Raw genomic sequence first — 142,788 nt, 5'->3', positions numbered from 1 at the left:
AATATACACGCTAGCTAGCTATATTGGCATGTCTAATTTTCCAAAAATACACAATGTATATGAATAAATATTAAACGATTATACAGTAATGAAGAATAGCCTTACCTGTTGCAAAGATGACAATAATAGGAGCCGCTGATTGGTCAAAAGTACGTCACAGAAGAGAAACACGATTGGTCAAAAGTAAGCCATGGGAGAGAAACGCGATTGGTCAAAAGTAAGCCACAGGAGAGAAACGCGATTGGTCAAAAGTAAGCCACAGGAGAGAAACGCGATTGGTCAAAAGTAAGCCACAGGAGAGAAACGCGATTGGTCAAAAGTAAGCCACAGCAGAGAAACGCGATTGGCTCACGTGGGCTTACTTTGGGCTTACTTTAGCTCAATCGGTAGGAAGCAGCAAGCGCAAGCGAGAGGTAGTGGGATCGATGCCTGCATTCTCCAAGGCTGTCCATCCTTTTTACGCCCCCCCTTCAAGGGGCACTACCTAGATGAGCTCTTGCGGCTCAGTGCTGCCGAAAAAGTTTTTTTGAACGAGGTACTGCACACATTCCTGGAAAAGCAGGTCCCACCGAGATTTGAACTCGGATCGCTGGATTCAGAGCCCAGAGTGCTAACCATTACACCATGGAACCTTGGCGTGTGTCAAATTTTCCCATGAGCAGCAGAGATTTAAGTCATTGAGTCCAGAAGCACGATAGCAAGGAGCAAATGAAGCCTTTGCTTTTTAAGCCCATGTTTCCCCGATTCCGACTCGGTTTGAGAGTGCCAATTTCACCGCCACGTCAGCAGTTGCGCATCACCTCTGTTTTTTCCCTCCCTTCCACAAAGAACCTAAAAAGGTTCCACCGAGATTTGAACTCGGATCGCTGGAGTCAAAGCGCAATTTTTTGATTAAATTAAATTAAAAGGTAGCCAGTGCAAAGTTGCCAGCACAGAGGAAATGCGGCCTCTTTTTTGTGGTCATTGGAAATCACGCTGCAGCACCTGCACACGTGCTAGGGATCGCGCCTCGTCTTTGTCTTTGAGAGCGATGGACACCTCTTCTCCATCATCGAGGGGAATTAGCTCAAATGGTAGAGCGCTTGCTTAGCATGCGAGAGGTAGCGGGATCGATGCCTGCATTCTCCAGTGCTGTACATCCTTTTTACGCCCCCCTTCAAGGGGCACTACCTAGATGAGCTCTTGCGACTCAGTGCTGCCGAAAATGTTTTTTCGAACGAGGTACTGCACAGATTCCTGGCAAATGATGGTCCCACCGAGATTTGAACTCAGATCGCTGGATTCAAAGCCCAGAGTGCTAACCATTACACCATGGAACAAACACACCCTGATAGCTGGCTGTCTGAGAGGCAGATAACGATGAGGCTAGGTGGAATCAGGTAGATAAGAGCTGGCGTTTGGTCAATAGACCGCCTCGACTAAGAGAGGTACGGCCAGGTACTTGTGCGGTTTAGCCAGCAGTCATGTCTGGGAGACCGCCAGTCATTTTCGAGAAGAGCAGAGCGAAGGTCCCAGAGAGAAACTGAGTTGCCCGTACGGGGATCGAACCCTTGACCTTGGCACTATAAGCACCGCGCTCTAACCAACTGAACTAACCGGCCTCTCTCTGGCTCATTTTATCCCCAATTTCTCATAAATATCCTGGTTGCCCTAATCAGGCTGAAGAGATTAAAAGCAAAGCCTGATAATGGGCTCGTCCGGCATTTGAACCCGGGACCTCTCGCACCCTAAGAGAGAATCATACCCCTAGACCAACGAGCCTAAACATACGTCCTCCCTGCTGCTGCCGGGCCGAAAACATTAAAGCTTGCATGGCTTAAAGCGCAATATTTTAATTAAATCTACAATTAAAAGGTAGCCAGTGCAAAGTTGCCAGCACAGAGGAAATGCGGCCTCTTTTTTGTGGTCATTGGAAATCACGCTGCAGCACCTGCACACGTGCTAGGGATTGTGCCTCGTCTTTGTCTTTGAGAGCGATGGACACCTCTTCTCCATCATCGAGGGGAATTAGCTCAAATGGTAGAGCGCTCGCTGCGCAAAAGAAGGGGCCCAATCTTTGCGCCCCCGCACACAAGCCAAAAAGACGCGAAAAACGAGAATTTGCCCACAAATTTCCCCTGCAACATTATTAGGGCTATATTTTAGTCACATTTAAAACAAGTCACCCTCCGCGGGCTGGATTCGAACCCGTGTTCTGCGTGTGATCAACTGCGCCTGCGTCTTCATTTATCTATGACATCATTATATTGATTTATATTTTTTTGTGTGTATTATTATTATTTTTAAATATTGCACATTACATGTTGTTGATTATTTAATAAAATGAATAAAAATGGAGGGATATGATTTGATTGACATGATTTATCAGATTTGTTTTAAGACACTTCAAATGTTTTATTAAATGTTTTTTTTTGTGTATATTATTTAAAAAAAAATGCTTATTAAATGTTGTTTATGATTGAATAAAATGAATAAAAATGTTTCTTCAAATATGTGTGTTTTTTGTGAGGGATATGATTTGAGAGATATGATTTATTAGATTACTTTAAGACACTTTAAATGTTTTATTAAAATGAATACACACAAATATTTCAATGGCACTTAAAATGTTTTATTAAAATGAATACACAAATATTTAAATGACACTTTAAATGTAAAAAACAAATATTAAAATGAATACACACAAATAATGAAATGAGTACACAGACACAAACACACAAATATACATATATATATATATATATATATATATATATATATATATATATATATATATATATAGGACAATATGAAAGACTGGGTGGAACCATGTACAGTAATATATACAAAATATATACAGGAAAAAAGCAAATTGTTTATTGAGGAGGTGGAGTTTGGCTTGTATTTTGCTGGCGCTGTTCTGCCAACCAGTCATCTAAAGATTTTCCATTTGAGGCACGCAAGCAAAATGTGGCATTACCATATCGGCTATGGCCAAACTCTTTGGTTTTGGGCTGCCCACATTTGCTGCACATGTTAAAGGTTACCCCTCGCACATACTTCCTCTTATGGACTCCGCTTTCCGTCTCCTGGGCCTGCCGGCGCCTGTTCCTCTGGGTGTAACGGGCTGGGCCTGCACCGGATGTTGAAGCACCAGAAGGTGGAATCACCATTGACACGGTCATGTCTGGGTTAAGGACTAGTGACAATGACCCAGGTGCTGAAATGGGCTGCACAACTCCTGATGCTGTGGGGGCATTTGCAATGGGGCACACCATGGTGGTGGCAGCAGCAGGCCGTCGACCTGGTCGCAGAAGAGGAGCCTGTCCTTCTCGATTTGGCGGAAGGGTAAATGTATGTTTTGGGCGTGAGGTCGATGCCGCTTCATCCAATTTTTCCCTCGGTGGAGGAAGCTGCGTATCAGCCACAGCAATTGGGTCAGGTGGAGTCAGTCCCTGAGCGAGGACACTCATTTCCTGTTTTTTCTGCTGCCGTTGAAACCTGAAAATAAATTACATGTATTATATATATGTTTAAAAAAGTATTCAGTTAATTTGAAGAAAATAATGTGCCTTGCTTACCACTGAATGAGTGTCTTCTGGTTTAGCTCAAACAGCTGGATCATTGTTTCATCCATCAGCCTGTGATTGTTAAGCACCAGCTCTCGGATGTGGTGGTAATCCGAGAGGATTTTAGACCACCTGGGGCGGCAAACTCCAGCCTTCTTGGTCGGCGACTTGTGTAAAGCACACAGCTTTGTACAAATGGCCTCAAACAAACGGCTGGTGCTGGGCCACTGTGCTGGTCCCCCGGGATGTCCAATCAGACACCGTTTTACACTCTCCACACCCGGTGTGACTCCGGACCGCTTTGGTGCCTTAAAGCGTCCATGTGTCAGCTGAGGCTGATGTCGAGGCTGATAGTTGACCCGCTGTTTGTCTATGTCATGGAGAGCTGTCCACAGCTGAATGGCCTCTGTCACCTGCAGGTCAGTGAGGTAAGGAGCCTCACGAAGAACAACCAGGTAACCTGCCATATCCTGGACCTTGTCCCACCCAGCAATGCCATCGGGCCCAATGACTGCTCCCTAGTAAATTCAGATTAATGTTAATATATGTGGAATAAAACGAGATTGAAATTAAATAAAGCCCTTAAAGTGTTTTACCTGAGCCTCGTCGGAGAAACTGCTTCCAGTGTCAGATGGCTGTGACAACACTGAAGGGGCAGGGGCAAGTTGGTGTCCTTCTCTAGTTGATGTGGATGGCTCAGCCAGTGACACGTCAGCCATTGATACATCAGCCAGTGATGCTGGGGACTGAGGCTGAGGCAAAGATGAGGGGCTGTTTGCGAGATCATGGCAGGGGTCATTCTCGTACAGCACTGGAACTGTGATGTCCTCCGTGATCTCTTCCTCAAACCCCTCATCTTGCAGGTCTTGGTCATCAATTTCCTCCACCAGCCTGTCTTCATCCTCTGGGTTCTGGAGCACTGGAGTCAGTGTTTTGCCAGTCTGGCTGTAAAGGTACTCTATTCCTAGCAATTCACCTACGAGAATAAAAGGGGAAAAAATATGTCTTAATATTTTGTCTAGTACATTTAAGGCTAAATTGATACTTAGTAGAGTATTACAAAATAACAAATTAATGAATGTCTTGCCTGTATATGCTCCAGGAGGGCGATAGCGCTCATCCCAGGGCTTCCCAAAGACTGTCTTGCTAAGCTGGTCCACAACCTCTCTCATGGCACTGCCATATGACCCGATGGAGGACGCTCCTTTTATGGCATCTTCCATCCGGTCATCATTCCAACGCATCAAGCCCTCAAGGAGATAGGCTTGAAAATGCGCATCACTGGCACTGGTTCCTAAAAGTAAAAAAAAAAAAAAAAAAAGGGTTTTATATGTCACATATGTACAATATATTTACTACACATGAGGTGCTATGAAGTAGCTGGTTACATGTAATAGAGTTATGTAATTACATAAAAAAATTATTGTCATTATAACCAGAGTTATTAGTGATTTGTGAGGCAAGACAGCTTTGTCAATGCTTTTATGACATCAGAAAAGAACTGTAAAAGTGTGACATTTATTAATGTGACATTAATTTAACGTAATGGAAGCAGTTACAGTGCTTATATTTTTTTACAGTAAATTACTAATCCATATGTATGTAATACCTGGAATAAAACGGTTCAGGTGGAGGTGGAATGACTCCAAGGAGGTAGAGCCTCGAGCACACCTGTAGCAGCACAGCTCCACACCGCCTTTCTTCAGTGTCCCCTTCTTTATGTAGAGCGGAAAGTGCTCTGGGTCTTGGATACACTGTACATGCTTCCGCTGTTCTTTCCATATCTGCTGGATCCGTTCATGGTTCAAAAGAGAACTCCAAGAGTATCCTTCCCGTCCGCACTGTCAAACTGATCAATCAGTGACCCAATCAATATGGTGGTCTCCTCCTCCCCCCTGGTCCTCCTCCGGCAGTGCAGTGCCAACTCCCTCCGGTTAATGCGAGCACTGACCGCCTTTTCTGAGATGTAGCCAGTCTTCTTTGCTGCCAGCTCACCCTCCTTTGCACGGCGAAGAGCAGCCACATCCTCTGAATCCCACTGGAATATGGACATGGATAGACGTGCCATGAAGATCCCATAGAGCGGATGAGCCTCTGTCGTGACACCTGCAGCAAATCGCCGCATGAAATGCCAGATGTCCAGGCGCACTTCAAGCTCATCCCACTCCGAAAACATGGCCTTCACCTGAGACTGGCCGTGTTGACTGCAGCAATCTCTGTCCACGTACATCACCTTTGGGGATGCCTCTCCTGCCTCTCGGTAGCGTTTCATTAGGCCAGCTGCCATGGGGTCCAGTGCATGTCCCTCGGCGGCTGTTAGGACAGAGACAAGGACTTGGCCGTGTTCGTTACCAACATTTGTGCACCAGGAAGCTGTTCCTGAAGCAGCACCGGCAAGTTTTTTTGTGACCTATTGAAGAAAAAAAAGATTTTTAAAAACAAAACAAAATAAAAACTCATAACTGTGCATTATGTACACACACACACACACACACACATATCCATATCTGGACAATTTCTGGATATAAACAGGGCTGTGATACCTTTTTTGTGGAGTCCATCTTGAGAACCCAGCCAAATACAGATGTTATTTTGGCCTTGACCTCGTCCAGTCGCCCCAGAACATCCCTGGCGTACACAGCTAACAGCCACTTATTATTATTATTATTATTATTAGACTTTATTGTCCACCTTGGTGGAAATTTGTCTTTGACTTCTCCAAACATATATGCATCAGTGACACAACAGTTAAAATGACAAAATACACACAGTTTAAAAGTATGACACTACCACCGTCAACATACAACAACAGAAAATGGAAAGCAGCGCAGCCGATTAGAAGTTATATAAAACACAAAGACGCTTTCAGTTTAAATTAAGTTCCTGTATGGCATGGGGAATAAAGGATCTCTTATAAATGTTCCGGCTCGCCCTTGGGACCCTGAATCTACGGCCAGATGGGAGCAACTCAAACTCTGAGTTGAGTGGGTGTAGGGTGTCTGCTGATATCTGTCTGGCCTTCCTGAGTACCGCCCTATCATACACATCCCCAAGCTGCCTTTGTGACTTGCCAATCACCTTCCCTGCAATATTAACAATTTTGGAAAGCTTGTTTTTGTCTTTCACATTCAGATTGCCATACCAAGCTGTTATATTGAACTGTAAAATGCTTTCTACCAGACCCCTATATGCCATCTCAAGAATGTGTTGACTGACCTTGAAGCTCCTCAGCTTTCTAATTAAAAACAATCGCTGGTTAGCTCTCTTAAACATACTCTCTGAGTTAACATTAAAACTTAAAGTGCAATCAATGATTGTACCCAAGTACTTAAAATTTTCCACTACTTCCACAGGCCGGCTGTTAAGTACAACAGGGGTGATGTTACTGGCCCCTCTTGGTTTCGTTCGTATTATAAGTTCTTTTGTTTTAGTCACATTAATTTCCAGTTTAACAGTCTGACACCAGTCCTGCAGTAAAGTGACTTGGCTAAAATAAGCTTCCTCATGTGCTGCATTATTTTCTGTGAGAAGTCCTACCAAAGCCATGTCATCAGCATACTTAAGTAAACTAACATTGGTGCTGTGCACAGTCATGTCATTTATATAGATTGAAAACAACAGAGGTGACAACACGCAGCCTTGTGGTGCTCCAGTATTTATGACAAGCTCATCTGAGTAGACCCCATTCATTAAGACTCTCTGAGGGCAGTCAGTTAATAAACTTCTAATCCAGTGAATGAGCCCACCATTCACATTCATCCTATGAAGTTGTTCTAAAAGAATATCAATTTGCATAGTATTAAAAGCAGATGTAAAATCAATAAAAAGAACCCGAGCAAGTGATTTTGGTTGTTGCAGATGTTTAGCTATTTGATTTACAAGAGTAAGAGTTGCGTCCTCTGTGCCCCTGTGTGACCTATAGGCAAATTGAAGGGGGTCAAGTTGATTCCCAACAGAAGCCATAAGATGGGTGCTGACCACTCTCTCCATACACTTGGCTAAGAGTGGAGTGAGTGCCACCGGTCTAAAGTCTCCAAGGTCTGTAGCCCTAGAGACCTTAGGCACAGGTATTATTGTGGACTTCTTCCATACGTTTGGAAAAACACCACAATTCAGCAAAATTTGGAACAGCTGAGTAAGAACCCCTTTAAGCTGTTGAGAGCATACCTTTAGCACCCTTCCTTGGAGGCCATCAGGCCCAGGGGCTTTGTTTGGTCTGATTTTAGAGAGACACATGGCTACTTCTTCTTCAGAAAGCTGTATATGTTCATAACTACCAATCTGATCACAGGTAATATTGCACCCTATTTTTGGGTCTCTCACATCGTATCTTCCATAGAAAATGTTTAATCATTAACAAATTTGCCACAATCTGCCACGTTTACACTTTGTTTTTTTCTTTCCCTACCCATTATTGTATTTAATCCCTCCCATGCTTGTTTTGCATTGCCTGTACAAAATCTTTGCTCAACCTTATTCTTAAAATCTATTTTTGCTGTAAAAGCTTTACGCTTGAAATCCTTCTCTTTCTCCTTTACTAAGTCAGCTTCTCCTCTCAAAAATGCAGCCCTTTTCTCATTCAGACACATTTTAAGATCCTTTGAGAGCCATGGCTTGTTATTACTAAACACTTGAACTATCTTGGAAGTGATAACAGTTTCTTCACAGAACTTGATATAGCATGTGATTGTGTCTGTCAATTAGTGATGATCAGAGCATGCGTCAAAAAACATGCGCCAATCTGTAGAGTCAAAACAATCTCTTAGCTCCTCCTCCCCATCCTCAGTACATTGACGTACAGTTTTCAGGAGTGGTTTTTCACGCCTGACTTTCTGTCTGTATGTTGGAAGGAGATGAATGACATTGTGATCGGACTTACCAAGAGGAGGGCGACTCACTGCCTTATATGCGTCTGGGATGTTACCGAAGCACTGATCCAGTATGCGAGTGGAGCGAGTGGGCGTGGTGACATACTGCTGCAGAGTGGGTAGATGAGGTGACAGCTGACATGTGTTGAAATCCCCCAAAATAAACACCGGCTGATCTGCTGATCGGGAGAGAGCAGCATTGAAGCTGTCGGTTATTATTTCCGCAGCTTCTTTGTTATTAGGCCCTGGGACATAAACAAGAATAATGGTGATTTGCCCAAACTCCCGCGGAAGGTAAAACGGCCTGATAGATACAGACAGCAGCTCATAGTCTCTAGTGCACACTCTCTTGAGTACTTTGAATTGTGAAGCCCAAGCGCTGTCAATAAACATACAGAGTCCTCCCCCGATGGATTTTTGAGATGACACCTTATCACGATCTGCTCTTATAACTGTAAATTCCTCCATATCAATGCAAGTGCTGTCCTCGTGAAGCCATGTCTCTGTGAAGCAGAGCAAATTACTCCTCCGAAAATCCTCATCAAACCGGAGAAGTGTTGTGATCTCATCCAGTTTATTATTTAATGATCTGACGTTTGACAGAGTTATGATGGGAAGCGGGTGTCTGTTTCCTCGCCTTCTCAACCTGTTACGAACGCCCCCCCTCGAGCCTCTTTTTTTCGTTTTCCTACCTTGGGCTTTTCCATGAGGGGTTGATGATACGTGATTTAAGTCCACAGACACAGCTTTATTCCTTAGGGCAAGAAGAAATTCCCTCGAGTATGTAATCAGTGGCGACGTTTGTTCACTTCCTTCATTGTTCCCGGCTAGGGCAAAGTTCTCTCTAACGACAGCATATAGGATAAAAAAGATCACCACTGCGCGCAAGTAATCCATTTCCATGTTGCTTAACTCAAGGACATGAACAAAACAAAAGTTTACAACACGATTAACGCCAAAAATTCACAAACAACAAACAAACGAACGGAGAAGCACAGGGTCAGCAGCCGTGCCGCGCCCCCTAGTTCCACTTAGGTTTAGGAAGGGCAGGTAAAAGGGGAGGCTCAGCAAACACAGGAGGCTGCACAAGGGAGGACCTTGTGAATGGTTCACAGGCAGTCAGGTACTGCAGGACACGCTGTGTCCATGCCTCACTGTGTTGTTCCATCAGCTTCTTGTAGAGCTGAGTCACACTGTTGCCCAGTGTCCTCTCCCTCATCATCCTCACCACCCGGTTGTCACATGAGTATCTAAAGAAACAACAGTATAATCATGCAAATGCTTTGGTTGGAAAAAATAACACAAATAAAAGCGCCTGATAATGAATGATTGTCATTATGAATTACCTGTATGTCAGCAAAGCTGGAAACTGACTGCGGTGGCCCATATCCAGCTGTCCTAAGATGTCCTCATTCCAAGCTGGATACTTCTTTTTGCAGCGTTTGCACTCCAGATACTCAGTGGCAAGGTCATACCACCCATCAATGTCCAAGACCTTGCGCACGGTACGGTAAAGTCCTGCCGCTGTAAGTCTGTGCTTACCACAGTCTGGGCGAACGCAGACAAGAGGAAACAACCACATCTTTAGCGGCATCCATAAGAAAATGGGCCGACAGAAGAAGAGGTCAGGTGAGGCGGGTGGCTGGGTGTTTATTAAAGGGGGCTGAGGAGGATACCACCAAAGCTTCAGCTGGGACACTATTTCTGGCTTTTCGGTTCGCATGTTGGCCTTAAACAGTGTGTTCCGGATCCACTCATGCTGGAAAGGTGGAAGATGATCTCTCCAGTGACTAGGAAGCTCAGCTGGTGGCTGATGATGAGGAAGAGCTGGTGTCTGTGCTGTTTCCGCTGATGGAGACGGACCGGCACAGGCCTCTGAGTGAACAGTAACATAAACAATATAAGGATGACTGTTATTTGATAGTAATATGCCATAAATGCAGTCCACAAACAGCCGGCGAAGCAGTAATTTTAAACAAGTATTAATAATAATTATGATTATATTTAGGAATAACAGTGAAGAAAATGGTATTAGTGTCAAGAAGCAAAGAACACAGTGTACACTTTATTGATGTAAGGAATATGGGATCAATATAGCTCTTTGAGAATGAGGATTAGATGGAATGAAAGAAGGAAAATGAGTCGTGATGAATTCAGTAAAAAAAAGTATGAGTAAAAAGTATTCACAGACATGAAGCATGCACACAGACACAATAAGGAAAAACTGTTCCTCTAATTATTAGAACAATGAATCTCCACCATCCTGTCTGCTCAGGTTGAGTGAGTGAGAAGAGCAAGCGGTGTGAAAAAATTATCCAGTGATTGTTTAGCAACAGGTAAGTTCGGAAACGCAAATAAATACACTGACACCTTTGGACATCCTTAAGGTTTGGAAGAAGTGCACTCAAAGAATGCCTCCCGCTTGAGGCATGATGTCACATAATTCTGTATTGTAAACAAAAAATATTTTAAAATGTTTATTTATTTTCAAAAATAATGATTCTCAGTGGGTTTCCACAAAACATTCTTATAATATTTGCATTTGTGTCATATGCCACACCTGTATTTAGCTGTGCTTCACATTGTGATGCAGCAAATACCAGCTCCTCATCATCATCTTCAGCAGTGGGAATGGAAGTGCCTGGAGCACAAATGTTAAAACTATTACTGTGATCAATACATGGAGACAAACATATGTAAGATGTTGCTTACTTACCAGTAGCGAAAAGCTGCTTTGGGACCAAATGTTTGGCTGGGGGTTCTGCTGCCGGAGGAGGTAAAGTGGACTGCAGTAATGGATCTGGAAACAACAAGTGGACAAGTTTGCCATGACGATAAATGAATACATGTAGAACTGCTGTAGGGAAAATTCTATATTTACACTCCTACTCACAGGGTTTAACTGGTGACATTAGTTTTTTTGCCAGCTGTGAAGGTGACAAATGTTTGCTACGCGCCAACAGTGCTTTCACAGTGGCGGTCTGCTGTAAACCAGTTTGGATGGCTGTAGGTGGACGTGCAGAGGCACTAGAGGTTGCAGGTGGACGTGCAGAGGTACTGGAGGCTGCAGGTGGACGTGCAGGCTGATGTACACTGGTGCCCATATCAGAATCCCGTCTTTTCAGGACATACGCCTTGAAAATGGCCATGGTAGTGTTGGGCCTGGCATCTGCCTTAACCAAGTACCTGATGAGGGATTCGGCCTCATTGCTCTGGTCATCATAAACATCCTTCATGGACCGGCCCTGAAAGTCACCAAACTCCACCATCAAGCAGCCCTGGTCTCCAGTTGCCCGGGCTTCTGCTTGCATTTCCTGCTTCCTCTTATACTTCTCTACTTCTTCTGCCATCTCTCTAATATGAGAAGTGTACTGTAGGAACAGTTGTTTATTTTCTGACAGGGGGGTTGTCTGCGCTTTCTCACTGGAAATGCTGAGCACCAAATACACTGCGTACCCCAGAGAGTTTTCCAGGAGCCATCTAAATCTCTGACCCTGGTACATCCCAAACTGAAGTTTGCAGTGAGCCAGTACTAAAAACTGGTCACTGGGATCTCCACCGTTTGTGCAGACAAAAGTACTTGCCTCTGCCAGCACCTCCTCCTTCGATTTGGCCCTTCCAGACACCACATTTTGAAGTTGCTTCGCCTCCGCCGATGGCGCCATGAGGAGACGGTTTGATGTTGCTGACTGGCGACGAAAAACGGGGTATGCGTACATTTTCTGAAATGAAAATCAGAAAGAGACTATTACCTCTGTCAATCTAAAAGATACCTGTATGTTAAGTGTGTTACAATAATTTAGCAAACTACACAGCAGGACTTAAATCATGTTTTTCAGGCATTTTGGGTGACAATATGGAAAGAAATTATATGAAATATTAGATATTATTATGAAAATCTTGGCAATTACTACTAACTCCCATTATTACACTTCTTTTTTCATTACATGTTGCCCCAAGAATACATTAATATGCAAATTAGATACATAGATACATTGTATAAAATGGGAAAACCCGCTTATGGCCATTTTACACACATATTGCATAAAGCAAAATGGAAGTCTATATCAAATCATTCTGTTATCTTTTATAACATAGTTGGGAATCATCTTCATACAGTTTGGTATATAAAATCCTGAAACCTAAACAATTTCAGGATATAAAACACTGATATAATTAAGCTATATCCTCCTGAGACCAAAAAAAGTTTAGTTAATTTAGTATTATGTGTGTCATTACATTGTTTAGAGCATAAGAAAGTTTTTTGCAAAAACGTTTTTTTTTTTTTTATAATGTTCATATAGGTTATACTATGTCTTCTGTAGAGGACACTAGGACTCATTTTTTATTATTATTTTATTTAAAGACATGAATAGGCAAAAACAATGGTTTTTTTTAGATCACGTCTTTTTAAATAAAATAATAATAAAAAAATGAGTCCTAGTAGTGTCCTATACAGAAGACATAGTATAACCTATATGAACATTATAAAAATAAAAATAATCGTTTTTGCAAAAAACTTTCTTATGCTCTAAACAATGTAATGACACACAAAATACTAAATTATTAACTAAAATTTTTTTGGTCTCAGGAGGATATAGCTTAATTAGCGGCCGGCTAATTAACTTAACAGTAGCTACATGTTTTCTTTTCTGTATTTTATCATGGGAAAAGTTACAGGTTCACAGGTACTGAAGTAAACCTGTAATATACACGCTAGCTAGCTATATTGGCATGTCTAATTTTCCAAAAATACACAATGTATATGAATAAATATTAAACGATTATACAGTAATGAAGAATAGCCTTACCTGTTGCAAAGATGACAATAATAGGAGCCGCTGATTGGTCAAAAGTACGTCACAGAAGAGAAACACGATTGGTCAAAAGTAAGCCACAGGAGAGAAACGCGATTGGTCAAAAGTAAGCCACAGGAGAGAAACGCGATTGGTCAAAAGTAAGCCACAGCAGAGAAACGCGATTGGTCAAAAGTAAGCCACAGTCAAAAGTAAGCCACAGCAGAGAAACGCGATTGGCTCACGTGGGCTTACTTTGGGCTTACTTTAGCTCAATCGGTAGGAAGCAGCAAGCGCAAGCGAGAGGTAGCGGGATCGATGCCTGCATTCTCCAGTGCTGTCCATCCTTTTTATGCCCCCCTTCAAGGGGCACTACCTAGATGAGCTCTTGCGGCTCAGTGCTGCCGAAAAAGTTTTTTCGAACGAGGTACTGCACACATTCCTGGCAAAAGCAGGTCCCACCGAGATTTGAACTCGGATCGCTGGATTCAGAGCCCAGAGTGCAAACCATTACACCGTGGAACCTTGGCGTGTGTCAACTTTTCCCATGAGCAGCAGAGATTTAAGTCATTGAGTCCAAAAGCACGATAGCAAGGAGCAAATGAAGCCTTTGCTTTTTAAGCCCATGTTTCCCCAATTCCGACTCTGTTTGAGAGTGCCAATTTCACTTTCACGTCAGCAGTTGCGCATCACCTCTGTTTTTTCCCACCCTTCTGCAAATAACCTGAAATGGTTCTACCGAGATTGGAACTTGGATCGCTGGATTCAAAGCCCAAAGTGCTAACCATTACACCATGGAACCAACACTTCCTGATAGCTGGCTGTCTGAGAGGCAGATAGCGATGAGGCTAGGTGGAATCAGGTAGACTAAAAGAGGCGGACGTGGTTCCTCTGCCGAAACCCGGGATATAAATATCCTGGTTGCCCTAATCAGGCTGAAGAGATTAAAAGCAAAGCCTAATAATGGGCTCGTCCGGGACTTGAACCCGGGACCTCTCGCACCCTAAGCGAGAATCATACCCCTATACCAATGAGCCGAAACATACATCCTCCCTGCTGCTGCCGGGCCGCAAACATTTCAGCTTGCATGGCTTAAAGCGCAATTTTTTGATTAAATCTACAATTAAAAGGTAGCCAGTGCAAAGTTTCCAGCACAGAGGAAATGCGGCCTCTTTTTTTGTGGTCATTGGAAATCACGCTGCAGCACCTGCACACGAATAATGAGAAGCTTACTTACAGGAGCCTGGTCTGCAACACTGGACCCAGTTGATGTTGCAGGAGCAGAGGCAGCACTTGGCTGGACAGAAGCCTGTGGAGGAGACTGCAGAGGAGGCTGAACAGGGCGCAGAGGAGGAGACTGCAGAGGAGGCTGGGCAGGGCGCAGAGGAGGAGACTGCAGAGGAGGCTGGGCAGGGCGCAGAGGAGGAGACTGCAGAGGAGGCTGGGCAGGGCGCAGAGGAGGAGACTGCAGAGGAGGCTGGGCAGGGCGCTGCAGTCCTGTGGGTGGCTGTAGTGAGGATGGTCCTGGTGCAGAGGGACAGGGGTTGAAGGCCTTGCTGGAAAGATGGGAGTTGCTCTTTCCAGTGGACAGGAAGCTCTGCAGGTGACTGGGACACCTGGCCAGGGGTCCACAATGCTGGAGGAGCAGGATAAGGGGCAGGAGCAGGGGCAGTAGCACGAGCCGGGGCAGGAGCAGGGCCTCTCGAGCCTGCAGTGGCTGGAGCGTAAAAAAACACAACAAAATTATCTTATTGTTTTAGACTTTCACTGCATGACTTTCTCAGCTCTGCTGGACAGCTACTGCGATTACAAGGTTTACTGCAAAGCATGTATGATTAGTAGAGAGATGACATGATGATGAAAAGATGGAAGGAAGCAGTGAAAATAATCCTGTTTTTCATCCAAGCACCATTAGAAGAAATACAAGAAGAAAAAAAGATGGGATCAGCCAAGTGTGAAGCGAAGCAGACCAAACACTACAACAGCCACTTATTCCAAGGGGAGTGGGGGAAGTGTGAGATGACAAGAATGAGCTTTAGTCAGTGATTACGATAAAAAATTAAATAAAACCTTTTACATACACCTTTAAATTATCTTTTTTCCTTTGAGGATGTTCACTCAAAGAGTGAATGTAGATTGACACCTGAGAAATGCCATTCCTCTGTGTTGTGAAATAAAATAATATGTCATTTAAAAAATACTGTTTTGTTTTATTTGTAATTGTTTGTAAAATATTGTTTAAGATTTACATACCTTGAGGAAGTTGTTCCTCAGCTTGCGAGGCTACAGATGCCATCTCCAGGTCATCTTCCTCCTCAAAAAAATCCGTAGCAGCAGAGTCTGTAAAATAACATAAAACACTAAGCACATGTCACCAACACACTTGTATGCGTTAAGTGATACTCACCACATGTAAAGAGCTGTCTCCGGGCTGCGGACTCAGACATAGGATGTACACGTGGTCCTGCAGCTGTTGAACACGTATTTTCGTTAGACATATATACTGCATAATATATACTGTAATGATTTTAAAGCTTGCAAATCACTTACAGGGTTTGGCTGGAGCCAAAATCTTTTGTGCCAGCTGTGAAGCAAATAAATGCTTCCCCCGCGCCAACAGGGCCTTCACATTGGTCGCCAGCAGTGGCCTGTTCTTAGTGGCAGTAGGTGGAGGAGGAACAGACACAGTGGCAGTGGGCACAGCAGCAGTGAGGACAGATGCAGTGGGCACAGTGGTGGTGGGCACGTGGGCTGGAGCCTGCCTGTTCAGCACGTATGCTTTGAAAAGGGCCATATTGGTGTTAGGCCTGCCCTTTGCCTTCTTCAGGTAGGTGATGAGAGCCTGGGCCTCCTTGCTTGGGTCCTCATACACCTCCTTCATTGACCTACCCTTAAAATCCCCAAACTCCACCATCAGACATCCAGAGTCTCCTGTCCTCTGGGCCTCCTGCAGCATGGCCTGTTTTATATGATACACCTCCACAGCCTCGCCTACCTCCCTGATCTGCGAGGTGTATCTGAGGAACAGGTGTTTGTTGTCCGACAGCGGGTTGTCCCTCTCCTCCTCCCCCAAAATGCTGCTGACCAGATAGCAGGCATACCCCAGTGAGTTCTCCAGCAGCCACAGGAAAATCTGACCCTGGTGTTTCCCAAACTGGATCTTGCAGTGAGCCAGAACCAGGAACTGGTCTCCAGGATTCCCTCCATTCTGCCTCACAAAGGCAGTGGCCTCAGCCAGGACCTCCTCCTTATGTAGAAGATTTTATTATTTAGAAAACAAGTAATTTTGCTATATATTTGGACACAATTATATTATAAAAGACCTTTACCCAAAACTATCTATAGTGTGTGTTACCTTCTTTGGAAGAAGAAGTATGTATATAACTCTGAACCAAAATGTACTCGGGAGCGCACTGGAAGGCCAGAGGGCCAGAGAGTGTTAGAGCGCCATTCTATGGAACGGGACGGCGTTCGAAAATAAAGTCTAATTATTTCTGGCATCAAAGATCTCTGTGAAGTTATTTTTCAGAAAGATTGAAAACCACAACATTTGGGGACCCCGGCAGGACTTGGGTTGAGGCTGAAGGAACCACGAAAGGCAACACTGGTGACCGACACAGACAACAGTGGCCACTGTAATTTGAGGTGAGCAATTTTTGCTTTTGAAAAAGTATGTGTTGTCACCAGTGAGCCAGAGTGGTAAGACCCTTTAAAATGCTTCTCCAAGTTTAAAGAACTAAAAAATTGAAAAGAGGATCTTTGATTATAGAAATAAGTGTCTATTGTTGTTGATGATATCAAGTACTGTGTTATAGCGCGGCGGAGCTCCCGTTAGTGTTTGCCAGTGTTTATATAATCTGATGCAGGTTGTATGAATATTGGTACTGCTGACGTGCCGCTAAAGGTTTTGTCGTACGTATGTAAGAATCTGTGTTTGCTAAATCAAGAGGGCCTGGATGGATGATTAGCAAGAGTTTGAGTTTATTGGTAAAGGTTACCAACTTATTGTAGATTTTAATGGTATTGGGTATCATTAAGTATACTGGTAAAGGTTACCAACTTATTGTAGATTTTAATGGTATTGGGTATCATTAAGTATACTGGTAAAGGTTACCAGAACTCTGTGTTACTTATTAAGAGGGCCTTGAGGATAATAAGTTAATTGCATGTGCACAGATTAAGTTTGGTTTATTGTTACCGCCTTGTTATAGGTTAACAAGGGACTGGGTAAGTTTTATGTGGATTTCGCCAAGAGGGCCTGGAAGGATGGCGAATATTGCACAGATAAGTTTAGCTTTTGGTTACCGCCTTGTTATAGGTTAACAAGGGACTGTACGGAAAAGCTATGTAGTATATGACTCTGTTGTGTCGGAGGAAGTGAATCGCAGAGGTCTTATAGTTTAAAGTTATTGTATTGTCAATGTGTTGTGTGAGTAGAGTGAATGTAGGATCCTGTCCTGTGTGTCTGCTTGACTGTGACTGTGGTTAAAAATAGGTGACAAGGAATGTGTGAATGTGCTTGAGAGACAAGTACTTTATAAATGAGTATTAAAAGTAAAGGAAATAGTAAAAGAAAACAATTGTTTCAAGATATTAGTCTTGCAGATTATTGTAGTATAAATAAGTTAAAGTATAAAATATATATTAATAAATGGACTGATATATATTAATGGATAAATAAATAAGAATGCACGTGCTTAATATATTATATCTTATATCTGAAGACGTCTAAAATTTGTATCTCATTATCCCTGAAGACAAAGTGAGAAAAATGATTCCATTGTAGATAATTAAGGTTGTGCTAAGAAAAAATAACTTGTGCAGTGTGCTAAAAGTGAACAAGATTGAGTGACAAAGTTTCAACAGTCATAAATAATTTACAGCAATCTTAGAATTGTAGTAAATGGGAATTGTTGGGAATGGGTGAGGAAAAATGTATTCACCATGTTAGATTATTTTGAGCACAGCATGCAAATACAGAAGAACGATTGAAGGCTGATTTTATGATAGGGAAATTATTTAATTGTATTATACTCAGAAAATCAAAGTTAGATTATTGCTGATATTGCAATGAAGAAATAGCTTGCTTTTTCCTGCAACGAAGAACTTGCTTTACTAAAAATAGAATGGGAGAACTGCTGTTGTCAACCAGTGATTATTATATAGTAAAAAAGAACTAGGAAAAAGATGGTTAAAAGTGGAATTTAGATAAAGAGCTAATAGCTCAGGAACAAATATTTATAAAGACTAATTTGATCTATGCAGCTCTCTGAGTGTTCAAGTTTCAGATGGCTTCAGTGTCGAATGGAAGAGGTGAAAGGTCAAAGACGACTGCAGAGAGAAGAAGAAGAGAGGGTGAGGGGCTTTCAGCTCCCCTTCTGAAGATGACCACTTTCTGGCATGGAGAAAGACTGATTTAATGCTGGAAAAGGTGAAACGTTCACTATTTCACTGGAGACTTTTTCCTGAGGACAAGAGGAAAATCCTGAGATGCAAAGCTGTGGCAAAATCTATCAAAGCCCAAACTGAGAAGGGGCAGAGAAACAACAGAGCCTATATTCCTGTTTACACCAAGCCTTGAGTGACAGCTAGGCTGACGACACATGCAGAGCGACAGCCAAGAAGCTTCAACAGACTGATCATCTAAAAACAGAAGAACTGACCGAAACCCTTCCCTTACGGGCAACACAGGTGTGGCAACTTCAATGATCACTCTAGAGACTGCTTCAAATTTAGTTATTATATTAACTTTATTCATTCTGATTATTCACTGGTCTCATAAGCAATTCTTTATATTCTCTGCTAAACTAACCCTCTTTGCTTTTCCAGTAGGTTCAAGTCCAGCCATATAAAAAAGAAAGAGAATACACTGAAAGAGAGAAGTGGGTGCTCAACTCACTAGTTCAAACTGAGGCTGGATTTGTTATAGTGAGGGCTATTATATTAAACAATTATAGGGCTAAAAGCATGAAAAATTATTCTGTAGCAAAGAAAAAGATAGACGCAAAATGTCAAAGATTTATTATTATTGTTTGCAAAACAATGATACTGGTCACTCCATTTTGTTTTGCTAAGTTTTTAGAGATATAGATTGGAGAAAAAATTACTCCAAAAGTCCAAGCTTATGAAATCGCAAAAAATGCTGTCAGAACTGGGATAATGAGATGGAAATGTTGTTGGCCATGGATCCAAGATTACGCAGAGATCTCCAATTTCTTAAAGCAGCTCATGAGCAAAAAAACAAAAAAAAAAAGATTAGGAAAAATCAGAAAAACAAATGACAAAATGTATTTGAAAAATTACAATTGGCAGGCTTATTATTCTAAAATACTTAGTCTATTAGAATTTGTAAAAAGAAAAAAAGGATTATAACAACGGTGTTAAACTAAACCTTATGATCATTGACACTTCACAGTAGTGTTTGAGATAGCTGTGTTGACCTGATCAACCCTTGGCTAAAATTATAGGATGCCACATTTAGAGCACAACCTGTAAGAGTGTATGCTGGCCAGCGTGTGTGAGAGAGACACTGAGTGTGAATGAGTGAGAGATGGTGTCTGAAGAGACACTAAGGCAAATCAATTATTTTGCCAATACAGCTGTATTTAAAATTTAACATGTGGGCCCACAGGGCAAATTCTGCCCAATAAAATAATGACCATGGATGCATATGGTTAAATTTCCTGGTCAGGAACTGAAGTAACAATATGAAAAAACAAAGAATAAAAAGAGAAAAATAAAAATAGAAAAAACAGTGCCACATTTGCGCAGCGCATAACATATCTGACTTCCTTTGCAGGATAACACGTCTGCCTTTCTTTTCAGCATATCATGATGGAGCTGATCTTTGTCAAAAGTATGAAATATTGTCTTGTAACTTTTGTCAAAGTGGGTTGAGTATTGTCCAAGATGCCTAATAAATAATGTGCTTATAGTGGAACTCAAGACAAAGAGATAACTGAGTTGAATTGCTTAATTATAAGAGTACATTGAAATTTATTGTGAGAAAAATGCAAAAAGTTGCAAATAATGATCAAAAGTCAAATTTATGAAAAACAAATGAGAATATATGGATTAAAGTCCTGCTGTTAATGAAGGCAGAAAGGACACCACTCAGCCCACATGACCTTTCTACAGGTACCATCGAGAAGGACAATGGGACAGATGAGCAGATGATTGAAATTATATGTTGTTGTCACTAACAAAAATAATTAAGCTTTAATTTACAGATAGCAGCAGCTCAATTCCAGGAAGGATTCTGGGACGAGTCTGACAAAAAGAACCAGTAACTATGCTTTGTAATTTCAGAAGAAGTGATCAACAGTGTGACATTTGAGTCCATGCCTCTCAACTTAAAATAAACCAACTGACTTCAGCAAGCCCCCACAACTGAAGTGAGGGATCAAGGACATGCTGACAATGAGAGAAAGAGTCCATTGCAACGAACGACTCACTGGAGACACCCTGGTGAAAGATGTAATGATTGATGACAAGGTTAACAGAATAATCAAATCATGAATGGAAGAAAAGACAAACTTAACCAGAAACACAGGAATGAGAAGAACTGTGCAAAAGAGAGACTCAACAGAGATGAGTACAAGCTCAAACAATAGTCAACATCAACCAACTTTCCTATGATTGAATGTTCAGCCCTTGAATAGATTCAGTAGCAACTTAATAATAACCCCACCATAACAGAAATGATTGAAAGTAAAAATATATTAAAGCAACATAGAAAACAATGATAATGAAAAAAAGAAAAGAAACTAAAATAATGTTAACAATTAATTTAAGAAATTGATATAGCATAATGGGAATTAAGACAATACATGAAGGAAAATTTTAGAACTAAAAATAACTTTAAAATAAATCTTAATGGGTACTCAGATGTAACTTGTCAATACAAGGATATACTTAATTAATTTAAGGCTACAGTTGAAATTAAAGCAAGTATTAACACTGGGTATTAACAAATATTCAATGTCAAAATTGAATTTATAAGATTTGATTCAATATGCAATTGACTAATATTAAGTAGTACTTATAGAAAGTTTATAGACTTACAAGAAGTTATTGAAATTCAGTAACAAACAAGCCCTTGTGAACAATCTAAATGGCACCAGAGGGGGGTCAAAAATAGATATTTGGCATTTCACATGAAGGACAGATTGTCGAACCAATGAATACTTTTGAATATTCTCAGTCCAGATGCGCAATGGTTTTAAACCAGTGCGCAAAGGGGGGAGTAAGATAAGGAAATTAAAAATTAAAATGAAGATAAAATTAAAGGCATTTTAAATTAAAAGGCATTTTTGCAAAGTTTTGTGAAATTTGTGGCAAAAACAAAGTTAAGTAAAGAACAGCGACAAAAATAGGCCATATATCAGTATACCATGTGGACATGATATAGATGGGTAAAAGCAATGAAATCAACAGAGGAGGGCAGGAACAGAAATTAAATCTCTGACAGAGAAGTAATCCTTAGATTGGAAGTCTAAGCAAAAATAACGTCAGATAATGGGTCAACTAAACAGAAGTATTGAAGATTGAAAATAAATTGCATACGAATACAAGGAAGTTTTAATAATAATTATTATTTTATTAGTTATAATGCTAATGGTTTAAAAGGATGATAGACAAACTTTTAGATTGTTAGATATAAAGAAAAAGAAATGTACATATAAGGAATATGTAAGAGTGCAAAAAGTTGTTCTCTAGAGTTATTTTTCTAATTGTCTAATAAGTTTATTGAATGACTTTTATGAGATAAATGTAAAATTGCTCTGAAGCTTTCTTAGTTAGAGTGATTACATGACACATAATTAGTTTATTCATGATAGTTTATTTAGAAATTAGTAGAAACGAAGAAAATGTATTCAGTTTAGTCTTGAACTGAGGAGCTACAATGAGAATGAGAAGCAACACGCAAGATTAAAAAGGTCAAAATGGAATTTATTGTTTAAATTTGGTAATAAAATAGAAAGTAAGTGAAATGTATTGCAATTTATTAGATGGGTGTAAAGTGTTCTGTTCACTAAAATTGACTGACTAAAAGATGGATTCTTCGAATCTAAGAAATGATATTCTCTCATAAGAAGTGATAAAAATGAGAGAGTTATGTTTACCCAGCCATATTTTGAATTAATAGTCATATGGATCAAGTAGAACAAAAATGCATAATAAATCAATTAGACTACTATAATAAGCAGATATTTATTATAATGCTTTGTCTGCATTAGGAGAAAAACAATTATATGAAAAAAGTAGAATGACTTATTTTTGGTGATCAGTGTTGCACTTTTACTAAATAATATTGCGCAGGGAGGAAAATTTAGCGATTATGATCATGTTAAAAAACCTTAAGAGCAAAAGTTAAGGAAAACTTAATGTAAAGTCTGGAAAATTATGATTTTCTCAATTAGAGATATTGAAAGTGGGTTATTATTCTGTTCTGTACTTTGTATATTAAGATCACTAGTTGGAAAACCACGGTTAAACGAATGAAAATGCGGAAAAAAGATAATGAAAACTAATTTGAGAGGGCAACCAAATTGATATTTACAAACCCTGGATGTTGATTCCATTAAATGAGGAATTGAGGACGAAGAAGATAATTGATGAGCCAGACCCTAGAGGACATCTGCACCGCAAGAAAACTTTCAATAGTATAAGAGACTTTTATGTTTGATATAGTCTACATAACTGTGACAATAACATGCAATGCAAGAACAAAGGTATACACACACTTATAACAATGTTTCAGTTTGTCTGACTAGGAGACCTCGATTCTTTTACTTTTTCCAATAAACAAAAAAGAAAGAACAACTAAAAGAAATAAAATGTATGGAAGAAGATGTTTGGCTCGAGTGCTCCTCCGGAGTGTGGTGGCTTAATCCAGTAATTGGAAAGGAGAATGAGTGACTCAAATTGAGTCACCAGGTAGCATAACTGAGGGAGCTGGATTTTGAAATTACACTCTGGAAAAAGCTAGTGAAAGTGAGGCTTAGATAAGCCTCAGAGGAGGGAATGTAGAAGATTTTATTATTTAGAAAACAAGTAATTTTGCTATATATTTGGACACAATTATTTCTTCTGTCTGTGACTTTGGATTTCCTCTGTGTATGTGAAAGACCTTGAATGGAATGTTGTTTGCTGCAGAAAATTCTATTCTGAGAAGTCACATGGTAAAAGACCTTTACCCAAAACTATCTATAGGGTGTGTTACCTTCTTTGGAAGAAGAAGTATGTATATAACTCTGAACCAAAATGTACTCGGGAGCGCACTGGAAGGCCAGAGGGCCAGAGAGCGTTAGAGCGCCGTTCTATGGAACGGGACGGCGTTCGAAAATAAAGTCTAATTATTTCTGGCATCAAAGATCTCTGTGAAGTTAATTTTCAGAAAGATTGAAAACCACAACATTGGCCCTCCCTGCCAACACGATCTTCCTCCTATTGGCCTCCTCAGTTGGCCCCATAAGGAGTCGACCCTCAGAGGTTCTTCGTAAAACCGGGTATGCATACATAATCTGAAAGGACACAGGCATAAACAGAATGTTACATAGCTGTCATATTCCTACTGAAAGTATTTTACTACAGCATTTCTTTTTTATGTAATTAATTATTATAATATTATAATAATTAATGAATATTATTATTATTATTATGAGCATAAGCATTATTTTTTTTTTATACAACTGTGAATCACTTTGAATTGCCTTGTGTACAAATTGTAAATAGTGTGATGAACTTATTAATAAGAAAATAAATAACACTTCTTGGTACAATCTTGCTGGTATCATGCCATGCTTAAATCGTTTTGTTTTGTTTAGCTTTTGTGGCAGAGATTACTAAGAAACACCAAATATAACATAAAGGCGTTTATGACAATTCATAATAATATGATCATCAAACAGATCTAAAACTTAAAATGGTATATCAAATCGTTTTGGTATATCTTTTATAACATAGTTGAGAATCATTTGTTGAAACAAAAAAACACTTGTTTTTGCCTATTCATGTCTTTTTAAATATGTATAACATAGTATTTAAAAAGATAACATAAATATGTATACTGGTGTATAACATAGTATAGTATAACATGAATTAAACTTTTTTTTTTAAAGGTTTTAGTAAAAATCTTCTTGTGGTCAAAATAATGTAATGAATGACACAAAAAAATACTAAATTAACAACAACAAAAAAATGGTTTAAGGAGGATATAGCTTAATTAGCGGTCGGCTAATTATCTTGACAGTAGTGGCATGTTTTTTACTGTATATCATGGTAAAGTTGCAGGTTCACATGTACAGAAGAAAACGTGTGCTATTACACGCTAGCTAGCTTTATTGGCATGTTTAATTGTCTAAAAACAAACACTGTTTATGAATAAATAATGATCGATTATACAGTCGTGAAGAATAGACTTACCTGTTGCAAAGATGACGATAATTACTACTGATGACGACTACTTCCTGCTCAGCTACTGTTCGGACGCTCTCGCTTACTGCTCCGCGCTTTGCTCTATTGCTTTTATATTTCTATAATTTATCTCCTTTTATCACCTAATTTTAACTTCAGCAAATCAGCACAGTGCTCAAATGCTTGGATTACTACAAAAAAAAGCAGAATTATTTAATTCGACCAGCCTCCCACTGAAAGCTTACATTCCGGGGAAGAGAAAACACAACTGCCTACATTCATAAGGATAAGAAAATGCCTCCTCTGGAATCTACTTGGTGCTCCAACTGCCACAGACAGGATTGCAATTCTTGAAACAAAGTTAATTGCGGGACCACCAAACCAGACGGAACACACAACAGAGCTTCGTCATGGACGTCCTCAGCATACAGCCGGTGAGTCCCATGAATCTAGTGCTTCTCGACAGGCCATACTGAGTGTAGAGAAACAAGCCGATCGTTTTACTAATCGATGGCACAAACAGGGTGCGAGACCCAAAGGCACTCGAGACATCAGATTGTCACGAGCATCACATATTACTGCAGTAGCATCCTCTACCCCAGATACGGCTCTGACAAGGACTGCAAACACTGGTCTCCTACCACCGCCTATACATCTTGAGAACAGATTTGAAGTATTAATGAATGAGGAATCCCCAAATTTGATGAATGTGATCGCACACAGACAGAATCAGCCAGTAGCTAACACTGATGCTAACTGGGGCTCAAGGTCGAGCAGACAGCGGCACTCAGCTCACAGTGCAGCCGAGCCCAGGACTCTGATAGTGGGCGACTCCGTAATCAGAAACATTAATAGCAGGGATACAACAACGTGCTGCCTTCCACAAGCAACAACTTCTGATGTAAACAGGGAACTTCAGAACATTCTGATGAAACATAAGACTGCAAATCGACTCATCATTCATGTGGGGAAGAATGATATTCATAAAGAGCAGTCGGAACTTCTTAAAAAGGATTTCAATGAACTTTTTGAAACACTTAAAAGACTGAAAGTTCAAACATTCATCAGTGGACCACTCCCAGCAAGAGGAACAAACAGGTTTTCACGGTTGCTTGGGCTTAATACATGGCTGCAAAAAACCTGCAATATAAAAGGAGTGAACTTTATTGACAACTTCAATCTTTTCTGGAGTCAGAGGCAACTGTTTCAACAGGATGGCCACCACCCAAACAAACTTGGTTCAAGAGTGCTAAAGGACAATATGTACTTCTCCCTCCGTCATCCTTCTGCAATGTGTGCCAATCCACTCAACCTGAATGGCACACACACACCTGGATACAGTATGAATGACCACAGGATTTCACTTCAGCACCTGAATGGACATGCGGTTGACACATCACACAAGGACAGTGATAACACCACTCAGCCACAACAACCTCTGCTCACGGACACAATCTCACCTGAGCCCTGCCCACAGAGCTCACCACAGACAGACTGTGACATACCAGCACTGCTCCAAGATACAGCACCCATAGACGACTTTCTGGAAAACAGCCAGGGAAACCAGGACAGCATATTACAGCCTCCAATAACACCAGAGCAAAAATCCCTCTCACCGGAAACATTATCACTCTCTCCAGCATCTCCACTTCTGTGCTTCTCAGAGAAAATGGAACAACTGGTGCATGCTGGAACTAGACTATCCCACTCTTTTGCTGCGAGCTCCCAGATACCAACCAAAAAACGCCAGGCCCCACAACCACCAAAGCCTGCGGGCCCAGCTCGCCCTCCCCCTCCTCCTGTGAGAGCTCTTCGGCCTCTGCCACAGCGCCAGGGCCCACACCCTCCCCCAGCGGCTCGAGGTGAACCAAAAACAACTGATACCAGCTCTCAGTGATATGTGTCGGGTCCCCGCTATGATAACAATAACTTTCTCAAATGTTTACAGAACAAGCGGGAACCCAGTGTGCCTGTATCTTTTTCTATTGCTGTTCGATTACATGATAGAAAGTCTAAGGCCTTCAAAAGCCGTACAGCAAACCCATCTAATCTGGTGCCTATTACACGACATACCAAGATTGCTGTGGGGACAAAAAGTAAGACTGTTAAGTTAGCACTTATAAACATCCGCTCACTTAAAAATAAATCACTTTTAGGCAACGACTTAATAACCACATACAACCTGGAATTTATGTTGCTAAATGAAACTTGGCTAGAAGAAAGTTGCAGTGCAACAGTCCTCAATGAAACAGCCCCTCCTAACTTTACTTTTATGAGTGTCTGCAGAGCTGTCAGAAGAGGCGGAGGTTTAGCTGCTCTTTATAAAGATGTCTATCAATGTAAGCAAATATCATTTGGGAATTACCCGTCTTTCGAGTATCTCGGTATTGTGTTAAAAGGTGCTCCACGCATTTTACTTATCATTGTTTACAGGCCTCCAAAATACTCTCCAGCTTTTGCTGAGAACTTAACAGAACTGTTATCAACAATTTCCTCAGAGTTTGACTGCTTTGCCATTGCAGAGATTTTAACATTCACATAGATAATGCAGAAAACAATATGGCAAAAGAAATCAAAACTGTTTTAAAAACTTTTGATCTGACTCAGCATGTACATGGACCCACACATAATCGTGGACCCACTCTAGATTTACTTATCAGTAAGGGTCTAAACTTTTCATCAATTGTTATTAAGGATGTAGCACTGTCTGATAATTTTTGTATTTTCTTTGATATATTGATCTCTCCTGCCATTGAAGCTAGATCTGTGTCTGTCAAGAAGAGATGCTTAAATGAGAACACTAGTGTACTATTTATGAAGGCTATATCTTTAACACCAAGCATATCTGCTGACTCTGTTGATTTTCTCCTTGATTCTTTTAACTCAAAAGTTAAGAGTGTAATTGATGATATTGCTCCTGTGAAAGTCAGGAAGAAGAGTGGCAGACAAAAAGCACCTTGGAGAAACTCAACAGCAGTGCAAAATATGAAAAGACAATGCAGAAAAGCAGAGCGCATGTGGCGGAAGACAAAACTTGTAGTCCATTATAACATCTACAAAGACAGCATCCATGCTTTCAATAAGGAACTAAGCAAAGCTAGACAGACTTTTTTCTCGAATATTATAAACAGCAATATAAACAACACGCGCACTCTTTTTGCTACTGTAGAGAGACTGACAACCCCCCCAAGCCAGATTCCCAGTGAAATGCTCTCAGTGAGAAAGTGCAGTGAGTTTACTTCTTTCTTCTCTGAGAAAATCAATAATATCAGAAAGGTGATCAGCTCATCCTTGAGTTGCGCTGGGGTCAGGCAGATCAGACAACAGCACGAGAAAGTAGCCACTATGTCTGATTTCGAAGAAATTGATGGCAAAATTTTGGAAGAAACCGTACAGCAACTAAAAACATCAACCTGCGCCCTTGACGCACTTCCCTCATCTTTTTTCAAAAATGTGTTACACAGCTTAGAAGCAGATCTCCTGGATGTGGTAAATGCCTCACTTCTCTCTGGGAGTTTTCCGACCTCCCTGAAAACTGCTGTCGTCAAGCCCCTCCTGAAAAAGAACAATCTGGATAAGACCATATTAAAAAACTATAGACCGATATCAAATCTTCCTTTCATAGGCAGGACATTGAAAAAGTTGTCTTCAATCAGCTGATCAAATTCTTACGCTCGAATGGATACTTTGACCATTTTCACTCTGGTTTCCGACCGCACCACAGTACAGAGACCGCGCTCATAAAGATAATAAATGATATTCGATTAAATACTGATACAGGCTAATTATCAGTGCTGGTACTACTCGACCTCAGTACTGCATTTGACACTGTCGATCACAAAATACTTCTTGACAGGCTGGAAAACTGGGTCGGGCTTTCTGGGATAGTCCTAAAATGGTTCAGGTCATACTTACGAGGCAGAGGTTATTATGTGAGTATAGGAGACCATAAGTCTGAGTGGACATCCATGACATGCGGAGTCCCTCAAGGCTCAATTCTTGCGCCACTCCTATTCAACCTGTACATGCTCCCAATGAGCCAAATAATGAGAAAGAACCAAAATCGCTTACCATAGCTATGCAGACGACACACAGCTCTACTTATCCCTATCGCCTAACGATTACAGCCCCATTGACTCCCTTTGCCAATGCATTGATGAAGTAAACAATTGGATGTGCCAAAACTTTCTTCAGTTAAACAAAGACAAAACTGAAGTCATTGCGTTTGGAAACAAAGATGAAGTTCTCAAGGTGAACGCATACCTTCAGTCTAGGGGTCAAACAACTAAAAATCAAGTCAGGAATCTGGGTGTGTCTCTAGAGTCAGACCTTAGTTTCATTAGTCATGTCAAAGCAATAACTAAATCAGCATATTATCACCTGAAAAATATTGCAAGAATTAGATGCTTTGTTTCCAGTCAAGACTTAGAAAAACTTGTGCATGCTTTCATCACCAGTAGGGTGGATTATTGTAATGGACTTCTCACTGGCCTTCCCAAAAAGACCATAAGACAGTTGCAGCTCATACAGAACGCTGCTGCTAGGATTCTGAGCAGAACCAGAAAATATGAACACATCACACCAGTCCTCAGGTCTTTACACTGGCTGCCAGTTACATTTAGGATTGATTTTAAAGTATTATTACTGGTATATAAATCATTCAATGGCCTAGGACCTCAATACATTGCAGATATGCTCAGTGAATATAAACCCAACAGATCACTCAGATCATTAGGATCACATCGGCTAGAAATACCAAGGGTTCACTCTAAGCATGGCGAGTCTGCTTTTAGCTACTATGCCAGCCGCAGCTGGAACCAGCTTCCAGAAGAGATCAGATGTGCTCCTACAGTAGTCACATTCAAATCCAGACTCAAAACACATCTGTTTAACTGTGCATTTACTGAATGAGCACTGTGCCACTGTTCGTCCGACTGTTTGCACTGTATTTTATTTTATGTTTTAATTATTCTGATTTCATTTGATTATTTCTGTATTTTATCTTTTATTCCAAACTGTTTTAATTATTCTGATTTCTTTTGATTATTTTAATTTCTTCTATGTAAAGCACTTTGAATTACCATTGTGTATGAAATGTGCTATATAAATAAACTTGCCTTGCCTAATAATAGCGGTCGCCGATTGGTCAAAAGTAAGCCACAGGAGCAGAGCCAGGAGAGAAACGCGATTGGTCAAAAGTAAGCCACAGGAGAGAAAGGCGATTGGTCAAAAGTAAGCCACAATAGAGAAACACGATTGGTCAAAAGTAAGCCACAGGAGAGAACGCGATTGGTCAAAAGTAAGCCACAGCAGAGAAACACGATTGGCTCACGTGGGCTTACTTTGGGCTTACTTTGGCTCAATCGGTAGGAAGCAGTAGGCGCAAGGGAGAGGTACTGGGATCGATGCCTGCATTCTCCAGTGCTGTCCATCCTTTTTACGCCCCCCTTCAAGGGGCACTACCTAGATGAGCTCTTGCGGCTCAGTGCTGCCGAAAAAGTTTTTTCAAACGAGGTACTGCACACATTCCTGGCAAAAGCAGGTCCCACCGAGATTTGAACTCGGATCGCTGCATTCAGAGCCCAGAGTGCTAACCATTACACCATGGAACCTTGGCGTGTGGCAACTTTTCCCATGAGTACCAGGATTTAAGTCATCGAGTCCAGAAGCACGATAGCAAGGATTTAAGTCATTGAGTCCAGAAGCACGATAGCAAGGAGCAAATGAAGCCTTTGCTTTTTAAGCCCATGTTTCCCCAATTCCGACTCGGTTTGAGAGTGCCAATTTCACCGCCACGTCAGCAGTTGCGCATCACCTCTGTTATTTCCCTCCCTTCCGCAAAGAACCTAAAAAGGTTCCACCGAGATTTGAACTCGGATCGCTGGATTCAAAGCGCAATTTTTTGATTAAATCTACAATTAAAAGGTAGCCAGTGCAAAGTTGCCAGCAGAGAGGAAATGCGTCCTGTTTTTTGTGGTCATTGGAAATCATGCTGCAGCACCTGCACACGTGTTAGGGATCGCGCCTCGTCTTTGTCTTTGAGAGCGATGGACACCTCCTCTCTATCATCGAGGGGAGTTAGCTCAAATGGTAGAGCGCTCGCTTAGCATGTGAGAGGTAGCGGGATCGATGCCTGCATTCTCCAGTGCTGTCCATCCTTTTTATGCCCCCCTTCAAGAGGCACTACCTAGATGAGCTCTTGCGGCTCAGTGCTGCCGAAAAAGTTTTTTCGAACGAGGTACTGCACACATTCCTGGCAAAAGCAGGTCCCACCGAGATTTGAACTCGGATCGCTGGATTCAGAGCCAAGAGTGCAAACCATTACACCATGGAACCTTGGCGTGTGTCAACTTTTCCCATGAGCAGCAGAGATTTAAGTCATTGAGTCCAAAAGCACGATAGCAAGGAGCAAATGAAGCCTTTGCTTTTTAAGCCCATGTTTCCCCAATTCCAACTCTGTTTGAGATTGCCAATTTCACTGCAACGTCAGCAGTTGAGCATCACCTCTGCTTTTTCCCATCCTTCCGCAAAGAACCTAAAAAGGTTCTACCGAGATTGGAACTTGGATCGCTGGATTCAAAGCCCAAAGTGCTAACCATTACACTATGGAACCAACACTTCCTGATAGCTGGCTGTCTGAGAGGCAGATAGCGATGAGGCTAGGTGGAATCAGGTAGACTAAACGAGGCGGACGTGGTTCCTCTGCCGAAACCCGGGATATAAATATCCTGGTTGCCCTAATCAGGCTGAAGAGATTAAAAGCAAAGCCTAATAATGGGCTCGTCCGGGATTTGAACCCAGGACCTCTCGCACCCTAAGCGAGAATCATACCCCTATACCAATGAGCCGAAACATACATCCTCCCTGCTGCTGCCGAGCCATTTCAGCTTGCATGGCTTAAAGCGCAATTTTTTGATTAAATCTACAATTAAAAGGTAGCCAGTGCAAAGTTTCCAACACAGAGGAAATGCGGCCTCTTTTTTTGTGGTCATTGGAAATCACGCTGCAGCACCTGCACACGAATAATGAGAAGCTTACTTACAGGAGCCTGGTCTGCAACACTGGACCCAGTTGATGTTGCAGGAGCAGAGGCAGCACTTGGCTGGACAGAAGGCTGTGGAGGAAACTGCAGAGGAGGCAGAGCAGGGCGCAGAGGAGGAGACTGCAGAGGAGGCTGGGCAGGGCGCAGAGGAGGAGACTGCAGAGGAGGCTGGGCAGGGCGCAGAGGAGGAGACTGCAGAGGAGGCTGGGCAGGGCGCAGAGGAGGAGACTGCAGAGGAGGCTGGGCAGGGCGCTGCAGTCCTGTGGGTGGCTGTAGTGAGGATGGTCCTGGTGCAAAAGGACAGGGGTTGAAAGCCTTGCTGGAAAGATGGGAGATGCTCTTTCCAGTGGACAGGAAGCTCTGCAGGCGACTGGGACACCTGGCCAGGGGTCCACAATGCTGGAGGAGCAGGATAAGGGGCAGGAGCAGGGGCAGTAGCACGAGCCGGGGCAGGAGCAGGGCCTCTCGAGCCTGCAGTGGCTGGAGAAAAAATAAAAAACTTACCCACTTACAGGGTATGGCTGGAGACAAAATCTTTTGTGCCAGCTGTGAAGCAAATAATTGCTTCCCCCGCGCCAACAGGGCCTTCACATTGGTCGCCAGCAGTGGGCTGTTCTTAGTGGCAGTAGGTGGAGGAGGAACAGACACAGTGGCAGTGGGCACAGCAGCAGTGAGGACAGATGCAGTGGGCACAGTGGCGGTGGGCACGTGGGCTGGAGCCTGCCTCTTCAGCACGTATGCTTTGAAAAGGGCCATATTGGTGTTAGGCCCGGCCTTTGCCTTCTTCAGGTAGGTGATGAGAGCCTGGGCCTCCTTGCTTGGGTCCTCATACACCTCCATTATTGACCTACCCTTAAAATCCCCAAACTCCACCATCAGACACCAAGAGTCTCCTGTCCTCTGGGCCTCCTGCAGCATGGCCTGTTTTTTTCTAATACACCTCTACAGCCTCGCCTACCTCCCTGATCTGCGAGGTGTATCTGAGGAACAGGTGTTTGTTGTCCGACAGCGGGTTGTCCCTCTCCTCCTCCCCGAAAATGCTGCTGACCAGATAGCAGGCATACCACAGTGAGTTCTTCAGCAGCCACAGGAACCTCTGACCCTGGTGTTTCCCAAACTGGATCTTGCAGTGAGCCAGAACCAGGAACTGGTCTCCAGGATTCCCTCCATTCTGCCTCACAAAGGCAGTGGCCTCAGCCAGGACCTCCTCTTTACACCTGGCCCTCCCTGCCAACACGATCTTCCTCCTATTGGCCTCCTCAGTTGGCCCCATAAGGAGTCGACCCTCAGAGGTTCTTCGTAAAACCGGGTATGCATACATAATCTGAAAGGACACAGGCATAAACAGAACGTTACATAGCTGTCATATTCCAACTGAAAGTATTTTACTACAGCATTTTTTTATGTAATTAATTATTATAATATTATAATAATTAATGATTATTATTATTATGAGCATAAGCATTATTGTTTTTTATACAACTGTGAATCACTTTGAATTGCCTTGTGTACAAATTGTAAATAGTGTGATGAACTAATTAATAAGAAAATAAATAACACTTCTTGGTACAATCTTGCTGGTATCATGCCATGCTTAAATTGTTTTGTTTTGTTTAGCTTTTGTGGCAGAGATTACTAAGAAACACCAAATATAACATAAAGGCGTTTATGACAATTCATAATACTATGATCATCAAACAGATCTAAAACTTAAAATGGTATATCAAATCGTTTTGGTATATCTTTTATAACATAGTTGAGAATCATTTGTTGAAACAAAAAAACACTTGTTTTTGCCTATTCATGTCTTTTTAAATATGTATAACATAGTATTTAAAAAGATGACATAAATATGTATACTGGTGTATAACATAGTATAGTATAACATATATGAATTAAACTTTTTTTTTAAAAGGTTTTAGTAAAAATCTTCTTGTGCTCAAAATAATGTAATGAATGACACAAAAAATACTAAATTAACAACAACAAAAAAATGGTTTAAGGAGGATATAGCTTAATTAGCGGTCGGCTAATTATCTTGACAGTAGTGACATGTTTTTTACTGTATATCATGGTAAAGTTGCAGGTTCACATGTACAGAAGAAAACGTGTGCTATTACACGCTAGCTGGCTTTATTGCCATGTTTAATTGTCTAAAAACAAACACTGTTTATGAATAAATAATGATCGATTATAGAGTCGTGAAGAATAGACTTACCTGTTGCAAAGATTGCAAAGATGACGATAATAACAGTGGTCGCCGATTGGTCAAAAGTAAGCCACAGGAGCAGAGCCAGGAGAGAAACGCGATTGGTCAAAAGTAAGCCACAGGAGAGAAAGGCGATTGGTCAAAAGTAAGCCACAGGAGAGAAACACGATTGGTCAAAAGTAAGCCACAGGAGAGAACGCGATTGGTCAAAAGTAAGCCACAGCAGAGAAACACAATTGGCTCACGTGGGCTTACTTTGGGCTTACTTTGGCTCAATCGGTAGGAAACAGTAGGCGCAAGCGAGAGGTAGTGGGATCGATGCCTGCATTCTCCAGTGCTGTCCATCCTTTTTACGCCCCACTTCAAGGGGCACTACCTAGATGAGCTCTTGCGGCTCAGTGCTGCCGAAAAAGTTTTTTCGAACGAGGTACTGCACACATTCCTGGCAAAAGCAGGTCCCACCGAGATTTGAACTCGGATTGCTGGATTCAGAGCCCAGAGTGCTAACCATTACACCATGGAACCTTGGCGTGTGTCAACTTTTCCCATGAGCAGCAGAGATTTAAGTCATTGAGTCCAGAAGCACGATAGCAAGGATTTAAGTCATTGAGTCCAGAAGCACGATAGCAAGGAGCAAATGAAGCCTTTGCTTTTTAAGCCCATGTTTCCCCAATTCCGACTCAGTTTGAGAGTGCCAATTTCACCGCCACGTCAGCAGTTGCGCATCACTTCTGTTTCTTCCCTCCCTTCCGCAAAGAACCTAAAAAGGTTCCACCGAGATTTGAACTCGGATTTCTGGATTCAAAGCCCAGAGTGCTAATCATTACACCATGGAACCAACACACTCTGCTAGCTGGCTGTCTGAGAGGGAGATAGCGATGAGGCTAGGTGGAATCAGGTAGACTAAAAGAGGCGGACGTGGTTCCTCTGCCGAAACCCGGTATTGAACCAGGGACCTTTAGATCTTCAGTCTAACGCTCTCCCAACTGAGCTATTTCGGCCAGATACTTGTATGGTTTAGCCAGCAGGGATGTCTGGGAGACCGCCCGTCATTTTCGAGAAGAGCAGAGCGAAGGTCCCAGAGAGAAAATGAGTGGCCCGTACGGGGATGAAAACCCGCCACCTTGGCGTTATTAGCACCACGCTCTAAGCAACTGAGCTAACCGGCCTCTCTCTGGCACATTTTATCCCCAATTTCTCACAAATATCCTGGTTGCCCTAATCAGGCTGAAGAGATTAAAAGCAAAGCCTAATAATGGGCTCGTCTGGGATTTGAACCCGGGACCTCTCGCACCCTAAGCGAGAATCATACCCCTAGACCAACGAGCCGAAACATACATCCTCCCTGCTGCTGCCGGGCCGCAAACATTTCAGCTATCATGGCTTAAAGCGCAATTTTTTGATTAAATCTACTATTAAAAGGTAGCCAGTGCAAAGTTTCCAGCACAGAGGAAAAGCGGCCTCTTTTTTTGTGGTCATTGGAAATCACGCTGCAGGACCTGCACACGAATAATGAGAAGCTTACTTACAGGAGCCTGGTCTGCAACACTGGACCCAGTTGATGTTGCAGGAGCAGAGGCAGCACTTGGCTGGACAGAAGGCTGTGGAGGAAACTGCAGAGGAGGCTGAGCAGGGCGCAGAGGAGGAGACTGCAGAGGAGGCTGGGCAGGGCGCAGAGGAGGAGACTGCAGAGGAGGCTGGGCAGGGCGCAGAGGAGGAGACTGCAGAGGAGGCTGGGCAGGGCGCAGAGGAGGAGACTGCAGAGGAGGCTGGGCAGGGCGCTGCAGTCCTGTGGGTGGCTGTAGTGAGGATGGTCCTGGTGCAAAAGGACAGGGGTTGAAAGCCTTGCTGGAAAGATGGGAGATGCTCTTTCCAGTGGACAGGAAGCTCTGCAGGCGACTGGGACACCTGGCCAGGGGTCCACAATGCTGGAGGAGCAGGATACGGGGCAGGAGCAGGGGCAGTAGCACGAGCCGGGGCAGGAGCAGGGCCTCTCGAGCCTGCAGTGGCTGGAGAAAAAATAAAAAACGTACCCACTTACAGGGTATGGCTGGAGACAAAATCTTTTGTGCCAGCTGTGAAGCAAATAATTGCTTCCCCCGCGCCAACAGGGCCTTCACATTGGTCGCCAGCAGTGGGCTGTTCTTAGTGGCAGTAGGTGGAGGAGGAACAGACACAGTGGCAGTGGGCACAGCAGCAGTGAGGACAGATGCAGTGGGCACAGTGGCGGTGGGCACGTGGGCTGGAGCCTGCCTCTTCAGCACGTATGCTTTGAAAAGGGCCATATTGGTGTTAGGCCCGGCCTTTGCCTTCTTCAGGTAGGTGATGAGAGCCTGGGCCTCCTTGCTTGGGTCCTCATACACCTCCATTATTGACCTACCCTTAAAATCCCCAAACTCCACCATCAGACACCAAGAGTCTCCTGTCCTCTGGGCCTCCTGCAGCATGGCCTGTTTTTTTCTAATACACCTCTACAGCCTCGCCTACCTCCCTGATCTGCGAGGTGTATCTGAGGAACAGGTGTTTGTTGTCCGACAGCGGGTTGTCCCTCTCCTCCTCCCCCAAAATGCTGCTGACCAGATAGCAGGCATACCACCGTGAGTTCTTCAGCAGCCACAGGAACCTCTGACCCTGGTGTTTCCCAAACTGGATCTTGCAGTGAGCCAGAACCAGGAACTGGTCTCCAGGATTCCCTCCATTCTGCCTCACAAAGGCAGTGGCCTCAGCCAGGACCTCCTCTTTACACCTGGCCCTCCCTGCCAACACGATCTTCCTCCTATTGGCCTCCTCAGTTGGCCCCATAAGGAGTCGACCCTCAGAGGTTCTTCGTAAAACCGGGTATGCATACATAATCTGAAAGGACACAGGCATAAACAGAAAATTACATAGCTGTCATATTCCAACTGAAAGTATTTTACTACAGCATTTCTTTTTTATGTAATTAATTATTATAATATTATAATAATTAATGATTATTATTATTATGAGCATAAGCATTATTGTTTTTTATACAACTGTGAATCACTTTGAATTGCCTTGTGTACAAATTGTAAATAGTGTGATGAACTAATTAATAAGAAAATAAATAACACTTCTTGGTACAATCTTGCTGGTATCATGCCATGCTTAAATTGTTTTGTTTTGTTTAGCTTTTGTGGCAGAGATTACTAAGAAACACCAAATATAACATAAAGGCGTTTATGACAATTCATAATACTATGATCATCAAACAGATCTAAAACTTAAAATGGTATATCAAATCGTTTTGGTATATCTTTTATAACATAGTTGAGAATCATTTGTTGAAACAAAAAAACACTTGTTTTTGCCTATTCATGTCTTTTTAAATATGTATAACATAGTATTTAAAAAGATGACATAAATATGTATACTGGTGTATAACATAGTATAGTATAACATATATGAATTAAACTTTTTTTTTAAAAGGTTTTAGTAAAAATCTTCTTGTGCTCAAAATAATGTAATGAATGACACAAAAAATACTAAATTAACAACAACAAAAAAATGGTTTAAGGAGGATATAGCTTAATTAGCGGTCGGCTAATTATCTTGACAGTAGTGACATGTTTTTTACTGTATATCATGGTAAAGTTGCAGGTTCACATGTACAGAAGAAAACGTGTGCTATTACACGCTAGCTGGCTTTATTGCCATGTTTAATTGTCTAAAAACAAACACTGTTTATGAATAAATAATGATCGATTATAGAGTCGTGAAGAATAGACTTACCTGTTGCAAAGATTGCAAAGATGACGATAATAACAGTGGTCGCCGATTGGTCAAAAGTAAGCCACAGGAGCAGAGCCAGGAGAGAAACACGATTGGTCAAAAGTAAGCCACAGGAGAGAACGCGATTGGTCAAAAGTAAGCCACAGCAGAGAAACACAATTGGCTCACGTGGGCTTACTTTGGGCTTACTTTGGCTCAATCGGTAGGAAGCAGTAGGCGCAAGCGAGAGGTAGTGGGATCGATGCCTGCATTCTCCAGTGCTGTCCATCCTTTTTACGCCCCACTTCAAGGGGCACTACCTAGATGAGCTCTTGCGGCTCAGTGCTGCCGAAAAAGTTTTTTCGAACGAGGTACTGCACACATTCCTGGTAAAAGCAGGTCCCACCGAGATTTGAACTCGGATTGCTGGATTCAGAGCCCAGAGTGCTAACCATTACACCATGGAACCTTGGCGTGTGTCAACTTTTCCCATGAGCAGCAGAGATTTAAGTCATTGAGTCCAGAAGCACGATAGCAAGGATTTAAGTCATTGAGTCCAGAAGCACGATAGCAAGGAGCAAATGAAGCCTTTGCTTTTTAAGCCCATGTTTCCCCAATTCCGACTCATCAGTTTGAGAGTGCCAATTTCACCGCCACGTCAGCAGTTGCGCATCACTTCTGTTTCTTCCCTCCCTTCCGCAAAGAACCTAAAAAGGTTCCACCGAGATTTGAACTCAGATTTCTGGATTCAAAGCCCAGAGTGCTAATCATTACACCATGGAACCAACACACTCTGCTAGCTGGCTGTCTGAGAGGGAGATAGCGATGAGGCTAGGTGGAATCAGGTAGACTAAAAGAGGCGGACATGGTTCCTCTGCCGAAACCCGGTATTGAACCAGGGACCTTTAGATCTTCAGTCTAACGCTCTCCCAACTGAGCTATTTCGGCCAGATACTTGTATGGTTTAGCCAGAAGGGATGTCTGGGAGACCGCCCGTCATTTTCGAGAAGAGCAGAGCGAAGGTCCCAGAGAGAAAATGAGTGGCCCGTACGGGGATGAAAACCCGCCACCTTGGCGTTATTAGCACCACGCTCTAAGCAACTGAGCTAACCGGCCTCTCTCTGGCACATTTTATCCCCAATTTCTCACAAATATCCTGGTTGCCCTAATCAGGCTGAAGAGATTAAAAGCAAAGCCTAATAATGGGCTCGTCTGGGATTTGAGCCCGGGACCTCTCGCACCCTAAGCGAGAATCATACCCCTAGACCAACGAGCCGAAACATACATCCTCCCTGCTGCTGCCGGGCCGCAAACATTTCAGCTTCCATGGCTTAAAGCGCAATTTTTTGATTAAATCTACTATTAAAAGGTAGCCAGTGCAAAGTTTCCAGCACAGAGGAAATGCGGCATCTTTTTTTGTGGTCATTGGAAATCACGCTGCAGGACCTGCACACGAATAATGAGAAGCTTACTTACAGGAGCCTGGTCTGCAACACTGGACCCAGTTGATGTTGCAGGAGCAGAGGCAGCACTTGGCTGGACAGAAGGCTGTGGAGGAGACTGCAGAGGAGGCTGAGCAGGGCGCAGAGGAGGAGACTGCAGAGGGGCTGGGCAGGGCGCAGAGGAGGAGACTGCAGAGGAGGCTGGGCAGGCCGCAGAGGAGGAGACTGCAGAGGAGGCTGGGCAGGGCGCTGCAGTCCTGTGGGTGGCTGTAGTGAGGATGGTCCTGGTGCAGAGGGACAGGGGTTGAAGGCCTTGCTGGAAAGATTGGAGTTGCTCTTTCCAGTGGACAGGAAGCTCTGCAGGCGACTGGGACACCTGGCCAGGGGTCCACAATGCTGGAGGAGCAGGATAAGGGGCAGGAGCAGGGGCAGTAGCACGAGCCGGGGCAGGAGCAGGGCCTCTCGAGCCTGCAGTGGCTGGAGCGTAAAAAAACACAACGAAATTATCTTATTGTTTTAGACTTTCACTGCATGACTTTCTCAGCTCTGCTGGACAGCTACTGCGATTACAAGGTTTACTGCAAAGCATGTACGATTAGTAGAGAGATGACATGATGATGAAAAGATGGAAGGAAGCAGTGAAAATCATCCTGTTTTTCATCCAAGCACCATTAGAAGAAATACAAGAAGAAAAAAAGATGGGATCAGCCAAGTGTGAAGCGAAGCAGACCAAACACTACAACAGCCACTTATTCCAAGGGGAGTGGGGGAAGTGTGAGATGACAAGAATGAGCTTTAGTCAGTGATTACGATAAAAAATGAAATAAAACCTTTTACATACACCTTTAAATTATCTTTTTTCCTTTGAGGATGTTCACTCAAAGAGTGAATGTAGATTGACACCTGAGAAGTGCCATTCCTCTGTGTTGTGAAATAAAATAATATGTCATTTAAAAAATACTGTTTTGTTTTATTTGTAATTGTTTGTAAAATATTGTTTAAGATTTTCATACCTTGAGGAAGTTGTTCCTCAGCTTGCGAGGCTACAGTTGCCATCTCCAGGTCATCTTCCTCCTCAAAAAAATCCGTAGCAGCAGAGTCTGTAAAATAACATAAAACACTAAGCACATGTCACCAACACACTTGTATGTGTTAAGTGATACTCACCACATGTAAAGAGCTGTCTCCGGACTGCGGACTCAGACACAGGTGGTACACGTGGTCCTGCAGCTGTTGAACACGTATTTTCGTTAGACATATATACTGCATAATATATACTGTAATTATTTTAAAGCTTGCAAATCACTTACAGGGTTTGGCTGGAGACAAAATCTTTTGTGCCAGCTGTGAAGCAGATAAATGCTTCCCCCACGCCAACAGGGCCTTCACATTGGTCGCCAGCAGTGGCCTGTTCTTAGTGGCAGTAGGTGGAGGAGGAACAGACACAGTGGCAGTGGGCACAGCAGCAGTGAGGACAGATGCAGTGGGCACAGTGGTGGTGGGCACGTGGGCTGGAGCCTGCCTCTTCAGCACGTATGCTTTGAAAAGGGCCATATTGGTGTTAGGCCCGGCCTTTGCCTTCTTCAGGTAGGTGATGATAATAGCCTGGGCCTCCTTGCTTGGGTCCTCATACACCTCCTTCATTGACCTACCCTTAAAATCCCCAAACTCCACCATCAGACATCCAGAGTCTCCTGTCCTCTGGGCCTCCTGCAGCATGGCCTGTTTTATATGACACACCTCCACAGCCTCGCCTACCTCCCTGATCTGCGAGGTGTATCTGAGGAACAGGTGTTTGTTGTCAGACAGCGGGTTGTCCCTCTCCTCCTCCCCCAAAATGCTGCTGACCAGATAGCAGGCATACCCCAGTGAGTTCTCCAGCAGCCACAGGAACCTCTGACCCTGGTGTTTCCCAAACTGGATCTTGCAGTGAGCCAGAACCAGGAACTGGTCTCCAGGATTCCCTCCATTCTGCCTCACAAAGGCAGTGGCCTCAGCCAGGACCTCCTCCTTACACCTGGCCCTCCCTGCCAACACGATCTTCCTCCTATTGGCCTCCTCAGTTGGCCCCATAAGGAGTCGACCCTCAGAGGTTCTTCGTAAAACCGGGTATGCATACATAATCTGAAAGGACACAGGCATAAACAGAACGTTACATAGCTGTCATATTCCAACTGAAAGTATTTTACTACAGCATTTATTTTTTATGTAATTAATTATTATAATATTATAATAATTAATGATTATTATTATTATGAGCATAAGCATTATTGTTTTTATACAACTGTGAATCACTTTGAATTGCCTTGTGTACAAATTGTAAATAGTGTGATGAACTTATTAATAAGAAAATCAATAACACTTCTTGGTACAATCTTGCTGGTATCATGCCATGTATCATGTATCATGGTAAAGTTGCAGGTTCACATGTACAGAAGAAAACGTGTGCTATTACACGCCAGCTAGCTTTATTGGCATGTTTAATTGTGTAAAAACAAACACTGTTTATGAATAAATAATGATCGATTATACAGTCGTGAAGAATAGACTTACCTGTTGCAAAGATGACGATAATTACTACTGATGACGACTACTTCCTGCTCAGCTACTGTTCGGACGCTCTCGCTTACTGCTCCACGCTTTGCTCTATCGCTTTTATATTTCTATAATTTATCTCCTTTTATCACCTAATTTTAACTTCAGCAAATCAGCACAGTGCTCAAACGCTTGGATTACTACAAAAAAAAGCAGAATTATTTTATTCGACCAGCCTCCCACTGAATCTAGTGCTTCTCGACAGGCCATACTGAGTGTAGAGAAACAAGCCGATCGTTTTACTAATCGATGGCACAAACAGGGTGCGAGACCCAAAGGCACTCGAGACATCAGATTGTCACGAGCATCACATATTACTGCAGTAGCATCCTCTACCCCAGATACGGCTCTGACAAGGACTGCAAACACTGGTCTCCTACCACCGCCTATACATCTTGAGAACAGATTTGAAGTATTAATGAATGAGGAATCCCCAAATTTGATGAATGTGATCGCACACAGACAGAATCAGCCAGTAGCTAACACTGATGCTAACTGGGGCTCAAGGTCGAGCAGACAGCGGCACTCAGCTCACAGTGCAGCCGAGCCCAGGACTCTGATAGTGGGCGACCCGTAATCAGAAACATTAATAGCAGGGATACAACAACGTGCTGCCTTCCACAAGCAACAACTTCTGATGTAAACAGGGAACTTCAGAACATTCTGATGAAACATAAGACTGCAAATCGACTCATCATTCATGTGGGGAAGAATGATATTCATAAAGAGCAGTCGGAACTTCTTAAAAAGGATTTCAATGAACTTTTTGAAACACTTAAAAGACTGAAAGTTCAAACATTCATCAGTGGACCACTCCCAGCAAGAGGAACAAACAGGTTTTCACGGTTGCTTGGGCTTAATACATGGCTGCAAAAAACCTGCAATATAAAAGGAGTGAACTTTATTGACAACTTCAATCTTTTCTGGAGTCAGAGGCAACTGTTTCAACAGGATGGCCACCACCCAACCAAACTTGGTTCAAGAGTGCTAAAGGACAATATCTACTTCTCCCTCCGTCATCCTTCTGCAATGTGTGCCAATCCACTCAACCTGAATGGCACACACACACCTGGATACAGTATGAATGACCACAGGATTTCACTTTAGCACCTGAATGGATATGCGGTTGACACATCACACAAGGACAGTGATAACACCACTCAGCCACAACAACCTCTGCTCACGGACACAATCTCAGCTGAGCCCTGCCCACAGAGCTCACCACAGACAGACTGTGACATACCAGCACTGCTCCAAGATACAGCACCCATAGACGACTTTCTGGAAAACAGCCAGGGAAACCAGGACAGCATATTACAGCCTCCAATAACACCAGAGCAAAAATCCCTCTCACCGGAAACATTATCACTCTCTCCAGAATCTCCACTTCTGTGCTTCTCAGAGAAAATGGAACAACTGGTGCATGCTGGAACTAGACTATCCCACTCTTTTGCTGCGAGCCCCCAGATACCAACCAAAAAACGCCAGGCCCCACAACCACCAAAGCCTGCGGGCCCAGCTCACCCTCTCCCTCCTCCTGTGAGCTCTTCGGCCTCTGCCACAGCGCCAGGGCCCACACCCTCCCCCAGCGGCTCGAGGTGAACCAAAAACAACTGATACCAGCTCTCAGTGATATGTGTCGGGTCCCCGCTATGATAACAATAACTTTCTCAAATGTTTACAGAACCAGCGGGAACCCAGTGTGCCTGTATCTTTTTCTATTGCTGTTCGATTACATGATAGAAAGTCTAAGGCCTTCAAAAGCCGTACAGCAAACCCATCTAATCTGGTGCCTATTACACGACATACCAAGTTTGCTGTGGGGACAAAAAGTAAGACTGTTAAGTTAGCACTTTTAAACATCCTTTCACTTAAAAATAAATCACTTTTAGTCAACGACTTAATAACCACATACAACCTGGATTTTATGTTGCTAAATGAAACTTGGCTAGAAGAAAGTTGCAGTGCAACAGTCCTCAATGAAACAGCCCCTCCTAACTTTACTTTTATGAGTGTCTGCAGAGCTGTCAGAAGAGGCGGAGGTTTAGCTGCTCTTTATAAAGATGTCTCTCAATGTAAGCAAATATCATTTGGGAATTACCCGTCTTTCGAGTATCTCGGTATTGTGTTAAAAGGTGCTCCACGCATTTTACTTATCATTGTTTACAGGCCTCCAAAATACTCTCCAGCTTTTGCTGAGAACTTAACAGAACTGTTATCAACAATTTCCTCAGAGTTTGACTGCTTTGCCATTGCTGGAGATTTTAACATTCACATAGATAATGCAGAAAACAATATTGCAAAAGAAATCAAAACTGTTTTAAAAACTTTTGATCTGACTCAGCATGTACATGGACCCACACATAATCGTGGACACACTCTAGATTTACTTATCAGTAAGGGTCTAAACATTTCATCAATTGTTATTAAGGATGTAGCACTGTCTGATCATTTTTGTATTTTCTTTGATATATTGATCTCTCCTGCCATTGAAGCTAGATCTGTGTCTGTCAAGAAGAGATGCTTAAATGAGAACACTAGTGTACTATTTATGAAGGCTATATCTTTAACACCAAGCATATCTGCTGACTCTGTTGATTTTCTCCGGGATTCTTTTAACTCAAAAGTTAAGAGTGTAATTGATGATATTGCTCCTGTGAAAGTCAGGAAGAAGAGTGGCAGACAAAAAGCACCTTGGAGAAACTCAACAGCAGTGCAAAATATGAAAAGACAATGCAGAAAAGCAGAGCGCATGTGGCGGAAGACAAAACTTGTAGTCCATTATAACATCTACAAAGACAGCCTCCATGCTTTCAATAAGGAACTAAGCAAAGCTAGACAGACTTTTTTCTCGAATATTATAAACAGCAATATAAACAACACGCGCACTCTTTTTGCTACTGTAGAGAGACTGACAACCCCCCCAAGCCAGATTCCCAGTGAAATGCTCTCAGTGAGAAAGTGCAGTGAGTTTACTTCTTTCTTCTCTGAGAAAATCAATAATATCAGAAAGGTGATCAGCTCATCCTTGAGTTGCGCTGGGGTCAGGCAGATCAGACAACAGCACGAGAAAGTAGCCACTATGTCTGATTTCGAAGAAATTGATGGGAAAATTTTGGAAGCAACTAAAAACATCAACCTGCGCCCTTGACGCACTTCCCACATCTTTTTTCAAAAATGTGTTACACAGCTTAGAAGCAGATCTCCTGGAAGTGGTAAATGCCTCACTTCTCTCTGGGAGTTTTCCGACCTCCCTGAAAACTGCTGTCGTCAAGCCCCTCCTGAAAAAGAGCAATCTGGATAAGACCATATTAAACAACTATAGACAGATATCAAATCTTCCTTTCATAGGCAAGATCATTGAAAAAGTTGTCTTCAATCAGCTGAACAAATTCTTAAGCTCGAATGGATACTTTGACCATTTTCAATCTGGTTTCCGACCGCACCACAGTACAGAGGACGCGCTCATAAAGATAATAAATGATATTCGCTTAAATACTGATACAGGCAAATTATCAGTGCTGGTACTACTCGACCTCAGTGCTGCATTTGACACCGTCGATCACAAAATACTTCTTGACAGGCTGGAAAACTGGCTGGACATCCATGACATGCGGAGTCCCTCAAGGCTCAATTCTTGCGCCACTCCTATTCAACCTGTACATGCTCCCAATGAGCCAAATAATGAGAAAGAACCAAATGGCTTACCATAGCTATGCAGACGACACACAGCTCTACTTATCCCTATCGCCTAACGATTACAGCCCCATTGACTCCCTTTGCCAATGCATTGATGAAGTAAACAATTGGATGTGCCAAAACTTTCTTCAGTTAAACAAAGACAAAACTGAAGTCATTGCGTTTGGAAACAAAGATGAAGTTCTCAAGGTGAACGCATACCTTCAGTCTAGGGGTCAAACAACTAAAAATTTAGTCAGGAATCTGGGTGTGTCTCTAGAGTCAGACCTTAGTTTCAGTAGTCATGTCAAAGCAATAACTAAATCAGCATATTATCACCTGAAAAATATTGCAAGAATTAGATGCTTTGTTTCCAGTCAAGACTTAGAAAAACTTGTGCATGCTTTCATCACCAGTAGGGTGGATTATTGTAATGGACTTCTCACTGGCCTTCCCAAAAAGACCATAAGACAGTTGCAGCTCATACAGAACGCTGCTGCTAGGATTCTGAGCAGAACCAGAAAATATGAACACATCACACCAGTCCTCAGGTCTTTACACTGGCTGCCAGTTACATTTAGGATTGATTTTAAAGTATTATTACTGGTATATAAATCATTCAATGGCCTAGGACCTCAATACATTGCAGATATGCTCAGTGAATATAAACCCAACAGATCACTCAGATCATTAGGATCACATCAGCTAGAAATACCAAGGGTTCACTCTAAGCATGGCGAGTCTGCTTTTAGCTACTATGCCAGCCGCAGCTGGAACCAGCTTCCAGAAGAGATCAGATGTGCTCCTACAGTAGTCACATTCAAATCCAGACTCAAAACACATCTGTTTAACTGTGCATTTACTGAATGAGCACTGTGCCACTGTTCGTCCGACTGTTTGCACTGTATTTTATTTTATGTTTTAATTATTCTGATTTCATTTGATTATTTCTGTATTTTATCTTTTATTCCAAACTGTTTTAATTATTCTGATTTATTTTGATTATTTTAATTTCTTCTATGTAAAGCACTTTGAATTACCATTGTGTATGAAATGTGCTATATAAATAAACTTGCCTTGCCTTGCCTAATAATAGCGGTCGCCGATTGGTCAAAAGTAAGCCACAGGAGAGAAACGCGATTGGTCAAAAGTAAGCCACAGGAGAGAAAGGCGATTGGTCAAAAGTAAGCCACAGGAGAGAAACACGATTGGTCAAAAGTAAGCCACAGGAGAGAATGCGATTGGTCAAAAGTAAGCCACAGCAGAGTAACACGATTGGCTCACGTGGGCTTACTTTGGGCTTACTTTGGCTCAATAGGTAGGAAGCAGTAGGCGCAAGCGAGAGGTAGTGGGATCGATGCCTGCATTCTCCAGTGCTGTCCATCCTTTTTACGCCCCCCTTCAAGGGGCACTACCTAGATGAGCTCTTGCGGCTCAGTGCTGCCGAAAAAGTTTTTTCGAACGAGGTACTGCACACATTCCTGGCAAAAGCAGGTCCCACCGAGATTTGAACTCGGATCGCTGGATTCAGAGCCCAGAGTGCTAACCATTACACGATGGAACCTTGGCGTGTGTCAACTTTTCCCATGAGCAGCAGAGATTTAAGTCATTGAGTCCAGAAGCACGATAGCAAGGATTTAAGTCATTGAGTCCAGAAGCACGATAGCAAGGAGGAAATGAAGCCTTTGCTTTTTAAGCCCATGTTTCCCCAATTCCGACTCGGTTTGAAAGTGCCAATTTCACCGCCACGTCAGCAGTTGGGCATCACCTCTGTTTTTTCCCTCCCTTCCGCAAAGAACCTAAAAAGGTTCCACCGAGATTTGAACTCGGATCGCTGGATTCAAAGCGCAATTTTTTGATTAAATCTACAATTAAAAGGTAGCCAGTGCAAAGTTGCCAGCACAGAGGAAATGCGGCCTGTTTTTTTGTGGTCATTGGAAATCGCGCTGCAGCACCTGCACACGTGCTAGGGATCGCGCCTCGTCTTTGTCTTTGAGAGCGATGGACACCTTCTCTCCATCATCGAGGGGAATTAGCTCAAATAGTAGAGCGCTCGCTTAGCATGCGAGGGGTAGCGGGATCGATACCTGCATTGTCCAGTGCTGTCCATCCTTTTTACGCCCCCCTTCAAGGGGCACTAACTAGATGAGCTCTTGCGGCTCAGTGCTGCCGAAAATGGTTTTTCGAACGAGGTACTGCACACATTCCTGCAAATGCAGGTCCCACCGAGATTTGAACTTGGATCGCTGGATTCAAAGCCCAGAGTGCTAACCATTACACCATGGAACGAACACACCCTGCTAGCTGGCTGTCTGAGAGGCAGATAGCGATGAGGCTAGGTGGAATCAGGTAGATAGGAGCTGGCGATTGGTCAATGGACCACCTCGACTGAGAGAGGCAGACGTGGTTCCTCTGCCGAAACCCGAGATTGAACCAGGGACCTTTAGATCTTCAGTCTAACGCTCTCCCAACTGAGCTATTTCGGCCAGGTACTTGTGCGGTTTAGCCAGCAGGCATGTCTGGGAGACCGCCAGTCATTTTCGAGAAGAGCAGAGTGAAGGTCCCAGAGAGAAAATGAGTTGCCCGCACGGGGATTGAACCCTTGACCTTGGCGCTATTAGCACCACGCTCTAACCAACTGAGCTAACCGGCCTCTCTCTGGCTCATTTTATCCCCAATTTCTCAGAAATATCCTGGTTGCCCTAATCAGGCTGAAGAGATTAAAAGCAAAGGCTGATAATGGGCTCGTCCGGGATTTGAACCCGGGACCTCTCCCACCCTAAGCGAGAATCATACCCCTAGACCAACGGGCCGAAAACATTTCAGCTTGCATGGCTTAAAGTGCAATACTTTAATTAAATCTACAATTAAAAGGTAGCCAGTGCAAAGTTACCAGCACAGAGGAAATGCGGCCTCTTTTTTTGTGGTCATTGGAAATCACGCTGCAGCACCTGCACACGTGCTAGGGATCGCGTCTCGTCTTTTTTATTTTTAGAGCGATGGACACCTCCTCTCCATCATCGAGCAGAATTAGCTCAAATGGGGCACTACCTAGATGAGCTCTTGCGGCTCAGTGCTGCCGAAAAAGTTTTTTCGAACGAGGTACTGCACGTATTCCTGGCAAAAGCAGGTCCCACCGAGATTTGAACTCGGATCGCTGGATTCAGAGCGCAGAGTGCTAACCATGACACCATGGAACCTTGGCGTGTGTCAACTTTTCCCATGAGCAGCAGAGATTTAAGTCATTGGCTGCGTTCCAAACCGCATACTCAATGAGTAGGTACTTAATTTCAATGAGTACTTACTTAACGAGCGCTAAAAGAGTAGGTACTTTATAGCCAAATCTCGTTGAGTATGGCTGCGTCCGAAACCGCATACTCAATGAGTAGGTACTTAATTTCAATAAGTACTTACTTAACGAGCGCTAAAAGAGTAGGTACTTTATAGCCAAATCTCGTTTAGTATGAATGCGAACCGGACATCTGCCATGTTGACGTTATCATGTGACCTACGACGCGTTATCACAAGTGCAACAACTTAAAAGATATGAACGACACGTTTAATTAATCTCTGTAATATCTTGATATTGATTAAACCTGCTTATTTTGTGATTGTAGTATAACCAATACATTTAGGGTCGATTTAAGTTCTTATTTGTAACGCTTCTAATGTGACCCACAGTTTAAATATGCTATATATATATATATATATATATATATATATATATATATATATATATATATATATACATATATATATATATATATATATATATATATATATATATATTAATACTTATATATAACACCTTAAATATATAATTTTTCATTACAAAAAACCTAAATCGTCATCTCTTGAATATGTTTTTAATTTCTTTATTTTAAATCCAAAATGTTCACCCACAAGCAAAAAGCCCTTTTGGGCCCCTAAGGGCTGTCCTTTATGTTTTCCTCTTTTTCTTGTTGAATGTTTCATCCCTCTGGATTATAAATAACAACAACAACATCAGTTTGTTTGTACCGCTATTATTCAAAGATATTTAAACTTGTCATTGTTCTTTTTTTCCTGTGTATATAATATCATATTATGATGGATGCAAACCCATATTTATGTTTTCTGTCATTATGATTGTTCATCCTGATCTTGTATGTAACTATAAGTTCTGCAATAAAAAATGATATGAGCGACAGGTGCACTAACACCTCATAACATCAGTAACTCGACAGCCATACCTAGAACAGTTTTCCTCAGCGTTTGTAATGTCTGCACATTGCTCACAGCACACGACTGCTCGAAGATCTCACCTTTGGAGAAGACTGTTGATTTTTATACTAGAAAAATGTAAGTATCACTCCTTAAAAAACAAGATTACCCCAGAATGAATTGCATCGCTAGCCCACCCCAAAACTTACACAATAATAATGATAAATGCTGACCAAAACTTGTTTTTACTGAAAATTGTATATTTTAGTAAAAACAAGCAAAATGTAATTTGTTTTGTCATATGACATATGCATGAATACACACTAGATAAATGCAGTAAATACAGTTATAGTCAAGCAATGAATTAAAGCATAAATATATTAAATAATTGTATTTTATTTACTGACAACAACAATAAGAAACATGGATAAGTAAAATAATGAATAAAAGTAACCATCAGAATAAACAAATCCATATACAAGTCAACAACACAAACAAAGCTTTATTCAAACTACAAGCATGTATTTACAGGCGCTGAACCCCACATCCTACTGCCATCTCCACACAGCGGTTCTCATTCTGTGGCTTTATTCTGATGAATCAGCTGACCACCAGGTGACCGTGCCTCCGTGCCGGAGGTTGTTCTGAGGCGATAAGGGCCGGTGGAGTGATGGAGGGTCTCATCCATGGCACCATTTCCAGGATTCAGCTCCGGGCTCTCCATCCTCAGTGCTCACACCAGTCTGCAGACATTTCAGATCCGAATGAGAAAAGTGCTGTAATAACTGTGTTTGAAATTACAATAATTAAAATAAACTACAACTTAAGATTTAAATAGATTTTGTTATTCATTTCTGTAGTATACTCATTCAAAGCCTTTGATGCAGCATTCAGCTTCATGAGCCACTCTCCTCTCCCCCAAATGTTCCTAAATTTATCAACAGTACTAATGGACAAATAAAATAGATAACATGTTTAGTTACTTTATAGATTTGTGTATTTACCTTACTTACAGCACATTTATCTAATGTAAACAGTGTTGCCCCAACAGTAAATTCTAAAATAGCACACATACATCAGATGTCTATTTCATGTTGTGATGTGCTCATCTGCAATACTTATAGAAGATTTTCCTGTCAGATGTAAATAGACATTTAAAATAAGCATCTTTAAGAGGTATATGGTTTATGTACATCTACTTTGGAGATGTGTGCTTACTGGAGCTCTCCTGATAGCAATACACAATAACGTGTTTTTACAGCAAAATCACAACTATACTATACTGTCTAACGTCTTTAAACCTTCAACAATTCGACAGTTTACTCTAGTCTTCTGTATTTCAACACGTTTTAACACAAGGAACCGTGTTTACTCACATTTGAAAACACCCGCGTCGCTGATCGTAATGTTGGATAATGACGTATCCTCTCCCGTGGCCTCCTGGGATAGAAAAGTATCCGTCGATGGTTGCTTCAGAATCTGGGCTGAAGCAGTAAGCCATCCGGGAACTTCTCGCCTACTCTTTTATGAGTACTGAGGTTTCGGACATACTACTCCTTTCAAATACTGTTTTCGCCTACTATATAGTAGGAAAGTAGGAATATTCGGACGCACTATAAGTATACGTGAGCCCGAATCTCGCGATAATTAGTATGTCACTCTGGTAATTCTCGCCTACTCTTTTATGGATACTAAGGATTCGGACATACTTATTCGCTCGCCTACTGCTTTTTCCCTACTACATAGTAGGGAAGTATGCGGTTTCGGACGCAGCCTATGAATGCGATCCGGACATCATCCGCCATGTTGATGCTATCATGTGACCTACGACACGTTATCACAAGCGCAACAACTTAAAAGATGAACGACACGTTTAATTCATCTATCTGTAAACATCTCTTGAATATGTTGTTAATTTCTTTATTTTTAAACCAAAAAGTTTCTCCTTCAAGTTTTCCTCTTTTCTTGATGAATTTACCTCTCGTTTCATCCCTCAGACAATAACAACAAAACTATTTTTTAATGTATTATGAAGAACTATTTATATTTAAAGATATTTAGCCTTGTTATTGTTCTTTTTTCCTGTGTATAAATATCATATTATGATGTACACAAACCAATGATCTTTATGTTTTCTGTTTTGTCATTATGATTGTTCATTGTTAGATACAACTAGTATCTTTCCATGATCTTTATGTAATAAGTTTATAAGTTTAAATTATATGAGCGACAGGTGCACTAACACTTCATAACATCAGTAACTCGACAGCACAACCTAGAACAGTTTTCCTCTGCGTTTACTGTCTGCAGTGCACAAGGAGACGGGCCGCTGCTCGAAGATCTCCTTTGGAGAAACTGTTGACTTTATGCTCGAAAAATGCAAGTATCGCTCATAAAAAATTAATATTACCTCAGAATAAATTGCATTGTTAGCCCACCCCAAAACTTAAACAAAATAATATTAAATGCTGACCAATACTTAAGTATATTACTTTTTTTATATACTAAAAATGATATAACTTAATAAAACAAGCAAAATGTAATTTGTTTTGTCATATGAGTTATGGATGAATACACGTGAACATCTCAATTGTCAGTCAAGCAATGAATTAATGCATACATTAAATAATTATATTTTATATACTGACAGCAATAAGAAACATGAGTAAATGAGTAAAAGAACAAATAAAAGTAACCATCACACAATAAACAAATGCATGCACATGAAACAAATCTTTATTCAAACTACAAGCATGTATTTGGGCGCTGAAGCCCACATCCTACTGCCATCTCAACACAGCGGTTCCCATTCTGCGGCTTTATTCTGATGAATTCACCAGAGGTGACCGTGCCTTCGTGCCGGAGCTTGTTGCTGCTCTGCGCATCACAATCTGAGGCGATAAGGGCAGATGGAGAGATCTTATGACAGTCTCATCCATGGCACCGTTTCCAGGATTCAGCTCTGGGCTCCTCATCCTCAGTGCTCACACCAGTCTGAATAAAAACATGTTTAGTTACTTTATAGATTTGTTTATTTAACTTATTTACAGCACATTAGTCTAATGTCAACAGTGTTGACAACAGTGAATTAACGTTATCCTATCCTATGATAATGCCACACATACATCACTCAGATGTCTTTTTCATGTTGTGATGTGCTCATCTGCAATATGTCAATACTTACAATATTTTCCTTTCAGATGTAAATAGACATTTTAAATAAGCGTGTTTAAGATGTATATGGTTATGTAAATCCACTTTAGAGACGTTACATGTGCTTAGAGCTCCCCTGTTAGCTAGCTATACAAAACATGTTTTTACAGCAAAATCACAACTATACTATACTGTCTAACTACTTTACACCTTCAACAGTTAAAACGTCTACTCTATTGTAGTTTAACACATAAGGAACCGTGTTTACTCACATTTGAAAACCCCCGGCGTCGCTGATCTCCGTGATGTTTGATAATGACGTATGCTCTCGCGTGGCCTACTGGGATAGATGAGTACAAGCTGAAAAGCACTCAAATGTCTGGGCGAAAGCAGGAGATCATCCGGGAACTTCTCGCCTACTCTTTTAGGAATACTGATGTTTCGAACGTACTGCTTCTTTCACGTACTGTTTTCGCCTACTATATAGTAGGAAAGTAGGCATATTGGAACGCACTATCGTCCAAATCTCGCGATAATTAGTACGTCAACCAGGTAATTCTCGCCTACTCTTTTATGAATAGTGAGGATTCGAACTTACTTTTTTTGCTCGCCTACTCTTTTTCCCATACTATATAGTAGGGAAGTATGCGGTTTGGAACGCAGCAATTGAGTCCAGAAGCAAGATAGCAAGGAGCAAATGAAGCCTTTGCTTTTTAAGCCCATGTTTCCCCAATTCCGACTCGGTTTGAGAGTGTCAATTTCACTGCCATGTCAGCCGTTGCGCATCACCTCTGTTTTTTCCCTCCCTTCCGCAAAGAACCTAAAAAGATTCCACCGAGATTTGAACTCGGATCGCTGGATTCAAAGCCCAGAGTGCTAACCATTACACCATGGAACCAACACACTCTGTTAGCTGGCTGTCTGAGAGGCAGATAGCGATGAGGCTAGGTGGAATCAGGTAGACGTGGTTCCTCTGCCGAAACCCAGGATTGAACCAGGGACCTTCAGATCTTCAGTCAAACGGTCTCCCAACTGAGCTATTTCGGCCAGGTACTTGTATGGTTTAGCCAGCAGGGATGTCTGGGAGACCGCCCATCATTTTCGAGAAGAGCAGAGCGAAGGTCCCAGAGAGAAAATGAGTGGCCCGTACGGGGATCGAACCCGTGACCTTGGCGTTATTAGCACCACGCTCTAACCAACTGAGCTAACCGGCCTCTCTCTGGCACATTTTATCCCCAATTTCTCAGAAATATCCTGGTTGCCCTAATCAGGCCGAAGAGATTAAAAGAAAAGCCTAATAATGGGCTCGTCCGGGATTTGAACCCGGGACCCCTCGCACCCTAAGCAAGAATCATACCCCTAGACCAACGAGCCGAAACATACATCGCCCCTGCTGCTGCCGGGCCGCAAACATTTCAGCTTGCATGGCTTAAAGCTCAATTTTTTGATTAAATCTACAATTAAAAGGTAGCCAGTGCAAAGTTTCCAGCACAGAGGAAATGCGGCCTCTTTTTTTGTGGTCATTGGAAATCACGCTGCAGCACCTGCACACGAATAATGAGAAGCTTACTTACAGGAGCCTGGTCTGCAACACTGGACCCAGTTGATGTTGCAGGAGCAGAGGCAACACTTGGCTGGACAGAAGGCTGTGGAGGAGACTGCAGAGGAGGCTGAGCAGGGCGCAGAGGAGGAGACTGCAGAGGAGGCTAGGCAGGGCGCAGAGGAGGAGACTGCAGAGGAGGCTGGGCAGGGCGCTGCAGTCCTGTGGGTGGCTGTAGTGAGGATGGTCCTGGTGCAGAGGGACAGGGGTTGAAGGCCTTGCTGGAAAGATGGGAGTTGCTCTTTCCAGTGGACAGGAAGCTCTGCAGGCGACTGGGACACCTGGGCAGGGGTCCACAATGCTGGAGGAGCAGGATAAGGGGCAGGAGCAGGGGCAGTAGCACGAGCTGGGGCAGGAGCAGGGCCTCTCGAGCCTGCAGTGGCTGGAGCGTAAAAAAACACAACAAAATTATCTTATTGTTTTAGACTTTCACTGCATGACTTTCTCAGCTCTGCTGGACAGCTACTGCGATTACAAGGTTTACTGCAAAGCATGTATGATTAGTAGAGAGATGACATGATGATGAAAAGATGGCAGGAAGCAGTGAAAATCATCCTGTTTTTCATCCAAGCACCATTAGAAGAAATACAAGAAGAAAAAAAGATGGGATCAGCCAAGTGTGAAGCGAAGCAGACCAAACACTACAACAGCCACTTATTCCAAGGGGAGTGTGAGATGACAAGAATGAGCTTTAGTCAGTGATTACGATAAAAAATGAAATAAAACCTTTTTACATACACCTTTAAATTGTCTTTTTTCCTTTGAGGATGTTCACTCAAAGAGTGAATGTAGATTGACACCTGAGAAGTGCCATTCCTCTGTGTTGTGAAATAAAATAATATGTCATTTAAAAAATACTGTTTTGTTTTATTTGTAATTGTTTGTAAAATATTGTTTAAGATTTACATACCTTGAGGAAGTTGTTCCTCAGCTTGCGAGGCTACAGTTGCCATCTCCAGGTCATCTTCCTCCTCAAAAAAATCCGTAGCAGCAGAGTCTGTAAAATAACATAAAACACTAAGCACATGTCACCAACACACTTGTATGCGTTAAGTGATACTCACCACATGTAAAGAGCTGTCTCCGGGCTGCGGACTCAGACGCAGGATGTACACGTGGTCCTGCAGCTGTTGAACACGTATTTTCGTTAGACATATATACTGCATAATATATACTGTAATGATTTTAAAGCTTGCAAATCACTTACAGGGTTTGGCTGGAGCCAAAATCTTTTGTGCCAGCTGTGAAGCAAATAAATGCTTCCCCCGCGCCAACAGGGCCTTCACATTGGTCGCCAGCAGTGGCCTGTTCTTAGTGGCAGTAGGTGGAGGAGGAACAGACACAGTGGCAGTGGGCACAGCAGCAGTGAGGACAGATGCAGTGGGCACAGTGGTGGTGGGCAAGGGGCTGGAGCCTGCCTCTTCAGCACGTATGCTTTGAAAAGGGCCATATTGGTGTTAGGCCTGGCCTTTGCCTTCTTCAGGTAGGTGATGAGAGCCTGGGCCTCCTTGCTTGGGTCCTCATACACCTCCTTCATTGACCTACCCTTAAAATCCCCAAACTCCACCATCAGACATCCAGAGTCTCCTGTCCTCTGGGCCTCCTGCAGCATGGCCTGTTTTATATGATACACCTCCACAGCCTCGCCTACCTCCCTGATCTGCGAGGTGTATCTGAGGAACAGGTGTTTGTTGTCCGACAACGGGTTGTCCCTCTCCTCCTCCCCCAAAATGCTGCTGACCAGATAGCAGGCATACCCCAGTGAGTTCTCCAGCAGCCACAGGAAAATCTGACCCTGGTGTTTCCCAAACTGGATCTTGCAGTGAGCCAGAACCAGGAACTGGTCTCCAGGATTCCCTCCATTCTGCCTCACAAAGGCAGTGGCCTCAGCCAGGACCTCCTCCTTACACCTGGCCCTCCCTGCCAACACGATCTTCCTCCTATTGGCCTCCTCAGTTGGCCACATAAGGAGTCGACCCTCGGAGGTTCTTCGTAAAACCGGGTATGCATACATAATCTGAAAGGACACAGGCAGAAACAGAACGTTACATAGCTGTCATATTCCAACTGAAAGTATTTTACTACAGCATTTTTTTTATGTAATTAATTATTATAATATTATAATAATTAATGAATATTATTATTATTATTATGAGCATAAGCATTATTGTTTTTTATACAACTGTGAATCACTTTGAATTGCCTTGTGTACAAATTGTAAATAGTGTGATGAACTTATTAATAAGAAAATAAATAACACTTCTTGGTACAATCTTGCTGGTATCATGCCATGCTTAAATCGTTTAGTTTTGTTTAGCTTTTGTGGCAGAGATTACTAAGAAACACCAAATATAACATAAAGGCGTTTATGACAATTCATAATAATATGATCATCAAACAGATCTAAAACTTAAAATGGTATATCAAATCGTTTTGGTATATCTTTTATAACATAGTTGAGAATCATTTGTTGAAACAAAAAAACACTTGTTTTTGCCTATTCATGTCTTTTTAAATATGTATAACATAGTATTTAAAAAGATAACATAAATATGTATACTGGTGTATAACATAGTATAGTATAACATATATGAATTAAACTTTTTTTTTAAAAGGTTTTAGTAAAAATCTTCTTGTGCTCAAAATAATGTAATGAATGACACAAAAAAATACTAAATTAACAACAACAAAAAAAATGGTTTAAGGAGGATATAGCTTATTAGCGGTCGGCTAATTATCTTGACAGTAGTGGCATGTTTTTTACTGTATATCATGGTAAAGTTGCAGGTTCACATGTACAGAGGAAAACGTGTGCTATTACACGCTAGCTAGCTTTATTGGCATGTTTAATTGTCTAAAAACAAACACTGTTTATGAATAAATAATGATCGATTATACAGTCGTGAAGAATAGACTTACCTGTTGCAAAGATGACGATAATTACTACTGATGACGACTACTTCCTGCTCAGCTACTGTTCGGACGCTCTCGCTTACTGCTCCGCGCTTTGCTCTATCGCTTTTATATTTCTATAATTTATCTCCTTTTATCACCTAATTTTAACTTCAGCAAATCAGCACAGTGCTCAAACGCTTGGATTACTACAAAAAAAAGCAGAATTATTTTATTCGACCAGCCTCCCACTGAAAGCTTACATTCCGGGGAAGAGAAAACACAACTGCCTACATTCATAAGGATAAGAAAATGCCTCCTCTGGAATCTACTTGCTGCTCCAACTGCCACAGACTTTTACAAAGGATTGCAATTCTTGAAACAAAGTTAATTGTGGGACCACCAAACCAGACGGAACACACGACAGAGCTTCGTCATGGACGTCCTCAGCATACAGCCGGTGAGTCCCATGAATCTAGTGCTTCTCGACAGGCCATACTGAGTGTAGAGAAACAAGCCGATCGTTTTACTAATCGATGGCACAAACAGGGTGCGAGACCCAAAGGCACTCGAGACATCAGATTGTCACGAGCATCACATATTACTGCAGTAGCATCCTCTACCCCAGATACGGCTCTGACAAGGACTGCAAACACTGGTCTCCTACCACCGCCTATACATCTTGAGAACAGATTTGAAGTATTAATGAATGAGGAATCCCCAAATTTGATGAATGTGATCGCACACAGACAGAATCAGCCAGTAGCTAACACTGATGCTAACTGGGGCTCAAGGTCGAGCAGACAGCGGCACTCAGCTCACAGTGCAGCCGAGCCCAGGACTCTGATAGTGGGCGACTCCGTAATCAGAAACATTAATAGCAGGGATACAACAACGTGCTGCCTTCCACAAGCAACAACTTCTGATGTAAACAGGGAACTTCAGAACATTCTGATGAAACATAAGACTGCAAATCGACTCATCATTCATGTGGGGAAGAATGATATTCATAAAGAGCAGTCGGAACTTCTTAAAAAGGATTTCAATGAACTTTTTGAAACACTTAAAAGACTGAAAGTTCAAACATTCATCAGTGGACCACTCCCAGCAAGAGGAACAAACAGGTTTTCACGGTTGCTTGGGCTTAATACATGGCTGCAAAAAACCTGCAATATAAAAGGAGTGAACTTTATTGACAACTTCAATCTTTTCTGGAGTCAGAGGCAACTGTTTCAACAGGATGGCCACCACCCAAACAAACTTGGTTCAAGAGTGCTAAAGGACAATATCTACTTCTCCCTCCGTCATCCTTCTGCAATGTGTGCCAATCCACTCAACCTGAATGGCACACACACACCTGGATACAGTATGAATGACCACAGGATTTCACTTCAGCACCTGAATGGACATGCGGTTGACACATCACACAAGGACAATGATAACACCACTCAGCCACAACAACCTCTGCTCACGGACACAATCTCAGCTGAGCCCTGCCCACAGAGCTCACCACAGACAGACTGTGACATACCAGCACTGCTCCAAGATACAGCACCCATAGACGACTTTCTGGAAAACAGCCAGGGAAACCAGGACAGCATATTACAGCCTCCAATAACACCAGAGCAAAAATCCCTCTCACCGGAAACATTATCACTCTCTCCAGCATCTCCACTTCTGTGCTTCTCAGAGAAAATGGAACAACTGGTGCATGCTGGAACTAGACTATCCCACTCTTTTGCTGCGAGCCCCCAGATACCAACCAAAAAACGCCAGGCCCCACAACCACCAAAGCCTGCGGGCCCAGCTCGCCCTCCCCCTCCCCCTCCCCCTCCCCCTCCTCCTCCTCCTCCCCCTCCTCCTGTGAGAGCTCTTCGGCCTCTGCCACAGTGCCAGGGCCCACACCCTCCTCCAGCGGCTCGAAGGTGAACCAAAAACAACTGATACCAGCTCTCAGTGATATGTGTCGGGTCCCCGCTATGATAACAATAACTTTCTCAAATGTTTACAGAACAAGCGGGAACCCAGTGTGCCTGTATCTTTTTCTATTGCTGTTCGAATACATGATAGAAAGTCTAAGGCCTTCAAAAGCCGTACAGCAAACCCATCTAATCTGGTGCCTATTAAACGACATACCAAGATTGCTGTAGGGACAAAAAGTAAGACTGTTAAGTTAGCACTTTTAAACATCCGCTCACTTAAAAATAAATCACTTTTAGTCAACGACTTAATAACCACATACAACCTGGATTTTATGTTGCTAAATGAAACTTGGCTAGAAGAAAGTTGCAGTGCAGCAGTCCTCAATGAAACAGCCCCTCCTAACTTTACTTGTATGAGTGTCTGCAGAGCTGTCAGAAGAGGCGGAGGTTTAGCTGCTCTTTATAAAGATGTCTATCAATGTAAGCAAATATCATTTGGGAATTACCCGTCTTTCGAGTATCCGGGTATTGTGTTAAAAGGTGCTCCACGCATTTTACTTATCATTGTTTACAGGCCTCCAAAATACTCTCCAGCTTTTGCTGAGAACTTAACAGAACTTTTATCAACAATTTCCTCAGAGTTTGACTGCTTTGCCATTGCTGGAGATTTTAACATTCACATAGATAATGCAGAAAACAATATGGCAAAATAAATCAAAACTGTTTTAAAAACTTTTGATCTGACTCAGCATGTACATGGACCCACACATAATCGTGGACACACTCTAGATTTACTTATCAGTAAGGGTCTAAACATTTCATCAATTGTTATTAAGGATGTAGCACTGTCTGATCATTTTTGTATTTTCTTTGATATATTGATCTCTCCTGCCATTGAAGCTAGATCTGTGTCTGTCAAGAAGAGATGCTTAAATGAGAACACTAGTGTACTATTTATGAAGGCTATATCTTTAACACCAAGCATATCTGCTGACTCTGTTGATTTTCTCCTTGATTCTTTTAACTCAAAAGTTAAGAGTGTAATTGATGATATTGCTCCTGTGAAAGTCAGGAAGAAGAGTGGCAGACAAAAAGCACCTTGGAGAAACTCAACAGCAGTGCAAAATATGAAAAGACAATGCAGAAAAGCAGAGCGCATGTGGCGGAAGACAAAACTTGTAGTCCATTATAACATCTACAAAGACAGCATCCATGCTTTCAATAAGGAACTAAGCAAAGCTAGACAGACTTTTTCTCGAATATTATAAACAGCAATATAAACAACACGCGCACTCTTTTTGCTACTGTAGAGAGACTGACAACCCCCCCAAGCCAGATTCCCAGTGAAATGCTCTCAGTGAGAAAGTGCAGTGAGTTTACTTCTTTCTTCTCTGAGAAAATCAATAATATCAGAAAGGTGATCAGCTCATCCTTGAGTTGCGCTGGGGTCAGGCAGATCAGACAACAGCACGAGAAAGTAGCCACTATGTCTGATTTCGAAGAAATTGATGGCAAAATTTTGGAAGAAACCGTACAGCAACTAAAAACATCAACCTGCGCCCTTGACGCACTTCCCACATCTTTTTTCAAAAATGTGTTACACAGCTTAGAAGCAGATCTCCTGGAAGTGGTAAATGCCTCACTTCTCTCTGGGAGTTTTCCGACCTCCCTGAAAACTGCTGTCGTCAAGCCCCTCCTGAAAAAGAGCAATCTGGATAAGACCATATTAAACAACTATAGACCGATATCAAATCTTCCTTTCATAGGCAAGATCATTGAAAAAGTTGTCTTCAATCAGCTGAACAAATTCTTAAGCTCGAATGGATACAATTTTTTGACCATTTTCAATCTGGTTTCCGACCGCACCACAGTACAGAGGCCGCGCTCATAAAGATAATAAATGATATTCGCTTAAATACTGATACAGGCAAATTATCAGTGCTGGTACTACTCGACCTCAGTGCTGCATTTGACACTGTCGATCACAAAATACTTCTTGACAGGCTGGAAAACTGGGTCGGGCTTTCTGGGATAGTCCTAAAATGGTTCAGGTCATACTTAGGAGGCAGAGGTTATTATGTGAGTATAGGAGACCATAAGTCTGAGTGGACATCCATGACATGTGGAGTCCCTCAAGGCTCAATTCTTGCGCCACTCCTATTCAACCTGTACATGCTCCCAATGAGCCAAATAATGAGAAAGAACCAAATGGCTTACCATAGCTATGCAGACGACACACAGCTCTACTTATCCCTATCGCCTAACGATTACAGCCCCATTGACTCCCTTTGCCAATGCATTGATGAAGTAAACAATTGGATGTGCCAAAACTTTCTTCAGTTAAACAAAGACAAAACTGAAGTCATTGCGTTTGGAAACAAAGATGAAGTTCTCAAGGTGAACGCATACCTTCAGTCTAGGGGTCAAACAACTAAAAATTTAGTCAGGAATCTGGGTGTGTCTCTAGAGTCAGACCTTAGTTTCAGTAGTCATGTCAAAGCAATAACTAAATCAGCATATTATCACCTGAAAAATATTGCAAGAATTAGATGCTTTGTTTCCAGTCAAGACTTAGAAAAACTTGTGCATGCTTTCATCACCAGTAGGGTGGATTATTGTAATGGACTTCTCACTGGCCTTCCCAAAAAGACCATAAGACAGTTGCAGCTCATACAGAACGCTGCTGCTAGGATTCTGAGCAGAACCAGAAAATATGAACACATCACACCAGTCCTCAGGTCTTTACACTGGCTGCCAGTTACATTTAGGATTGATTTTAAAGTATTATTACTGGTATATAAATCATTCAATGGCCTAGGACCTCAATACATTGCAGATATGCTCAGTGAATATAAACCCAACAGATCACTCAGATCATTAGGATCACATCGGCTAGAAATACCAAGGGTTCACTCTAAGCATGGCGAGTCTGCTTTTAGCTACTATGCCAGCCGCAGCTGGAACCAGCTTCCAGAAGAGATCAGATGTGCTCCTACAGTAGTCACATTCAAATCCAGACTCAAAACACATCTGTTTAACTGTGCATTTACTGAATGAGCACTGTGCCACTGTTCGTCCGACTGTTTGCACTGTATTTTATTTTATGTTTTAATTATTCTGATTTCATTTGATTATTTCTGTATTTTATCTTTTATTCCAAACTGTTTTAATTATTCTGATTTCTTTTGATTATTTTAATTTCTTCTATGTAAAGCACTTTGAATTACCATTGTGTAGGAAATGTGCTATATAAATAAACTTGCCTTGCCTTGCCTAATAATAGCGGTCGCCGATTGGTCAAAAGTAAGCCACAGGAGCAGAGCCAGGAGAGAAACGCGATTGGTCAAAAGTAAGCCACAGGAGAGAAAGGCAATTGGTCAAAAGTAAGCCACATGAGAGAAACACGATTGGTCAAAAGTAAGCCACAGGAGAGAACGCGATTGGTCAAAAGTAAGCCACAGCAGAGAAACACGATTGGCTCACGTGGGCTTACTTTGGGCTTACTTTGGCTCAATCGGTAGGAAGCAGTAGGCGCAAGCGAGAGGTAGTGGGATCGATGCCTGCATTCTCCAGTGCTGTCCATCCTTTTTACGCCCCCCTTCAAGGGGCACTACCTAGATGAGCTCTTGCGGCTCAGTGCTGCCGAAAAAGTTTTTTCGAACGAGGTACTGCACACATTCCTGGCAAAAGCAGGTCCCACCAAGATTTGAACTCGGATCGCTGAATTCAGAGCCCAGAGTGCTAACCATTACACCGTGGAACCTTGGCGTGTGTCAACTTTTCCCATGAGCAGAAGAGATTTAAGTCATTGAGTCCAAAAGCACGATAGCAAGGAGCAAATGAAGCCTTTGCTCTTTAAGCCCATGTTTTCCCAATTCCGACTCTGTTTGAGAGTGCCAATTTCACTGCCACGTCAGCAGTTGCGCATCACCTCTGTTTTTTCCCACCCTTCCGCAAAGAACCTGAAAAGGTTCTACCGTGATTGGAACTTGGATCGCTGGATTCAAAGCCCAAAGTGCTAACCATTACACCATGGAACTAACACTTCCTGACAGCTGGCTGTCTGAGAGGCAGATAGCGATGAGGCTAGGTGGAATCAGGTAGACTAAAAGAGGCGGACGTGGTTCCTCTGCCGAAACCCGGGATATAAATATCCTGGTTGCCCTAATCAGGCTGAAGAAATTAAAAGCAAAGCCTAATAATGGGCTCGTCCGGGATTTGAACCCGGGACCTCTCGCACCCTAAGCGAGAATCATACCCCTAGACCAACGAGCCGAAACCTACATCCTCCTTGCTGCTGCCGGGCCGCAAACATTTCAGCTTCCATGGCTTAAAGCGCAATTTTTTGATTAAATCTAAAATTAAAAGGTAGCCGGTGCAAAGTTTCCAGCACAGAGGAAATGCGGCCTCTCTTTTTGTGGTCATTGGAAATCACGCTGCAGGACCTGCACACGAATAATGAGAAGCTTACTTACAGGAGCCTGGTCTGCAACACTGGACCCAGTTGATGTTGCAGGAGCAGAGGCAGCACTTGGCTGGACAGAAGCCTGTGGAGGAGACTGCAGAGGAGGCTGAGCAGGGCGCAGAGGAGGAGACTGCAGAGGAGGCTGGGCAGGGCACAGGAGGAGACTGCAGAGGAGGCTGGGCAGGGCGCAGAGGAGGAGACTGCAGAGGAGGCTGGGCAGGGCGCAGAGTAGGAGACTGCAGAGGAGGCTGGGCAGGGCGCTGCAGTCCTGTGGGTGGCTGTAGTGAGGATGGTCCTGGTGCAGAGGGACAGGGGTTGAAGGCCTTGCTGGAAAGATGGGAGTTAATCTTTCCAGTGGACAGGAAGCTCTGCAGGCGACTGGTACACCTGGCCAGGGGTCCACAATGCTGGAGGAGCAGGATAAGGGGCAGGAGCAGGGGCAGTAGTACGAGCCGGGGCAGGAGCAGGGCCTCTCGAGCCTGCAGTGGCTGGAGAAAAAAGAAAAAAACTTACCCACTTACAGGGTTTGGCTGGAGACAAAATCTTTTGTGCCAGCTGTGAAGCAAATAAATGCTTCCCCCGCGCCAACAGGGCCTTCACATTGGTCGCCAGCAGTGGCCTGTTCTTAGTGGCAGTAGGTGGAGGAGGAACAGACACAGTGGCAGTGGGCACAGCAGCAGTGAGGACAGATGCAGTGGGCACAGTGGTGGTGGGCACGTGGGCTGGAGCCTGCCTCTTCAGCACGTATGCTTTGAAAAGGGCCATATTGGTGTTAGGCCTGGCCTTTGCCTTCTTCAGGTAGGTGATGAGAGCCTGGGCCTCCTTGCTTGGGTCCTCATACACCTCCTTCATTGACCTACCCTTACAATCCCCAAACTCCACCATCAGACATCCAGAGTCTCCTGTCCTCTGGGCCTCCTGCAGCATGGCCTGTTTTATATGATACACCTCCACAGCCTCGCCTACCTCCCTGATCTGCGAGGTGTATCTGAGGAACAGGTGTTTGTTGTCCGACAGCGGGTTGTCCCTCTCCTCCTCCCCCAAAATGCTGCTGACCAGATAGCAGGCATACCCCAGTGAGTTCTCCAGCAGCCACAGGAAAATCTGACCCTGGTGTTTCCCAAACTGGATCTTGCAGTGAGCCAGAACCAATAACTGGTCTCCAGGATTCCCTCCATTCTGCCTCACAAAGGCAGTGGCCTCAGCCAGGACCTCCTCCTTACACCTGGCCCTCCCTGCCAACACGATCTTCCTCCTATTGGCCTCCTCAGTTGGCCCCATAAGGAGTCGACCCTCAGAGGTTCTTCGTAAAACCGGGTATGCATACATAATCTGAAAGGACACAGGCATAAACAGAATGTTACATAGCTGTCATATTCCAACTGAAAGTATTTTACTACAGCATTTCTTTTTATGTAATTAATTATTATAATATTATAATAATTAATGAATATTATTATTATTATTATGAGCATAAGCATTATTGTTTTTTATACAACTGTGAATCACTTTGAATTGCCTTGTGTACAAATTGTAAATAGTGTGATGAACTTATTAATAAGAAAATAAATAACACTTCTTGGTACAATCTTGCTGGTATCATGCCATGCTTAAATCGTTTTGTTTTGTTTAGCTTTTGTGGCAGAGATTACTAAGAAACACCAAATATAACATAAAGGCGTTTATGACAATTCATAATAATATGATCATCAAACAGATCTAAAACTTAAAATGGTATATCAAATCGTTTTGGTATATCTTTTATAACATAGTTGAGAATCATTTGTTGAAACAAAAAACACTTGTTTTTGCCTATTCATGTCTTTTTAAATATGTATAACATAGTATTTAAAAAGATAACATAAATATTTATACTGGTGTATAACATAGTATAGTATAACATATATGAATTAAACTTTTTTTTTAAAAGGTTTTAGTAAAAATCTTCTTGTGCTCAAAATAATGTAATGAATGACACAAAAAATACTAAATTAACAACAACAAAAAAATGGTTTAAGGAGGATATAGCTTAATTAGCGGTCGGCTAATTATCTTGACAGTAGTGACATGTTTTTAACTGTATATCATGGTAAAGTTGCAGGTTCACATGTACAGAAGAAAACGTGTGCTATTACACGCTAGCTGGCTTTATTGCCATGTTTAATTGTCTAAAAACAAACACTGTTTATGAATAAATAATGATCGATTATAGAGTCGTGAAGAATAGACTTACCTGTTGCAAAGATTGCAAAGATGACGATAATAACAGCGGTCGCCGATTGGTCAAAAGTAAGCCACAGGAGCAGAGCCAGGAGAGAAACGCGATTGGTCAAAAGTAAGCCACAGGAGAGAAAGGCGATTGGTCAAAAGTAAGCCACAGGAGAGAAACACGATTGGTCAAAAGTAAGCCACAGGAGAGAACGCGATTGGTCAAAAGTAAGCCACAGCAGAGAAACACAACTGGCTCACGTGGGCTTACTTTGGGCTTACTTTGGCTCAATCGGTAGGAAGCAGTAGGCGCAAGCGAGAGGTAGTGGGATCGATGCCTGCATTCTCCAGTGCTGTCCATCCTTTTTACGCCCCACTTCAAGGGGCACTACCTAGATGAGCTCTTGCGGCTCAGTGCTGCCGAAAAAGTTTTTTCGAACGAGGTACTGCACACATTCCTGGCAAAAGCAGGTCCCACCGAAATTTGAACTCGGATCGCTGGATTCAGAGCCCAGAGTGCTAACCATTACACCATGGAACCTTGGCGTGTGTCAACTTTTCCCATGAGCAGCAGAGATTTAAGTCATTGAGTCCAGAAGCACGATAGCAAGGATTTAAGTCATTGAGTCCAGAAGCACGATAGCAAGGAGCAAATGAAGCCTTTGCTTTTTAAGCCCATGTTTCCCCAATTCCGACTCGGTTTGAGAGTGCCAATTTCACCGCCACGTCAGCAGTTGCGCATCACCTCTGTTTTTTCCCTCCCTTCCGCAAAGAACCTAAAAAGGTTTCACCGAGATTTGAACTCGGATTGCTGGATTCAAAGCGCAATTTTTTGATTAAATCTACAATTAAAAGGTAGCCAGTGCAAAGTTGCCAGCACAGAGGAAATGCCGCCTGTTTTTTTGTGGTCATTGGAAATCACGCTGCAGCACCTGCACACGTGCTAGGGATCGTCTTTGTCTTTGAGAGCGCCCCCCCACACAAGCCAAAAAGACGCGAAAAACGAGAATTTGCCCACAAATTTCCCCTGCAACATTATTAGGGCTATATTCCTGTGCGTTATGAAGGAGTTTTAGTCACATTTGAAACAAGTCACCCTCCGCGGGCTGGATTCGAACCCCTGTTCTGCGTGTGATCAACTGCGCCTGCGTCTTCATTTATCTATGAGATCATTATATTGATTTATATTTTTTTGTGTGTATTATTATTATTTTTAAATATTGCACATTACATGTTGTTGATTATTTAATAAAATGAATAAAAATGGAGGGATATGATTTGATTGACATGATTTATCAGATTTGTTTTAAGACACTTCAAATGTTTTATTAAATGTTTTTTTTTGTGTATATTATTTAAAAAAAATGCATATTACATGTTGTTTATGATTGAATAAAATGAATAAAAATGTTTCTTCAAATATGTGTGTTTTTTGTGAGGGATATGATTTGATTGATATGATTTATTAGATTACTTTAAGACACTTTAAATGTTTTATTAAAATGAATACACACAAATATTTCAATGACACTTAAAATGTTTTATTAAAATGAATACACAAATATTTAATTGACACTTTAAATGTAAAAAAACAAATATTAAAATGAATACACACAAATAATGAAATGAGTACACAGACACAAACACACATATATACATCTCACATATATAAAACTCTTTGGTTTTGGGCTGCCCACATTTGCTGCACATGTTAAAGGTTACCCCTCGCACATACTTCCTCTTATGGACTCCGCTTTCCGTCTCCTGGGCCCGCCGGCGCCTGTTCCTCTGGGTGTAACGGGAAACAGGAGCAGCAGACACAGGAGCAGGTGGAGCTGGGCCTGCACCGGATGTTGAAGCACCAGAAGGTGGAATCACCATTGACACGGTCATGTCTGGGTTAAGGACTAGTGACAATGACCCAGGTGCTGAAATGGGCTGCACAACTCCTGATGCTGTGGGGGCAGGTGCAATGGGGCACACCATGGTGGTGGCAGCAGCAGGCCGTCGACCTGGTCGCAGAAGAGGAGCCTGTCCTTCTCGATTTGGCGGAAGGGTAAATGTATGTTTTGGGCGTGAGGTCGATGCCGCTTCATCCAATTTTTCCCTCGGTGGAGGAAGCTGCGTATCAGCCACAGCAATTGGGTCAGGTGGAGTCAGTCCCTGAGCGAGGACACACATTTCCTGTTTTTTCTATTGCCGTTGAAACCTGAAAATAAATTACATGTATTATATGTTTAAAAAAGTATTCAGTTAATTTGAAGAAAATAATGTGCCTTGCTTACCACTGAATGAGTGTCTTCTGGTTTAGCTCAAACAGCTGGATCATTGTTTCATCCATCAGCCTGCGATTGTTAAGCACCAGCTCTCGGATGTGGTGGTAATCCGAGAGGATTTTAGACCACCTGGGGCGGCAAACTCCAGCCTTCTTGGTCGGCGACTTGTGTAAAGCACACAGCTTTGTACAAATGGCCTCAACCAAGCGGCTGGTGCTGGGCCACTGTGCTGGTCCCCCGGGATGTCCAATCAGACACCGTTTTACACTCTCCACACCCGGTGTGACTCCGGACCGCTTTGGTGCCTTAAAGCGTCCATGTGTCAGCTGAGGCTGATGTCGAGGCTGATAGTTGACCCGCTGTTTGTCTATGTCATGGAGAGCTGTCCACAGCTGAATGGCCTCTGTCACCTGCAGGTCAGTGAGGTAAGGAGCCACACGAAGACCAACCAGGTAACCAGCCATATCCTGGACCTTGTCCCACCCAGCAATGCCATCGGGCCCAATTACTGCTCCCTAGTAAATTCAGATTAATGTTAATATATGTGGAATAAAACGAGATTGAAATTAAATAAAGCCCTTAAAGTGTTTTACCTGAGCCTCGTCGGAGAAACTGCTTCCAGTGTCAGATGGCTGTGACAACACTGAAGGGGCAGGGGCAAGTTGGTGTCCTTCTCTAGTTGATGTGGATGGCTCAGCCAGTGACACGTCAGCCATTGATACATCAGCCGGTGATGCTGGGGACTGAGGCTGAGGCAAAGATGAGGGGCTGTTTGCGAGATCATGGCAGGGGTCATTCTCGTACAGCACTGGAACTGTGATGTCCTCCGTGATCTCTTCCTCAAACCCCTCATCTTGCAGGTCTTGGTCATCAATTTCCTCCACCAGCCTGTCTTCATCCTCTGGGTTCTGGAGCACTGGAGTCAGTGTTTTGCCAATTTGGCTGTAAAGGTACTCTATTCCTAGCAATTCACCTACGAGAATAAAAGGGGAAAAAAATGTCTTAATATTTTGTCTAGTACATTTAAGGCTAAATTGATACTTAGTAGAGTATTACAAAATAACAAATTAATGAATGTCTTGCCTGTATATGCTCCAGGAGGGCGATAGCGCTCATCCCAGGGCTTCCCAAAGACTGTCTGGCTAAGCTGGTCCACAACCTCTCTCATGGCACTGCCATATGACCGGATGGAGGACGCTCCTTTTATGGCATCTTCCATCCGGTCATCATTCCAACACATCAAGCCCTCAAGGAGATAGGCTTGAAAATGCGCATCACTGGCACTGGTTCCTAAAAGTAAAAAAAAAAAAAAAAAAAAAGGGTTTTATATGTCACATATGTACAATATATTTACTACACATGAGGTGCTATGAAGTAGCTGGTTACATGTAATAGAGTTATGTAATTACATAAAAAAATGATTGTCATTATAACCAGAGTTATTAGTGATTTGTGAGGCAAGACAGCTTTGTCAATGCTTTTATGACATCAGAAAAGAACTGTAAAAGTGTGACATTTATTAATGTGACATTAATTTAACGTAATGGAAGCAGTTACAGTGCTTATATTTTTTTACAGAAAAATTACTAATCCATATGTATGTAATACCTGGAATAAAACGGTTCAGGTGGAGGTGGAATGACTCCAAGGAGGTAGAGCCTCGAGCACACCTGTAGCAGCACAGCTCCACACCGCCTTTCTTCAGTGTCCCCTTCTTTATGTAGAGCGGAAAGTGCTCTGGGTCTTGGATACACTGTACATGCTTCCGCTGTTCTTTCCATATCTGCTGGATCCGTTCATGGTTCAGAAGTGGAACTCCCAGAGTATCCTTCCCGTCCGCACTGTCAAACTGATCAATCAGTGACCCAATCAATATGGTGGTCTCCTCCTCCCCCCTGGTCCTCCTCCGGCAGTGCAGTGCCAACTCCCTCCGGTTAATGTGAGCACTGACCGCCTTTTCTGAGATGTAGCCAGTCTTCTTTGCTGCCAGCTCACCCTCCTTTGCACGGCGAAGAGCAGCCACATCCTCTGAATCCCACTGGAATATGGACATGGATAGACGTGCCATGAAGATCCCATAGAGCGGATGAGCCTCTGTCGTGACACCTGCAGCAAATCGCCGCATGAAATGCCAGATGTCCAGGCGCACTTCAAGCTCATCCCACTCCGAAAACATGGCCTTCACCTGAGACTGGCCCTGCTGACTGCAGCAATCTCTGTCCACGTACATCACCTTTGGGGATGCCTCTCCTGCCTCTCGGTAGCGTTTCATTAGGCCAGCTGCCATGGGGTCCAGTGCATGTCCCTCGGCGGCTGTTAGGACAGAGACAAGGACTTGGCCGTGTTCGTTACAAACATTTGTGCACCAGGCAGCTGTTCCTGAAGCAGCACCGGCAAGTTTTTTTGTGACCTATTGAAGAAAAAAAAGATTTAAAAAAACAAAAAATAAAAACTCATAACTGTTCATTATGTACACACACACATATCCATATCTGGACAATTTCTGGATATAAACAGGGCTGTGATACCTTTTTTGTGGAGTCCATCTTGAGAACACAGCCAAATACAGATGTTATTTTGGCCTTGACCTCGTCCAGGTGCCCCAGAACCTCCCTGGCGTACACAGCTAACAGCCACTTAGGTTTAGGAAGGGCAGGTAAAAGGGGCGGCTCAGCAAACACAGGAGGCTGCACAAGGGAGGACCTTGTGAATGGTTCACAGGCAGTCAGGTACTGCAGGACACGCTGTGTCCATGCCTCACTGTGTTGTTCCATCAGCTTCTTGTAGAGCTGAGTCACACTGTTGCCCAGTGTCCTCTCCCTCATCATCCTCACCACCCGGTTGTCACATGAGTATCTAAAGAAACAACAGTATAATCATGCAAATGCTTTGGTTGGAAAAAAATAACACAAATAAAAGCGCCTAATAATGAATGATTGTCATTATGAATTACCTGTATGTCAGCAAAGCTGGAAACTGACTGCGGTGGCCCATATCCAGCTGTCCTAAGATGTCCTCGTTCCAAGCTGGATACTTCTTTTTGCAGCGTTTGCACTCCAGATACTCAGTGGCAAGGTCATACCACCCATCAATGTCCAAGACCTTGTGCACGGTACGGTAAAGTCCTGCCGCTGTAAGTCTGTGCTTACCACAGTCTGGGCGAACGCAGACAAGAGGAAACAACCACATCTTTAGCGGCATCCATAAGAAAATGGGCCGACAGAAGAAGAGGTCAGGTGAGGCGGGTGGCTGGGTGTTTATTAAAGGGGGCTGAGGAGGATACCACCAAAGCTTCAGCTGGGACACTATTTCTGGCTTTCCGGTTCGCATGTTGGCCTTAAACAGTGTGTTCCGGATCCACTCATGCTGGAAAGGTGGAAGATGATCTTTCCAGTGACTAGGAAGCTCAGCTGGTGGCTGATGATGAGGAAGAGCTGGTGTCTGTGCTGTTTCCGCTGATGGAGACGGACCGGCACAGGCCTCTGAGTGAACAGTAACATAAACAATATAAGGATGACTGTTATTTGATAGTAATATGCCATAAATGCAGTCCACAAACAGCCGGCGAAGTATTAATAATAATTATGATTATATTTAGGAATAACAGTGAAGAAAATGGTATTAGTGTCAAGAAGCAAAGAACACAGTGTACACTTTATTGATGTAAGGAATATGGGATCAATATAGCTCTTTGATAATGAGGATTAGATGGAATGAAAGAAGGAAAATGAGTCGTGATGAATTCAGTAAAAAAAAGTATGATGCCCACAGACATGAAGCATGCACACAGACACAATAAGGAAAAACTGTTCCTCTAATTATTAGAACAATGAATCTCCACCATCCTGTCTGCTCAGGTTGAGCGAGTGAGAAGAGCAAGCGGTGTGAAAAAGTTATCCAGTGATTGTTCAGCAACAGGTAAGTTCGGAAACGCAAATAAATACACTGACACCTTTGGACATCCTTAAGGTTTGGAAGAAGTGCACTCAAAGAATGCCTCCCGCTTGAGGCATGATGTCACATAATTCTGTATTGTATACAAAAAATATTTAAAAATGTTTATTTATTTTCAAAAATAATGATTCTCAGTGGGTTTCCACAAAACATTCTTATAATATTTGCATTTGTGTCATATGCCACACCTGTATTTAGCTGTGCTTCACATTGTGATGCAGCAAATACCAGCTCCTCATCATCATCTTCAGCAGTGGGAATGGAAGTGCCTGGAGCAGAAATGTTAAAACTATTACTGTGATCAATACATGGAGACAAACATATGTAAGATGTTGCTTACTTACCAGTAGCGAAAAGCTGCTTTCGGACCAAATGTTTGGCTGGGGGTTCTGCTGCCGGAGGAGGTAAAGTGGACTGCAGTAATGGATCTGGAAACAACAAGTGGACAAGTTTGCCATGACGATAAATGAATACATGTAGAACTGCTGTAGGGAAAATTCTATATTTACACTCCTACTCACAGGGTTTAACTGGTGACATTAGTTTTTTTGCCAGCTGTGAAGGTGACAAATGTTTGCCACGCGCCAACAGTGCTTTCACAGTGGCGGTCAGCTGTAAACCAGTTTGGATGGCTGTAGGTGGACGTGCAGAGGCACTAGAGGTTGCAGGTGGACGTGCAGAGGTACTGGAGGCTGCAGGTGGACGTGCAGGCTGATGTACACTGGTGCCCATATCAGAAGCCCGTCTTTTCAGGACATACGCCTTGAAAATGGCCATGTTAGTGTTGGGCCTGGCATCTGCCTTAACCAAGTACCTGATGAGGGATTCGACCTCATTGCTCTGGTCTTCATAAACATCCTTCATGGACCGGCCCTGAAAGTCACCAAACTCCACCATCAAGCAGCCCTGGTCTCCAGTTGCCCGGGCTTCTGCTTGCATTTCCTGTTTCCTCTTATACTTCTCTACTTCTTCTGCCATCTCTCTAATATGAGAAGTGTACTGTAAACAGTTGTTTATTTTCTGACAGGGGGGTTGTCTGCGCTTTCTCACTGGAAATGCTGAGCACCAAATACACTGCGTACCCCAGAGAGTTTTCCAGGAGCCATCTAAATCTCTGATCCTGGTACTTCCCAAACTGAAGTTTGCAGTGAGCCAGTACTAAAAACTGGTCACTGGGATCTCCACCGTTTGTGCAGACAAAAGTACTTGCCTCTGCCAGCACCTCCTCCTTCGATTTGGCCCTTCCAGACACCACATTTTGAAGTTGCTTCGCCTCCGCCGATGGCGCCATGAGGAGACGGTTTGATGTTGCTGACTGGCGACGAAAAACGGGGTATGCGTACATTTTCTGAAATGAAAATCAGAAAGAGACTATTACCTCTGTCAATCTAAAAGATACCTGTATGTTAAGTGTGTTACAATAATTTAGCAAACTACACAGCAGGACTTAAATCATGTTTATCAGGCATTTTGGGTGACAATATGGAAAGAAATTATATGAAATATTAGATATTATTATGAAAATCTTGGCAATTACTACTAACTCCCATTATTACACTTCTTTTTTCATTACATGTTGCCCCAAGAATACATTAATATGCAAATTAGATACATAGATACATTGTATAAAATGGAAAAACCCGCTTATGGCCATTTTACACACATATTGCATAAAGCAAAATGGAAGTCTATATCAAATTATTCTGTTATCTTTTATAACATAGTTGGGAATCATCTTCATACAAAGTTTGGTATATAAAATCCTGAAACCTAAACAATTTCAGGATATAAAACACTGATATAATTAAGCTATATCCTCCTGAGACCAAAAAAAGTTTAGTTAATTTAGTATTATGTGTGTCATTACATTGTTTAGAGCATAAGAAAGTTTTTTGCAAAAACGTTTTTTTTTTAAATAATGTTCATATAGGTTATACTATGTCTTCTGTAGAGGACACTAGGACTCATTTTTTATTATTATTTTATTTAAAGACATGAATAGGCAAAAACAATGTTTTTTTTAGATCACATCTTTTTAAATAAAATAATAATAAAAAATGAGTCCTAGTAGTGTCCTATACAGAAGACATAGTATAACCTATATGAACATTATAAAAAAAAAAAAACGTTTTTGCAAAAAACTTTCTTATGCTCTAAACAATGTAATGACACACAAAATACTAATTTATTAACTAAGCTTTTTTTGGCCTCAGGAGGATATAGCTTAATTAGCGGCCGGCTAATTAACTTAACAGTAGCTACATGTTTTCTTTTCTGTATTTTATCATGGGAAAAGTTACAGGTTCACAGGTACTGAAGTAAACCTGTAATATACACGCTAGCTAGCTATGTTGGCATGTCTAATTTTCCAAAAATACACAATGTATATGAATAAATATTAAACGATTATACAGTAATGAAGAATAGCCTTACCTGTTGCAAAGATGACAATAATAGGAGCCGCTGATTGGTCAAAAGTACGTCACAGAAGAGAAACACGATTGGTCAAAAGTAAGCCATGGGAGAGAAACGCGATTGGTCAAAAGTAAGCCACAGGAGAGAAACGCGATTGGTCAAAAGTAAGCCACAGGAGAGAAACGCGATTGGTCAAAAGTAAGCCACAGCAGAGAAACGCGATTGGCTCACGTGGGCTTACTTCGGGCTTACTTTAGCTCAATCGGTAGGAAGCAGCAAGCGCAATTGAGAGGTAGCGGGATCGATGACTGCATTCTCCAGTGCTGTCCATCCTTTTTACGCCCCCCTTCAAGGGGCACTACCTAGATGAGCTCTTGCGGCTCAGTGCTGCCGAAAATGTTTTCTCGAACGAGGTACTGCACACATTCCTGGCAAATGCAGATCCCACCGAGATTTGAACTCGGATCACTGGATTCAAAGCCCAGAGTGCTAACCATTACACCATGGAACCAACACATTCTGCTAGCTGGCTGTCTGAGATGCAGATAGCGATGAGGCTAGGTGGAATCAGGTAGACTAAAAGAGGCAGAGGTTGTTCCTCTGCCGAAACCCGGGATTGAACCAGGGACCTTTAGATCTTCAGTCTAACGCTCTCCCAACTGAGCTAAAGCTGGGGAACAATAGTCTGTATAAGATGGGGAAGAATTGAGGGGGAGGGGCGCGAGGGGAGGAGAAAAATCACAGAGATTTTTGAACATGAACATGAGAACATGAGTTTTCTTGCTGGGTCTAATGTCTTTTTTATTCATTTCAAGATTTATTTAGTGCAATATAAGGGATGCAGTTCAGCTTGCAGGCAATTAACAATGTATTCAATTATTAACACATTGCATTTAAATTTTTTCTTCTTTTGATCAAAAGGAGGTACTGAACCACATTTTTAGGGACTTCCCAATGATCTAACTTTATAAACACTCTGCATTGATGACCCAGTATTATCAAATGGTAGAATGGAAGAACATTTAGTGTACTGATATATTGCAGGAGTATCTAATAATGATTAATAGTAAACTACCACCTATTACTGTAACCTTGATTTAAAAAATAAATAAACAGTATGGGCATTCTGCATGTATCTCTTCTTTTATGTAATTTGACTTCGAACACTCCACCTAAGCCTGCTATATCACATCACTGTCACTATCAGCCATTAACAAAACAATAAACATAAAACAGATCAATAAAATATTTAAAAAATGTTTTTTATTCTTTTCACGTCGAAATATAAAACATATAATGTACAATTTATAATATACATACAAATATACAACATTCAACAAAATATGTACAAACAAATCACGTTTGGTATAGTATTTAAAATAAATCACTATTTACAAGTAAAAAGAAAACAAACAAACAGAACTGAACTATATACAACCCATTAACCTAGAACAAATACAACAGTTTGTGTATATGTTGTGGGCAGCACAATGAATCACAATCAAATTGAATAAAAAAATTTTATAAAAAATAAAAAAATCAAATAAAAAATAGTGCAATTATTTCGGTATTAGTTTTGCAAAACAACTAAATATTTTACTATAATAAAAACAAAATCTTCACAACATAAAATACAATGATGTACTATTTTCTCATCATTCTAAGCCACTGCTCTTTGGTTAGGGTCTCCCTGTTTGGGCAGTAAATTCTGCCTTTGAACTGGCTATGGCCAGTGTCTGTGGTGCGTGGCTCTCCACATTTAGTGCATCTGTTGGATGTGACTGTTCTAGTGTATTTACGCTTTTCTTTTTGTGGAGTGTCTTGCATTTGACAAGGGCCAGTTGTGCTCTCAGAATGTGGTGTGCAAACTCTACTGGGTGCAGTGGTCTGGGGTGGCGGCAGAAGCAGAATGCTACTTGCTGTGGTGGTTGGTGGCACTATTAGTGGCATGTAAAAAACTACTGGCCGAGCTGTATGTTGTTTTGGCTGTATGGTTCTCAGCTCAGCTCTATCTTTGACAACTAGCTTGGTTTTTGCCAACCCAGCCGTGTCAGGTGGCATGTTGTAAGTGTGTTCATGCATGTGTGGTGTGACTTGAGTGGGCCTAGTGTTTACTGGGAGTAGTGGTTCACTGGCAACAGGGCGTTCATCAGGCAGTACCAACCCTTGCATCAGAATTGCAACTTCTTGTGCCTTGAATCTTTTGTTATGCCACTGTATCAACGTGGTCTGATTTACAGTAACAAGTTGCAGAGTTGTATCTTTCATAATAATGCCGTTGATTAAAATGAGCTGTCGAATCTTTTTATAATCATTTAGAATTAGTGACCATCTTGAAAGGGTTTGGTGTCCAATTTTCTTGGGGCTATTATGAATGTTGCACAATCTGATAAATATTGTTTCTACAAGACGGCTGCAGTTTGGCCGCTGAACCAGTAGAACCAAGTATACACCTTTTTGTGCTTTCAACTCCTGCAAATACAGCCTTCTTTTTCGGAGACCTAAACCGACCAGTGAGCAGTCTCTCCTGATGTCGAGCAGCGTAAGAAATCCGGTGCTCATCGTGTTGCTCTAAGTTCTGCCAAAGACCCACAATGGTACTGGCCTGCTGATTGGTAAGAGTGAGGCCTTTTTCATTTCTTAGCTCCACCAAGTATTCCGCAAGCTCATCAACACGATCCATTCCTGCCAAACTCTGTTCATCCACGGCCTAGGAGGAAGTATTACATTAGATTTGAAGTATTTCAAGAAGGTCAAACATCAATAAATATAAAGCATACTGGTATTTCTCTTACAACTTGCTCTGAAGATGTAGATTGTCCAGGTAACCCAGACGGGACCCCGAGCAGGTGAGTGGACTGGACAGGAGGAGCAGACGCATGTTGGACCCCCAGCAGGTGAGCGAACTGGACAGGAGGAGCAGACGCATGTTGGACCCCCAGCAGGTGAGTGGACTGGACAGGAGGAGAGGGTGCAGACGGGACCCCCAGCAGGTGAGTGGACTGGACAGGAGGAGCGGGTGCAGATGGGACCCCCAGCAGGTGAGTGGACTGGACAGGAGGAGCAGACGCATGTTGGACCCCCAGCAGGTGAGTGGACTGGACAGGAGGAGCGGGTGCAGATGGGACCCCCAGCAGGTGAGTGGACTGGACAGGAGGAGCAGACGCATGTTGGACCCCCAGCAGGTGAGTGGACTGGACAGGAGGAGCACACGCATGTTGGACCCCCAGCAGGTGAGTGGACTGGGAAGGAGGAGCAGACGCATGTTGGACCCCCAGCAGGTGAGTGGACTGGACAGGAGGAGCAGACGCATGTTGGACCCCCAGCAGGTGAGTGGACTGGACAGGAGGAGCAGACGCATGTTGGACCCCCAGCAGGTGAGTGGACTGGGCAGGAGGAGCAGACGCATGTTGGACCCCCAGCAGGTGAGTGGACTGGACAGGAGGAGCAGACGCATTTTGGACCCCCAGTAGGTGAGTGGACTGGACAGGAGGAGCGGGTGCAGATGGGACCCCCAGCAGGTGAGTGGACTGGACAGGAGGAGCGGACTGACCAGAAAGCTCAGGAGCACAAGAAGCAGGTAGCACTGAGATCATATCAGATGTGTCCAAAAGTAAATCCGCAAGAGTGACCTCAATATGTACAAGTTCTTCAAAGCCCTCATCAGTCTCTACTGGCTCTTCCAACTGCTCCAGCAATGTATTTGCCTCCTCGGAGTCTGGCGCCATACACTGTAGAGGTTCATTGTTCTGCCTCAACAGATACTGCACTCCAATCAGTTCACCTGAAAATGCAAAACCAATATTTAAAAAAAAAAAAAACTACATAGAAACAGAGAAAGAACTATGAGCATAAACATACAATATTAAATATGAATACCTGTGTACTTCGCGGGTGGTGTAAAAGAACGAATCAGCTTCCTGCCAAAAACCTTCTCATAATCTTTATTAACGCTGTGAACCAGCTCGCCCGAGTATATGCGCAGGCCCGAGGTCTCTGCCTCCAGAGCAGCTGCTGCCCTGTTGTGGTTCCAGCGATGTAGCCCATCTAGTAGGTAGATCTGGAAGTTGAGCAAGCTTGCACTGTTTCCTAAAGTAAATACAAAAAAACGGCAAAAGGAATAAGGTCAAGTATTTCTGTTAAACATAAACATTATTGAGTTGCACGTACCTGGAATGAACCGGTTTAAATGACAGTGGAATGACTCCAAAGATGTAGGACCTCTGGCACAGCGCAGTGTCTGCAGTTGCACTCCTCCCTTGGTGATGGTGCCAGTCTGTGTGTACAGCGCCACACCATCAGTGGTGCATCCCACAGCCAGGCGTCGCATATAGTGCCAGATGTCGAGGCGAACAATCAAGTTAGGCCATCCAGCAAATCTGGCCTTCAGCTTGGTCTCACCCACATCCTTGCAGCAGCCACAGTCCACATAGAGAGCAACAGGAGGGTCTACACCGGCAGCTTTATACCTGCGAGAAATAATTATCAAAAATAATTAAAGAATTTCATCATCAAACTAACTTCTAAACTAAGGACAAGTTAAATTACATGTAAGTGAAAATGTATTACAGGTAACATACCTGTCTACCAAGCCAGCTGCCATAAGATCCAAACCTGGTCCCTCACCAGCAGTCAAGACACTGATGAGCACTTGACCCATCTCGTTACCAACGGATGTCAGCCACTGTGCAGTGCCTTTTGCCGGTCCTGAGAGCTTTTTGGTGATCTAAAACAAACATATATATTAAACCAATAGTAGCAACACCTTCAATGGTTCTATTGCATTAATATAGAGCTTATGCGTGTAATGTCATAAACAAAATTTTGTGGTTATCTCTGCAATGTTATTCTTGTTTTAATCTTTGAATTGTCCCCTCAATTTGACATTCCATCTTATGTTATTGTTTAAGTTGTTCATTCATTTGAGGTTCCATTTCTATTTAGATTTAAATATAAATAGAATTTGCATAACCTCAATACAATAATAATTAAAGATGTACCTTTCTGGTGGAATCCAGTTTTAAGATGGATCCATAAGTGGAGGTGATACTAGCCTTGATATCCTCCAGCCTGAACAGGATGTCTTGGCTGTACACCACTGAAAGCCACTTATAGCTGGGAATTGCCACAGGTTGGGGAGGCTCTTCAAATGTTGGTGGCATCAGACAACTTTTGCTGGTAAAAGAAGCACACTCGCTGGTATACCGCGCAACCCTTTTCAGCCACTCTTCACTGTGGTTCTCTTTCAATTGGCCAATCAGTCGGACAGGGCCATTCCCCAGACCACGTTCCCGATAGGAGGCGTATCACCCTGATGTCACAGGCATATCTGTAATAAGAAATAAATTAAATATACATGGATAAGCAACTGACAAAAATCACACAATAATGTAACATACCGGCGGGTAAGAATGACCCTAAACTCAGAACGATGGGCCATGTCCAGCTGCTCAAGTATTTCGCTATTCCAAGACAGGTAGCTGCGGCGGCACTTGGAGCAAATCAGAGTCTCTGTGACCAGGTTGTAAAAGCGGTCAATGTCAAGGACCTGACGCACCCGTCTGGGAAGACCTCCACTAGACAGAGGGCTTTTACAGGCTTGGTCCGCGCACAGCAGCCTGACTTTCCACAGCCTATACGGCATCCACAGCAGTAAGGGATGGGCAAAAAATCTGGCTGATGTTGGTGCCTGGTGGTAAATAAGGGATGGCTGTGGAGGGAAATACCACAACTGGAGATGGTCCTGGAGCTCCAAATTCCCAAGAGCACCAACTCTGAACAATCCTGTGGAGACCCATTGGTGATCCTCCTGGGGCATGGTTTTAGGCCACAGGAGAGGAACTGCAGCAGAGTGCTCAGGCTGGAATGCGCTCTGTAGACAGAAAAGGACAGGTCAAATAAAGACAAAAAAATACTAACCAAACATAGTAACAAGTGCAATGTTTTACCACATCCACTCCTAAACTCTGCCCCTCCACTGGCCGATGCAGTTGTTTTGGAGGCGGTAATGGAGGAGCAAGAAAAAATGATTCTGCACTTGGAAGCTGTGGTGGAGAGATGGTTTGAGGAGGACCACCTGCTAGCACTGGAGCCTCACACACACGGGCAGCTGCATTTGTAGCAGTGGTTGAATGACTCTAAAAATACAAGGTATAAAAATATTGTATCATTGGAATTTTTTTTTGTAGCAAAGAAATAATAATTATTCATTACTTGCATGAGCTTTCCGTCCAACATGTAAATTTGGCTTTGTACTCTCCACATGCTTTCCACCAAATCTGGACTTATTAAACTTTAAAGAGAGAAGTATTAATATGACAACTGTGAACCATTTTAAAACACATGCCATCATATGTACCGAGGAAAGGGTGAGCTTGGGCCTTTTCACCAAACTTGCGGGTGTAGTGTCAGCTGTGGGACGTTCTACTGGAGCAGTGGTTGGCAGCTGAAATATGACAAAAATATAAAATATTTCCGTTATGAATTCTCTCTCACATAAAGCTATAAAATCTACCTACCATTAAGGAGCTACATTGCCCACTAGGTGATTGGTCTGCACTGCTTGTGGGTCTAGATGAGGCTGTAGGCACTTGCTGCTGCATAACAAAAATGTATAAAACAGTGCATATATACAGTATGAAATACAGTATGAGAGACTTAGAAAGATGATGGACAAAATCACCAGTGATTTAAAGAAAGCACAATACTACTGTTCTATTCCATGTTAATAGTATAAACAATAATGTATAAGAACCCCTTTCATGCAAATGACGTGACAAATTTAGATGTGTGTTTTTTTATTCAGTTATTAGTGATGTAGTTAGTTTCAACGTTATGACCTTCTTTTACCTACTACGCAATTTCCTCTGCTGTGGAACAGACCTGTTGCCAAACCAACCCAGATAGAAATAACAGAAATTGTCCAAGAATACATTAATGTTAAGAAATACCACATCTTTATATTGTGTGCACACTGCATCAACTGTAGTTAAACTGAAAGAGCCCAAATTAGCCTACCTTATGAGGATGAAATCCACACAAACACATCTGTGGCTGGGAGAAAAGCGTTAGCTGTCCTTTCAGCTGCAGAGGGCACTTCTCTATCTGTAAACAAAACAAAAGATGCCACTTATATTTATTTGTACAAGTTCTTGTTTTATGCTCATACTGTACATACTGAAAATATAATATGTCTACTACTCAAAATTAATATATATATATATATATATATATATATATATATATATATATATATATATATATATATATATATATATATTCCTTTTGATACTTTTTCTACATACCTTCTGATACAGACTGTACCACTTCTTTTGCCTTGGAGCAGGTCGGTTACCTGCATCTGATGGCCAGACACCAGTGGAGGCAAAAGACCTAAAGCGCAAGACCCACTCAGTATCATCCATATCCTTGTGGCTTTTGGATTGTTGTTTGGACATTTTCTGTAATGACAGATACGCAGTTTTATTCATGTTATAGTGTAATTACATTAAGTCATCATGGCAAGGGCCCAAAATGAGGGATTACAGAGATGTTTTACGGAGGCAATCTTACTATTCCTAAAAAACAGAAAACGTAAGCCATTTCATTAACAATAAATACAATAACTATAAATAACATACCTGAGCGGAATATAAATAACAGCGGGATATAAATAATTAAGCGGTGTTTGTGCTCAAAGATTGACAAAAATTGACTACGTGGTAATTTTTCCTGGTCCAAAATGACCGCCACATTATAGCAGTTTATACATCCAAAATAATGCATACTGTATATATCATCACCTAATGTTGTGATAGATCTTGTGATAGAGTTTTTGTAAACATTACAAATTTTGAACTTCTATTTGCTATTTATGGCCTGTATGCCTCATTGACCTGGGCTCATACAAATTGTTTTGTAGTAAAACGTATAATGTAACTGTTATGGATTATTTTGACTATAACAAATACTCAGATTAAACATTGTGTTATTTCAACTGTGCCCATGTGTTAAAATGAACATGTGCCTGAATTTTATTTTATATACTTATTGTATTCTCATCCATTCACTTATGACTTGTCATTTTTTACCACAAGTGTATAAAAGTTAAAATAGCACCCAACAGGTAGAGACATTATCCAAATTTATTTTGTTACATTTTATGCCAGTGTTACAGTAGACTAGTACAATGAGATTTATTGTACATTGATTTATCCATTTCCTATAAAGTAACAAACACTATCAGATATGCTATTTTACTAGTTAATCCTGTCAGAAAACAAAATAAGTTTCGTTACTGACAAAAATGTACAATTGCCAAGCTCGATGATAACGTTAGCTATAGTTAACATAACGTTAGCTAACGTTACCTATACAAAAAAAATAAGGTTTGCTTGCTGACTGAAGTTACACAAAGTCAGACAAAATCGAATAAAACTATTTACATTACAAATTGAGCTGCGACAATTATACCTTATTACTTACAATTACAGCTAACGTTAACTTACCTGATCGTTTTACGGAGCAATCTTGCTATTCCTAAAATACAGAAAACGTTTATTAACAATAAATACAATAACTATAAATAACATAACGTTACCTGAGCGGAATATAAATTACAGCGGTGATGCGTTTATGCTCAACGTGTGGTGATCGGTGTATGAAAAATGGACATTGCCATTTCATTGGACTGCCAAAAAAGAGAATATGAGCGGAGATTGGATGGAATCTGCTCAAACTCAAAGATGGACAAAAATGGACTGTGTGCGGTGATTTGTCTATGAAAAATGGACCTTGACATTTCATTGCACGGCCAAAAATGGAGCTCGTAACGTAATTGGTTTTGTAAAAGATGGAGCTCGACATTGTATTGGATAGATTTTACAGACGCACGGCTGTCAGGTACCGCCATTTCGGCCAGGTACTTGTATGGTTTAGCCAGCAGGGATGTCTGGGAGACCGCCCGTCATTTTCGAGAAGAGCAGAGCGAAGGTCCCAGAGAGAAAATGATTGGCCCGTACGGGGATCGAACCCGCGACCTTGGCGTTATTAGCACCACGCTCTAACCAACTCAGAAATATCCTGGTTGCCCTAATCAGGCTGAAGAGATTAAAAGCAAAGCCTAATAATGGGCTCGTCCGGGATTTGAACCCGGGACCTCTCGCACCCTAAGCGAGAATCATACCCCTAGACCAACGAGCCGAAACATACATCCTCCCTGCTGCTGCCGGGCCGCAAACAGTTCAGCTTGCATGGCTTAAAGCGCAATTTTTTTATTAAATCTACAATTAAAAGGTAGCCAGTGCAAAGTTTCCAGCACAGAGGAAATGCGGCCTCTTTTTTTGTGGTCATTGGAAATCACGCTGCAGCGCCTGCACACGAATAATGAGAAGCTTACTTACAGGAGCCTGGTCTGCAACACTGGACCCAGTTGATGTTGCAGGAGCAGAGGCAGCACTTGGCTGGACAGAAGGCTGTGGAGGAGACTGCAGAGGAGGCTGAGCAGGGCGCAGAGGAGGAGACTGCAGAGGAGGCTGGGCAGAGCTCAGAGGAGGAGACTGCAGAGGAGGCTGGGCAGGGCGCAGAGGAGGAGACTGCAGAGGAGGCTGGGCAGGGCGCAGAGGAGGAGACTGCAGAGGAGGCTGGGCAGGGCGCTGCAGTCCTGTGGGTGGCTGTAGTGAGGATGGTCCTGGTGCAGAGGGACAGGGGTTGAAGGCCTTGCTGGAAAGATGGGAGTTGCTCTTTCCAGTGGACAGGAAGCTCTGCTAGCGAATGGGACACCTGGCCAGGGGTCCACAATGCTGGAGGAGCAGGATAAGGGGCAGGAGCAGGGGCAGTAGCACAGAGCAGGGCCTCTCGAGCCTGCAGTGGCTGGAGCGTAAAAAAACACAACAAAATTATCTTATTGTTTTAGACTTTCGCTGCATGACTTTCTCAGCTCTGCTGGACAGCTACTGCGATTACAAGGTTTACTGCAAAGCATGTATGATTAGTAGAGAGATGACATGATGATGAAAAGATGGAAGGAAGCAGTGAAAATCATCCTGTTTTTCATCCAAGCACCATTAGAAGAAATACAAGAGAAAAAAATATGGGATCAGCCAAGTGTGAAGCGAAGCAGACCAAACACTACAACAGCCACTTATTCCAAGGGGAGTGGGGAAGTGTGAGATGACAAGAATGAGCTTTAGTCAGTGATTACGATAAAAAATGAAATAAAACCTTTTACATACACCTTTAAATTATCTTTTTTCCTTTGAGGATGTTCACTCAAAGAGTGAATGTAGATTGACACCTGAGAAGTGCCATTCCTCTGTGTTGTGAAATAAAATAATATGTCATTTAAAAAATACTGTTTTGTTTTATTTGTAATTGTTTGTAAAATATTGTTTAAGATTTACATACCTTGAGGAAGTTGTTCCTCAGCTTGCGAGGCTACAGTTGCCATCTCCAGGTCATCTTCCTCCTCAAAAAAATCCGTAGCAGCAGGGTCTGTAAAATAACATAAAACACTAAGCACATGTCACCAACACACTTGTATACGTTAAGTGATACTCACCACATGTAAAGAGCTGTCTCCGGGCTGCGGACTCAGACGCAGGATGTACATGTGGTCCTGCAGCTGTTGAACACGTATTTTTGTTAGACATATATACTGCATAATATATTCTGTAATGATTTTAAAGCTTGCAAATCACTTACAGGGTTTGGCTGGAGACAAAATCTTTTGTGCCAGCTGTGAAGCAAATAAATGCTTCCCCCGCGCCAACAGGGCCTTCACATTGGTCGCCAGCAGTGGCCTGTTCTTAGTGGCAGTAGGTGGAGGAGGAACAGACACAGTGGCAGTGGGCACAGCAGCAGTGAGGACAGATGCAGTGGGCACAGTGGTGGTGGGCACGTGGGCTGGAGCCTGCCTCTTCAGCACGTATGCTTTGAAAAGGGCCATATTGGTGTTAGGCCTTGCCTTTGCCTTCATCAGGTAGGTGATGAGAGCCTGGGCCTCCTTGCTTGGGTCCTCATACACCTCCTTCATTGACCTACCCTTAAAATCCCCAAACTCCACCATCAGACATCCAGAGTCTCCTGTCCTCTGGGCCTCCTGCAGCATGGCCTGTTTTATATGATACACCTCCACAGCCTCGCCTACCTCCCTGATCTGCGAGGTGTATCTGAGGAACAGGTGTTTGTTGTCCGACAGCGGGTTGTCCCTCTTCTCCTCCCCCAAAATGCTGCTGACCAGATAGCAGGCATACCCCAGTGAGTTCTCCAGCAGCCACAGGAACCTCTGACCCTGGTGTTTCCCAAACTGGATCTTGCAGTGAGCCAGAACCAGGAACTGGTCTCCAGGATTCCCTCCATTCTGCCTCACAAAGGCAGTGGCCTCAGCCAGGACCTACTCCTTACACCTGGCCCTCCCTGCCAACACGATCTTCCTCCTATTGGCCTCCTCAGTTGGCCCCATAAGGAGTCGACCCTCAGAGGTTCTTCGTAAAACCGGGTATGCATACATAATCTGAAAGGACACAGGCATAAACAGAACGTTACATAGCTGTCATATTCCAACTGAAAGTATTTTACTACAGCTTTTGTTTTATATGTAATTAATTATTATAATATTATAATAATTAATGATTATTATTATTATGAGCATAAGCATTATTGTTTTTATACAACTGTGAATCACTTTGAATTGCCTTGTGTACAAATTGTCAATAGTGTGATGAACTTATTAATAAGAAAATAAATAACACTTCTTGGTACAATCTTGCTGGTATCATGCCATGCTTAAATCGTTTTGTTTTGTTTAGCTTTTGTGGCAGAGATTACTAAGAAACACCAAACATAACATAAAGGCGTTTATGACAATTCATAATAATATGATCATCAAACAGATCTAAAACTTAAAATGGTATATCAAATCGTTTTGGTATATCTTTTATAACATAGTTGAGAATCATTTGTTGAAACAAAAAAACACTTGTTTTTGCCTATTCATGTCTTTTTAAATATGTATAACATAGTATTTAAAAAGATAACATAAATATGTATACTGGTGTATAACATAGTATAGTATAACATATATGAATTAAACTTTTTTTTTAAAGGCTTTAGTAAAAATCTTCTTGTGCTCAAAATAATGTAATGAATGACACAAAAAAAATACTAAATTAACAACAACAAAAAAATAGTTTAAGGAGGATATAGCTTAATTAGCGGTCGGCTAATTATCTTGACAGTAGTGACATGTTTTTTACTGTATATCATGGTAAAGTTGCAGGTTCACATGTACAGAAGAAAACGTGTGCTATTACACGCTAGCTAGCTTTATTGGCATGTTTAATTGTCTAAAAACAAACACTGTTTATGAATAAATAATGATCGATTATACAGTCGTGAAGAATAGACTTACCTGTTGCAAAGATTGCAAAGATGACGATAATAATAGCGGTCGCCGATTGGTCAAAAGTAAGCCACAGGAGCAGAGCCAGGAGAGAAACGCGATTGGTCAAAAGTAAGCCACAGGAGAGAAAGGCGATTGGTCAAAAGTAAGCCACAGGAGAGAACGCGATTGGTCAAAAGTAAGCCACAGCAGAGAAAACACGATTGGCTCACGTGGGCTTACTTTGGGCTTACTTTGGCTCAATCGGTAGGAAGCAGTAGGCGCAAGCGAGAGGTAGTGGGATCGATGCCTGCATTCTCCAGTGCTGTCCATCCTTTTTACGCCCCCCTTCAAGGGGCACTACCTAGATGAGCTCTTGCGGCTCAGTGCTGCCGAAAAAGTTTTTTCGAACGAGGTACTGCACACATTCCTGGCAAAAGCAGGTCCCACCGAGATTTGAACTCGGATCGCTGGATTCAGAGCCCAGAGTGCTAACCATTACACCATGGAACCTTGGCGTGTGTCAACTTTTCCCATGAGCAGCAGAGATTTAAGTCATTGAGTCCAGAAGCACGATAGCAAGGATTTAAGTCATTGAGTCCAGAAGCACGATAGCAAGGAGCAAATGAAGCCTTTGCTTTTTAAGCCCATGTTTCCCCAATTCCAACTCGGTTTGAGAGTGCCAATTTCACCGCCACGTCAGCAGTTGCGCATCACCTCTGTTTTTTCCCTCCCTTCCGCAAAGAACCTAAAAAGGTTCCACCGAGATTTGAACTCGGATCGCTGGATTCAAAGCGCAATTTTTTGATTAAATCTACAATTAAAAGGTAGCCAGTGCAAAGTTGCCAGCACAGAGGAAATGCGGCCTGTTTTTTTGTGGTCATTGGAAATCACGCTGCAGCACCTGCACACGTGCTAGGGATCGCACCTCGTCTTTGTCTTTGAGAGCGATGGACACCTTCTCTCCATGATCGAGGGGAATTAGCTCAAATGGTAGAGCGCTCGCTTAGCATGTGAGAGGTAGCGGGATCGATGCCTGCATTCTCCAGTGCTGTCCATCCTTTTTACGCTCCCCTTCAAGGGGCACTACCTAGATGAGCTCTTGCGGCTCAGTGCTGCCGAAAATGTTTTTTCGAACGAGGTACTGTACACATTCCTGGCAAATGCAGGTCCCACCAAGATTTGAACTCAGATCGCTGGATTCAACGCCCAGAGTGCTAACCATTACACCATGGAACAAACACACCCTGCTAGCTGGCTGTCTGAGAGCCAGATAGCGATGAGGCTAGGTGGAATCAGGTAGATAGGAGCTGGCGTTTGGTCAATGGACCGCCTCGACTAAGAGAGGCTGTTACATTCCACGTGTTTTGTTTCACTGATCTGTTTCACGTGTTGGCCCTTATGTTCATTGTGTTTCTCTTTCGTCCCTAGTTCACTATCTCTGCTCGCAGGATTGCTGTGATTGGCTGAGCCGGACGTTAGTCATCATTGAGGCGACGTTCCAGAACCAATCAAAGGCCGTTCAGCTGGTTTTAAGAGAGTGGCGCGTTCATTCATTCTCTCTCTCTCTCCTGTGGCGCGTTCACTCTCTCTCTTCTGTGGCGTGTTGAGCTCTGTGTAGCGAACTGAGTGAAGTGCGATGTTGAGCTCTGTGTAGCGAACTGAGTGATGTGCGATGTATTGGTGTGTTTATTCCATATCATAGAGGCATTACGATAATCTGGGAGGACGAACGGTAGGTCAGTATGCCGCGGTATACATTGTGGACCCCTGGCCAGGTGTCCCAATCGCCTGCAGAGCTTCCTGTCCACTGGAAAGAGCAACTCCCATCTTTCCAGCAAGGCCTTCAACCCCTGTCCCTCTGCACCAGGACCATCCTCACTACAGCCACCCACAGGACTGCAGCGCCCTGCCCAGCCTCCTCTGCAGTCTCCTCCTCTGCGCCCTGCCCAGCCTCCTCTGCAGTCTCCTCCTCTGCGCCCTGCTCAGCCTCCTCTGCAGTCTCCTCCACAGCCTTCTGTCCAGCCAAGTGCTGCCTCTGCTCCTGCAACATCAACTGGGTCCAGTGTTGCAGACCAGGCTCCTGTAAGTAAGCTTCTCATTATTCGTGTGCAGGTGCTGCAGCGTGATTTCCAATGACCACAAAAAAAGAGGCCGCATTTCCTCTGTGCTGGAAACTTTGCACTGGCTACCTTTTAATTGTAGATTTAATCAAAAAATTGCGCTTTAAGCCATGCAAGCTGAAATGTTTTCGGCCCGGCAGCAGCAGGGATGACGTATGTTTAGGCTCGTTGGTCTAGGGGTATGATTCTCGCTTAGGGTGCGAGAGGTCCCGGGTTCAAATCCCGGATGAGCCCATTTTCAGCCTTTGCTTTTAATCTCTTCAGCCTGATTAGGGCAACCAGGATATTTCGGAGAAATTGGGGATAAAATGAGCCAGAGAGAGGCTGGTTACCTCAGTTGGTTAGAGCGTGGTGCTAATAGCCCCAAGGTCAAGGGTTCGATCCCCGTACGGGCAACTCATTTTCTCTCTGGGACCTTCGCTCTGCTCTTCTCGAAAATGACTGGCGGTCTCCCAGACATGCCTGCTGGCTAAACCGCACAAGTACCTGGCCGAAATAGCTCAGTTGGGAGAGTGTTAGACTGAAAATCTAAAGGTCCCTGGTTCAATCCCGGGTGTCGGCAGAGGAACGACGTCCGCCTCTGTTACGATCTTTAAAAGGCCTAGGGAATGTCGTACCATTAAAATATTAATATGCTGCTAGATGTGAAGTGGACTGGAAGAACATGTCAGACAAACTTTGAAAGAGAAAAATTACTGGGTTTTATTACACAAAAAAAAGCTGAAGCCACTAGTTCCAGTAACAGGACAATGTATGCGCTATGTACAATGCAATAATAATAAAAAAAGATTGGGAGACAAACAAAGAGTGGACCCAAAGGAAAGAACATAATAAAACAAAAACAATCCTTAAGCTAACCCTAACCCTACTCAAAACAAAAGGTGAAAAAGAAACCGCAATCTTCACGCACGCGGCACTGACTAACCTAACTAAATAACAAAACTACAAGGGTTGGCGCTCACCACTAACCTAGTGTGTATAACAGAGACAGACCTACGTAAAAAAACACAACAAAATCATCTTATTGTTTTAGACTTTCACTGCATGACTTTCTCAGCTCTGCTGGACAGCTACTGCGATTACAAGGTTTACTGCAAAGCATGTATGATTAGTAGAGAGATGACATGATAATGAAAAGATGCAAGGAAGCAGTGAAAATCATCCTGTTTTTCATCCAAGCACCATTAGAAGAAATACAAGAAGAAAAAAAGATGGGATCAGCCAAGTGTGAAGCGAAGCAGACCAAACACTACAACAGCCACTTATTCCAAGGGGAGTGGGGGAAGTGTGAGATGAGAAGAATGAGCTTTAGTCAGTGATTACGATAAAAAATGAAATAAAACCTTTTACATACACCTTTAAATTATCTTTTTTCCTTTGAGGATGTTCACTCAAAGAGTGAATGTAGATTGACACCTGAGAAGTGCCATTCCTCTGTGTTGTGAAATAAAATAATATGTCATTTAAAAAATACTGTTTTGTTTTATTTGTAATTGTTTGTAAAATATTGTTTAAGATTTATATACCTTGAGGAAGTTGTTCCTCAGCTTGCGAGGCTACAGTTGCCATCTCCAGGTCATCTTCCTCCTCAAAAAAATCCGTAGCAGCAGAGTCTGTAAAATAACATAAAACACTAAGCACATGTCACCAACACACTTGTATGCGTTAAGTGATACTCACCACATGTAAAGAGCTGTCTCCGGGCTGCGGACTCAGACGCAGGATGTACACGTGGTCCTGCAGCTGTTGAACACGTATTTTCGTTAGACATATATACTGCCTAATATATACTGTAATGATTTTAAAGCTTGCAAATCACTTACAGGGTTTGGCTGGAGCCAAAATCTTTTGTGCCAGCTGTGAAGCAAATAAATGCTTCCCCCGCGCCAACAGGGCCTTCACATTGGTCGCCAGCAGTGGCCTGTTCTTAGTGGCAGTAGGTGGAGGAGGAACAGACACAGTGGCAGTGGGCACAGCAGCAGTGAGGACAAATGCAGTGGGCACAGTGGTGGTGGGCACGTGGGCTGGAGCCTGCCTCTTCAGCACTTATGCTTTGAAAAGGGCCATATTGGTGTTAGGCCTGGCCTTTGCCTTCTTCAGGTAGATGATGAGAGCCTGGGCCTCCTTGCTTGGGTCCTCATACACCTCCTTCATTGACCTACCCTTAAAATCCCCAAACTCCACCATCAGACATCCAGAGTCTCCTGTCCTCTGGGCCTCCTGCAGCATGGCCTGTTTTTTTCTGATACACCTCCACAGCCTCTCCTACCTCCCTGATCTGCGAGGTGTATCAGAGGAACAGGTGTTTGTTGTCCGACAGCGGGTTGTCCCTCTCCTCCTCCCCCAAAATGCTGCTGACCAGATAGCAGGCATACCCCAGTGAGTTCTCCAGCAGCCACAGGAACCTCTGACCCTGGTGTTTCCCAAACTGGATCTTGCAGTGAGCCAGAACCAGGAACTGGTCTCCAGGATTCCCTCCATTCTGCCTCACAAAGGCAGTGGCCTCAGCCAGGACTTCCTCCTTACACCTGGCCCTCCCTGCCAACACGATCTTCCTCCTATTGGCCTCCTCAGTTGGCCCCATAAGGAGTCGACCCTCAGAGGTTCTTCGTAAAACCGGGTATGCATACATAATCTGAAAGGACACAGGCATAAACAGAACGTTACATAGCTGTCATATTCCAACTGAAAGTATTTTACCACAGCATTTGTTTTTATGTAATTAATTATTATAATATTATAATAATTAATGATTATTATTATTATGAGCATAAGCATTATTGTTTTTTATACAACTGTGAATCACTTTGAATTGCCTTGTGTACAAATTTTAAATAGTGTGATGAACTTATTAATAAGAAAATAAATAACACTTCTTGGTACAATCTTGCTGGTATCATGCCATGCTTAAATCGTTTTGTTTTGTTTAGCTTTTGTGGCAGAGATTACTAAGAAACACCAAATATAACATAAAGGCGTTTATGACAATTCATAATAATATGATCATCGAACAGATCTAAAACTTAAAATGGTATATCAAATCGTTTTGGTATATCTTTTATAACATAGTTGAGAATCATTTGTTGAAACAAAAAACACTTGTTTTTGCCTATTCATGTCTTTTTAAATATGTATAACATAGTATTTAAAAAGATAACATAAATATGTATACTGGTGTATAACATAGTATAGTATAACATATATGAATTAAACTTTTTTTTTTAAAGGTTTTAGTAAAAATCTTCTTGTGCTCAAAATAATGTAATGAATGACACAAAAAAATACTAAATTAACAACAACAAAAAAATGGTTTAAGGAGGATATAGCTTAATTAGCGGTCGGCTAATTATCTTGACAGTAGTGGCATGTTTTTTACTGTATATCATGGTAAAGTTGCAGGTTCACATGTACAGAAGAAAACGTGTGCTATTACACGCTAGCTAGCTTTATTGGCATGTTTAATTGTCTAAAAACAAACACTGTTTATGAATAAATAATGATCGATTATACAGTCGTGAAGAATAGACTTACCTGTTGCAAAGATGACGATAATTACTACTGATGACGACTACTTCCTGCTCAGCTACTGTTCGGACGCTCTTGCTTACTGCTCCGCGTATATCGCTTTTATATTTCTATATTTTATCTCCTTTTATCACCTAATTTTAACTTCAGCAAATCAGCACAGTGCTCAAACTCTTGGATTACTACAAAAAAAAGCAGAATTATTTTATTCGACCAGCCTCCCACTGAAAGCTTACATTCCGGGGAAGAGAAAACACAACTGCCTACATTCATAAGGATAAGAAAATGCCTCTTCTGGAATCTACTTGCTGCTCCAACTGCCACAGATTTTTACAAAGGATTGCAATTCTTGAAACAAAGTTAATTGCGGGACCACCAAACCAGACGGAACACACAACAGAGCTTCGTCATGGACGTCCTCAGCATACAGCCGGTGAGTCCCATGAATCTAGTGCTTCTCGACAGGCCATACTGAGTGAAGAGAAACAAGCCGATCGTTTTACTAATCGATGGCACAAACAGGGTGCGAGACCCAAAGGCACTCGAGACATCAGATTGTCATGAGCATCACATATTACTGCAGTAGCATCCTCTACCCCAGATACGGCTCTGACAAGGACTGCAAACACTGGTCTCCTACCACCGCCTATACATCTTGAGAACAGATTTGAAGTATTAATGAATGAGGAATCCCCAAATTTGATGAATGTGATCGCACACAGACAGAATCAGCCAGTAGCTAACACTGATGCTAACTGGGGCTCAAGGTCGAGCAGACAGCGGCACTCAGCTCACAGTGCAGCCGAGCCCAGGACTCTGATAGTGGGCGACTCCGTAATCAGAAACATTAATAGCAGGGATACAACAACGTGCTGCCTTCCACAAGCAACAACTTCTGATGTAAACAGGGAACTTCAGAACATTCTGATGAAACATAAGACTGCAAATCGACTCATCATTCATGTGGGGAAGAATGATATTCATAAAGAGCAGTCGGAACTTCTTAAAAAGGATTTCAATGAACTTTTTGAAACACTTAAAAGACTGAAAGTTCAAACATTCATCAGTGGACCACTCCCAGCAAGAGGAACAAACAGGTTTTCACGGTTGCTTGGGCTTAATACATGGCTGCAAAAAACCTGCAATATAAAAGGAGTGAACTTTATTGACAACTTCAATCTTTTCTGGAGTCAGAGGCAACTGTTTCAACAGGATGGCCACCACCCAAACAAACTTGGTTCAAGAGTGCTAAAGGACAATATCTACTTCTCCCTCCGTCATCCTTCTGCAATGTGTGCCAATCCACTCAACCTGAATGGCACACACACACCTGGATACAGTATGAATGACCACAGGATTTCACTTCAGCACCTGAATGGACATGCGGTTGATACATCATACAAGGACAGTGATAACACCACTCAGCCACAACAACATCTGCTCACGGACACAATCTTAGCTGAGCCCTGCCCACAGAGCTCACCACAGACAGACTGTGACATACCAGCACTGCTCCAAGATACAGCACCCATAGACGACTTTCTGGAAAACAGCCAGGGAAACCAGGACAGCATATTACAGCCTCCAATAACACCAGGGCAAAAATCCACTCTCTCCAGCATCTCCACTTCTGTGCTTCTCAGAGAAAATGGAACAACTGGTGCATGCTGGAACTAGACTATCCCACTCTTTTGCTGCGAGCCCCCAGATACCAACCAAAAAACGCCAGGCCCCACAACCACCAAAGCCTGCGGGCCCAGCTCGCCCTCCCCCTCCTCCTGTGAGAGCTCTTCGGCCTCTGCCACAGCGCCAGGGCCCACACCCTCCTCCAGCGGCTCGAGGTGAACCAAAAACAACTGATACCAGCTCTCAGTGATATGTGTCGGGTCCCCGCTATGATAACAATAACTTTCTCAAATGTTTACAGAACAAGCGGGAACCCAGTGTGCCTGTATCTTTTTCTATTGCTGTTCGATTACATGATAGAAAGTCTAAGGCCTTCAAAAGCCGTACAGCAAACCCATCTAATCTGGTGCCTATTACACGACATACCAATATTGCTGTGGGGACAAAATGTAAGACTGTTAAGTTAGCACTTTTAAACATCCGCTCACTTAAAAATAAATCACTTTTAGTCAACGACTTAATAATCACATACAACCTGGATTTTATGTTGCTAAATGAAACTTGGCTAGAAGAAAGTTGCAGTGCAACAGTCCTCAATGAAACAGCCCCTCCTAACTTTACTTTTATGAGTGTCTGCAGAGCTGTCAGAAGAGGCGGAGGTTTAGCTGCTCTTTATAAAGATGTCTATCAATGTAAGCAAATATCATTTGGGAATTACCCGTCTTTCGAGTATCTGGGTATTGTGTTAAAAGGTGCTCCACGCATTTTACTTATCATTGTTTACAGGCCTCCAAAATACTCTCCAGCTTTTGCTGAGAACTTAACAGAACTGTTATCAACAATTTCCTCAGAGTTTGACTGCTTTGCCATTGCTGGATATTTTAACATTCACATAGATAATGCAGAAAACAATATGGCAAAAGAAATCAAAACTGTTTTAAAAACTTTTGATCTGACTCAGCATGTACATGGACCCAAACATAATTGTGGACACACTCTAGATTTACTTATCAGTAAGGGTCTAAACATTTAATCAATTGTTATTAAGGATGTAGCACTGTCTGAAATACTGATACAGGCAAATTATCAGTGCTGGTACTACTCGACCTCAGTGCTGCATTTGACACTGTCGATCACAAAATACTTCTTGACAGGCTGGAAAACTGGGTCGGGCTTTCTGGGATAGTCCTAAAATGGTTCAGGTCATACTTAGGAGGCAGAGGTTATTATGTGAGTATAGGAGACCATAAGTCTGAGTGGACATCCATGACATGCGGAGTCCCTCAAGGCTCAATTCTTGCGCCACTCCTATTCAACCTGTACATGCTCCCAATGAGCCAAATAATGAGAAAGAACCAAATCGCTTACCATAGCTATGCAGACGACACACAGCTCTACTTATCCCTATCGCCTAACGATTACAGCCCCATTGACTCCCTTTGCCAATGCATTGATGAAGTAAACAATTGGATGTGCCAAAACTTTCTTCAGTTAAACAAAGACAAAACTGAAGTCATTGCGTTTGGAAACAAAGATGAAGTTCTCAAGGTGAACGCATACCTTCAGTCTAGGGGTCAAACAACTAAAAAGCAAGTCAGGAATCTGGGTGTGTCTCTAGAGTCAGACCTTAGTTTCAGTAGTCATGTCAAAGCAATAACTAAATCAGCATATTATCACCTGAAAAATATTGCAAGATTTAGATGCTTTGTTTCCAGTCAAGACTTAGAAAAACTTGTGCATGCTTTCATCACCAGTAGGGTGGATTATTGTAATGGACTTCTCACTGGCCTTCCCAAAAAGACCATAAGACAGTTGCAGCTCATACAGAACGCTGCTGCTAGGATTCTGAGCAGAACCAGAAAATATGAACACATCACACCAGTCCTCAGGTCTTTACACTGGCTGCCAGTTACATTTAGGATTGATTTTAAAGTATTATTACTGGTATATAAATCATTCAATGGGCTAGGACCTCAATACATTGCAGATATGCTCAGTGAATATAAACCCAACAGATCACTCAGATCATTAGGATCACATCGGCTAGAAATACCAAGGGTTCACTCTAAGCATGGCGAGTCTGCTTTTAGCTACTATGCCAGCCGCAGCTGGAACCAGCTTCCAGAAGAGATCAGATGTGCTCCTACAGTAGTCACATTCAAATCCAGACTCAAAACACATCTGTTTAACTGTGCATTTACTGAATGAGCACTGTGCCACTGTTCGTCCGACTGTTTGCACTGTATTTTATTTTATGTTTTAATTATTCTGATTTCATTTGATTATTTCTGTATTTTATCTTTTATTCCAAACTGTTTTAATTATTCTGATTTCTTTTGATTATTTTAATTTCTTCTATGTAAAGCACTTTGAATTACCATTGTGTATGAAATGTGCTATATAAATAAACTTGCCTTGCCTTGCCTAATAATAGCGGTCGCCGATTGGTCAAAAGTAAGCCACAGGAGCAGAGCCAGGAGAGAAACGCGATTGGTCAAAAGTAAGCCACAGGAGAGAAAGGCGATTGGTCAAAAGTAAGCCACAGGAGAGAAACACGATTGGTCAAAAGTAAGCCACAGGAGAGAACGCGATTGGTCAAAAGTAAGCCACAGCAGAGAAACACGATTGGCTCACGTGGGCTTATTTTGGGCTTACTTTGGCTCAATCGGTAGGAAGCAGTAGGCGCAAGCGAAAGGTAGTGCGATCGATGCCTGCATTCTCCAGTGCTGTCCATCCTTTTTACGCCCCCCTTCAAGGGGCACTACCTAGATGAGCTCTTGCGGCTCAGTGCTGCCGAAAAAGTTTTTTCGAACGAGGTACTGCACACATTCCTGGCAAAAGCAGGTCCCACCGAGATTTGAACTCAGATCGCTGGATTCAGAGCCCAGAGTGCTAACCATTACACCATGGAACCTTGGCGTGTGTCAACTTTTCCCATGAGCAGCAGAGATTTAAGTCATTGAGTCCAGAAGCACGATAGCAAGGATTTAAGTCATTGAGTCCAGAAGCACGATAGCAAGGAGCACATGAAGCCTTTGCTTTTTAAGCCCATGTTTCCCCAATTCCGACTCGGTTTGAGAGTGCCAATTTCACCGCCACGTCAGCAGTTGTGCATCACCTCTGTTTTTTCCCTCCCTTCCGCAAAGAACCTAAAAAGGTTCCACCGAGATTTGAACTCGGATCGCTGGATTCAAAGCGCAATTTTTTGATTAAATCTACAATTAAAAGGTAGCCAGTGCAAAGTTGCCAGCACAGAGGAAATGCGGCCTGTTTTTTTGTGGTCATTGGAAATCACGCTGCAGGACCTGCACACGTGCTAGGGATCGCGCCTCGTCTTTGTCTTTGAGAGCGATGGACACCTTCTCTCCGTCATCGAGGGGAATTTGCTCAAATGGTAGAGCGCTCGCTTAGCATGCGAGAGGTAGCGGGATCGATGCCTGCATTCTCCAGTGCTATCCATCCTTTTTACGCCCCCCTTCAAAGGGCACTACCTAGATGAGCTCTTGCGGCTCAGTGCTGCCGAAAATGTTTTTTCGAACGAGGTGCTCCACACATTCCTGGCAAATGCAGGTCCCACCGAGATTTGAACTCTGGATTCAAAGCCCAGAGTGCTAACCATTACACCATGGAACAAACACACCCTGCTGTCTGAGAGGCGGATAGCGATGAGGCTAGGTGGAATCAGGTGGATAAGAGCTGGCGTTTGGTCAATGGACCGCCTCGACTAAGAGAGGCAGACGTGGTTCCTCTGCCAAAACCCGGGATTGAACCAGGGACCTTTAGATCTTCAGTCTAACGCCCTTCCAACTGAGCTATTTCAGCCAGGTACTTGTGCGGTTTAGCCAGCAGCCATGTCTGGGAGACCGCCAGTCATTTTTGAGAAGAGCAGAGCGAAGGTCCCAGAGAGAAAATGAGTTGCCCGTACGGGGATCGAACCCTTGATCTTGTAAGCATGTATGATTAGTAGAGAGATGACATGATGATGAAAAGATTGAAGGAAGCAGTGAAAATCATCCTGTTTTTCATCCAAGCACCATTAGAAGAAATACAAGAAGAGAAAAAGATGGGATCAGCCAAGTGTGAAGTTAAGCAGACCAAACACTACAACAGCCACTTATTCCAAGGGGAGTGGGGGAAGTGTGAGATGACAAGAATGAGCTTTAGTCAGTGATTACGATAAAAAAAAAAATAAAACCTTTTACATACACCTTTAAATTATCTTTTTTCCTTTGAGGATGTTCACTCAAAGAGTGAATGTAGATTGACACCTGAAAAGTGCCATTCCTCTGTGTTGTGAAATAAAATAATATGTCATTTAAAAAATACTGTTTTGTTTTATTTGTAATTGTTTGTAAAATATTGTTTAAGATTTACATACCTTGAGGAAGTTGTTCCTCAGCTTGCGAGGCTACAGTTGCCATCTCCAGGTCATCTTCCTCCTCAAAAAAATCCGTAGCAGCAGAGTCTGTAAAATAACATAAAACACTAAGCACATGTCACCAACACACTTGTATGCGTTAAGTGATACTCACCACATGTAAAGAGCTGTCTCCGGGCTGCGGACTCAGACGCAGGATGTACACGTGGTCCTGCAGCTGTTGAACACGTATTTTCGTTAGACATATATACTGCATAATATATACTGTAATGATTTTAAAGCTTGCAAATCACTTACAGGGTTTGGCTGGAGACAAAATATTTTGTGCCAGCTGTGAAGCAAATAAATGCTTCCCCCGCGCCAACAGGGCCTTCACATTGGTCGCCAGCAGTGGCCTGTTCTTAGTGGCAGTAGGTGGAGGAGGAACAGTCACAGTGGCAGTGGGCACAGCAGCAGTGAGGACAGATGCAGTGGGCACAGAGGTGGTGGGCACGTGGGCTGGAGCCTGCCTCTTCAGCACGTATGCTTTGAAAAGGGCCATATTGGTGTTAGGCCTGGCCTTTGCCTTCTTCAGGTAGGTGATGAGAGCCTGGGCCTCCTTGCTTGGGTCCTCATACACCTCCTTCATTGACCTACCCTTAAAATCCCCAAACTCCACCATCAGACATCCAGAGTCTCCTGTCCTCTGGGCCTCCTGCAGCATGGCCTGTTTTATATGATACACCTCCACAGCCTCGCCTACCTCCCTGATCTGCGAGGTGTATCTGAGGAACAGGTGTTGGTTGTCAGACAGCGGGTTGTCCCTCTCCTCCTCCCCCAAAATGCTGCTGACCAGATAGCAGGCATACCACAGTGAGTTCTTCAGCAGCCACAGGAACCTCTGACCCTGGTGTTTCCCAAACTGGATCTTGCAGTGAGCCAGAACCAGGTACTGGTCTCCAGGATTCCCTCCATTCTGCCTCACAAAGGCAGTGGCCTCAGCCAGGACCTCCTCTTTACACCTGGCCCTCCCTGCCAACACGATCTTCCTCCTATTGGCCTCCTCAGTTGGCCCCATAAGGAGTCGACCCTCAGAGGTTCTTCGTAAAACCGGGTATGCATACATAATCTGAAAGGACACAGGCAGAAACAGAACGTTACATAGCTGTCATATTCCAACTGAAAGTATTTTACTACAGCATTTTTTTTATGTAATTAATTATTATAATATTATAATAATTAATGATTATTATTATTATGAGCATAAGCATTATTGTTTTTTATACAACTGTGAATCACTTTGAATTGCCTTTTGTACAAATTGTAAATAGTGTGATGAACTAATTAATAAGAAAATAAATAACACTTCTTGGTACAATCTTGCTGGTATCATTTCATGCTTAAATCGTTTTGTTTTGTTTAGCTTTTGTGGCAGAGATTACTAAGAAACACCAAATATAACATAAAGGCGTTTATGACAATTCATAATAATATGATCATCAAACAGATCTAAAACTTAAAATGGTATATCAAATCGTTTTGGTATATCTTTTATAACATAGTTGAGAATCATTTGTTGAAACAAAAAAACACTTGTTTTTGCCTATTCATGTCTTTTTAAATATGTATAACATAGTATTTAAAAAGATAACATAAATATGTATACTGGTGTATAACATAGTATAGTATAACATATATGAATTAAACTTTTTTTTTTAAAGGTTTTAGTAAAAATCTTCTTGTGCTCAAAATAATGTAATGAATGACAAAAATGAGGATGGAGGAATCGAATGAAAGCTTTTTTATACATTGGAATACTTGATCACTCGAGCGTCACTTCATAGCGTCATCAGCAGCGCTCAAAGGATCTGCCCTCATGTTGTTGCAGTTTGTTTATTTAAGAAATTCATAATAAATAATAATAAAGCAAGATACCCTGTTGAAATATGTGTAATGTGTGGTTTATATAAACTGCAAAGGTAAAGTATACTTTAAAACAGATTGTGACCGATGTGAAGGGGGAGGAGAATGTATACGTGCGTCACGTTTAGTCAATAAAACAATTCCGCATAGGATACACCTGTGTATCCTCGCTCATGACTCCTCTGAAAGCCTCCTCACTCCTCGATCCTCGCCTCCTCGCGGTGCAATTAGAGAATTGAGATGTCCTTCAAGATGGCTGAGCTCGATCGGTTTCCGGGTCATAGGATGGAGGACAGAGGAACGAGGAGACGAGGAGGGATATTGAGAAGCACCCTATGTTTCCCCAATTCCGACTCGGTTTGAGAGTGCCAATTTCACCGCCACGTCAGCAGTTGCGCATCACCTCTGTTTTTTCCCTCCCTTCCGCGAAGAACCTAAAAAGGTTCTACCGAGATTTGAACTCGGATCGCTGGATTCAAAGCCCAGAGTGCTAACCATTACACCATGGAACCAACACACCCTCCCAGCTGTCTGTCTGAGAGGCAGATAGCGATGAGGCTAGGTGGAATCAGGTAGCCTAAAGGAGGCGGGCGTGGTTCCTCTGCCGAAACCCGAGATTGAACCAGGGACCTTTAGATCTTCAGTCTAACACTCTCCCAACTGAGCTATTTCGGCCAGGTACTTGTGCTGTTTAGCCTGGCAAATGAAGGTCCCACCGAGATTTGAATTCGGATCACTGGATTCAGAGCCCAGAGTGCGAACCCTTACACCATGGAACCTCGGCGTGTGTCAACTTTTCCCATGTGGTGCAGAGATGTAAGTCATTCAGTCCAGAAGCGCGATAGCAAGGAGCAAAAGAAGCCTTTGCTTTTTAAGCCCATGTTTCCCCAATTCCGACTCGGTTTGAGAGTGCCAATTTCACCGCCACGTCAGCAGTTGCGCATCACCTCTGTTTTTCCCCTCCCTTCCGCAAAGATCCTAAAAAGGTTCCACCGAGATTTTAACTCGAATCGCTGGATTCAAAGCCCAGAGTACTAACTATTACACCATGGAACCAAAACACCCTGCTAACTGGCTGTCTGAGAGGTGGAATCAGGTAGACTAAAAGAGGCGGAGGTTGTTCCTCTGCCGAAACCCGGGATTGAACCAGGGACCTTTAAATCTTCAGTCTAACGCTCTCCCAACTGAGCTATTTCAGACAGGTACTTGTGTGGTTTAGCCAGCATGGATGTATGGGAGACCGCCCGTCATTTTCGAGAAGAGCAGAGCGAAGGTCACAGAGAGAAAATGAGTGGCCCGTACGGGGATCGAACCCGCGACCTTGGCGTTATTAGCACCACGCTCTAACCAACTGAGCTAACCGGCCTCTCTCTGGCACATTTTATCCCCATTTGCTCAGAGATATCCTGGTTGCCCTAATCAGGCTGAAGAGATTAACAGCAAAGCCTAATAATGGGCTCGTCCGGGATTTGAACCCGGGACCTCTCGCACCCTAAGCGAGTATCATACCCCTAGACCAACGAGCCGAAATATACATCCTCCCTGCTGCTGTCGGGCCGCAAACATTTCAGCTTCCATGGCTTAAAGCGCAATTTTTTGATTAAATCAACAATTAAAAGGTAGCCAGTGCAAAGTTTCCAGCACAGAGGAAATGGGGCCTCTTTTTTTGTGGTCATTGGAAATCACGCTGCAGGACCTGCACACGAATAATGAGAAGCTTACTTACAGGAGCCTGGTCTGCAACACTGGACCCAGTTGATGTTGCAGGAGCAGAGGCAGCACTTGGCTGGACAGAAGGCTGTGGAGGAGACTGCAGAGGAGGCTGAGCAGGGCGCAGAGGAGGAGACTGCAGAGGAGGCTGGGCAGGGCGCAGAGGAGGAGACTGCAGAGGAGGCTGGGCAGGGCGCAGAGGAGGAGGCTGCAGAGGAGGCTGGGCAGGGTGCAGAGGAGGAGACTGCAGAGGAGGCTGGGGAGGGCGCTGCAGTCCTGTGGGTGGCTGTAGTGAGGATGGTCTTGGTGCAGAGGGACAGGGGTTGAAAGCCTTGCTGGAAAGATGGGAGTTGCTCTTTCCAGTGGACAGGAAGCTCTGCAGGCGACTGGGACACCTGGCCAAGGGTCCACAATGCTGGAGGAGCAGGATAAGGGGCAGGAGCAGGGGCAGTAGCACGAGCCGGGGCAGGAGCAGGGCCTCTTGAGCCTGCAGTGGCTGGAGAAAAAAGAAAAAACTTACCCACTTACAGGGTTTGGCTGGAGACAAAATCTTTTGTGCCAGCTGTGAAGCAAATAAATGCTTCCCCCGCGCCAACAGGGCCTTCACATTGGTCGCCAGCAGTGGGCTGTTCTTAGTGGCAGTAGGAGGAGGAGGAACAGACACAGTGGCAGTGGGCACAGCAGCAGTGAGGACAGATGCAGTGGGCACAGTGGCGGTGGGCACGTGGGCTGGAGCCTGCCTCTTCAGCACGTATGCTTTGAAAAGGGCCATATTGGTGTTAGGCCCGGCCTTTGCCTTCTTCAGGTAGGTGATGAGAGCCTGGGCCTCCTTGCTTGGGTCCTCATACACCTCCTTTATTGACCTACCCTTAAAATCCTCAAACTCCACCATCAGACACCAAGAGTCTCCTGTCCTGTGGGCATCCTGCAGCATGGCCTGTTTTTTTCTGATAAACTTCTACAGCCTCGCCTACCTCCCTGATCTGCGAGGTGTATCTGAGGAACAGGTGTTTGTTGTCCGACAGCGGGTTGTCCCTCTCCTCCTCCCCCAAAATGCTGCTGACCAGATAGCAGGCATACCACAGTGAGTTCTTCAGCAGCCACAGGAACCTCTGACCCTGGTGTTTCCCAAACTGGATCTTGCAGTGAGCCAGAACCAGGAACTGGTCTCCAGGATTCCCTCCATTCTGCCTCACAAAGGCAGTGGCCTCAGCCAAGACCTCCTCTTTACACCTGGCCCTCCCTGCCAACACGATCTTCCTCCTATTGGCCTCCTCAGTTGGCCCCATAAGGAGTCGACCCTCAGAGGTTCTTCGTAAAACCGGGTATGCATACATAATCTGAAAGGACACAGGCATAAACAGAACGTTACATAGCTGTCATATTCCAACTGAAAGTATTTTACTACAGCATTTTTTTATGTAATTAATTATTATAATATTATAATAATTAATGATTATTATTATTATGAGCATAAGCATTATTGTTTTTTATACAACTGTGAATCACTTTGAATTGCCTTGTGTACAAATTGTAAATAGTGTGATGAACTAATTAATAAGAAAATAAATAACACTTCTTGGTACAATCTTGCTGGTATCATGCCATGCTTAAATCGTTTTGTTTTGTTTAGCTTTTGTGGCAGAGATTACTAAGAAACACCAAATATAACATAAAGGCGTTTATGACAATTCATAATAATATGATCATCAAACAGATCTAAAACTTAAAATGGTATATCAAATCGTTTTGGTATATCTTTTATAACATAGTTGAGAATCATTTGTTGAAACAAAAAACACTTGTTTTTGCCTATTCATGTCTTTTTAAATATGTATAACATAGTATTTAAAAAGATAACATAAATATTTATACTGGTGTATAACATAGTATAGTATAACATATATGAATTAAACTTTTTTTTTAAAAGGTTTTAGTAAAAATCTTCTTGTGCTCAAAATAATGTAATGAATGACACAAAAAATACTAAATTAACAACAACAAAAAAATGGTTTAAGGAGGATATAGCTTAATTAGCGGTCGGCTAATTATCTTGACAGTAGTGACAATTTTTTTTACTGTATATCATGGTAAAGTTGCAGGTTCACATGTACAGAAGAAAACGTGTGCTATTACACGCTAGCTGGCTTTATTGCCATGTTTAATTGTCTAAAAACAAACACTGTTTATGAATAAATAATGATCGATTATAGAGTCGTGAAGAATAGACTTACCTGTTGCAAAGATTGCAAAGATGACGATAATAACAGCGGTCGCCGATTGGTCAAAAGTAAGCCACAGGAGCAGAGCCAGGAGAGAAACGCGATTGGTCAAAAGTAAGCCACAGGAGAGAAAGGCGATTGGTCAAAAGTAAGCCACAGGAGAGAAACACGATTGGTCAAAAGTAAGCCACAGGAGAGAACAAGATTGGTCAAAAGTAAGCTACAGCAGAGAAACACAATTGGCTCACGTGGGCTTACTTTGGGCTTACTTTGGCTCAATCGGTAGGAAGCAGTAGGCGCAAGCGAGAGGTAGTGGGATCAATGCCTGCATTCTCCAGTGCTGTCCATCCTTTTTACGCCCCACTTCAAGGGGCACTACCTAGATGAGCTCTTGCGGCTCAGTGCTGCCGAAAAAGTTTTTTCGAACGAGGTACTGCACACATTCCTGGCAAAAGCAGGTCCCACCGAGATTTGAACTCGGATCGCTGGATTCAGAGCCCAGAGTGCTAACCATTCCACGATAGAACCTTGGCGTGTGTCAACTTTTCCCATGAGCAGCAGAGATTTAAGTCATTGAGTCCAGAAGCACGATAGCAAGGATTTAAGTCATTGAGTACAGAAGCACGATAGCAAGGAGCAAATGAAGCCTTTGCTTTTTAAGCCCATGTTTCCCCAATTCCGACTCGGTTTGAGAGTGCCAATTTCACCGCCACGTCAGCAGTTGCGCATCACCTCTGTTTTTTCCCTCCCTTCCGCAAAGAACCTAAAAAGGTTCCACCGAGATTTGAACTCAGATTTCTGGATTCAAAGCCCAGAGTGCTAATCATTACACCATGGAACCAACACACTCTGCTAGCTGGCTGTCTGAGAGGCAGATAGCGATGAGGCTAGGTGGAATCAGGTAGACTAAAAGAGGCGGACGTGGTTCCTCTGCCGAAACCCGGTATTGAACCAGGGACCTTTAGATCTTCAGTCTAACGCTCTCCCAACTAAGCTATTTCGGCCAGATACTTGTATGGTTTAACCAGCAGGCATGTCTGGGAGACCGCCCGTCATTTTCGAGAAGAGCAGAGCGAAGGTCCCAGAGAGAAAATGAGTGGCCCGTACGGGGATGAAAACCCGCCACCTTGGCGTTATTAGCACCACGCTCTAAGCAACTGAGCTAACCGGCCTCTCTCTGGCACATTTTATCCCCAATTTCTCACAAATATCCTGGTTTCCCTAATCAGGCTGAAGAGATTAAAAGCAAAGCCTAATAATGGGCTCGTCTGGGATTTGAGCCCGGGACCTCTCGCACCCTAAGCGAGAATCATACCCCTAGACCAACGAGCCGAAACATACATCCTCCCTGCTGCTGCCGGGCCGCAAACATTTCAGCTTCCATGGCTTAAAGCGCAATTTTTTGATTAAATCTACTATTAAAAGGTAGCCAGTGCAAAGTTTCCAGCACAGAGGAAATGCGGCCTCTTTTTTTGTGGTCATTGGAAATCACGCTGCAGGACCTGCACACGAATAATGAGAAGCTTACTTACAGGAGCCTGGTCTGCAACACTGGACCCAGTTCATGTTGCAGGAGCAGAGGCAGCACTTGGCTGGACAGAAGGCTGTGGAGGAGACTGCAGAGGAGGCTGAGCAGGGCGCAGAGGAGGAGACTGCAGAGGGGCTGGGCAGGGCGCAGAGGAGGAGACTGCAGAGGAGGCTGGGCAGGCCGCAGAGGAGGAGACTGCAGAGGAGGCTGGGCAGGGCGCTGCAGTCCTGTGGGTGGCTGTAGTGAGGATGGTCCTGGTGCAGAGGGACAGGGGTTGAAGGCCTTGCTGGAAAGATTGGAGTTGCTCTTTCCAGTGGACAGGAAGCTCTGCAGGCGACTGGGACACCTGGCCAGGGGTCCACAATGCTGGAGGAGCAGGATAAGGGGCAGGAGCAGGGGCAGTAGCACGAGCCGGGGCAGGAGCAGGGCCTCTCGAGCCTGCAGTGGCTGGAGAAAAAAGAAAAAACTTACCCACTTACAGGGTTTGGCTGGAGACAAAATCTTTTGTGCCAGCTGTGAAGCAAATAAATGCTTCCCCAGCGCCAACAGGGCCTACACATTGGTCGCCAGCAGTGGCCTGTTCTTAGTGGCAGTAGGTGGAGGAGGAAAAGACACAGTGGCAGTGGGCACAGCATCAGTGAGGACAGATGCAGTGGGCACAGTGGTGGTGGGCACGTGGGCTGGAGTAATGTATATAATAATGTAATGAATGACACAAAAAAATACTAAATTAACAACAACAAAAAAATGGTTTAAGGAGGATATAGCTTAATTAGCGGTCGGCTAATTATCTTGACAGTAGTGGCATGTTTTTTACTGTATATCATGGTAAAGTTGCAGGTTCACATGTACAGAATAAAACGTGTGCTATTACACGCTAGCTAGCTTTATTGGCATGTTTAATTGTCCAAAAACAAACACTGTTTATGAATGAATAATGATCGATTATACAGTCGTGAAGAATAGACTTACCTGTTGCAAAGATTGCAAAGATGACGATAATAATAGCGGTCGCCGATTGGTCAAAAGTAAGCCACAGGAGCAGAGCCAGGAGAGAAACGCGATTGGTCAAAAGTAAGCCACAGGAGAGAAAGGCGATTGGTCAAAAGTAAGCCACAGGAGAGAAAAACGATTGGTCAAAAGTAAGCCACAGGAGAGAACGCGATTGGTCAAAAGTAAGCCACAGCAGAGAAACACGATTGGCTCACGTGGGCTTACTTTGGGCTTACTATGGCTCAATCGGTAGGAAGCAGTAGGCGCAAGCGAGAGGTAGTGGGATCGATGCCTGCATTCTCCAGTGCTGTCCATCCTTTTTACGCCCCCCTTCAAGGGGCACTACCTAGATGAGCTCTTACGGCTCAGTGCTGCCGAAAATGTTTTTTCGAACGAGGTACTGCACACATTCCTGGCAAATGCAGGTCCCACCGAGATTTGAACTCGGATCTACAATTAAAAGGTAGCCAGTGATCGCACCTCGTCTTTGTCTTTGAGAGCGATGGACACCTCCTCTCCATCATCGCGGGGAATTAGCTCAAATGGTAGAGCGCTCGCTTAGCATGCGAGAGGTAGCGGGATCGATGCCTGCATTCTCCAGTGCTGTCCTTCCTTTTTACGCCCCCTTTCAAGAGGCACTACCTAGATGAGCTCTTCCGGCTCAGTGCTGCCGAAAATGTTTTTTCGAACGAGGTACTGCACACATTCCTGGCAAAAGGAAGTCCCACCGAGATTTGAACTCGGATCGCTGGATTCAGAGCCAAGAGTGCAAACCATTACACCATGGAACCTTGGCGTGTGTCAACTTTTCCCATGAGCAGCAGAGATTTAAGTCATTGAGTCCAAAAGCACGATAGCAAGGAGCAAATGAAGCCTTTGCTTTTTAAGCCCATGTTTCCCCAATTCCGACTCTGTTTGAGATTGCCAATTTCACTGCCACGTCAGCAGTTGCGCATCACCTCTGCTTTTTCCCACCATTCCGCAAAGAACCTAAAAAGGTTCTACCGAGATTGGAACTTGGATCGCTGGATTCAAAGCCCAAAGTGCTAACCATTACACCATGGAACCAACACTTCCTGATAGCTGGCTGTCTGAGAGGCAGATAGCGATGAGGCTAGGTGGAATCAGGTAGACTAAAAGAGGCGGACGTGGTTCCTCTGCCGAAACCCGGGATATAAATATCCTGGTTGCCCTAATCAGGCTGAAGAGATTAAAAGCAAAGCCTAAATATGGGCTCATCCGGGATTTGAACCAGGGACCTCTCGCACCCTAAGCGAGAATCATACCCCTATACCAATGAGCCGAAACATACATCCTCCCTGCTGCTGCCGAGCCGCAAACATTTCAGCTTGCATGGCTTAAAGCGCAATTTTTTGATTAAATCTACAATTAAAAGGTAGCCAGTGCAAAGTTTCCAGCACAGAGGAAATGCGGCCTCTTTTTTTGTGGTCATTGGAAATCACGCTGCAGCACCTGCACACGAATAATGAGAAGCTTACTTACAGGAGCCTGGTCTGCAACACTGGACCCAGTTGATGTTGCAGGAGCAGAGGCAGCACTTGGCTGGACAGAAGGCTGTGGAGGAGACTGCAGAGGAGGCTGAACAGGGCGCAGAGGAGGAGACTGCAGAGGAGGCTGGGCAGGGCGCAGAGGAGGAGACTGCAGAGGAGGCTGGGCAGGGCGCAGAGGAGGAGACTGCAGAGGAGGCTGGGCAGGGCGCTGCAGTCCTGTGGGTGGCTGTAGTGAGGATGGTCCTGGTGCAGAGGGACAGGGGTTGAAGGCCTTGCTGGAAAGATGGGAGTTGCTCTTTCCAGTGGACAGGAAGCTCTGCAGGCGACTGGGACACCTGGCCAGGGGTCCACAATGCTGGAGGAGCAGGATAAGGGGCAGGAGCAGGGGCAGTAGCACGAGCCGGGGCAGGAGGAGGGCCTCTCGAGCCTGCAGTGGCTGGAGAAAAAAGAAAAAACTTACCCACTTACAGGGTTTGGCTGGAGACAAAATCTTTTGTGCCAGCTGTGAAGCAAATAAATGCTTCCCCCGCGCCAACAGGGCCTTCACATTGGTCGACAGCAGTGGGCTGTTCTTAGTGACAGTAGGTGGAGGAGGAACAGACACAGTGGCAGTGGGCACAGCAGCAGTGAGGACAGATGCAGTGGGCACAGTGGCGGTGGGCACGTGGGCTGGAGCCTGCCTCTTCAGCACGTATGCTTTGAAAAGGGCCATATTGGTGTTAGGCCCGGCCTTTGCCTTCTTCAGGTAGGTGATGAGAGCCTGGGCCTCCTTGCTTGGGTCCTCATACACCTCCTTTATTGACCTACCCTTAAAATCCCCAAACTCCACCATCAGACACCAAGAGTCTCCTGTCCTGTGGGCATCCTGCAGCATGGCCTGTTTTTTTCTGATACACCTCTACAGCCTCGCCTACCTCCCTGATCTGCGAGGTGTATCTGAGGAACAGGTGTTTGTTGTCCGACAGCGGGTTGTCCCTCTCCTCCTCCCCCAAAATGCTGCTGACCAGATAGCAGGCATACCACAGTGAGTTCTTCAGCAGCCTGAGGAACCTCTGACCCTGGTGTTTCCCAAACTGGATCTTGCAGTGAGACAGAACCAGGAACTGGTCTCCAGGATTCCCTCCATTCTGCCTCACAAAGGCAGTGGCCTCAGCCAAGACCTCCTCTTTACACCTGGCCCTCCCTGCCAACACGATCTTCCTCCTATTGGCCTCCTCAGTTGGCCCCATAAGGAGTCGACCCTCAGAGGTTCTTCGTAAAACCGGGTATGCATACATAATCTGAAAGGACACAGGCATAAACAGAACGTTACATAGCTGTCATATTCCAACTGAAAGTATTTTACTACAGCATTTTTTTTATGTAAGTAATTATTATAATATTATAATAATTAATGATTATTATTATTATGAGCATAAGCATTATTGTTTTTTATACAACTGTGAATCACTTTGAATTGCCTTGTGTACAAATTGTAAATAGTGTGATGAACTAATTAATAAGAAAATAAATTACACTTCTTGGTACAATCTTGCTGGTATCACGCCATGCTTAAATCGTTTTGTTTTGTTTAGCTTTTGTGGCAGAGATTACTAAGAAACACCAAATATAACATAAAGGCGTTTATGACAATTCATAATAATATGATCATCAAACAGATCTAAAACTTAAAATGGTATATCAAATCGTTTTGGTATATCTTTTATAACATAGTTGAGAATCATTTGTTGAAACAAAAAAACACTTGTTTTTGCCTATTCATGTCTTTTTAAATATGTATAACATAGTATTTAAAAAGATAACATAAATATGTATACTGGTGTATAACATAGTATAGTATAACATATATGAATTAAACTTTTTTTTTTAAAGGTTTTAGTAAAAATTTTCTTGTGCTCAAAATAATGTAATGAATGACACAAAAAATACTAAATTAACTACAACAAAAAAATGGTTTAAGGAGGATATAGCTTAATTAGTGGTCGGCTAATTATCTTGACAGTAGTGACAATTTTTTTTACTGTATATCATGGTAAACTTGCAGGTTCACATGTACAGAAGAAAACGTGTGCTTTTACACGCTAGCTGGCTTTATTGCCATGTTTAATTGTCTAAAAACAAACACTGTTTATGAATAAATAATGATCGATTATAGAGTCGTGAAGAATAGACTTACCTGTTGCAAAGATTGCAAAGATGACGATAATAACAGCGGTCGCCGATTGGTCAAAAGTAAGCCACAGGAGCAGAGCCAGGAGAGAAACGCGATTGGTCAAAAGTAAGCCACAGGAGAGAAAGGCGATTGGTCAAAAGTAAGCCACAGCAGAGAAACACGATTGGCTCACGTGGGCTTACTTTGGGCTTACTTTGGCTCAATCGGTAGGAAGCAGTAGGCGCAAGCGAGAGGTAGTGGGATCGATACCTGCATTCTCCAGTGCTGTCCATCCTTTTTACGCCCCACTTCAAGGGGCACTACCTAGATGAGCTCTTGCGGCTCAGTGCTGCCGAAAAAGTTTTTTCGAACGAGGTACTGCACACATTCCTGGCAAAAGCAGGTCCCACCGAGATTTGAACTCGGATCGCTGGATTCAGAGCCCAGAGTGCTAACCATTACACCATGGAACCTTGGCGTGTGTCAACTTTTCCCATGAGCAGCAGAGATTTAAGTCATTGAGTCCAGAAGCACGATAGCAAGGATTTAAGTCATTGAGTCCAGAAGCACGATAGCAAGGAGCAAATGAAGCCTTTGCTTTTTAAGCCCATGTTTCCCCAATTCCGACTCGGTTTGAGAGTGCCAATTTCACCGCCACGTCAGCAGTTGCGCATCACCTCTGTTTCTTCCCTCCCTTCCGCAAAGAACCTAAAAAGATTCCACCGAGATTTGAACTCAGACTTCTGGATTCAAAGCCCAGAGTGCTAATCATTACACCATGGAACCAACACACTCTGCTAGCTGGCTGTCTGAGAGGCAGATAGCGATGAGGCTAGGTGGAATCAGGTAGACTAAAAGAGGCGGACATGGTTCCTCTGCCGAAACCCGGTATTGAACCAGGGACCTTTAGATCTTCAGTCTAACGCTCTCCCAACTGAGCTATTTCGGCCAGATACTTGTATGGTTTAGCCAGAAGGGATGTCTGGGAGACCGCCCGTCATTTTCGAGAAGAGCAGAGCGAAGGTCCCAGAGAGAAAATGAGTGGCCCGTACGGGGATGAAAACCCGCCACCTTGGCGTTATTAGCACCACGCTCTAAGCAACTGAGCTAACCGGCCTCTCTCTGGCACATTTTATCCCCAATTTCTCACAAATATCCTGGTTGCCCTAATCAGGCTGAAGAGATTAAAAGCAAAGCCTAATAATGGGCTCGTCTGGGATTTGAGCCCGGGACCTCTCGCACCCTAAGCGAGAATCATACCCCTAGACCAACGAGCCGAAACATACATCCTCCCTGCTGCTGCCGGGCCGCAAACATTTCAGCTTCCATGGCTTAAAGCGCAATTTTTTGATTAAATCTACTATTAAAAGGTAGCCAGTGCAAAGTTTCCAGCACAGAGGAAATGCGGCATCTTTTTTTGTGGTCATTGGAAATCACGCTGCAGGACCTGCACACGAATAATGAGAAGCTTACTTACAGGAGCCTGGTCTGCAACACTGGACCCAGTTGATGTTGCAGGAGCAGAGGCAGCACTTGGCTGGACAGAAGGCTGTGGAGGAGACTGCAGAGGAGGCTGAGCAGGGCGCAGAGGAGGAGACTGCAGAGGGGCTGGGCAGGGCGCAGAGGAGGAGACTGCAGAGGAGGCTGGGCAGGCCGCAGAGGAGGAGACTGCAGAGGAGGCTGGGCAGGGCGCTGCAGTCCTGTGGGTGGCTGTAGTGAGGATGGTCCTGGTGCAGAGGGACAGGGGTTGAAGGCCTTGCTGGAAAGATTGGAGTTGCTCTTTCCAGTGGACAGGAAGCTCTGCAGGCGACTGGGACACCTGGCCAGGGGTCCACAATGCTGGAGGAGCAGGATAAGGGGCAGGAGCAGGGGCAGTAGCACGAGCCGGGGCAGGAGCAGGGCCTCTCGAGCCTGCAGTGGCTGGAGCGTAAAAAAACACAACGAAATTATCTTATTGTTTTAGACTTTCACTGCATGACTTTCTCAGCTCTGCTGGACAGCTACTGCGATTACAAGGTTTACTGCAAAGCATGTACGATTAGTAGAGAGATGACATGATGATGAAAAGATGGAAGGAAGCAGTGAAAATCATCCTGTTTTTCATCCAAGCACCATTAGAAGAAATACAAGAAGAAAAAAAGATGGGATCAGCCAAGTGTGAAGCGAAGCAGACCAAACACTACAACAGCCACTTATTCCAAGGGGAGTGGGGGAAGTGTGAGATGACAAGAATGAGCTTTAGTCAGTGATTACGATAAAAAATGAAATAAAACCTTTTACATACACCTTTAAATTATCTTTTTTCCTTTGAGGATGTTCACTCAAAGAGTGAATGTAGATTGACACCTGAGAAGTGCCATTCCTCTGTGTTGTGAAATAAAATAATATGTCATTTAAAAAATACTGTTTTGTTTTATTTGTAATTGTTTGTAAAATATTGTTTAAGATTTACATACCTTGAGGAAGTTGTTCCTCAGCTTGCGAGGCTACAGTTGCCATCTCCAGGTCATCTTCCTCCTCAAAAAAATCCGTAGCAGCAGAGTCTGTAAAATAACATAAAACACTAAGCACATGTCACCAACACACTTGTATGCGTTAAGTGATACTCACCACATGTAAAGAGCTGTCTCCGGACTGCGGACTCAGACACAGGTGGTACACGTGGTCCTGCAGCTGTTGAACACGTATTTTCGTTAGACATATATACTGCCTAATATATACTGTAATTATTTTAAAGCTTGCAAATCACTTACAGGGTTTGGCTGGAGACAAAATCTTTTGTGCCAGCTGTGAAGCAGATAAATGCTTCCCCCACGCCAACAGGGCCTTCACATTGGTCGCCAGCAGTGGCCTGTTCTTAGTGGCAGTAGGTGGAGGAGGAACAGACACAGTGGCAGTGGGCACAGCAGCAGTGAGGACAGATGCAGTGGGCACAGTGGTGGTGGGCACGTGGGCTGGAGCCTGCCTCTTCAGCACGTATGCTTTGAAAAGGGCCATATTGGTGTTAGGCCCGGCCTTTGCCTTCTTCAGGTAGGTGATGATAATAGCCTGGGCCTCCTTGCTTGGGTCCTCATACACCTCCTTCATTGACCTACCCTTAAAATCCCCAAACTCCACCATCAGACATCCAGAGTCTCCTGTCCTCTGGGCCTCCTGCAGCATGGCCTGTTTTATATGACACACCTCCACAGCCTCGCCTACCTCCCTGATCTGCGAGGTGTATCTGAGGAACAGGTGTTTGTTGTCAGACAGCGGGTTGTCCCTCTCCTCCTCCCCCAAAATGCTGCTGACCAGATAGCAGGCATACCCCAGTGAGTTCTCCAGCAGCCACAGGAACCTCTGACCCTGGTGTTTCCCAAACTGGATCTTGCAGTGAGCCAGAACCAGGAACTGGTCTCCAGGATTCCCTCCATTCTGCCTCACAAAGGCAGTGGCCTCAGCCAGGACCTCCTCCTTACACCTGGCCCTCCCTGCCAACACGATCTTCCTCCTATTGGCCTCCTCAGTTGGCCCCATAAGGAGTCGACCCTCAGAGGTTCTTCGTAAAACCGGGTATGCATACATAATCTGAAAGGACACAGGCATAAACAGAACGTTACATAGCTGTCATATTCCAACTGAAAGTATTTTACTACAGCATTTATTTTTTATGTAATTAATTATTATAATATTATAATAATTAATGATTATTATTATTATGAGCATAAGCATTATTGTTTTTATACAACTGTGAATCACTTTGAATTGCCTTGTGTACAAATTGTAAATAGTGTGATGAACTTATTAATAAGAAAATCAATAACACTTCTTGGTACAATCTTGCTGGTATCATGCCATGTATCATGTATCATGGTAAAGTTGCAGGTTCACATGTACAGAAGAAAACGTGTGCTATTACACGCCAGCTAGCTTTATTGGCATGTTTAATTGTGTAAAAACAAACACTGTTTATGAATAAATAATGATCGATTATACAGTCGTGAAGAATAGACTTACCTGTTGCAAAGATGACGATAATTACTACTGATGACGACTACTTCCTGCTCAGCTACTGTTCGGACGCTCTCGCTTACTGCTCCACGCTTTGCTCTATCGCTTTTATATTTCTATAATTTATCTCCTTTTATCACCTAATTTTAACTTCAGCAAATCAGCACAGTGCTCAAACGCTTGGATTACTACAAAAAAAAGCAGAATTATTTTATTCGACCAGCCTCCCACTGAATCTAGTGCTTCTCGACAGGCCATACTGAGTGTAGAGAAACAAGCCGATCGTTTTACTAATCGATGGCACAAACAGGGTGCGAGACCCAAAGGCACTCGAGACATCAGATTGTCACGAGCATCACATATTACTGCAGTAGCATCCTCTACCCCAGATACGGCTCTGACAAGGACTGCAAACACTGGTCTCCTACCACCGCCTATACATCTTGAGAACAGATTTGAAGTATTAATGAATGAGGAATCCCCAAATTTGATGAATGTGATCGCACACAGACAGAATCAGCCAGTAGCTAACACTGATGCTAACTGGGGCTCAAGGTCGAGCAGACAGCGGCACTCAGCTCACAGTGCAGCCGAGCCCAGGACTCTGATAGTGGGCGACTCCGTAATCAGAAACATTAATAGCAGGGATACAACAACGTGCTGCCTTCCACAAGCAACAACTTCTGATGTAAACAGGGAACTTCAGAACATTCTGATGAAACATAAGACTGCAAATCGACTCATCATTCATGTGGGGAAGAATGATATTCATAAAGAGCAGTCGGAACTTCTTAAAAAGGATTTCAATGAACTTTTTGAAACACTTAAAAGACTGAAAGTTCAAACATTCATCAGTGGACCACTCCCAGCAAGAGGAACAAACAGGTTTTCACGGTTGCTTGGGCTTAATACATGGCTGCAAAAAACCTGCAATATAAAAGGAGTGAACTTTATTGACAACTTCAATCTTTTCTGGAGTCAGAGGCAACTGTTTCAACAGGATGGCCACCACCCAACCAAACTTGGTTCAAGAGTGCTAAAGGACAATATCTACTTCTCCCTCCGTCATCCTTCTGCAATGTGTGCCAATCCACTCAACCTGAATGGCACACACACACCTGGATACAGTATGAATGACCACAGGATTTCACTTTAGCACCTGAATGGATATGCGGTTGACACATCACACAAGGACAGTGATAACACCACTCAGCCACAACAACTTCTGCTCACGGACACAATCTCAGCTGAGCCCTGCCCACAGAGCTCACCACAGACAGACTGTGACATACCAGCACTGCTCCAAGATACAGCACCCATAGACGACTTTCTGGAAAACAGCCAGGGAAACCAGGACAGCATATTACAGCCTCCAATAACACCAGAGCAAAAATCCCTCTCACCGGAAACATTATCACTCTCTCCAGAATCTCCACTTCTGTGCTTCTCAGAGAAAATGGAACAACTGGTGCATGCTGGAACTAGACTATCCCACTCTTTTGCTGCGAGCCCCCAGATACCAACCAAAAAACGCCAGGCCCCACAACCACCAAAGCCTGCGGGCCCAGCTCGCCCTCTCCCTCCTCCTGTGAGCTCTTCGGCCTCTGCCACAGCGCCAGGGCCCACACCCTCCCCCAGCGGCTCGAGGTGAACCAAAAACAACTGATACCAGCTCTCAGTGATATGTGTCGGGTCCCCGCTATGATAACAATAACTTTCTCAAATGTTTACAGAACCAGCGGGAACCCAGTGTGCCTGTATCTTTTTCTATTGCTGTTCGATTACATGATAGAAAGTCTAAGGCCTTCAAAAGCCGTACAGCAAACCCATCTAATCTGGTGCCTATTACACGACATACCAAGTTTGCTGTGGGGACAAAAAGTAAGACTGTTAAGTTAGCACTTTTAAACATCCTTTCACTTAAAAATAAATCACTTTTAGTCAACGACTTAATAACCACATACAACCTGGATTTTATGTTGCTAAATGAAACTTGGCTAGAAGAAAGTTGCAGTGCAACAGTCCTCAATGAAACAGCCCCTCCTAACTTTACTTTTATGAGTGTCTGCAGAGCTGTCAGAAGAGGCGGAGGTTTAGCTGCTCTTTATAAAGATGTCTCTCAATGTAAGCAAATATCATTTGGGAATTACCCGTCTTTCGAGTATCTCGGTATTGTGTTAAAAGGTGCTCCACGCATTTTACTTATCATTGTTTACAGGCCTCCAAAATACTCTCCAGCTTTTGCTGAGAACTTAACAGAACTGTTATCAACAATTTCCTCAGAGTTTGACTGCTTTGCCATTGCTGGAGATTTTAACATTCACATAGATAATGCAGAAAACAATATTGCAAAAGAAATCAAAACTGTTTTAAAAACTTTTGATCTGACTCAGCATGTACATGGACCCACACATAATCGTGGACACACTCTAGATTTACTTATCAGTAAGGGTCTAAACATTTCATCAATTGTTATTAAGGATGTAGCACTGTCTGATCATTTTTGTATTTTCTTTGATATATTGATCTCTCCTGCCATTGAAGCTAGATCTGTGTCTGTCAAGAAGAGATGCTTAAATGAGAACACTAGTGTACTATTTATGAAGGCTATATCTTTAACACCAAGCATATCTGCTGACTCTGTTGATTTTCTCCGGGATTCTTTTAACTCAAAAGTTAAGAGTGTAATTGATGATATTGCTCCTGTGAAAGTCAGGAAGAAGAGTGGCAGACAAAAAGCACCTTGGAGAAACTCAACAGCAGTGCAAAATATGAAAAGACAATGCAGAAAAGCAGAGCGCATGTGGCGGAAGACAAAACTTGTAGTCCATTATAACATCTACAAAGACAGCCTCCATGCTTTCAATAAGGAACTAAGCAAAGCTAGACAGACTTTTTTCTCGAATATTATAAACAGCAATATAAACAACACGCGCACTCTTTTTGCTACTGTAGAGAGACTGACAACCCCCCCAAGCCAGATTCCCAGTGAAATGCTCTCAGTGAGAAAGTGCAGTGAGTTTACTTCTTTCTTCTCTGAGAAAATCAATAATATCAGAAAGGTGATCAGCTCATCCTTGAGTTGCGCTGGGGTCAGGCAGATCAGACAACAGCACGAGAAAGTAGCCACTATGTCTGATTTCGAAGAAATTGATGGGAAAATTTTGGAAGCAACTAAAAACATCAACCTGCGCCCTTGACGCACTTCCCACATCTTTTTTCAAAAATGTGTTACACAGCTTAGAAGCAGATCTCCTGGAAGTGGTAAATGCCTCACTTCTCTCTGGGAGTTTTCCGACCTCCCTGAAAACTGCTGTCGTCAAGCCCCTCCTGAAAAAGAGCAATCTGGATAAGACCATATTAAACAACTATAGACAGATATCAAATCTTCCTTTCATAGGCAAGATCATTGAAAAAGTTGTCTTCAATCAGCTGAACAAATTCTTAAGCTCGAATGGATACTTTGACCATTTTCAATCTGGTTTCCGACCGCACCACAGTACAGAGGACGCGCTCATAAAGATAATAAATGATATTCGCTTAAATACTGATACAGGCAAATTATCAGTGCTGGTACTACTCGACCTCAGTGCTGCATTTGACACCGTCGATCACAAAATACTTCTTGACAGGCTGGAAAACTGGCTGGACATCCATGACATGCGGAGTCCCTCAAGGCTCAATTCTTGCGCCACTCCTATTCAACCTGTACATGCTCCCAATGAACCAAATAATGAGAAAGAACCAAATGGCTTACCATAGCTATGCAGACGACACACAGCTCTACTTATCCCTATCACCTAACGATTACAGCCCCATTGACTCCCTTTGCCAATGCATTGATGAAGTAAACAATTGGATGTGCCAAAACTTTCTTCAGTTAAACAAAGACAAAACTGAAGTCATTGCGTTTGGAAACAAAGATGAAGTTCTCAAGGTGAACGCATACCTTCAGTCTAGGGGTCAAACAACTAAAAATCAAGTCAGGAATCTGGGTGTGTCTCTAGAGTCAGACCTTAGTTTCAGTAGTCATGTCAAAGCAATAAATAAATCAGCATATTATCACCTGAAAAATATTGCAAGAATTAGATGCTTTGTTTCCAGTCAAGACTTAGAAAAACTTGTGCATGCTTTCGTCACCAGTAGGGTGGATTATTGTAATGGACTTCTCACTGGCCTTCCCAAAAAGACCATAAGACAGTTGCAGCTCATACAGAACGCTGCTGCTAGGATTCTGAGCAGAACCAGAAAATATGAACACATCACACCAGTCCTCAGGTCTTTACACTGGCTGCCAGTTACATTTAGGATTGATTTTAAAGTATTATTACTGGTATATAAATCATTCAATGGCCTAGGACCTCAATACATTGCAGATATGCTCAGTGAATATAAACCCAACAGATCACTCAGATCATTAGGATCACATCAGCTAGAAATACCAAGGGTTCACTCTAAGCATGGCGAGTCTGCTTTTAGCTACTATGCCAGCCGCAGCTGGAACCAGCTTCCAGAAGAGATCAGATGTGCTCCTACAGTAGTCACATTCAAATCCAGACTCAAAACACATCTGTTTAACTGTGCATTTACTGAATGAGCACTGTGCCACTGTTCGTCCGACTGTTTGCACTGTATTTTATTTTATGTTATAATTATTCTGATTTCGTTTGATTATTTCTGTATATTATCTTTTATTCCAAACTGTTTTAATTATTCTGATTTATTTTGATTATTTTAATTTCTTCTATGTAAAGCACTTTGAATTACCATTGTGTATGAAATGTGCTATATAAATAAACTTGCCTTGCCTTGCCTAATAATAGCGGTCGCCGATTGGTCAAAAGTAAGCCACAGGAGAGAAACGCGATTGGTCAAAAGTAAGCCACAGGAGAGAAAGGCGATTGGTCAAAAGTAAGCCACAGGAGAGAAACACGATTGGTCAAAAGTAAGCCACAGGAGAGAATGCGATTGGTCAAAAGTAAGCCACAGCAGAGTAACACGATTGGCTCACGTGGGCTTACTTTGGGCTTACTTTGGCTCAATAGGTAGGAAGCAGTAGGCGCAAGCGAGAGGTAGTGGGATCGATGCCTGCATTCTCCAGTGCTGTCCATCCTTTTTACGCCCCCCTTCAAGGGGCACTACCTAGATGAGCTCTTGCGGCTCAGTGCTGCCGAAAAAGTTTTTTCGAACGAGGTACTGCACACATTCCTGGCAAAAGCAGGTCCCACCGAGATTTGAACTCGGATCGCTGGATTCAGAGCCCAGAGTGCTAACCATTACACCATGGAACCTTGGCGTGTGTCAACTTTTCCCATGAGCAGCAGAGATTTAAGTCATTGAGTCCAGAAGCACGATAGCAAGGATTTAAGTCATTGAGTCCAGAAGCACGATAGCAAGGAGGAAATGAAGCCTTTGCTTTTTAAGCCCATGTTTCCCCAATTCCGACTCGGTTTGAAAGTGCCAATTTCACCGCCACGTCAGCAGTTGGGCATCACCTCTGTTTTTTCCCTCCCTTCCGCAAAGAACCTAAAAAGGTTCCACCGAGATTTGAACTCGGATCGCTGGATTCAAAGCGCAATTTTTTGATTAAATCTACAATTAAAAGGTAGCCAGTGCAAAGTTGCCAGCACAGAGGAAATGCGGCCTGTTTTTTTGTGGTCATTGGAAATCGCGCTGCAGCACCTGCACACGTGCTAGGGATCGCGCCTCGTCTTTGTCTTTGAGAGCGATGGACACCTTCTCTCCATCATCGAGGGGAATTAGCTCAAATAGTAGAGCGCTCGCTTAGCATGCGAGGGGTAGCGGGATCGATACCTGCATTGTCCAGTGCTGTCCATCCTTTTTACGCCCCCCTTCAAGGGGCACTAACTAGATGAGCTCTTGCGGCTCAGTGCTGCCGAAAAAGGTTTTTCGAACGAGGTACTGCACACATTCCTGCAAATGCAGGTCCCACCGAGATTTGAACTTGGATCGCTGGATTCAAAGCCCAGAGTGCTAACCATTACACCATGGAACGAACACACCCTGCTAGCTGGCTGTCTGAGAGGCAGATAGCGATGAGGCTAGGTGGAATCAGGTAGATAGGAGCTGGCGATTGGTCAATGGACCACCTCGACTGAGAGAGGCAGACGTGGTTCCTCTGCCGAAACCCGAGATTGAACCAGGGACCTTTAGATCTTCAGTCTAACGCTCTCCCAACTGAGCTATTTCGGCCAGGTACTTGTGCGGTTTAGCCAGCAGGCATGTCTGGGAGACCGCCAGTCATTTTCGAGAAGAGCAGAGTGAAGGTCCCAGAGAGAAAATGAGTTGCCCGCACGGGGATTGAACCCTTGACCTTGGCGCTATTAGCACCACGCTCTAACCAACTGAGCTAACCGGCCTCTCTCTGGCTCATTTTATCCCCAATTTCTCAGAAATATCCTGGTTGCCCTAATCAGGCTGAAGAGATTAAAAGCAAAGGCTGATAATGGGCTCGTCCGGGATTTGAACCCGGGACCTCTCCCACCCTAAGCGAGAATCATACCCCTAGACCAACGGGCCGAAAACATTTCAGCTTGCATGGCTTAAAGTGCAATACTTTAATTAAATCTACAATTAAAAGGTAGCCAGTGCAAAGTTACCAGCACAGAGGAAATGCGGCCTCTTTTTTTGTGGTCATTGGAAATCACGCTGCAGCACCTGCACACGTGCTAGGGATCGCGTCTCGTCTTTTTTATTTTTAGAGCGATGGACACCTCCTCTCCATCATCGAGCAGAATTAGCTCAAATGGGGCACTACCTAGATGAGCTCTTGCGGCTCAGTGCTGCCGAAAAAGTTTTTTCGAACGAGGTACTGCACGTATTCCTGGCAAAAGCAGGTCCCACCGAGATTTGAACTCGGATCGCTGGATTCAGAGCGCAGAGTGCTAACCATGACACCATGGAACCTTGGCGTGTGTCAACTTTTCCCATGAGCAGCAGAGATTTAAGTCATTGGCTGCGTTCCAAACCGCATACTCAATGAGTAGGTACTTAATTTCAATGAGTACTTACTTAACGAGCGCTAAAAGAGTAGGTACTTTATAGCCAAATCTCGTTGAGTATGGCTGCGTCCGAAACCGCATACTCAATGAGTAGGTACTTAATTTCAATAAGTACTTACTTAACGAGCGCTAAAAGAGTAGGTACTTTATAGCCAAATCTCGTTTAGTATGAATGCGAACCGGACATCTGCCATGTTGACGTTATCATGTGACCTACGACGCGTTATCACAAGTGCAACAACTTAAAAGATATGAACGACACGTTTAATTAATCTCTGTAATATCTTGATATTGATTAAACCTGCTTATTTTGTGATTGTAGTATAACCAATACATTTAGGGTCGATTTAAGTTCTTATTTGTAACGCTTCTTATGTGACCCACAGTTTAAATATGCTATATATATATATATATACATATATATATATATATATATATATATATATATATATATATATATATATATATATATTAATACTTATATATAACACCTTAAATATATAATTTTTCATTACAAAAAACCTAAATCGTCATCTCTTGAATATGTTTTTAATTTCTTTATTTTAAATCCAAAATGTTCACCCACAAGCAAAAAGCCCTTTTGGGCCCCTAAGGGCTGTCCTTTATGTTTTCCTCTTTTTCTTGTTGAATGTTTCATCCCTCTGGATTATAAATAACAACAACAACATCAGTTTGTTTGTACCGCTATTATTCAAAGATATTTAAACTTGTCATTGTTCTTTTTTTCCTGTGTATATAATATCATATTATGATGGATGCAAACCCATATTTATGTTTTCTGTCATTATGATTGTTCATCCTGATCTTGTATGTAACTATAAGTTCTGCAATAAAAAATGATATGAGCGACAGGTGCACTAACACCTCATAACATCAGTAACTCGACAGCCATACCTAGAACAGTTTTCCTCAGCGTTTGTAATGTCTGCACATTGCTCACAGCACACGACTGCTCGAAGATCTCACCTTTGGAGAAGACTGTTGATTTTTATACTAGAAAAATGTAAGTATCACTCCTTAAAAAACAAGATTACCCCAGAATGAATTGCATCGCTAGCCCACCCCAAAACTTACACAATAATAATGATAAATGCTGACCAAAACTTGTTTTTACTGAAAATTGTATATTTTAGTAAAAACAAGCAAAATGTAATTTGTTTTGTCATATGACATATGCATGAATACACACTAGATAAATGCAGTAAATACAGTTATAGTCAAGCAATGAATTAAAGCATAAATATATTAAATAATTGTATTTTATTTACTGACAACAACAATAAGAAACATGGATAAGTAAAATAATGAATAAAAGTAACCATCAGAATAAACAAATCCATATACAAGTCAACAACACAAACAAAGCTTTATTCAAACTACAAGCATGTATTTACAGGCGCTGAACCCCACATCCTACTGCCATCTCCACACAGCGGTTCTCATTCTGTGGCTTTATTCTGATGAATCAGCTGACCACCAGGTGACCGTGCCTCCGTGCCGGAGGTTGTTCTGAGGCGATAAGGGCCGGTGGAGTGATGGAGGGTCTCATCCATGGCACCATTTCCAGGATTCAGCTCCGGGCTCTCCATCCTCAGTGCTCACACCAGTCTGCAGACATTTCAGATCCGAATGAGAAAAGTGCTGTAATAACTGTGTTTGAAATTACAATAATTAAAATAAACTACAACTTAAGATTTAAATAGATTTTGTTATTCATTTCTGTAGTATACTCATTCAAAGCCTTTGATGCAGCATTCAGCTTCATGAGCCACTCTCCTCTCCCCCAAATGTTCCTAAATTTATCAACAGTACTAATGGACAAATAAAATAGATAACATGTTTAGTTACTTTATAGATTTGTGTATTTACCTTACTTACAGCACATTTATCTAATGTAAACAGTGTTGCCCCAACAGTAAATTCTAAAATAGCACACATACATCAGATGTCTATTTCATGTTGTGATGTGCTCATCTGCAATACTTATAGAAGATTTTCCTGTCAGATGTAAATAGACATTTAAAATAAGCATCTTTAAGAGGTATATGGTTTATGTACATCTACTTTGGAGATGTGTGCTTACTGGAGCTCTCCTGATAGCAATACACAATAACGTGTTTTTACAGCAAAATCACAACTATACTATACTGTCTAACGTCTTTAAACCTTCAACAATTCGACAGTTTACTCTAGTCTTCTGTATTTCAACACGTTTTAACACAAGGAACCGTGTTTACTCACATTTGAAAACACCCGCGTCGCTGATCGTAATGTTGGATAATGATGTATCCTCTCCCGTGGCCTCCTGGGATAGAAAAGTATCCGTCGATGGTTGCTTCAGAATCTGGGCTGAAGCAGTAAGCCATCCGGGAACTTCTCGCCTACTCTTTTATGAGTACTGAGGTTTCGGACATACTACTCCTTTCAAATACTGTTTTCGCCTACTATATAGTAGGAAAGTAGGAATATTCGGACGCACTATAAGTATACGTGAGCCCGAATCTCGCGATAATTAGTATGTCACTCTGGTAATTCTCGCCTACTCTTTTATGGATACTAAGGATTCGGACATACTTATTCGCTCGCCTACTGCTTTTTCCCTACTACATAGTAGGGAAGTATGCGGTTTCGGACGCAGCCTATGAATGCGATCCGGACATCATCCGCCATGTTGATGCTATCATGTGACCTACGACACGTTATCACAAGCGCAACAACTTAAAAGATGAACGACACGTTTAATTCATCTATCTGTAAACATCTCTTGAATATGTTGTTAATTTCTTTATTTTATACCCAAAAAGTTTCTCCTTCAAGTTTTCCTCTTTTCTTGATGAATTTACCTCTCGTTTCATCCCTCAGACAATAACAACAAAACTATTTTTTAATGTATTATGAAGAACTATTTATATTTAAAGATATTTAGCCTTGTTATTGTTCTTTTTTCCTGTGTATAAATATCATATTATGATGTACACAAACCAATGATCTTTATGTTTTCTGTTTTGTCATTATGATTGTTCATTGTTAGATACAACTAGTATCTTTCCATGATCTTTATGTAATAAGTTTATAAGTTTAAATTATATGAGCGACAGGTGCACTAACACTTCATAACATCAGTAACTCGACAGCACAACCTAGAACAGTTTTCCTCTGCGTTTACTGTCTGCAGTGCACAAGGAGACGGGCCGCTGCTCGAAGATCTCCTTTGGAGAAACTGTTGACTTTATGCTCGAAAAATGCAAGTATCGCTCATAAAAAATTAATATTACCTCAGAATGAATTGCATTGTTAGCCCACCCCAAAACTTAAACAAAATAATATTAAATGCTGACCAATACTTAAGTATATTACTTTTTTTATATACTAAAAATGATATAATTTAATAAAACAAGCAAAATGTAATTTGTTTTGTCATATGAGTTATGGATGAATACACGTGAACATCTCAATTGTCAGTCAAGCAATGAATTAATGCATACATTAAATAATTATATTTTATATACTGACAACAATAAGAAACATGAGTAAATGAGTAAAAGAACAAATAAAAGTAACCATCACACAATAAACAAATGCATGCACATGAAACAAATCTTTATTCAAACTACAAGCATGTATTTGGGCGCTGAAGCCCACATCCTACTGCCATCTCAACACAGCGGTTCCCATTCTGCGGCTTTATTCTGATGAATTCACCAGAGGTGACCGTGCCTTCGTGCCGGAGCTTGTTGCTGCTCTGCGCATCACAATCTGAGGCGATAAGGGCAGATGGAGAGATCTTATGACAGTCTCATCCATGGCACCGTTTCCAGGATTCAGCTCTGGGCTCCTCATCCTCAGTGCTCACACCAGTCTGAATAAAAACATGTTTAGTTACTTTATAGATTTGTTTATTTAACTTATTTACAGCACATTAGTCTAATGTCAACAGTGTTGACAACAGTGAATTAACGTTATCCTATCCTATGATAATGCCACACATACATCACTCAGATGTCTTTTTCATGTTGTGATGTGCTCATCTGCAATATGTCAATACTTACAATATTTTCCTTTCAGATGTAAATAGACATTTTAAATAAGCGTGTTTAAGATGTATATGGTTATGTAAATCCACTTTAGAGACGTTACATGTGCTTAGAGCTCCCCTGTTAGCTAGCTATACAAAACATGTTTTTACAGCAAAATCACAACTATACTATACTGTCTAACTACTTTACACCTTCAACAGTTAAAACGTCTACTCTATTGTAGTTTAACACATAAGGAACCGTGTTTACTCACATTTGAAAACCCCCGGCGTCGCTGATCTCCGTGATGTTTGATAATGACGTATGCTCTCGCGTGGCCTACTGGGATAGATGAGTACAAGCTGAAAAGCACTCAAATGTCTGGGCGAAAGCAGGAGATCATCCGGGAACTTCTCGCCTACTCTTTTAGGAATACTGATGTTTCGAACGTACTGCTTCTTTCACGTACTGTTTTCGCCTACTATATAGTAGGAAAGTAGGCATATTGGAACGCACTATCGTCCAAATCTCGCGATAATTAGTACGTCAACCAGGTAATTCTCGCCTACTCTTTTATGAATAGTGAGGATTCGAACTTACTTTTTTTGCTCGCCTACTCTTTTTCCCATACTATATAGTAGGGAAGTATGCGGTTTGGAACGCAGCAATTGAGTCCAGAAGCAAGATAGCAAGGAGCAAATGAAGCCTTTGCTTTTTAAGCCCATGTTTCCCCAATTCCGACTCGGTTTGAGAGTGTCAATTTCACTGCCATGTCAGCCGTTGCGCATCACCTCTGTTTTTTCCCTCCCTTCCGCAAAGAACCTAAAAAGATTCCACCGAGATTTGAACTCGGATCGCTGGATTCAAAGCCCAGAGTGCTAACCATTACACCATGGAACCAACACACTCTGTTAGCTGGCTGTCTGAGAGGCAGATAGCGATGAGGCTAGGTGGAATCAGGTAGACGTGGTTCCTCTGCCGAAACCCAGGATTGAACCAGGGACCTTCAGATCTTCAGTCAAACGGTCTCCCAACTGAGCTATTTCGGCCAGGTACTTGTATGGTTTAGCCAGCAGGGATGTCTGGGAGACCGCCCATCATTTTCGAGAAGAGCAGAGCGAAGGTCCCAGAGTGAAAATGAGTGGCCCGTACGGGGATCGAACCCGTGACCTTGGCGTTATTAGCACCACGCTCTAACCAACTGAGCTAACCGGCCTCTCTCTGGCACATTTTATCCCCAATTTCTCAGAAATATCCTGGTTGCCCTAATCAGGCCGAAGAGATTAAAAGAAAAGCCTAATAATGGGCTCGTCCGGGATTTGAACCCGGGACCCCTCGCACCCTAAGCAAGAATCATACCCCTAGACCAACGAGCCGAAACATACATCGCCCCTGCTGCTGCCGGGCCGCAAACATTTCAGCTTGCATGGCTTAAAGCTCAATTTTTTGATTAAATCTACAATTAAAAGGTAGCCAGTGCAAAGTTTCCAGCACAGAGGAAATGCGGCCTCTTTTTTTGTGGTCATTGGAAATCACGCTGCAGCACCTGCACACGAATAATGAGAAGCTTACTTACAGGAGCCTGGTCTGCAACACTGGACCCAGTTGATGTTGCAGGAGCAGAGGCAACACTTGGCTGGACAGAAGGCTGTGGAGGAGACTGCAGAGGAGGCTGAGCAGGGCGCAGAGGAGGAGACTGCAGAGGAGGCTAGGCAGGGCGCAGAGGAGGAGACTGCAGAGGAGGCTGGGCAGGGCGCTGCAGTCCTGTGGGTGGCTGTAGTGAGGATGGTCCTGGTGCAGAGGGACAGGGGTTGAAGGCCTTGCTGGAAAGATGGGAGTTGCTCTTTCCAGTGGACAGGAAGCTCTGCAGGCGACTGGGACACCTGGGCAGGGGTCCACAATGCTGGAGGAGCAGGATAAGGGGCAGGAGCAGGGGCAGTAGCACGAGCTGGGGCAGGAGCAGGGCCTCTCGAGCCTGCAGTGGCTGGAGCGTAAAAAAACACAACAAAATTATCTTATTGTTTTAGACTTTCACTGCATGACTTTCTCAGCTCTGCTGGACAGCTACTGCGATTACAAGGTTTACTGCAAAGCATGTATGATTAGTAGAGAGATGACATGATGATGAAAAGATGGCAGGAAGCAGTGAAAATCATCCTGTTTTTCATCCAAGTCCCATTAGAAGAAATACAAGAAGAAAAAAAGATGGGATCAGCCAAGTGTGAAGCGAAGCAGACCAAACACTACAACAGCCACTTATTCCAAGGGGAGTGTGAGATGACAAGAATGAGCTTTAGTCAGTGATTACGATAAAAAATGAAATAAAACCTTTTTACATACACCTTTAAATTGTCTTTTTTCCTTTGAGGATGTTCACTCAAAGAGTGAATGTAGATTGACACCTGAGAAGTGCCATTCCTCTGTGTTGTGAAATAAAATAATATGTCATTTAAAAAATACTGTTTTGTTTTATTTGTAATTGTTTGTAAAATATTGTTTAAGATTTACATACCTTGAGGAAGTTGTTCCTCAGCTTGCGAGGCTACAGTTGCCATCTCCAGGTCATCTTCCTCCTCAAAAAAATCCGTAGCAGCAGAGTCTGTAAAATAACATAAAACACTAAGCACATGTCACCAACACACTTGTATGCGTTAAGTGATACTCACCACATGTAAAGAGCTGTCTCCGGGCTGCGGACTCAGACGCAGGATGTACACGTGGTCCTGCAGCTGTTGAACACGTATTTTCGTTAGACATATATACTGCATAATATATACTGTAATGATTTTAAAGCTTGCAAATCACTTACAGGGTTTGGCTGGAGCCAAAATCTTTTGTGCCAGCTGTGAAGCAAATAAATGCTTCCCCCGCGCCAACAGGGCCTTCACATTGGTCGCCAGCAGTGGCCTGTTCTTAGTGGCAGTAGGTGGAGGAGGAACAGACACAGTGGCAGTGGGCACAGCAGCAGTGAGGACAGATGCAGTGGGCACAGTGGTGGTGGGCAAGGGGCTGGAGCCTGCCTCTTCAGCACGTATGCTTTGAAAAGGGCCATATTGGTGTTAGGCCTGGCCTTTGCCTTCTTCAGGTAGGTGATGAGAGCCTGGGCCTCCTTGCTTGGGTCCTCATACACCTCCTTCATTGACCTACCCTTAAAATCCCCAAACTCCACCATCAGACATCCAGAGTCTCCTGTCCTCTGGGCCTCCTGCAGCATGGCCTGTTTTATATGATACACCTCCACAGCCTCGCCTACCTCCCTGATCTGCGAGGTGTATCTGAGGAACAGGTGTTTGTTGTCCGACAACGGGTTGTCCCTCTCCTCCTCCCCCAAAATGCTGCTGACCAGATAGCAGGCATACCCCAGTGAGTTCTCCAGCAGCCACAGGAAAATCTGACCCTGGTGTTTCCCAAACTGGATCTTGCAGTGAGCCAGAACCAGGAACTGGTCTCCAGGATTCCCTCCATTCTGCCTCACAAAGGCAGTGGCCTCAGCCAGGACCTCCTCCTTACACCTGGCCCTCCCTGCCAACACGATCTTCCTCCTATTGGCCTCCTCAGTTGGCCACATAAGGAGTCGACCCTCGGAGGTTCTTCGTAAAACCGGGTATGCATACATAATCTGAAAGGACACAGGCATATACAGAACGTTACATAGCTGTCATATTCCAACTGAAAGTATTTTACTACAGCATTTCTTTTTTATGTAATTAATTATTATAATATTATAATAATTAATGAATATTATTATTATTATTATGAGCATAAGCATTATTGTTTTTTATACAACTGTGAATCACTTTGAATTGCCTTGTGTACAAATTGTAAATAGTGTGATGAACTTATTAATAAGAAAATAAATAACACTTCTTGGTACAATCTTGCTGGTATCATGCCATGCTTAAATCGTTTAGTTTTGTTTAGCTTTTGTGGCAGAGATTACTAAGAAACACCAAATATAACATAAAGGCGTTTATGACAATTCATAATAATATGATCATCAAACAGATCTAAAACTTAAAATGGTATATCAAATCGTTTTGGTATATCTTTTATAACATAGTTGAGAATCATTTGTTGAAACAAAAAAACACTTGTTTTTGCCTATTCATGTCTTTTTAAATATGTATAACATAGTATTTAAAAAGATAACATAAATATGTATACTGGTGTATAACATAGTATAGTATAACATATATGAATTAAACTTTTTTTTTAAAAGGTTTTAGTAAAAATCTTCTTGTGCTCAAAATAATGTAATGAATGACACAAAAAAATACTAAATTAACAACAACAAAAAAAATGGTTTAAGGAGGATATAGCTTATTAGCGGTCGGCTAATTATCTTGACAGTAGTGGCATGTTTTTTACTGTATATCATGGTAAAGTTGCAGGTTCACATGTACAGAGGAAAACGTGTGCTATTACACGCTAGCTAGCTTTATTGGCATGTTTAATTGTCTAAAAACAAACACTGTTTATGAATAAATAATGATCGATTATACAGTCGTGAAGAATAGACTTACCTGTTGCAAAGATGACGATAATTACTACTGATGACGACTACTTCCTGCTCAGCTACTGTTCGGACGCTCTCGCTTACTGCTCCGCGCTTTGCTCTATCGCTTTTATATTTCTATAATTTATCTCCTTTTATCACCTAATTTTAACTTCAGCAAATCAGCACAGTGCTCAAACGCTTGGATTACTACAAAAAAAAGCAGAATTATTTTATTCGACCAGCCTCCCACTGAAAGCTTACATTCCGGGGAAGAGAAAACACAACTGCCTACATTCATAAGGATAAGAAAATGCCTCCTCTGGAATCTACTTGCTGCTCCAACTGCCACAGACTTTTACAAAGGATTGCAATTCTTGAAACAAAGTTAATTGTGGGACCACCAAACCAGACGGAACACACGACAGAGCTTCGTCATGGACGTCCTCAGCATACAGCCGGTGAGTCCCATGAATCTAGTGCTTCTCGACAGGCCATACTGAGTGTAGAGAAACAAGCCGATCGTTTTACTAATCGATGGCACAAACAGGGTGCGAGACCCAAAGGCACTCGAGACATCAGATTGTCACGAGCATCACATATTACTGCAGTAGCATCCTCTACCCCAGATACGGCTCTGACAAGGACTGCAAACACTGGTCTCCTACCACCGCCTATACATCTTGAGAACAGATTTGAAGTATTAATGAATGAGGAATCCCCAAATTTGATGAATGTGATCGCACACAGACAGAATCAGCCAGTAGCTAACACTGATGCTAACTGGGGCTCAAGGTCGAGCAGACAGCGGCACTCAGCTCACAGTGCAGCCGAGCCCAGGACTCTGATAGTGGGCGACTCCGTAATCAGAAACATTAATAGCAGGGATACAACAAAGTGCTGCCTTCCACAAGCAACAACTTCTGATGTAAACAGGGAACTTCAGAACATTCTGATGAAACATAAGACTGCAAATCGACTCATCATTCATGTGGGGAAGAATGATATTCATAAAGAGCAGTCGGAACTTCTTAAAAAGGATTTCAATGAACTTTTTGAAACACTTAAAAGACTGAAAGTTCAAACATTCATCAGTGGACCACTCCCAGCAAGAGGAACAAACAGGTTTTCACGGTTGCTTGGGCTTAATACATGGCTGCAAAAAACCTGCAATATAAAAGGAGTGAACTTTATTGACAACTTCAATCTTTTCTGGAGTCAGAGGCAACTGTTTCAACAGGATGGCCACCACCCAAACAAACTTGGTTCAAGAGTGCTAAAGGACAATATCTACTTCTCCCTCCGTCATCCTTCTGCAATGTGTGCCAATCCACTCAACCTGAATGGCACACACACACCTGGATACAGTATGAATGACCACAGGATTTCACTTCAGCACCTGAATGGACATGCGGTTGACACATCACACAAGGACAGTGATAACACCACTCAGCCACAACAACCTCTGCTCACGGACACAATCTCAGCTGAGCCCTGCCCACAGAGCTCACCACAGACAGACTGTGACATACCAGCACTGCTCCAAGATACAGCACCCATAGACGACTTTCTGGAAAACAGCCAGGGAAACCAGGACAGCATATTACAGCCTCCAATAACACCAGAGCAAAAATCCCTCTCACCGGAAACATTATCACTCTCTCCAGCATCTCCACTTCTGTGCTTCTCAGAGAAAATGGAACAACTGGTGCATGCTGGAACTAGACTATCCCACTCTTTTGCTGCGAGCCCCCAGATACCAACCAAAAAACGCCAGGCCCCACAACCACCAAAGCCTGCGGGCCCAGCTCGCCCTCCCCCTCCCCCTCCCCCTCCTCCTCCTCCTCCCCCTCCTCCTGTGAGAGCTCTTCGGCCTCTGCCACAGTGCCAGGGCCCACACCCTCCTCCAGCGGCTCGAAGGTGAACCAAAAACAACTGATACCAGCTCTCAGTGATATGTGTCGGGTCCCCGCTATGATAACAATAACTTTCTCAAATGTTTACAGAACAAGCGGGAACCCAGTGTGCCTGTATCTTTTTCTATTGCTGTTCGAATACATGATAGAAAGTCTAAGGCCTTCAAAAGCCGTACAGCAAACCCATCTAATCTGGTGCCTATTAAACGACATACCAAGATTGCTGTAGGGACAAAAAGTAAGACTGTTAAGTTAGCACTTTTAAACATCCGCTCACTTAAAAATAAATCACTTTTAGTCAACGACTTAATAACCACATACAACCTGGATTTTATGTTGCTAAATGAAACTTGGCTAGAAGAAAGTTGCAGTGCAGCAGTCCTCAATGAAACAGCCCCTCCTAACTTTACTTGTATGAGTGTCTGCAGAGCTGTCAGAAGAGGCGGAGGTTTAGCTGCTCTTTATAAAGATGTCTATCAATGTAAGCAAATATCATTTGGGAATTACCCGTCTTTCGAGTATCCGGGTATTGTGTTAAAAGGTGCTCCACGCATTTTACTTATCATTGTTTACAGGCCTCCAAAATACTCTCCAGCTTTTGCTGAGAACTTAACAGAACTTTTATCAACAATTTCCTCAGAGTTTGACTGCTTTGCCATTGCTGGAGATTTTAATATTCACATAGATAATGCAGAAAACAATATGGCAAAATAAATCAAAACTGTTTTAAAAACTTTTGATCTGACTCAGCATGTACATGGACCCACACATAATCGTGGACACACTCTAGATTTACTTATCAGTAAGGGTCTAAACATTTCATCAATTGTTATTAAGGATGTAGCACTGTCTGATCATTTTTGTATTTTCTTTGATATATTGATCTCTCCTGCCATTGAAGCTAGATCTGTGTCTGTCAAGAAGAGATGCTTAAATGAGAACACTAGTGTACTATTTATGAAGGCTATATCTTTAACACCAAGCATATCTGCTGACTCTGTTGATTTTCTCCTTGATTCTTTTAACTCAAAAGTTAAGAGTGTAATTGATGATATTGCTCCTGTGAAAGTCAGGAAGAAGAGTGGCAGACAAAAAGCACCTTGGAGAAACTCAACAGCAGTGCAAAATATGAAAAGACAATGCAGAAAAGCAGAGCGCATGTGGCGGAAGACAAAACTTGTAGTCCATTATAACATCTACAAAGACAGCATCCATGCTTTCAATAAGGAACTAAGCAAAGCTAGACAGACTTTTTCTCGAATATTATAAACAGCAATATAAACAACACGCGCACTCTTTTTGCTACTGTAGAGAGACTGACAACCCCCCCAAGCCAGATTCCCAGTGAAATGCTCTCAGTGAGAAAGTGCAGTGAGTTTACTTCTTTCTTCTCTGAGAAAATCAATAATATCAGAAAGGTGATCAGCTCATCCTTGAGTTGCGCTGGGGTCAGGCAGATCAGACAACAGCACGAGAAAGTAGCCACTATGTCTGATTTCGAAGAAATTGATGGCAAAATTTTGGAAGAAACCGTACAGCAACTAAAAACATCAACCTGCGCCCTTGACGCACTTCCCACATCTTTTTTCAAAAATGTGTTACACAGCTTAGAAGCAGATCTCCTGGAAGTGGTAAATGCCTCACTTCTCTCTGGGAGTTTTCCGACCTCCCTGAAAACTGCTGTCGTCAAGCCCCTCCTGAAAAAGAGCAATCTGGATAAGACCATATTAAACAACTATAGACCGATATCAAATCTTCCTTTCATAGGCAAGATCATTGAAAAAGTTGTCTTCAATCAGCTGAACAAATTCTTAAGCTCGAATGGATACAATTTTTTGACCATTTTCAATCTGGTTTCCGACCGCACCACAGTACAGAGGCCGCGCTCATAAAGATAATAAATGATATTCGCTTAAATACTGATACAGGCAAATTATCAGTGCTGGTACTACTCGACCTCAGTGCTGCATTTGACACTGTCGATCACAAAATACTTCTTGACAGGCTGGAAAACTGGGTCGGGCTTTCTGGGATAGTCCTAAAATGGTTCAGGTCATACTTAGGAGGCAGAGGTTATTATGTGAGTATAGGAGACCATAAGTCTGAGTGGACATCCATGACATGTGGAGTCCCTCAAGGCTCAATTCTTGCGCCACTCCTATTCAACCTGTACATGCTCCCAATGAGCCAAATAATGAGAAAGAACCAAATGGCTTACCATAGCTATGCAGACGACACACAGCTCTACTTATCCCTATCGCCTAACGATTACAGCCCCATTGACTCCCTTTGCCAATGCATTGATGAAGTAAACAATTGGATGTGCCAAAACTTTCTTCAGTTAAACAAAGACAAAACTGAAGTCATTGCGTTTGGAAACAAAGATGAAGTTCTCAAGGTGAACGCATACCTTCAGTCTAGGGGTCAAACAACTAAAAATTTAGTCAGGAATCTGGGTGTGTCTCTAGAGTCAGACCTTAGTTTCAGTAGTCATGTCAAAGCAATAACTAAATCAGCATATTATCACCTGAAAAATATTGCAAGAATTAGATGCTTTGTTTCCAGTCAAGACTTAGAAAAACTTGTGCATGCTTTCATCACCAGTAGGGTGGATTATTGTAATGGACTTCTCACTGGCCTTCCCAAAAAGACCATAAGACAGTTGCAGCTCATACAGAACGCTGCTGCTAGGATTCTGAGCAGAACCAGAAAATATGAACACATCACACCAGTCCTCAGGTCTTTACACTGGCTGCCAGTTACATTTAGGATTGATTTTAAAGTATTATTACTGGTATATAAATCATTCAATGGCCTAGGACCTCAATACATTGCAGATATGCTCAGTGAATATAAACCCAACAGATCACTCAGATCATTAGGATCACATCGGCTAGAAATACCAAGGGTTCACTCTAAGCATGGCGAGTCTGCTTTTAGCTACTATGCCAGCCGCAGCTGGAACCAGCTTCCAGAAGAGATCAGATGTGCTCCTACAGTAGTCACATTCAAATCCAGACTCAAAACACATCTGTTTAACTGTGCATTTACTGAATGAGCACTGTGCCACTGTTCGTCCGACTGTTTGCACTGTATTTTATTTTATGTTTTAATTATTCTGATTTCATTTGATTATTTCTGTATTTTATCTTTTATTCCAAACTGTTTTAATTATTCTGATTTCTTTTGATTATTTTAATTTCTTCTATGTAAAGCACTTTGAATTACCATTGTGTAGGAAATGTGCTATATAAATAAACTTGCCTTGCCTTGCCTAATAATAGCGGTCGCCGATTGGTCAAAAGTAAGCCACAGGAGCAGAGCCAGGAGAGAAACGCGATTGGTCAAAAGTAAGCCACAGGAGAGAAAGGCGATTGGTCAAAAGTAAGCCACATGAGAGAAACACGATTGGTCAAAAGTAAGCCACAGGAGAGAACGCGATTGGTCAAAAGTAAGCCACAGCAGAGAAACACGATTGGCTCACGTGGGCTTACTTTGGGCTTACTTTGGCTCAATCGGTAGGAAGCAGTAGGCGCAAGCGAGAGGTAGTGGGATCGATGCCTGCATTCTCCAGTGCTGTCCATCCTTTTTACGCCCCCCTTCAAGGGGCACTACCTAGATGAGCTCTTGCGGCTCAGTGCTGCCGAAAAAGTTTTTTCGAACGAGGTACTGCACACATTCCTGGCAAAAGCAGGTCCCACCAAGATTTGAACTCGGATCGCTGAATTCAGAGCCCAGAGTGCTAACCATTACACCGTGGAACCTTGGCGTGTGTCAACTTTTCCCATGAGCAGAAGAGATTTAAGTCATTGAGTCCAAAAGCACGATAGCAAGGAGCAAATGAAGCCTTTGCTCTTTAAGCCCATGTTTTCCCAATTCCGACTCTGTTTGAGAGTGCCAATTTCACTGCCACGTCAGCAGTTGCGCATCACCTCTGTTTTTTCCCACCCTTCCGCAAAGAACCTGAAAAGGTTCTACCGTGATTGGAACTTGGATCGCTGGATTCAAAGCCCAAAGTGCTAACCATTACACCATGGAACTAACACTTCCTGACAGCTGGCTGTCTGAGAGGCAGATAGCGATGAGGCTAGGTGGAATCAGGTAGACTAAAAGAGGCGGACGTGGTTCCTCTGCCGAAACCCGGGATATAAATATCCTGGTTGCCCTAATCAGGCTGAAGAAATTAAAAGCAAAGCCTAATAATGGGCTCGTCCGGGATTTGAACCCGGGACCTCTCGCACCCTAAGCGAGAATCATACCCCTAGACCAACGAGCCGAAACCTACATCCTCCTTGCTGCTGCCGGGCCGGAAACATTTCAGCTTCCATGGCTTAAAGCGCAATTTTTTGATTAAATCTAAAATTAAAAGGTAGCCGGTGCAAAGTTTCCAGCACAGAGGAAATGCGGCCTCTTTTTTTGTGGTCATTGGAAATCACGCTGCAGGACCTGCACACGAATAATGAGAAGCTTACTTACAGGAGCCTGGTCTGCAACACTGGACCCAGTTGATGTTGCAGGAGCAGAGGCAGCACTTGGCTGGACAGAAGGCTGTGGAGGAGACTGCAGAGGAGGCTGAGCAGGGCGCAGAGGAGGAGACTGCAGAGGAGGCTGGGCAGGGCACAGGAGGAGACTGCAGAGGAGGCTGGGCAGGGCGCAGAGGAGGAGACTGCAGAGGAGGCTGGGCAGGGCGCAGAGTAGGAGACTGCAGAGGAGGCTGGGCAGGGCGCTGCAGTCCTGTGGGTGGCTGTAGTGAGGATGGTCCTGGTGCAGAGGGACAGGGGTTGAAGGCCTTGCTGGAAAGATGGGAGTTAATCTTTCCAGTGGACAGGAAGCTCTGCAGGCGACTGGTACACCTGGCCAGGGGTCCACAATGCTGGAGGAGCAGGATAAGGGGCAGGAGCAGGGGCAGTAGTACGAGCCGGGGCAGGAGCAGGGCCTCTCGAGCCTGCAGTGGCTGGAGAAAAAAGAAAAAAACTTACCCACTTACAGGGTTTGGCTGGAGACAAAATCTTTTGTGCCAGCTGTGAAGCAAATAAATGCTTCCCCCGCGCCAACAGGGCCTTCACATTGGTCGCCAGCAGTGGCCTGTTCTTAGTGGCAGTAGGTGGAGGAGGAACAGACACAGTGGCAGTGGGCACAGCAGCAGTGAGGACAGATGCAGTGGGCACAGTGGTGGTGGGCACGTGGGCTGGAGCCTGCCTCTTCAGCACGTATGCTTTGAAAAGGGCCATATTGGTGTTAGGCCTGGCCTTTGCCTTCTTCAGGTAGGTGATGAGAGCCTGGGCCTCCTTGCTTGGGTCCTCATACACCTCCTTCATTGACCTACCCTTACAATCCCCAAACTCCACCATCAGACATCCAGAGTCTCCTGTCCTCTGGGCCTCCTGCAGCATGGCCTGTTTTATATGATACACCTCCACAGCCTCGCCTACCTCCCTGATCTGCGAGGTGTATCTGAGGAACAGGTGTTTGTTGTCCGACAGCGGGTTGTCCCTCTCCTCCTCCCCCAAAATGCTGCTGACCAGATAGCAGGCATACCCCAGTGAGTTCTCCAGCAGCCACAGGAAAATCTGACCCTGGTGTTTCCCAAACTGGATCTTGCAGTGAGCCAGAACCAATAACTGGTCTCCAGGATTCCCTCCATTCTGCCTCACAAAGGCAGTGGCCTCAGCCAGGACCTCCTCCTTACACCTGGCCCTCCCTGCCAACACGATCTTCCTCCTATTGGCCTCCTCAGTTGGCCCCATAAGGAGTCGACCCTCAGAGGTTCTTCGTAAAACCGGGTATGCATACATAATCTGAAAGGACACAGGCATAAACAGAATGTTACATAGCTGTCATATTCCAACTGAAAGTATTTTACTACAGCATTTCTTTTTATGTAATTAATTATTATAATATTATAATAATTAATGAATATTATTATTATTATTATGAGCATAAGCATTATTGTTTTTTATACAACTGTGAATCACTTTGAATTGCCTTGTGTACAAATTGTAAATAGTGTGATGAACTTATTAATAAGAAAATAAATAACACTTCTTGGTACAATCTTGCTGGTATCATGCCATGCTTAAATCGTTTTGTTTTGTTTAGCTTTTGTGGCAGAGATTACTAAGAAACACCAAATATAACATAAAGGCGTTTATGACAATTCATAATAATATGATCATCAAACAGATCTAAAACTTAAAATGGTATATCAAATCGTTTTGGTATATCTTTTATAACATAGTTGAGAATCATTTGTTGAAACAAAAAACACTTGTTTTTGCCTATTCATGTCTTTTTAAATATGTATAACATAGTATTTAAAAAGATAACATAAATATTTATACTGGTGTATAACATAGTATAGTATAACATATATGAATTAAACTTTTTTTTTAAAAGGTTTTAGTAAAAATCTTCTTGTGCTCAAAATAATGTAATGAATGACACAAAAAATACTAAATTAACAACAACAAAAAAATGGTTTAAGGAGGATATAGCTTAATTAGCGGTCGGCTAATTATCTTGACAGTAGTGACATGTTTTTAACTGTATATCATGGTAAAGTTGCAGGTTCACATGTACAGAAGAAAATGTGTGCTATTACACGCTAGCTGGCTTTATTGCCATGTTTAATTGTCTAAAAACAAACACTGTTTATGAATAAATAATGATCGATTATAGAGTCGTGAAGAATAGACTTACCTGTTGCAAAGATTGCAAAGATGACGATAATAACAGCGGTCGCCGATTGGTCAAAAGTAAGCCACAGGAGCAGAGCCAGGAGAGAAACGCGATTGGTCAAAAGTAAGCCACAGGAGAGAAAGGCGATTGGTCAAAAGTAAGCCACAGGAGAGAAACACGATTGGTCAAAAGTAAGCCACAGGAGAGAACGCGATTGGTCAAAAGTAAGCCACAGCAGAGAAACACAACTGGCTCACGTGGGCTTACTTTGGGCTTACTTTGGCTCAATCGGTAGGAAGCAGTAGGCGCAAGCGAGAGGTAGTGGGATCGATGCCTGCATTCTCCAGTGCTGTCCATCCTTTTTACGCCCCACTTCAAGGGGCACTACCTAGATGAGCTCTTGCGGCTCAGTGCTGCCGAAAAAGTTTTTTCGAACGAGGTACTGCACACATTCCTGGCAAAAGCAGGTCCCACCGAAATTTGAACTCGGATCGCTGGATTCAGAGCCCAGAGTGCTAACCATTACACCATGGAACCTTGGCGTGTGTCAACTTTTCCCATGAGCAGCAGAGATTTAAGTCATTGAGTCCAGAAGCACGATAGCAAGGATTTAAGTCATTGAGTCCAGAAGCACGATAGCAAGGAGCAAATGAAGCCTTTGCTTTTTAAGCCCATGTTTCCCCAATTCCGACTCGGTTTGAGAGTGCCAATTTCACCGCCACGTCAGCAGTTGCGCATCACCTCTGTTTTTTCCCTCCCTTCCGCAAAGAACCTAAAAAGGTTTCACCGAGATTTGAACTCGGATTGCTGGATTCAAAGCGCAATTTTTTGATTAAATCTACAATTAAAAGGTAGCCAGTGCAAAGTTGCCAGCACAGAGGAAATGCCGCCTGTTTTTTTGTGGTCATTGGAAATCACGCTGCAGCACCTGCACACGTGCTAGGGATCGTCTTTGTCTTTGAGAGCGCCCCCCCACACAAGCCAAAAAGACGCGAAAAACGAGAATTTGCCCACAAATTTCCCCTGCAACATTATTAGGGCTATATTCCTGTGCGTTATGAAGGAGTTTTAGTCACATTTGAAACAAGTCACCCTCCGCGGGCTGGATTCGAACCCCTGTTCTGCGTGTGATCAACTGCGCCTGCGTCTTCATTTATCTATGACATCATTATATTGATTTATATTTTTTTGTGTGTATTATTATTATTTTTAAATATTGCACATTACATGTTGTTGATTATTTAATAAAATGAATAAAAATGGAGGGATATGATTTGATTGACATGATTTATCAGATTTGTTTTAAGACACTTCAAATGTTTTATTAAATGTTTTTTTTGTGTATATTATTTAAAAAAAATGCATATTACATGTTGTTTATGATTGAATAAAATGAATAAAAATGTTTCTTCAAATATGTGTGTTTTTTGTGAGGGATATGATTTGATTGATATGATTTATTAGATTACTTTAAGACACTTTAAATGTTTTATTAAAATGAATACACACAAATATTTCAATGACACTTAAAATGTTTTATTAAAATGAATACACAAATATTTAATTGACACTTTAAATGTAAAAAAACAAATATTAAAATGAATACACACAAATAATGAAATGAGTACACAGACACAAACACACATATATACATCTCACATATATAAAACTCTTTGGTTTTGGGCTGCCCACATTTGCTGCACATGTTAAAGGTTACCCCTCGCACATACTTCCTCTTATGGACTCCGCTTTCCGTCTCCTGGGCCCGCCGGCGCCTGTTCCTCTGGGTGTAACGGGAAACAGGAGCAGCAGACACAGGAGCAGGTGGAGCTGGGCCTGCACCGGATGTTGAAGCACCAGAAGGTGGAATCACCATTGACACGGTCATGTCTGGGTTAAGGACTAGTGACAATGACCCAGGTGCTGAAATGGGCTGCACAACTCCTGATGCTGTGGGGGCAGGTGCAATGGGGCACACCATGGTGGTGGCAGCAGCAGGCCGTCGACCTGGTCGCAGAAGAGGAGCCTGTCCTTCTCGATTTGGCGGAAGGGTAAATGTATGTTTTGGGCGTGAGGTCGATGCCGCTTCATCCAATTTTTCCCTCGGTGGAGGAAGCTGCGTATCAGCCACAGCAATTGGGTCAGGTGGAGTCAGTCCCTGAGCGAGGACACACATTTCCTGTTTTTTCTATTGCCGTTGAAACCTGAAAATAAATTACATGTATTATATGTTTAAAAAAGTATTCAGTTAATTTGAAGAAAATAATGTGCCTTGCTTACCACTGAATGAGTGTCTTCTGGTTTAGCTCAAACAGCTGGATCATTGTTTCATCCATCAGCCTGCGATTGTTAAGCACCAGCTCTCGGATGTGGTGGTAATCCGAGAGGATTTTAGACCACCTGGGGCGGCAAACTCCAGCCTTCTTGGTCGGCGACTTGTGTAAAGCACACAGCTTTGTACAAATGGCCTCAACCAAGCGGCTGGTGCTGGGCCACTGTGCTGGTCCCCCGGGATGTCCAATCAGACACCGTTTTACACTCTCCACACCCGGTGTGACTCCGGACCGCTTTGGTGCCTTAAAGCGTCCATGTGTCAGCTGAGGCTGATGTCGAGGCTGATAGTTGACCCGCTGTTTGTCTATGTCATGGAGAGCTGTCCACAGCTGAATGGCCTCTGTCACCTGCAGGTCAGTGAGGTAAGGAGCCACACGAAGACCAACCAGGTAACCAGCCATATCCTGGACCTTGTCCCACCCAGCAATGCCATCGGGCCCAATTACTGCTCCCTAGTAAATTCAGATTAATGTTAATATATGTGGAATAAAACGAGATTGAAATTAAATAAAGCCCTTAAAGTGTTTTACCTGAGCCTCGTCGGAGAAACTGCTTCCAGTGTCAGATGGCTGTGACAACACTGAAGGGGCAGGGGCAAGTTGGTGTCCTTCTCTAGTTGATGTGGATGGCTCAGCCAGTGACACGTCAGCCATTGATACATCAGCCGGTGATGCTGGGGACTGAGGCTGAGGCAAAGATGAGGGGCTGTTTGCGAGATCATGGCAGGGGTCATTCTCGTACAGCACTGGAACTGTGATGTCCTCCGTGATCTCTTCCTCAAACCCCTCATCTTGCAGGTCTTGGTCATCAATTTCCTCCACCAGCCTGTCTTCATCCTCTGGGTTCTGGAGCACTGGAGTCAGTGTTTTGCCAATTTGGCTGTAAAGGTACTCTATTCTTAGCAATTCACCTACGAGAATAAAAGGGGAAAAAAATGTCTTAATATTTTGTCTAGTACATTTAAGGCTAAATTGATACTTAGTAGAGTATTACAAAATAACAAATTAATGAATGTCTTGCCTGTATATGCTCCAGGAGGGCGATAGCGCTCATCCCAGGGCTTCCCAAAGACTGTCTGGCTAAGCTGGTCCACAACCTCTCTCATGGCACTGCCATATGACCGGATGGAGGACGCTCCTTTTATGGCATCTTCCATCCGGTCATCATTCCAACACATCAAGCCCTCAAGGAGATAGGCTTGAAAATGCGCATCACTGGCACTGGTTCCTAAAAGTAAAAAAAAAAAAAAAAAAAAAGGGTTTTATATGTCACATATGTACAATATATTTACTACACATGAGGTGCTATGAAGTAGCTGGTTACATGTAATAGAGTTATGTAATTACATAAAAAAATGATTGTCATTATAACCAGAGTTATTAGTGATTTGTGAGGCAAGACAGCTTTGTCAATGCTTTTATGACATCAGAAAAGAACTGTAAAAGTGTGACATTTATTAATGTGACATTAATTTAACGTAATGGAAGCAGTTACAGTGCTTATATTTTTTTACAGAAAAATTACTAATCCATATGTATGTAATACCTGGAATAAAACGGTTCAGGTGGAGGTGGAATGACTCCAAGGAGGTAGAGCCTCGAGCACACCTGTAGCAGCACAGCTCCACACCGCCTTTCTTCAGTGTCCCCTTCTTTATGTAGAGCGGAAAGTGCTCTGGGTCTTGGATACACTGTACATGCTTCCGCTGTTCTTTCCATATCTGCTGGATCCGTTCATGGTTCAGAAGTGGAACTCCCAGAGTATCCTTCCCGTCCGCACTGTCAAACTGATCAATCAGTGACCCAATCAATATGGTGGTCTCCTCCTCCCCCCTGGTCCTCCTCCGGCAGTGCA

At 43.1% G+C, this 142,788-nt stretch overlaps 2 long non-coding RNA genes and 38 other non-coding genes across 40 annotated transcripts; 4 read left to right on the top strand and 36 right to left on the bottom strand.

Moving 5' to 3' along the window:
• Positions 1-560: 560 nt before the first annotated feature.
• trnaq-cug (transfer RNA glutamine (anticodon CUG)) lies at positions 561-632 on the bottom strand. The gene has a single exon. It is a non-coding gene; the product is annotated as a tRNA-Gln (tRNA).
• A 29,538-nt stretch (positions 633-30,170) lies between these two features.
• On the bottom strand, positions 30,171-30,242 carry trnaq-cug (transfer RNA glutamine (anticodon CUG)). Its single transcript has one exon. It is a non-coding gene; the product is annotated as a tRNA-Gln (tRNA).
• A 4,092-nt stretch (positions 30,243-34,334) lies between these two features.
• On the bottom strand, positions 34,335-34,406 carry trnaq-cug (transfer RNA glutamine (anticodon CUG)). The gene has a single exon. It is a non-coding gene; the product is annotated as a tRNA-Gln (tRNA).
• Positions 34,407-34,647: 241 nt separating this feature from the next.
• trnaq-uug (transfer RNA glutamine (anticodon UUG)) lies at positions 34,648-34,719 on the bottom strand. The gene has a single exon. It is a non-coding gene; the product is annotated as a tRNA-Gln (tRNA).
• Positions 34,720-34,809: 90 nt separating this feature from the next.
• Positions 34,810-34,882, bottom strand: trnaf-gaa (transfer RNA phenylalanine (anticodon GAA)). The gene has a single exon. It is a non-coding gene; the product is annotated as a tRNA-Phe (tRNA).
• Positions 34,883-35,138: 256 nt separating this feature from the next.
• Positions 35,139-35,210, bottom strand: trnap-agg (transfer RNA proline (anticodon AGG)). Its single transcript has one exon. It is a non-coding gene; the product is annotated as a tRNA-Pro (tRNA).
• Positions 35,211-38,007: 2,797 nt separating this feature from the next.
• Positions 38,008-38,079, bottom strand: trnaq-cug (transfer RNA glutamine (anticodon CUG)). Its single transcript has one exon. It is a non-coding gene; the product is annotated as a tRNA-Gln (tRNA).
• Positions 38,080-38,485: 406 nt separating this feature from the next.
• Positions 38,486-38,558, bottom strand: trnaf-gaa (transfer RNA phenylalanine (anticodon GAA)). The gene has a single exon. It is a non-coding gene; the product is annotated as a tRNA-Phe (tRNA).
• Positions 38,559-46,817: 8,259 nt separating this feature from the next.
• trnaq-cug (transfer RNA glutamine (anticodon CUG)) lies at positions 46,818-46,889 on the bottom strand. The gene has a single exon. It is a non-coding gene; the product is annotated as a tRNA-Gln (tRNA).
• Positions 46,890-47,738: 849 nt separating this feature from the next.
• Positions 47,739-47,811, bottom strand: trnaf-gaa (transfer RNA phenylalanine (anticodon GAA)). Its single transcript has one exon. It is a non-coding gene; the product is annotated as a tRNA-Phe (tRNA).
• Positions 47,812-48,066: 255 nt separating this feature from the next.
• Positions 48,067-48,138, bottom strand: trnap-agg (transfer RNA proline (anticodon AGG)). The gene has a single exon. It is a non-coding gene; the product is annotated as a tRNA-Pro (tRNA).
• Positions 48,139-49,130: 992 nt separating this feature from the next.
• LOC143741457 (uncharacterized) lies at positions 49,131-50,363 on the top strand. Its single transcript, XR_013205048.1, has 2 exons — positions 49,131-49,666; positions 50,060-50,363. It is a non-coding gene; the product is annotated as an uncharacterized LOC143741457 (long non-coding RNA).
• Positions 50,364-53,507: 3,144 nt separating this feature from the next.
• Positions 53,508-53,579, bottom strand: trnaq-uug (transfer RNA glutamine (anticodon UUG)). Its single transcript has one exon. It is a non-coding gene; the product is annotated as a tRNA-Gln (tRNA).
• Positions 53,580-53,821: 242 nt separating this feature from the next.
• trnai-aau (transfer RNA isoleucine (anticodon AAU)) lies at positions 53,822-53,895 on the bottom strand. The gene has a single exon. It is a non-coding gene; the product is annotated as a tRNA-Ile (tRNA).
• An 88-nt stretch (positions 53,896-53,983) lies between these two features.
• Positions 53,984-54,055, bottom strand: trnap-agg (transfer RNA proline (anticodon AGG)). Its single transcript has one exon. It is a non-coding gene; the product is annotated as a tRNA-Pro (tRNA).
• A 9,243-nt stretch (positions 54,056-63,298) lies between these two features.
• trnap-agg (transfer RNA proline (anticodon AGG)) lies at positions 63,299-63,370 on the bottom strand. The gene has a single exon. It is a non-coding gene; the product is annotated as a tRNA-Pro (tRNA).
• Positions 63,371-66,237: 2,867 nt separating this feature from the next.
• trnaq-cug (transfer RNA glutamine (anticodon CUG)) lies at positions 66,238-66,309 on the bottom strand. Its single transcript has one exon. It is a non-coding gene; the product is annotated as a tRNA-Gln (tRNA).
• An 8,543-nt stretch (positions 66,310-74,852) lies between these two features.
• On the bottom strand, positions 74,853-74,924 carry trnaq-uug (transfer RNA glutamine (anticodon UUG)). Its single transcript has one exon. It is a non-coding gene; the product is annotated as a tRNA-Gln (tRNA).
• An 8,618-nt stretch (positions 74,925-83,542) lies between these two features.
• trnap-agg (transfer RNA proline (anticodon AGG)) lies at positions 83,543-83,614 on the bottom strand. Its single transcript has one exon. It is a non-coding gene; the product is annotated as a tRNA-Pro (tRNA).
• A 3,619-nt stretch (positions 83,615-87,233) lies between these two features.
• Positions 87,234-87,305, bottom strand: trnaq-cug (transfer RNA glutamine (anticodon CUG)). The gene has a single exon. It is a non-coding gene; the product is annotated as a tRNA-Gln (tRNA).
• A 1,772-nt stretch (positions 87,306-89,077) lies between these two features.
• Positions 89,078-89,149, top strand: trnap-agg (transfer RNA proline (anticodon AGG)). Its single transcript has one exon. It is a non-coding gene; the product is annotated as a tRNA-Pro (tRNA).
• Positions 89,150-89,404: 255 nt separating this feature from the next.
• Positions 89,405-89,477, top strand: trnaf-gaa (transfer RNA phenylalanine (anticodon GAA)). Its single transcript has one exon. It is a non-coding gene; the product is annotated as a tRNA-Phe (tRNA).
• Positions 89,478-96,908: 7,431 nt separating this feature from the next.
• On the bottom strand, positions 96,909-96,980 carry trnaq-cug (transfer RNA glutamine (anticodon CUG)). Its single transcript has one exon. It is a non-coding gene; the product is annotated as a tRNA-Gln (tRNA).
• An 835-nt stretch (positions 96,981-97,815) lies between these two features.
• On the bottom strand, positions 97,816-97,888 carry trnaf-gaa (transfer RNA phenylalanine (anticodon GAA)). The gene has a single exon. It is a non-coding gene; the product is annotated as a tRNA-Phe (tRNA).
• A 2,898-nt stretch (positions 97,889-100,786) lies between these two features.
• Positions 100,787-100,858, bottom strand: trnaq-uug (transfer RNA glutamine (anticodon UUG)). The gene has a single exon. It is a non-coding gene; the product is annotated as a tRNA-Gln (tRNA).
• Positions 100,859-100,948: 90 nt separating this feature from the next.
• On the bottom strand, positions 100,949-101,021 carry trnaf-gaa (transfer RNA phenylalanine (anticodon GAA)). The gene has a single exon. It is a non-coding gene; the product is annotated as a tRNA-Phe (tRNA).
• Positions 101,022-101,638: 617 nt separating this feature from the next.
• trnai-aau (transfer RNA isoleucine (anticodon AAU)) lies at positions 101,639-101,712 on the bottom strand. The gene has a single exon. It is a non-coding gene; the product is annotated as a tRNA-Ile (tRNA).
• An 88-nt stretch (positions 101,713-101,800) lies between these two features.
• Positions 101,801-101,872, bottom strand: trnap-agg (transfer RNA proline (anticodon AGG)). Its single transcript has one exon. It is a non-coding gene; the product is annotated as a tRNA-Pro (tRNA).
• A 3,337-nt stretch (positions 101,873-105,209) lies between these two features.
• On the bottom strand, positions 105,210-105,282 carry trnaf-gaa (transfer RNA phenylalanine (anticodon GAA)). The gene has a single exon. It is a non-coding gene; the product is annotated as a tRNA-Phe (tRNA).
• A 5,581-nt stretch (positions 105,283-110,863) lies between these two features.
• Positions 110,864-110,935, bottom strand: trnaq-cug (transfer RNA glutamine (anticodon CUG)). The gene has a single exon. It is a non-coding gene; the product is annotated as a tRNA-Gln (tRNA).
• Positions 110,936-111,338: 403 nt separating this feature from the next.
• On the bottom strand, positions 111,339-111,411 carry trnaf-gaa (transfer RNA phenylalanine (anticodon GAA)). The gene has a single exon. It is a non-coding gene; the product is annotated as a tRNA-Phe (tRNA).
• Positions 111,412-119,671: 8,260 nt separating this feature from the next.
• On the bottom strand, positions 119,672-119,743 carry trnaq-cug (transfer RNA glutamine (anticodon CUG)). The gene has a single exon. It is a non-coding gene; the product is annotated as a tRNA-Gln (tRNA).
• Positions 119,744-120,592: 849 nt separating this feature from the next.
• trnaf-gaa (transfer RNA phenylalanine (anticodon GAA)) lies at positions 120,593-120,665 on the bottom strand. The gene has a single exon. It is a non-coding gene; the product is annotated as a tRNA-Phe (tRNA).
• Positions 120,666-120,920: 255 nt separating this feature from the next.
• trnap-agg (transfer RNA proline (anticodon AGG)) lies at positions 120,921-120,992 on the bottom strand. The gene has a single exon. It is a non-coding gene; the product is annotated as a tRNA-Pro (tRNA).
• A 970-nt stretch (positions 120,993-121,962) lies between these two features.
• LOC143741456 (uncharacterized) lies at positions 121,963-123,195 on the top strand. The gene is made up of 2 exons (XR_013205047.1): positions 121,963-122,498; positions 122,892-123,195. It is a non-coding gene; the product is annotated as an uncharacterized LOC143741456 (long non-coding RNA).
• A 3,144-nt stretch (positions 123,196-126,339) lies between these two features.
• Positions 126,340-126,411, bottom strand: trnaq-uug (transfer RNA glutamine (anticodon UUG)). The gene has a single exon. It is a non-coding gene; the product is annotated as a tRNA-Gln (tRNA).
• A 242-nt stretch (positions 126,412-126,653) lies between these two features.
• trnai-aau (transfer RNA isoleucine (anticodon AAU)) lies at positions 126,654-126,727 on the bottom strand. The gene has a single exon. It is a non-coding gene; the product is annotated as a tRNA-Ile (tRNA).
• An 88-nt stretch (positions 126,728-126,815) lies between these two features.
• On the bottom strand, positions 126,816-126,887 carry trnap-agg (transfer RNA proline (anticodon AGG)). Its single transcript has one exon. It is a non-coding gene; the product is annotated as a tRNA-Pro (tRNA).
• Positions 126,888-136,126: 9,239 nt separating this feature from the next.
• On the bottom strand, positions 136,127-136,198 carry trnap-agg (transfer RNA proline (anticodon AGG)). Its single transcript has one exon. It is a non-coding gene; the product is annotated as a tRNA-Pro (tRNA).
• Positions 136,199-139,065: 2,867 nt separating this feature from the next.
• Positions 139,066-139,137, bottom strand: trnaq-cug (transfer RNA glutamine (anticodon CUG)). The gene has a single exon. It is a non-coding gene; the product is annotated as a tRNA-Gln (tRNA).
• Positions 139,138-142,788: the final 3,651 nt, after the last annotated feature.

Source organism: Siphateles boraxobius, unplaced genomic scaffold (genome assembly GCF_051911475.1).
Source record: "Siphateles boraxobius isolate OS27281-9 unplaced genomic scaffold, OSU_SipBor_1 19, whole genome shotgun sequence".
Lineage (NCBI taxonomy): Eukaryota > Metazoa > Chordata > Actinopteri > Cypriniformes > Leuciscidae > Siphateles > Siphateles boraxobius.
The sequence above is the reverse complement of the archived record's forward strand: the minus strand, read 5'-3'. Positions and strand labels throughout refer to the sequence as shown.